A 144179-nucleotide genomic window follows, 5' to 3' on the forward strand; every position below is an offset into this window, starting at 1 on the left:
TGCTGGCGAATCCATAGTAAAATTGGTTGATCTGGATGTGAACCTTTCTGCCGCAATCAGATTTTGGCGTGAATAAAGGAAAAGGTATTTTTCAAGAAACTAACCACGGCTCTTGCCTGTCACACTGCTGGGGAAGAGGAATGATTTGCTCAGTCAGGTACATATCAATGTTCTTCAGTCAGGGAAGCAATCACACTCTCATCAAAGATCTAGGGCCAACTTTACCCCTTTACTGGACTGTTCTGTGCTCTCACGCTCACATGCTAACTCACTTTTGTACTAATTCACTCCCCACCACCTTGTTTGACAGATGAGAGGGGTTGTTTAGATCTTGGATCTTTGTGGCCTCCATATTTTGCTCTTGCCATCACTCTGATACAAGTCAATCTTGGTCTCATCTGCCCACAAGACCTTTTTCCAGAGCCCTGCAGGCTCATTTATGTACCTCTTAGAAAAATTTAATCTGCTCATCCTGTTTTTTGCAGCTAAGCAGTGCAGAGTAGCCTCCGTAGATCTTTTTGTGAAGTCTTTGGTGGACAGTAGTCACTAATATATCCACAGCTGCCCCCTTAAAGAGTGTTTCTTGTCACGGGACAGGAACCAAGCATGGACTCAGAGATGGCACAACAAGTAAGTCTATTCACAGTTATACAGTCCAAGTTCAAGAGCAAACAGGAATGATACAGGTAAGGCGGGACAGGTGAAGAACAAGGCAGAACACCGGGCAGAACAAGGTCTAGGGTGAGCAAGGGATGAAACCAGGACATCAGTCCAATGGGGGTAGAAAAGGGGAAGGATCTGGGCGCTAGAGAGGAGACGAAGGGATGGAGACAGGACAGGATACGGAACCTGGAATGCAGGACAGGTAAACCAGGCACAGGAAACAGGTAAACTGGAAGCAGGAGCAGGTAACAGGAGAAACTGCTGGAGAGTATGGCAAGCACGAAGCAGGGCACATAACAATCTGGCAATGCCCATCCATCCATCCATCATCACCCACTTATCCGGAGTCGGGTCGCGGGGGCAGTAGGCAAAGCCGGGTATTCCAGGCGTCCCTCTCCCCAGCAACGCATTCTAGCTCCTCCTGGGGGATCCCGAGGCGTTCCCTGGCCAGGAGAGATATATAATCTCTCCAGCGGGCTCTGGGTCTCCCTCGGGGTCTCCGCCCAGTCGAACGAGCCCGGAAAACCTCCAAAGGGAGGCGCCCGGGAGGCATCCTGATCAGATGCCCGAACCACCTCAATTGGCTCCTTTCGACGCGAAGGAGCAGCGGCTCTACTCCGAGCTCCCTCCGGATGTCCGAGCTCCTCACCCTATCTCTAAGGCTGAGCCCGGCCACCCTACGGAGGAAGCTCATTTCGGCCGCTTGTATACGCGATCTCGTTCTTTCGGTCACTACCCAAAGCTCGTGACCATAGGTGAGGGTTGGGACGTAGATTGACCAGTAAATCGAGAGCTTCGCCTTCCGGCTCAGCTCCTTCTTCACCACAATGGTCCGGTGCAACGCCCGCATTACTGCTGACGCTGCACCGATCCGCCTGTCGATCTCACGCTCCCTTCTACCCTCACTCGTGAACAAGACCCCGAGATACTTGAACTCCTTCACTTGGGGCAAAGACTCGTTCCCAACCCCGGAGGGAGCAATCCACCGTTTTCCGGCAGAGAACCATGGCCTCGGACTTGGAGGTGCTGACTCTCATCCCGGCCGCTTCACACTCGGCTGCAAACCACTCCAGTGCGTGCTGAAGGTCACAGTCCGATGAAGCCAGCAGAACCACATCATCCGCAAAAAGCAGAAATGCAATTCTGAGGTCACCAAACCGGACACTCTCCTCACCTCGGCTGCGCCTTGAGATCCTGTCCATGAATACCACAAACAGGACCGGTGACAAGGGGCAACCTTGGCGGAGTCCAACACCCACCGGAAACGTGCTTGACTTTGTGCCGAGAATGCGGACACAGCTCTCACTTTGGTTATACAGGGACCTGATGGCTCGTAACAACGGCCCCGGTACCCCATACTCCCGCAGTACACCCCACAGGGTTCCCCGGGGGACACGGTCGAAAGCCTTCTCCAAGTCCACAAAGCACATTGGACTGGATGGGCAAACTCCCATGACCCCGCCAGCAACCCTGCCAAGGTAAAGAGCTGGTCCACTGTTCCATGGCCAGGACGGAAGCCACATTGCTCCTCCTGAATCCGAGGTTCGACCGTCGGTCGGAACCTCCTTTCCAGTACCCTAGAGTAAGCTTTCCCAGGGAGGCTCAGGAGTGTGATACCCCGGTAATTGGAGCACACCCTCCGGTCCCCCTTCTTGAAAATGGGGACCACCACCCCGCTCTGCCACTCTACGGGTACTGTCCCCGATCTCCACGCGACACTGAAGAGGCATGTCAGCCAAGACAGCCCAACAATGTCCAGAGCCTTCAGCATCTCAGGGCGAATCTCATCTACACCCGGCGACTTGCCACTGAGGAGCTTTTTGACTACCTCAGCAACTTCCGCCAGGGATATAGGTGCAGATTCCCCCGAGTCTTCAGGCTCTGCCTCTTCCACAGAGGACGTGTTGTTCGGGTTCAGGAGCTCCTCGAAGTGCTCTTTCCACCGCCCGACAATATCCCCAGTCCGGGTCAGCAGTTCTCCTCCCCTGCTGAAAAACAGCCTGAGACAAGCCCTGCGTTCCCTTTCTGAGTCGTCGGATGGTTTGCCAGAACTTCCTCGAGGCCACCCTTCTCCATAGCCTCCCCGAACTCCTCCCATACCCGGGTTTTTGCTTCAGCGACTGCCGAAGCTGCAGCCCTTCTGGCCACCCGGTACCTGTCTGCTGCTTCAGGGGACCCCCGGGCCAGCCAAGCCCGAAAGGCCTCCTTCTTCAGCTTGACGGCCTTGGGTTCGCCCCGACAGGCACCGATGACCTTCTGGCCACAGCTCCTGCTTGCCGCCTCTGCAATGGAGGCTTTGAACATGGCCCACTCGGACTCCATGTCCCCAGCTTCCCCCGGGATGCGTGAGAAGTTCTTCTGGAGGTGGGAGTTGAAGACCTTGTGAACAGGGGCCTCCGCCAGACGTTCCCAGTTCACCCTCACTACACATTTGGGTTTACCGGGTCTGTCAGGCAGCCTCCCCGGCCACTTGATCCAACTCACCACCAGGTGGTGATCAGTTGACAGCTCTGCTCCTCTCTTCACCCGAGTGTCCAAGACATACGGCCGCAGGTCTGATGATACGACCACAAAGTCGATCATCGATCTTTGGCCTAAGGTGCTCTGGTACCAAGTACACTTATGAGCTACCCTATGCTCGAACATGGTGTTTGTTATCGACAATCCATGACCAGCACAGAAGTCCAATAACAAAACACCGCTTGGGTTCAGATCAGGCAGGCCGTTCCTCCCAATCACCCCCCTCCAGGTTTCTCCGTCATTGCCCACGTGAGCGTTGAAGTCGCCCAGCAGAACTATGGAGTCTCCGGGTGGCACCCTTTCCAGGATGCCACCCAGTGACTCCAAGAAGGCCGGATACTCTGAACTGCCATTTGGTGCATAAGCACAAATGACAGTCAGAGCCTTCCCCCCAGCGACACGTAGTCGAAGAGAGGCGACCCTCTCGTTCCCCGGGTGGAACTCCAACAAAGTGGCGCTCAGCCGGTGGCTTGTGAGTATCCCCACACCCGCCCGGCGCCTCTCACCTTGAGCAACTCCAGAAAAGAACAGAATCCAGCCCCTCTCCAGGAGTTTGGTTCCGGAACCAGTACTGTGCGTGGAGGTGAGCCCAACTATATCTAGTTGGTACCGCTCCGCCTCCCGCACTAGCTCCGGTTCCTTCCCCACCAGAGAGGTGACGTTCCACGTCCCCAGAACCAGTCTGCGACGCCGAGGATCAGCACGCCCGGATCCCCGCCCTTGCCTACTGCCCGTTGGGCAAAGCACCCGACTCCGATGCCGACCCCTGCAGGTGGTGAGCCCACAGGGCGGCGACCCCACGTGACCAGTTCGGGCTGTGCCCGGCCAGGCCCCATGGGATAAGGCCCGGCCACCAGACGCTCGCCGACGAGCTCCCCTCCCGGGTCTGGCTCCAGCAGGGGGCCCCGGTTTCCCTTTTCCGGGCGAGTTAACTGGGTCTTTGTGTGGCCGTGTCATGGGAGTCTTTGAATCGCTCTTAGTCCGGCCCCTCCCCCGGGACCAATTTGCCTTGGGAGACCCTACTGGGGGCTAACAGTGCCCCCGACAACCTAGCTCCCAGGATCACCGGGACATACAAACCCCTCCACCACGTTAAGGTGGCGATTCCTCGGAGGGGACAATCTGGCAATGAACAGACGGAAACAGACTATACACAGATAACTAGACACAATGCGATTCAGGTGAATGTAATTACACATTAAGAAACACGTAATGGGTGCAGGGGGCATGACTGGAAAATTGGAGCACACGTAAAAACACGAAACGGAACACGGAAATACACAGAAACTGAGAAAACAAGGAAACAACCTACAAGACAGGGACACCTGACAGTTTCTGATCTGTCACACAGGCATTTGGGCTTTTTCTTCATTATACTGAGAATTATTTGGTCATCAACTATGTCTTACTTTGCCATTACTGGGCTTACCAGTACTCTCTTTCTCCTTAATTTTACAGTTAAGAGTTTCTTTCGGTAAGCTTATTGCTTGGCCTGTCTCTGACTGTTTTATTCTTATTTCTGAGCCTCATAATGGCTTCCTTGACTTTCATTGGCACAACTCTGGTCCTCAGGGGGTTGCTTTGTGAATAGGTGAATTCAGGGAGGGGGCAGTTATTCTCTTTGATTAGATGGAAGTTAAAGACCTTATTCATGGACACAGAAGGAGATCAAACCATGAAGCCATTCCATTGCCCCACACTCAGCAGTGTCAATGATAACCTCAGGATTTCCCATCCTGCTGCAGCAGTGCCTTGGCAAATTCTTGCTAATTGAAAAAGTTTATTATCCAGATGTAACAGCCTTAGATGCTATATTTGTCATTGCATGTGCTACACACAGGTAACACACAGCTGTGTGAGAGTATTTGCGTTGGACACAGTCTATATATAGTAGTGGCATTAGGAGTTTGAGCTAGTCAACCAGCATGGCCAAGTGCAGTAGTGGCATTATTAGGAGTGCAGAATCTCAAAGGAACATGAAGCAAGAAAAAATTAAATCTGGTATTTTGGCCACAGAGTTTTTTTTTCAGACTTTTGATAGAGCACTGTACTGCGGATGTGATTTGAGAGAAACTGTCCTTTCGCTGCTTGCTGACCTGTCTTGCTGACCTGTCTTGCCAGCTATCTCTGTCATGACCTCTGACACCCCATTCGAGTGCTGTGTCAGGGTTTTACCTGTTCGAATAAAATGTGTAAAAATGCTTCCAAGAGGAGTCCTGCTGGAGAAGCCATAATTAGATTGCCTGATCTGGAGGTGGACCTTTCTGCCTCAATCAGATTTTTGCTTGAATAACAGAAAGTTATTTTGGTTACAAACCATGGCTCTTGCCTGTCACACTGCTCAGGAAGAGGTATGATTTGCTTACTCAGGTACATATCAAAGTTTTCCAGTCAAGGAAGCAATCACACTCTTATCAAAGATCCAGGGCCAACTCTTTACTGGAACGGCAGGTATGAGATCACACAAGTATACAACTGCTTACTTTTGTGCTAATTCATTCATGTCCCAATTGCTTCACATACTACTTTTGTACTAATTCATTCATGTGCTAGCTCACTCACATGCTAACTCTTTTTTATGCTAGCTTAATCACATGCTAATTCATTCATGTGCTAGCTCACTCACATGATAACAAATTTGCGTACTAGCTCACTCATGTAATGACTCAATGTGCCAATTTATTAACATGCCAACTCATGTCTGAACTGGTCAACCAGCTAAACCATTTTGAGCTGCGAGCAGGTCAACCAGCTAAAACATGTCGAGCTGGAAGCTGTGATGACACACCAAAACTTTTTTCAGCAAGGTTTGCCACTTCCAATTTGGATAAAATATATGTACTGTATTTTTAAAGATCAGGTGGCATGTGGTGGATGACTTCATTAAAAGTGAGTAATGGTCTGGATGTTAGATTACTCCTGTAATGTAGAGGGCTGTAGCACTTAAATTTGAGTACAAAAAGGCACAGTCCAGAGTGGACACAACCCCTTGCTTTGTGTTTGCGGGCAGTCGATATTATGTTTACGCTCCATCAATTACAGCTGCCTTACCTTGGTCCCAACTGGCATGACCGTAATGAAAGCGATAATGAAGCTGATTGAGCGGCCATCTTGTCTGTGCCCAGCAGGGGAAGAATGATGGCAAAGGTCGCATGGTTTTGGAAACTCATTATAATCTATCTGCAATCTGTGCATGTCTCCCCTGCAAGGCCTGACAGACCTAGCGTAGCATTAGCATCTTCAGCCCACGGAAGGCAGTGAATGTTGCTCAGCTGTTATAGTGGTTGTTTTTCCCTATTCTAAGTGTTATTGTCAACGCTGACTGTAAATTCACCTGTACAAGGCCAACGGAAGGCACAGGGTCAGTGAAACGCTGACATTTTCAACATAACACAGTCAGCGCAATGTTTTTTTCCTCCTCGAGTACAACTTCAGATCTGATGTTTTACATTTTCAAAGAATTATACATTACTGTCATGTTGCCAGAATCAACTTAATTATGGTGTTTGGGTTTAATTGAAATCCTGATTCAGACACCGTGTGAGATTTGTGATAAAGCTGCTTTGTTCCTGACGAGTGTTGACGATCCTCTATTTTTCATTAATAAACAGTATGAACTGTTTGCTGTTCGGCTCTTTGTTATCGTACATTAATCTCCTACCGAGATTAAACCTCCAGTTGCTCTCGGCAATAACATGCAGAATTAAGTGATTATTTATTAATTAATTAATTTGCAGCAGACATTTTGATTAGCTGACTTGGGAGGCATTTATTTAAGAAGGGTACAAAAAGAAGTAAAAAAAAAAAAAACAGCAATAGCTAATTGGAATAATTGAAATATTTGTTGAAGGCACTCGGCATGAGACAGCCATCTATAAAATCAACCATGCCGATCCCATGAGAGAGAATCATATTTGATTTTGTTCCTGCATGCAGTCATATTCCTCTGCCACGGTCAGACTTTCCATATGAAAAGCTATTGATCCAGCACATCACAGTGCTCTGCAGTCTGAGTTCAAGGTGAACATTGAACAGCCGCTTCTGTCATATGCTGACTTTAGTAAAAGACAAGATCGTTGCCCTGAAAGCAACTGCAACATTTTCAATGAAAACAACGAAGGGAACTTTTTATTCAGTTTTACTTTTGAAGTTGCATGATATCATTGCCTATACAAGGTAATTAATTTTATTTATTTATTTATTTTTGTAACCAGCATAATGGAGATTTGACCTCAGAATGTACCTAGTGTTTCTTTGGACAAGCCTTCTACTTTCAACATGAAAGGAAAGTATTACGGAATAGTCTCTGAAAAAGCCAATAACTCCTTTGATGTGCTTAAAGTGCAGTACCTGTATGCGCTCTGGTAATGGCAGCTCTCAGTGCCCGGTCTGCCGCAGTGCCTGCACTATAGTACAGCAGCTCTAATGGACACTAGTCCATATTAGGATATTAGTCACCTGAACTTCCCTCAAAAAAACATTCAGGAGCCCGGGCCATTGAAGAATACATGAAACTCCACAAACTGAATTACATAAACACAAATATTTTGGACGCCCACACATAAATGTAGCATGTAATGAGAGAGATTTTTGTCCGAGGTGGGATTTGAAACCAAGCCTCTCACTCATCCAAATAGTTGTTGAATTAACATGTTTCCTCTCAACGAAAGACAAAATTCCTGGTAGCCAAGGGCAACAATGTTCTTTTTTTAATTGAGGGTTATGTCATCAAGGAGCGGTGTTGCAGTAACCTGCTACAAGCCTTCGCTTTCCTGCACTTCACTATGCTTACTGACAAACTAGCCGAGCTAACCCTGCTACATATGCACACAGTTAGGTATGTCTTCATTCTTTAATTATATTGTTGCTAGTTGCAGTTTATATAGTTATAACTGTTCATTATATCCTAAGATCCAGAAATTTATTTTTGTCCTTCGCAGGGGCCATGAGTTTCTGAAACCTACACAGAACATTAAATACAAATAAAAGAAATTAGATTTTGGAAAATATTTTAGCTGCAGTATTTTTTTTGTCATCCATGACAAAAAGATCTCAGGAGGATATAAACACCTGTTCATTACAGTACATTACAGTATACAGTACCCAGCACATGCTGTAAAACTGTCTGCCCATGAGAGACAGGGAGGGAGAGAGATAGAGAGAGAAAGAGAGGCAGAAAGTGCTGAATGAGTCTGTGGCCCTTAGAGATGACACACCTCACACTGCATCTCCTCTCTTGTGTGTCGCTCACTCTTTTGGATCGCATTTCTTAATTAACAGCCTGGTAATTACTCCCACAAAATGGAGGCCCGTGCCAATTTTGGAGCTAGCTTTCCTAATCAATCGCTTAACTCTGTTTGTGTTATCATTTGTCCTGCCCTCACCCTGTACTGCACTGTGTAATATACTCTGGGCCAACACCCAAGTGTGTTGGAGAGTTCTATAACTACACACCACTGTGTAGAAGAGTTCTGTTACTGCACACCACTGTGTGTGTGAGTTATGTTACTGCACACCACTGTGTGTGTGAGTTCTGTCACTCCACACCACTGTGTGTGAGAGTTCCGTCACTCCACACCACTGTGTAGAACTGTTCTGTCACTACACTAAGCAAAGTAATCACAGCGGGTATTTTATTCACTAGGATTCCGAAGTTCAGACAACTTCTTTCTTTTGAAACACATTTATCTGCTGAATAACATGCACGTCAGGACAGATAAAGGGAGATAAAGAGATAAAATAAGGTTCAAACGTGTGTAATGGAACATGTACTGTGCAGGAGCATAAAGCTGAGGCCAGTCACCTCACTAAATGTGTGATTCAGTACAGAGTTAACCTTACTGAAAGCCAGAGAATACAGAGCAATAACTGTCCTTTACTGTGTGTGTGTGTGTGTGTGTGTGTGTGTGTGTGTGATTCAGTACAGAGTTAACCTTACTGAAAGCCACAGAATACAGAGCAATAACTATCTTTTACGCTGTGTGTGTGTGTGTATGTGTGTGTGTGTGTGTGTGATTCAGTAGACAGTTAAGCTTAGGCCACAGAACACAGAACAATAACCATCCTTTACTCTTTATATCAGGGTTGTTTACCTACTTCTTCCTGGGGGCCACATTCTTTATAAAAATTATACACAAAGGTGGATAATTTCTAAAACAATGGACAAAAAACATGTATTGGCTTTTGTGGGGGGGGGGGGGGGGATTGCAAGTACATGCCTTCTTTAAAAAGCCTTTTGTCTATTGTTCTGTCAGCAGTGAAAGGTGTTTTGAAATTGTTGAGAATGCAAAATACACAACTGATGCATCTGTTTTTCTTTTGGGTTTTTTAAAGATTCCTTTCAATCTGTGACCCAAGAGAAACTTTATAGTTGGCCACACTTGGCCTCCAGGCCACCAGGGTTTGTTAAATATTAAATATTAAATATTGTTTCTTTTTATTGAAGGTCCTTCATTGCATAAGCTTCAGCATAGTAGAATATATGGTTCTTGAGATTAAGACCAGATACTCTTGTCCTCTACAGGGGACACAATGACTCCAGGCTCGTATGAGGATAGTGTCGCACATTCAGAGTAGAATGTTCAGTTTCAGTTTCATTTTTCAGGTTTCGATATTTCCAAAACAGTTAAAAATGAGGTAACTAGGGACTGTTTTCCGGTACTGTGGCAGTTTATTTTAAATTACCATTGCCAAATAAATATTGGTGATTGACATGAGCACACAGAGTTTGCCCCATGCTGACATTGTTTACTTAACTCCCACTCATTCCCTCCAGTTTATTTATTAACAAGGGGGGGGGGGGGGTGTTATTGTAGTATTTCCGCTCTTCTTCAGTAGACTCATGCCTGCGGATCTCAGCAGTCAGAGTTAACAAGCTGAGCATCTCTCTACAACTGAACACCTCATACTCCCATTCTGCTTCATATGTAAACATGCCTGAAAAGCGTGTGGGAACTGTAGAACCATCACACTTCACATCTGCATTTAACCTTAAAAATGTGTGGTGACTGTACAACCATCACCTCTACATTTAACCGGAAAAACATGCGGGAACTGTACAACCATCACTCTTCGTATCCTTATTTAACATTTCCCCAGGGGAGGAAAACTAGAACATAGAATACATAACTTCATTCATAATATCGTGAAAGTCTTTCAGGCTGTTCTGGAAATGGTAAATGGCTGGCATTTATATAGCGCCTTTATCCAAAGCACTTTACAACTGATGTCTCTCATTCACCCATTCACATGCACTCACACACCAACAGTGATAGGCTGCCAAGGTTAGGTGTCTTGCTCAGGGGCACTTCGACACACCCAGGGTGGGGAATTCAAACGGGCAACCTTCTCACTGCCAGACCACCACTCTTACCTGAGTAAATGTGGCCATTAGGAGACAGAATTCCCAAACGCCCATTACTTCCATGTGGAGGAATGAATCGTCCATAGTTTTCAGGGCATCCAAACAGCAGCTGAAGTTTCTACATTAGCCACGTGAGCTGTTCCTAAGTTCCTTGATGTTTCTCACAGGAAGAAAATTATATGGGCGAGAAAGAATTCCACAATAGCTATAATACAGCAATGTTGAGTATGATTTATAAAATGGCATCTATTGTAATGATCCTTTTTTCTTAAATATATTACAGTGTATGAAATGAAGCCCAGGTAGGAGGTGGTCGTAAATACAAGCTTTTATGTTCAGATCTCGTCTTCGAAGTGATTCATGAATTTCAGTCTCTGCTATGTGCCTAATGATAGTGATAACACTTATGTCTCCAAGCTCAGAGATAGCTGTGGGATGTATGAATCATGGCATGATCTGCCTACAGTAGGCACATTATTGCTGCTTATTCTCTTTCAGTGTATTTCTGCAAAAACCGGTATCATATCTGTCAATTAAAGTACATCACTCTGTAATGATGTAGCGTGATGGTCGTGGCAGGGTATAGAGGAGCAGTTTTAATAAGCATGAAGACAGGGTGTTCCAGTGTTAGCACTGACTAAATGACTTTCTGCTGTATTTCAGCCTTCTAGCGCTGTTCCCTGTATCTACAATCTAAAATTCATTATTTTTGTGACACTGAACAGGAATTTTAATTTTGGCCAAGTTATAGACAGTACAGCTTTGAGACATGTATTACATCATGGTTGTATTGTATTGTGCAGAGAGTATTGCTTAGTAAACTTTATACTTATAAAATGTCTAACAAAGATAACATTTATAACAAATATTTATCTGGAAAAGTGTCACTTTATCTGTGAAGCGACAGAGACAGTGGAGAAGGAACAAAGTGACTGCCTGCGTTTTTGGAAACCATGGGCTTTTCAGTTGCAGGTGAAGATGGGGGGGGGGCTTTAAAGGAACACTTTGCCCTTCCCTTTAGTGGAGACATAAATTAGCAGGGTTCTGTGCTGGCACAGCATGTTACAGATGATGGATACATGGGGCAGCTGAACTCCTCTCTCATCTGCCGCCATTTTAAATCAGCTGGGGAGGACCCTGTGGAAGACCATGGCTATTAAAGGAAACAGCAATATTGCACTAAAGGAGCAAGGAATTACACTGATGGGGAGAAAGATAGCGAGAGAGAGAGAGAGAGAGAGCGAGAGAGAGGGGGATCATTTTAATTGTCAAATTAAAAGTAATAGAAAATACAAACAACTGTTAATAGGCAGTGCATCTGGAAGTGTAATTACACGCTAGCTTCATTTCATGGACTCGTGCAGATAAATAAGCAAAACGTCATTACTAGAAAACATCTGCAGCATTGCGTTGCAGCTGCACTGTTTTCTAAAGAGCAAAACGGAGAGAAGGGAAAAACACGCCAACATGTTTCCTGACAGGATTCACCCCGCCGGCTACGCTTCAGGTTTTTACGCACAGTTTAATACCCGTTTAATTACATCACTTCTCGGTAACAGCCGTCGCAGGATTCCATTAGCGCAAGAGCAAGAAGACATGAGCACGCCTGCCTTTTTCAGCAGAGGATTCCTACTCTTCCCTTGAATGCGTGGTTTTGTTTCTGTCTGACTGATTTAATGAGGTCTAAAATGTGTTTCCCATTGTGCAGGTCCCGATATAAAGCAACAAGCCTGAACACATCTATCAACCCTCCCACACTTGCCACTTGCACACATATAGAACCTCGTCTGAAATTCTCTTGTAAACAACTCAATTATTTATGCATTTATTGTAATAATATCATCTCGTGTTGCGTGTAATATGCACTGTTAATCAGAGGGGGCAGCAATACTCAGCAATGAGCCCTGTCAGATGTGAAATGTGATTGTTTATTTTCTTATGTTCGTTTGTACTTCTCATGAGAAGTTTAAGGGGAAAGTGCAGATAGGATTTTCATTTGTCTGAGGTGAGCCACTCTGCATGAGCAGCCTGTGGCTCTCTTTGAATAGCAGCCAGATACTTTCTGAAAAGCCTTTGAGAATAGTGCTGAAAAGCTGTGAAATGAGATTGTGTCCCCTGTGGGCAAAAACTACTACTCCCATCGGGCTTTGCAGAGTTTTTCAAACTGAACACAAGACTCTGTTCTGGACTTGAATTTGAAAAACCTTGAAGTTTAGTCATTAAGTCATCACAGGACTTGCCAAACTATTGGTTACTTTTAAAACAGCATGTAATAGTGACTGAAGTTCAGGGCAATATTGATTGAATGCAGCAAGCTGCGCTGTGAGGGGATACATTGAGTATTAATGTGCATTGTGAATTAAATACTTGGCCCAAGAGTAATGACAGTGATGTCAGTAAATGTACTATGCTCCACTCATTACAATATACAGTCACTGAGCACTTCATTCGGAGCACTATACTAATATTGCGTAGGGCCTCCCTTTGCTCTCAAAACAGCCTCAATTCTTCATGGCCTGGATTCCACAAGATGTTGAAAGCATTCCTTTGAGATTCTGTTCTATATTGACATGATTGCATCACACGATTTGTTGATGAAACCAGTTTGAAGCGACTTTTGCTTTGTGACACGGTGCATTATCAAGCTGGAAGTAGCCATGAGAATCAGGGGACAATCCCCCCCTGGAGCAATGTGGGGTTAAGAGCCCAGCAGCTGCACTGCTCTTATCGTGGCTACACCGGGGCTTGAACCACCAACCTTCCAGGTCCCAGCGTACCTTAGCCGCTGTTCCCATGAGCTCACAGCAAAACAGACTTAGGGTTTCCACACAGCTGTGTCTGGGGATTCAGGCTATTTAATGCGACTCGCGTGCTGAAACGCCGAATACTTCACCGAATACTTTCACATGGAGTCACGCAGCCACAGACGCATGACCCGGTGTGATTTACCGTCCGTCTCTTAGCAACGGCGGTTTGTTTTGGGCCCCGGGGAAGACGGAATGTTATGCCCCCCTCTGTAACTCCCGCCTGGGATCATGGCAGCCATCGCAAATCTGAACAAGTAATTTCAGACACAAGGGAGTCCCTGTCGCAGAAAGTAATTATTTTGGCCCTGTTGGTTCACTCGTTCCCTGAGGTCGATTAAGTGCCCACGCTCAAAGTTATTTCCTCCAGTCGTTATAATCTTATCAATTATCATTCGAGAAGTACCAATAAAGCACCTTCATGCATATTATCCTGGAGATTCTTCACACTGGCCAGATATTTAAGCTATTTTGTGATTAAGTTCACAAGGTTCCCTCAGCCAGAAGCAGAGATTTATTTCTGCCGATCCTCAGTATGGTGTCTGTAGCCTCCACTTCTTCATGAAAGATTAAACTCTCCATCAGCACTTACAGTAATAAACTTGCCACCATGCGGTTATCTAAGATTCATAATCATATGGGTAATGATTATTTTATCCTGAAGATTACACAGATAGTTATTTCATGTATGTTACGGATTGTTCCAGAAAGGTCATCAGGCAGCTTTGTATATAAAATATCCTTCGTTGTACATAAAAACTGTCTGGTCCAATCTAAATATAGTATATATAAATCTGAAATAACACTAAAACCCCCATAAAGTCAATATTCCGTTAAGTAGTGAATGTATAATATTCATACAGGGGGTTTACTGACCAGCACATACAGGTACTAATATTATCATTACTATAAAAAACAAAAAAACAAAAAAACAAAACAACAGGTACTAAAATGTATCATTATTATTAAAACCAATTACCCAATGTACAGATGAGGACTCAGAAACAGCAAAGCTTATTCTCTTCAGCACAGCACCAGCTTGGAAGCGTGTTTGATTTCACTTAATAAGAGGTTGTATGGTCTTTTCAAACCTCTTTAAACTTAACTGCCGAAATCAAAACTGGCTGTTGAATAATGGATCAATCAGACTGCAGGTTTAAAAGCTGCATGGAGCAGCACCCTGTGGGTGGCAGTGTAACTGAGGAGTGAAAAGGGGGGTTACTAAAAGCTTATGGCCCTATTTATGGTGTATGATTTACAGGTTAGGAGAAACAGAATGTGGTACAAAGCGATAACAGCCACCCTGTGAACCCTTCTGAGTCTGCACAAAGGAGGAAGCACTGGGTTTCTCCCACAGAGGTTCGGAATCATTCAATGGTCATCCTTGACAAATAAATGCAAGAATTTGTCTTTATTAAGTAGATATATTATGTTTTTGTGATGTCCAAACTCAAAACAGTGTTTGTAAGAGGACGAAAAAAAGGCAAATGTTGCATTAAATTGTGAGTAAGTTACAAATGTCGATTGAACCCTGGCCAGCAGTACTTTTAACAGCCTGACAGTTTATTTTAATTGAACCAGCTGATGGCTCAAATGTCCCCGTGGGGCATTCTTTTTCTCCTCCTTCCATTTTAGCAGCACTGCTTCCTTTTGTTCAGATGACTAATTTGACTAGGCCTTCGTCTAAACAGCCTCAGAGGCCTTTATTAGAGGTCAAAGGTCAGTCTGAGACCATCTTCCTGTAATTGGTGAATCTTCACCAATGAGAAGTGTCAAGGGTGTCTGCATTTAATGATTAAATTCTGACAATTCACTACAGGCAGGATGAGACCCAGACCCTCTAGTTGCAGCTGCTGAATCCGGTAAAGACAAGATGGAGGCAGAGGTGAGGCCAACACTCGCAGCTAATAGGCACTTAAGGACAAATCAAGACCCATCAAAGCGGCACCCTAAAGGACCCTACAACTGGGCCTGATTAATTAGCAGCCATTAGTGCCAGTGGCTCTGAGAATAATCTGACCCCATAACAAACTAGTGTCTGATTTATTTCTGTTTACCTTGCTGAAAAAAACATCTTAAAATAGGTTTTAAACAGCTGGCAGCTGGTTGACCAGCTCCATACTCAACATGGTGTGACCAGCTCAAGCTATGTTTTGAAACAGCTGGTAGCTGGTAATTTCAAGTTGGTCATAGCTGGAATTACACCAGGGTTAAAACAGTTTATTGTCCTTTGTAATGTTGTTTGCTAATGAGCCGAACCTTAATCCGTGTGGTTAAACAAGGGGAGATGTTTAGAGAACGAGGCTACAATACGAAGTAAACATTGTGTTTTTGGGTTGCAGATCCTCCTTGCCCTAGGAGTGTTTCCCCCACTCATACTTGGAAGGGCAGCTAACCCGTAACACGGTGGCCAAATCATGTTAGCTGATAACTCCAAAGACCAGCATTTCAACCTAAGAAAGAAGCAGTTTGATATGTTGCTGTGACAGTGCTTAGTGCACCCTCACACATGCAGGGAGGCACGCATGCGAGCACACACACGCACACAAACATTCCTCTCACCTCAGTGAAGATATAATGAAATAACATCACAACACTTACATTACATTACATTACATTAGCGGCATTTGGCAGACTTATCCAGAGCGATGTACAGTTGATTAGACTAAGCAGGAGACAATCCTCCCCTGGAGCAATGCAGGGTTAATGGCCTTGCTCACTACGCTACAGGCTGCACACTTGACTTAACAGTATTGCATAATAGCCTGGTTGTACACATATTTTCATACTTTATATTAATTATTTTGTTCTCACTCTAAAGTGCGTGCCCTCTACAGATGAGAAAGGACATAAAGTAGCGTGTTGTGTTTCCAGGACCCCAGAGCCTTTAGACCATGCATCTGTCCATCTCCCTGCGTCTGTCCCTGCATCTGGCCGTACTTCTGTGTGAAAATGCTTTTATAAATAACCGCTTTACAGTTTTTCATTTGTTTTATTCAGCTGAAGAGGTTACTGTTTTTGTTCTTCAATAAACAGTTGTTATTTATTTTCTCCCAGCACATCTGTTGGTGTTGGAGGGAATTTGTTTGTTTTCATGCGCTGGAAACTTAATAGGAAAAGAAGAAGGAACGAACGTTTGGTCACTAAAGAAAAGAAACATGCAAAACATTTTTTTAAATTCCATTACAGGGAGAGCGTGCAGAGAAAATAAATGAAATGAAAACCAAAAACCTCAGGAAATGTGACCACCCACAATTATCCAAGAGGCAATTTAATAAAACTGTTTTACTGTATCAATGGAAAGATTTTTTCTGAGCATAGTGAAGAGACAATTACAGACAAAACACATTCTGACTAACGGGTCATATGGCTGCTTAAGGACCCCATCGCGGCAGCATGTAAAACTCTATGTAATGTTCTGTAATGGGCAGTATGCATGTGCACTAATATGTAATGTTCTGTAATGGACAGTGTGCACGTGCACTAGTATGTTATGTTCTGTAATGAACAGTGTGCAGGAGCACTGGTATGTACATGACTGGGACCCGCAAGGTTTGGATTTGATCCCCGGTGTAGCCACAATAAGATCCACACAGCCGTTGGGCCCTTGAGCAAGGCCCTTAACCCTGCATTGCTCCTGCTTAGTCGCTTTGGATAAAACTGTCAGCCAAATGACATGTAATGTAATGTGCACTTCATCAGTGATCTGATAGTACAGTAATGCTCTCAGTCATCTTCATCTGGAGGAGCCATGCCCAGACAGACTCCACAGCACAGGAATATAACATAACATTGCAAAGCGGGACTGACTGACGTGGTACGGTTTGTTTCTATGGTGACTGAGAAGGCATTCTTCAGCCGTTAAAGTATAGGCCTACTTCATTATTGAATCAGGCAACACCCCCGACACGCCCACGAAATGGGAGCAAACAAACTCCTAAGGTATTAGAACAGCATGGTCAAAAGATATACATGAGATGAAAGATCCAAATTTCAGCTTTTACTTCCTGGTATTTTTATATACATTTGTTAAACAACTTAGAACATATTGCCATTTGTATCAGAACACCCTATTTTTAGGTGGGGAAATGTATTGGAACATGAGACTGACAGGTGTTTCTTGTTGCCCAGTTGTGTCTTGTTAGATTGATTGGTTAAACAATAAATTGTTTTGAATGTCTGCTCTTGGTTTTCGCCTTGGGTTTTGCCTGTGAAGACTACATTTGTGTTAGAAAAGATAAACCAGCATGAAGACCAGAGAGTTGTCGTAAGGGAAAAAAGAATGGCATTTTCAAGCTTAGGAAAGAGGGAAAATCAATTGCACAAGCATAGGGAATAGCTTGTACAACAACTTGGTTTGAATGTCCTGAAAAAAGAACCGCTGGCATACTGAGCAATAGACTTAAGAATCGACCAAGAAAAACAACAGCAGTTGATGATAGAAACATTGTGAGAGCTTTGAAGAAAAACCAAATCATCAGTCAGTGACATCACAAACAATCTCCACAGGGCAGGGGTGAAGGTATCTCAATCAACCATTCAAATAAGACTTATCAAGCTCATCTGTGAAGCACAGTGGAGGAAGTATCATGGCTTGGGCTGCTTCTGCAGTGGGCTTACTAATCTTTATTGATGATGCAACTAATAATGGTAGCAACAGGATGAATTCAGAAGTCTACAAAAACATCATGTCTGCCAACTTACGGACAAATTTGTCCAAACAAATTGGGAGGAATTTCATCATGCAGCAAGACAATGACCCAAAACACTGCCAACACAATAAAATACTTCATTAGAGAGAAAAGGTGGAAGGTGTTAGACTGGCCATGTCAATCACCAGACGCAATTCAGCATGCATTAAAGGCACCACAAAAGAACAATGCAACAGTTTGGTGATGCTTGTTATTGCAAGCAAAGGATATGCTACCAAATATTTTGTGTTATTTACTTTCATTTACTTAAATACTCTCAGTTCCAATACTTTTGCTCACGGAAAAAATGGGGTTGTCTGATAGAAAATGTGTTATGTCCTAAGTAGCTTAACACATCTAGGTTTAAATACCAGGAATTAAAAGCTGTAATTCTGAACTCTAGTCTCTTTAATGTATTCAGTGTTCCAAAAACAAATTGTCCTTGTTTGTTACAAATACTTTTTGAAGGGACTGTGTATTGTAAAAAGTTGCACACCGTTGGGATGAAACATATCCTTAATCAGAAACCATACCAAAACGTTTTCTTATTGAACGATTTTTGTGTAACGTTACCCTCATACTGGTAACCCATTTATCCATCATGTTTCACATATAATATTTAGTAGTTTTTTAGTTTAGATATTGAGTAATAAAAAGATTACTCTATCACTTTCATTTTGATAAGTATAGATTTTCTGTTGTCATTTCCAGTGGATAGAAACAGTAAAATGACTTGGATGACTGCTGGTTGTCTGAAGGCTTTTTATGGGTTTTCCTGCCCCCAAAATGCAGCAAACTGTCCCCCTATACCATGTAACCCCCATAACCACCCCCGACCCCCCATCCCCTCACTTCCGTGTATGAGGGCCTGAGCACCACTCTGTGTAAATATTATGGAGAGAGCCCTGATGTATGAAGCCCCTGGTGTATAAGTCCGGGCTGAAGCCAAAAGCTAATGCATCCTATGAGATAGTGCCCTCATGCCATCACACTGCTGAGCACACTGTGGCTCCACACGCCCATGTTGTACAGGTCAGCAGAGCTTATACAGAGCCTCTAATCAGTGGCTTATTCATTTAGCGAGCAGTGTCCCCAGAGACACCGCCAAATGGGTTTTGCAATGTTGGCTGCTTTCGTTTGGCGGCGGGCGTCCATAAGATTCTGACAAATTCTTACGACCCAGCAATGTTCGGAAACGTGAGCGAATGTGTGAACGTACACTGCAGGTCCTCTAGAGGAGGGATCATCCATTTTGCTGCTCGAATCCAAATCCAGTCCTGGTTTTCTTTTCTTCTGGGTAATTTGTGCTACTGATTAGCCAGACTGCCTTCACACCTGACTCCCGGGTAAAGGGCCCCCACCACATGTATAAAATGGGGAATAGTCTCACACATTCTGCACCCACCACATATATAAAATGGGGAATAGACTTAGAAATTCAGCCCCCACCACACAGAGACCTCTGTCCCCAATAGATGGGGCTCTTGCTTCCTGTGAATGTCTTTGTCACTAAAATAACATCCGGAGGCTTTGACCATTCTTCTCCAACGGCAGCAACAGTAATATGGGCAATTCCCCCTAATATGAACTCACAGCCCAACAGATCATGTGATGTTGAGCCAAGTCCTCAGAAGTAGTGAAGGTCAGAGTCACACAGAGATACGCTGCAAAGCCATCAGAGCTGGAGTAGTGCATAAACAAGTCTCTGCATACTGCAGCTGGCTATTAAGCAGTTATCATTATCATAGACAATTATGAGCATGAGAAAACAACCGGAGCTAAAAAGAGAAAAACTCATTACTGTTGTTCCAGACAGTTGTTAATTATTCATTATGTTAATAAATAAATAAATAAATAAATATAATGAACAAATAAAAGTAATTGATTCAATAAACTAAGAACATGGATTTGCATTTCCCTACCAATTTTCATGAAATTCTACAGGTATGTCTGTAAACCATTAAGTTTTATATCTTGGAAATTTTGAATTATTTCCAATTAGAATATTAGAGTTACTTCAGCAGACAGTATGTCGCATCCCGCATGTGTTTTCGTGTGGAGACTGGCTCAATATTCCTCCCCCTAGCACCATTCATAGTTATTTCATTCCATCTCATTATCTAAACACAACAAATGGCTTGTATCGAGATCACAGGATATGTGTCATGCTTTTGAGAAAATTAGCTGTTATCGAAATCCCAAATTAAACGTAAATGGTGGTCATGGCATCACAACCCAGTAGTGCTGAAATCATGTGGTGACTAACTTGTGATCACAACATAATGAGTTGACATTGTATAATTCCTAAGAAAAAAATAATAAAAATAGTCAGTGGACTTCCATAGTTATCCAATCCTGAGCATAGCTGTTTGTTTGAGTATATTGAAGTAGCAATAATCCATTTAATTTAATGTGAAGTCACATCATCTTCTCAGTCAGCCTACAAATAGGGCAAATCATATTTCAGTTGAATCATATTTCACAGCATACTGCAGTTTTATGCATTCAGTAACACAGAGTTGAACCAGCAATACATAACATAGTGCTGACAGTTCAATATAATTAAATTAGAAACCCTCCGAGAGTAAATCAAGTTCACAGAAGGCAAATTAAATGCATTTACAGTACAATGTTCTATTTCTGCATTTGCCAGAAGAATAATTAAAGGGACGGAGGTTTATATTAGGCCTGTGTTTTGCCTCTTTCTGATTCTGGGGCTTTTTAGACATCACCATCCCAGTGTTTCATAATCCTGACAAGTACAGACCTGTCTCAAAACTTTTCCAGTGCATTATTAAACAGAGTGATACGGGCTGATATCATCGCTTCATAAACTACAGCACACTGGCCAATAATTCTGGAGTAGGAAAACACAAAGACAGGTGTAGACTATTAGGTAACTCTTCTGAAATGTGTTGCTTTACTTAACTGCAGACTTTTCTAATTCACCAAAGAAACTGCAGACATTTCTGTGCTGGTAAAAAAACATGGGGGAGTTAGATAGATATAGATAGCTACATACGTATATTTGAAAGTCCAGTAATCCCGCTTAATTTCTTATGTAATCCAAAAATAAATATTTGCTGCTAATGCATAAGTGTAATGTGCAACAGAATACTTTTGAAGAGTTCTCAGGCAGTGTCAGAGCGTAGAGTAGAGCTCTTTATATGAAACTCAGTTGTGAGTACTTGGGAGCATTGTGATGGATTATAGCAGATACAGAGAAACATCAGGGAAGCAACACGGCCACAGTGCAACCAAACCTCAGACTAAATGCACTTCTTAAAAACAAAATGTGAAACACTGCGGAAATATTCTTTTCCATAGATAATGGCGACATTACATATTACGGCAGGTATTTAAGTGTGTATGCAAACATACGGGCTAATAAGATGAAAAGGCATATAATACTAATATTGTATGATATTAGTATTATATAATGATGATGATGATGATGATTCTTCTTCTTCTTCTTCTTCTTCTTCCTCTTCTTCTTCTTCTTCTTCTTCTTCTTCTTCTTCTTCTTATTATTATTATTATTATTATTATTATTATTATTAAGAAAAATAATACAGATGCAGCAGCCTACTTGCGCAGACATATTTGTGGTGCAGTAGGTTATCTGGCCAACCAAATGTGTAACTGAATGTCTGCATTACGAAACAGGATATTACGAGGCTGGTGAGTAAAATGTCAGAGAAAGTTCCCTATGATAAAGTTTATTTTGAAAGAGCTGAACTGTACTTTAAGGGCGCTGTCCTGACCGAATTGACGCGCAACACTACAATGTGCTATTAACCGGAAGTGCGTGGGAACGTCTACCCGAGAATAAAGCCGTAGCATTCTCACAAAGTTCATTATATTTCAACACTTTAGTCCGACTTACGCGTTCGTCCAGGTTGTGCTAATGGCTGCAAAACTGAACTGGTTAATGCTATGCAATGGTATTCTTATATATTTTTCGCACTTATGTACTTGCAACTTCGATACAGAAGAAGGTAAGATGCATTTTCTATTTATCAAATGTTTTACTCTTTTCAATGTTTCACATACTTGTGTTAGCATTTTCAGTCCCACGTTATGTAGGCTACGACTTGAAAAGTCCTGTCACTCAATATTCCCATGACAGTTACTTATACCGTAAGCACAAATAAACATCGTAAATATTCTAAACAGGAAAGCAAGGTCATGGAATGAACGTTTTATTCTCAGGAGTAATTACTCAGTTACAATGATCGCAACATTCTGACACTTTCGTTCAGAATAATATTGGCTGCCTTTTGTGTTGTTAGTAAAGAAAGTTTACGGCCTGTTTTATCAACAAAAGTATTTTTTTGAATGTATATTATTTCGCTTCCGACATAATAATAATAATAATAAGAAGAAGAAGAAGAAGAAGAAGAAGAAGGAGTAGTTTTTTGTTTTTTTACATTCAGTCAAGAACAAAAGAGGGTATACCTACACTACAATGCACGTGGTAATCTGTAAATGCTTGCCATATTAAAATAGAGCGGACTAAATGAACTAAAATGGCATCTCACACACATGTTGAGTAAACTATAGCAGACTAATTTTTTCTGCGTTTCCCAGTTTTATTAGCTGTCATTACTAGGATGATATTGTTGAAGTTGCTGCTGTTTTTATCAAGGAAATTAAACACAGTGCCTACATGTGTTTAACACAGCACAATAAATTAACTAAATTAACCTGTATCACTCTGGCAAGGAAAGTATTTATTTATTTTTTACTAACAATAGGCTGTACAGTACACTTTACATTGACTGGACACACCACAAACTGCTCATTTCTTGGTACGCTTTGAGAAATGATGGCCTAATTTTAATGTGCATCTTCATTGCAGAGCTGTAACTGTAATTTAAGGAAGGTAAATAAACCCATTAGTTTTACACGTTTTACATTCTCACAGTTGGCAGGTGCTTCCCTTGAACAGGAGTTTATTAGAGTGATTTCTGAGCTCAGTTCTATAATATATTCATAATGTTTCCTTGGTGGCAGGACTGAGGCAGTAAAACTTGTCCTGAAATGTAACCATTTTGCCACTTCTGGTATAAATTGTGCTGAAATCTGCCAACCTTGAGGGGTATGGATGAGGGTGCGGGATCTCGAGCTTCTGTAATGTGAGGATGCTTGGATTCTAGATTTATATTCTGGTTCTCAGTGGTCAAAATATGTGGTGCATTCATGGTCAGCACTTTCTGCAAGTCTGTTTAAAGATTGAGGTGCTTCCTCACCATATTGTATTTAGATGAAAATATTTTTTAGATGACCTGTACAATGAACAATCAATAAGGGGTGGAAGTATATCTCTGGCGACAAGAGCTTGATACCTTCTGTTTGAAAATGGCCTCCTGTCTTTTTACAGTTTAATTCTCACCTCAGGTGTTATTCTGCAACTTAGGCGTCCTTTATCTGGAATCACTCAGCTGGTTTAACTCACTATTGATCCTGGAGGACATCCTGAAAATGTCAGCCTCTTTCACGTGTACACTGTGGAAATAATATGCGCTTTTTATGCCATAATCTGTCGTGGGGTATATGTCAATGTATACATTGGTGCAGGTTTCACACTCACTGGCTTAATGGAGATAAAGTGAAACCAGCTAGCCAGTTGAGCCGATACGGACATTTCAAAACGTTCGGGGTAGAAAATAGGGCTTTACGCGTCACCTGCAATGCCATTTCATGTGAATTGTTTGATCAAGGTTGGAGCTTTTCAATAGTGTGAGTAGAGTGTGTGTGTGTATTGGTCTTATATGATGGTATTTGTCTTGTTTTCATAAGATCCTTTAGCTGTGTATGGAGGTGTGCGCAACCTTTGAAAAGAATGTGCTTGTACATGTGCACAAGCTAAAGTTGCGTAAAAGCTGGCATTTAACTAAGTACACAGTGTGCATTTCTGTCTGTATTCGGCCCAGGAAATTGGGGCACCGGGATTGTTTATAACTCAGATCCTAGTGTCTGCATGATTCAAACAACTTTTGACAAAGGTGGAAATTCCTATAATCAGAATTAGGGTAGTGACAGGACAAGAGAAAGAAAAGAGGGAAGATATCACATAAACAGTGTCGTTTACCTCTTTATCATGTCCTTAGTTGTATTGGATGTTGGGTCAAGTCTAGCACCTTCTAGGGGAGCGTTCCCAGTTAATGATTTGCTTGCTGAAGTGCCACCTCACTCAGACAATGTGGGTTAAAGTCAAACCGGAGTTTATATCACACGGTTGTCCTGCCAACAGCTTGGTGTATTCTTTTAAAAGGTAATGGGTTATTTCCTGGTAATTTGGTGTGTATTTGGAGAAGTTTGCATTCCTATTGGCCAGATGTCTCTATGGCCAGTGTGTAGGATTGAGGGTAGTGTAATTGTGGTGGTCATGTTTATTTTGGTTTAGTTTGACACCACAAATGAATAAAACAAGAACACTGTACTGAAAATGACATCCAGGCTGGGTACACAACACAGAAACCTGGCTGAATGATTATTTATTATATACTCATAATAATTACAGAACAATTATATACTCATAATAATTACAGAACAACTTAACAGACCATGTCTCAGCTTCACATTGGACACTGAATGTGGAATTCGGAGTGCATTATTAAACATTGGACAGAATCATTACTGCAGTCTTTCAGCAGAAAGCTATTCAGAGAAGAAACCGTAACATGTAAACGACTGACCTTTTTTGGTCATTAGCCTTTTAGAACTATTTTTTATCACTATGTGGTTCCTTAATTCATTTGATTTCTTATGTGGCTTGCTGTTCTTCACTAGGAAGATTTTCAGAGAACAGGCAAAAAAATGTATGATCCAAGTTTTCCAACTGAGTGCAAGAATTCCTGCACTAAATACTAAGCACAAGAATTACCACAACAACTACTGAGTAGCATTTCCTCACTAACTACAGGATTTCCCTCATTGACCACTGAGGACAAGCATTCCACACTGAATAATGTGTGTGTGTATTCCTGCACTAACTACTCAACTTGGTGGCATCTGAAGTGACCTCTCTGCGCAGCATCTGAAATGAGTTCTATGTGCACCGTCTGAAATGACCTCTGGGCAGCATCTGAAACGAGCTCTGTGCAGCATCTAAAACGACCTCTGGGCAGCATCTGAAATGACCTCTGGGCAGCATCTGAAATGACCTCTGGGTAGCATCTGAAACAAGCTCTGTGCAGCATCCAAAAGGAGCTCTCGGTGCAGCATCCGAAAGGAGCTCGCTGTGCAGCATAGGAAGTGATGCCTCTGTGCAGCATTTGAAATGAGTGCTCAGTTATCTCAAAAAGGAGAAGAAGGATGCACATCCAAAAATAAAAATCAGACACTATTTCACCATTTATTCAGCCCTTATCAGCTGAAACAAGCCTTCATCAGAGCATATGAGCAAATTAAGCTTTTTTGAAAGTAATTAATTCAATTAATAATTAATATATAATAATTAATTGAGAGGATATCAAAGATTCTGAAAGTGCTTGCAGCAAAGCTTGAAGGGCTAGAGCACAATGGCGATGATGGCGATCAGTCATGCAGGAATGAGGTTTGTGTACAGCTGCCCGAGGCTTCCTCGTGTTCCCAGCCTTTGTGCCGCGTGCTAACACGCTGAATCCATCGGTCAAAACAACAAAAAGACACCCAAAGCGGTCTGAAATCCTCATATCCTTTTTGGAGGAGGGATACATTTGCAGGAAACCTGGTGACTATGTTAAAAAGGAACTTCACAGATCGATTACCATGAATACTTGAGCCTCGGGCCTTTATAAGTCAAGGTGCATTAAATTTGGATTTAGACAAAGAGATACCAGACCTTGGCTGAAACAAGATTCCCTGCTGTAAAGACACTGATGTGCCAACGTAGCAGGAGATGGGGTGAAGCTAGGCTTCAGTGAATCGCAGTATTTGAGTAGTTGTACTTGTGTGCACTATCCAACCCTCCCTGATGACTGAACAAAATGACCCCGTCTGCTTCCTCATTCCAGGCAACCTGGACTCCACAGCTGTAACTATGCAGCTGTGTTAAACAGAACCACATATAGGGCACGCACACTTGCGTAGTCTCATGGGTTAGTGCTCGGGGGTTGGTTGCCTTGGAGAGAACGTTGGCACGTTGGGTTATTTTGAATCTTTCTTTTCTTTTCATAAAACAGCCTAGCTCGGGACAGGAGTTAGAAACTAGCAATAGCTATAATCGCTGTATGCAGAACATCAGCTACATGAAGCTGGTGTAAACTGGCAGTCATGATGCTATATCTCTTGTCATTGTTCCTACTCAAATAAACATTAAATAAATAAATAAATCCAACAAGACTGAGACGGGTGCGTGGGGGTTGGACCCAAAATGCACGACTCAGAAACAATAGTAAAATAAAGTCCCGTTAGGGCTTTATTCGGGACGAGTCCCAGGAGCGTAGTCAATACAAGCAAAGTCCATACACGAAGATCCAGCCAAACAAATACAAAACAAACAAAAAGCACGGTGCCGAGGGAAGAGGCAATCTCGTAGTCGGTAGGCGTGCAGGGAGGTCCGGTAGCAGGAGAGCTGTCAGCGGGGCAGATGAACAGGCGGACGGCAGGCAGAGGCGTAGTCGTGGGCGAAGCGGGAGTCGAAACCATGAAACAATCAGCGGGGCAAAAGTACAAAAACGGTAGGCGGGGACGTAGTCGAGAAACAAAACGAAGGTCACAAAACAGAAATCAATAGTCGATGGTCAGTAAACAGGCGTGGATCGTAACGTGTAATCAAACAGTAAATAATGCTCAAGAGTTGCGTGAAAAAACAGAGGCAGACAATTTCGCAGTGAACAGTTGCGCGACTGGGCTATAAATGCAGGTGTAGACAGGTGTAGACAATTAGTTAGAGCATAGCAAGGAAATGGAAAACAGGTGCGATGGATGACAAGTTTAACAAGGAGATTAGTAATCGTTAGTAATAAACCTATCCTGCCCTAGCATTAGTAAATTAGTAAATGACATGCACGAGAAACGTAAGGTGACATGAACACATGATTAGTCTTGTTAGTTTCTACCCAATCCTGATCTAGCGTTAGTAGTTTTAGTAAATAGACAAATAGAAACATTAGGGGAGTGAAGGAGAGAACGAGAGAGAGAGAGAGAGAGAGAAAAGGCGGAACGCAAGGTTTGCGGAAAAACATGTAAAAGTGTATGCATAACAACGACCAGTTAACGTAACAATAAACATAAATCAAAACATGACACAACGCGAAACTAAGACGATAATCACTCAACATAACCAGGTAATAAAATCGTACGATAACATAACTAGACATGACAAGAAAATAAATCGTAACGAGACATAACTAAACATGACAAGAAAATAAATCGTAATGAAACATAACTAAACAACATGACGAACCTAGACTAACATAATACATGAAGACACTACGTGACTAAGACAACATGAATAAACATAAAACATGGCGAGACAGACCTGAAACGTGACAAAGACAGTCAGTAAACTGTGCTGCCACCTCAGTCATTAATTGGTCAAACATTAGAGAAAGACAGCTATCTAAATTATTGGCTGTCAAAACTGTTTTATATAAGTTAATGAGTTATTATGAATTTCCTTCTGAAATGTTCTTCCTTCTTACATTATTAAGACTGACACCTATGGTTACCATTATGAAATACACACTTCATTATGGAGAGAACACTCCCTCTGTAACACCCTTATACTGCCTCAAGAAAGTCAGACCAGGAAGAATGGCTGATGTTTCTGGCTGTTTGTTACAGAGTCCAGTTCCAGCAATAACAACTGGCAGCTGAGCGGTCCAAAACTCATCCACCATTTCTCCAGAGCTGTGGAGGCAGGGTTGCCAGATGTGCGGTTTTTTGACCTGGAATGTGTGGTTTTCAGATTATGTGTACATGTCCATGTTTGCGGTCTCGACCGGATAATATAACGTCTGGTCAGAGTGATTTCTGGAAGAAATTTACCGGTCCGCAACCAGTTCCAGCAGCTCTTCCCTCAGTCCCGACAGCTCCCCACATTTTTCGTGATTTAAGTCTCCAGCTGCACTTGTTATCTGGCTCTGACAGGATATAAACCTGGCCATCCTACCAGGGATGGATCCAACACTCACGGTGTTTCTCCTCAGATGTACGGCCAGAGAACATGGCGCTCTGATGTTGATGAAACACTCTTTCCAGAATTCTGCGTAAAGAAAACAGACAGCTTCATCGTCATTGGCCGACATCAAAAATCACTCTCACAATCTCTGTAAAATGGGAGTTTCTGACAATTCTGGTATGTTCTCATCTGACATTCTGATCGTAACGTTTTACCTTACGATTATCATTACATTACATTATTGGCATTTGGCAGACGCTCTTATCAAGAGCGACAACAAAGTGCATACCCATATCCTGTTCGTATACATCTGAATATTGTATTATCTCATCGGTTTATGATGTGTGTAGTTCTCGATGCCTATTCTTGGTATTTAGAACAATGTTTTGCGAAATTAAAACACTACTTAATTTTGTTTATGTAGTTTTCAGCTGTTTTTTATTTTTATTTAGCGAATGCAAAGTCCTCGAGCCAAGCAGTTGCCTCCTGGTCTGCTGTATGGAGGATGACTAATCCTCCTTTTAGCAAAGTGAAAGTCTGTTTAGACAATTTTCCTTAAACAACTGGCGACTATGACAACAAATCTGGTGATCTGGTGCTGTGGACTTTGTAGTTGATCTACCTTGTTGTGTTGACTTTGCCATGGACAGTTATAGTAACACAAAAGTTATTATAAAAGTCTGAATATACATATTTCAATGGTATTCTTTGACAATAGCAGTATAATGTACAAGCCTTAGTGCTTTACTCAAAGTAAAGTTATACTACTGTTCAAGCGTGGCAATGCAAATGTGCTTCAGAATTGCTTAATTCTGGTCCAACCGTCCTTATTTTAATTGAACTAAAAGATTATCAGAAAGAGTTACACTGCTTTCTGAATTGTTCTGAATGTGAGACCATGATAAGCCCTTCCTTTTGTTAATTCAAAAATAACAAGAAAGGAATCAGAACCCTCGGGCCAAGGGGAATTGTGTGGTGTGTGGCATTTTAATGAGCTTTTTGTGCCAGGAATGTTGTCTGGTAGCAAAAAGACATCCCACACTGACAGGGAAACTCTGCAAGTCGATTTGCTGGACACTGAGAGAATGTTCTCTTCATTAAGACATAATGAAAAAACAAACGACTTCATTATTCACACCGAAACCACGCTAAACTCAAGCCCATGCATGTAGGTGTCTAATTGGCAGATTTAATACCTTGACTTACCGTACCCATGGGTATACCCTATATGTTGGCTTTAGTTCCACTTTTTGGCCCTAGCCTTTTAGACCTGTCTAACTGTGTTAGTTAATAAGCGGTCTTAATTACAGTACTTGTTTTACTTTTCTTCTTAGCCTACATACGAAAAATGGGGAACATTGGAAATGCATGTTATTTTCATACATGTTTTAATAAAGTAATTTAAAAATAGATTATTTTACAGACAGGCTTGCTGAAATATTAATATGTGGGGACTGCCCTGTGCATGTTTCTGTACAGTGAAATGTGTCGACGTGACAAATCTGGTGGAAAGCTGAGACAGACTGTTCTCTCCCTTCTGCAACACAGGACACAAACACTTCTTCCTGTGTAAATTATATTAATTTTAGCACATATGTAAAACAGAAATAGGGCCTAGTATGTAGTATTTTGGAGAATTTACCCTGCTCTGTTAATCTTGCTTTCAAATGATTCGAGATACATTGCTTGTTGCACTTTGTGGTCAGGGATTGAGTTGGAAAAAACATTAAAAATGAAAGATTTGCAGTTGTTGGATCGCAGAACAGCAATAAATCTGCCTCTTCAGTACATAAACAATTCATTCACAATAGATTACAGTAGTAAAAAATCTAATTCACTGTAAGTGGATTTGTAACAAAGCTGGTATAGCAGATATAACCAAGTATCACACAGTAGAGAAACTGATGTTCATTTCCTGTCATGCATCTGTAAAGATGGAACTTTTGAATTGATGATGTGGTCTTTGGAAGGCGTGAATGGCACTGAATGAGAATGTGCGCCATAATTCATTGGACAGCAACACATCTTTTGTTATTTTGGTTCTGTGCTCTAGCTCTTTCAGTTTGAAAGAATACAAGGTTGTAGAGCAGAACTGTTTCGTAATTCTAGAAACTTTTGTACATAGTTCCGCCCATTTTCGGGCATCAAAAAATATTGGACAGTTTTACATAATGTAGAGTAAAGTAATCATTTTCAATATTTGGTCACATATCCTTTGCATTCAACGACTGTTTGAAGTATGCGACACGTAGACATCATCAGATGCTGGGTACTTTCCCTGGTAAGGCCTGTACTGCAGCCATCTTTAGCTCCTGCTTGGGGAAACCTCTTATATTAATGAGGGCAATATGTTAAGCATGTATTATTATTACATCCAGGCTGAATATAGCTGTGTTTCATTGGCTCAGTGTATACAGTGTAGGACTGGGAAATCCTTGGAGTGTTCGGATCCAGAACACAGTGCTGGATACTTTCATTACATTCCATTAATGGCATTGGCAGATTCTCTTATCCAGAGCAACGTACAGTTGATTAGACTAAGCAGGACACAATCCTCCCCTGGAGCAATGCAGGGTTAAGGGCCTTGCTCAAGGGCCCAACGGCTGTGCGGATCTTATTGTGGCTACACCGGGGTCGAACCACCAACCTTGTGGGTCCCATTCATGTACCTTAACCACTACGCTACAGGCCGTCCAGATCTACTAGATCTTCATTACGTATTCTTATGCTCTTATGTTCTAGATGTGCTGAATGGTCTGTTCTCCTCATTCTGTGTTTTTATGTTGTAGATGGTCTAAATGGCCTGTTCTCAGCTGTTCTGGTCATGAGTTTTGGCTGTGTGTGAATACAGTCATTCTAGCTGGTTAGTCTGGCAGTCTCTGTCTCTGTCTGTCTGAGAGCTGTGTCGGTGTAGGCCTTTTCTCACTAAACAGTGCGTGCTGTCTGTCAGATGGAGGAAACAAGCTTCTGTTCAGTTCTTGCTGTTCTCCCTACTGTTCTCCAGCCTGTCTGATGGGCCTGGGATTATCTCACACACACACACCGGATTATCACACACGCACACCTCAGATTATCACACACATACATCACACACACATACACACGTCTGACGGGCCTCAGATTATCACCCACACACATCACACACACACACACACACACATACACATACAAACACACACACTGTAGATTATCACACCCAGCCAGCGGCAGGACGACAGGGCCGTGTTGTTCCTCTGATGCAGGGGCCTGTAAAAAGCCCCTCGTGTGGAATAACCTCCTGAGTTTGGGACAGCCTGCCACTGACACTTACGCTTCTGCTGAAGTATTTTCCATGGGAATACCCCTCCCTGTGTGACTGCTGGGATACAGTGCTGCTTCCACTGAGGAAATTCCCATTATCGCCATTATTTCAGATACACAGCGCCAGAACCCACTAATCTCACTGTTTTTCACTCCTTTCCTTTCTGTACTGTAAGTCACTTAGGATTGATAAAATATAACCTCTCACACATCCCCATATTTTACACTTGTAATATTAATTGAGTAAAATAATACTTTTTAGCTAAATTAAATATTCATATCTTTGATGTGTTCACAGGTAGGGAACATAGTTAGTTTATTCACAGAATCTTTTTCACGCTGAATTAACTTTACCTTCAGTCATTGTTTTGATCTCAACGGATATAATATTCTGTCCATGCTGGACAGCCCACTTTTGAAGTCAGGGCATGGAGCTTGAAGAAACTTCAATTACTATGTTAAGAATCTAATTTTTGTTCTGGTTCTTCTTACAACTTCTTACAACACTTCAGTATTGTTGACGTTAATAATAGAGGAAGGCAAAATTATATGAGAATGATGTGTAAACGTTATTAAGGCATGTTACATCATAAATATTGGTGCTGCTAGGCAGGTTCATTGCCCAGTTCAATCAGCATTGAGGTCGAGGGGTGTCTGGTTAGGGATTTTTTTAAGATGATACATTTTGAAGTGTGTGCACCTTGTGGAAATAGGACATTAACCTTTTGGTGGAAGCATTTTTACAGTTCAGGTGTGGTGTTGCTGTGAGCAGTGATTTAATTATTCAGGGCTGTTCCTCTAACTGACCTCAGGGATAAGGCACCTTGTAGTCTCAGTGATGCTGTCGCTTTGTGCTGAAATGCTGTTCTTATGATTGTCAGTGAAGCTGTAGTTTTGTGCTGAAATGCTGTTCTTATGACTGTCAGTGACGGTGTAGCTTTGAGCTGAAATGCTGTTCTCATGACTTACAGTGATGCTGTAGCTTTGAGCTGAAATGCTGTTCTCATGACTTACAGTGATGCTGTAGCTTTGAGCTGAAATGCTGTTCTTATGACTGTCAGTGATGCTGTCGCTTTGAGCTGAAATGCTGTTCTTATGACCTTCAGTGATGCTGTAGCTTTGAGCTGAAATGCTGTTCTTGTGACTGTCAGTGATGCTGTAGTTTTGTGCTGAAATGCTGTTCTTATGACTGTCAGTGATGGTGTAGCTTTGAGCTGAAATGCTGTTCTCATGACTTACAGTGATGCTGTAGCTTTGAGCTGAAATGCTGTTCTCATGACTTACAGTGATGCTGTAGCTTTGAGCTGAAATGCTGTTCTTATGACTGTCAGTGATGCTGTCGCTTTGAGCTGAAATGCTGTTCTTATGACCTTCAGTGATGCTGTAGCTTTGAGCTGAAATGCTGTTCTTGTGACTGTCAGTGATGCTGTAGTTTTGTGCTGAAATGCTGTTCTTATGACTGTCAGTGATGCTGTCGCTTTGAGCTGAAATGCTGTTCTAATGACCGTCGGTGACGCTGCTGACTGACTCATTGACAGGCAGGGCTGCACTGATAGCACTATCTCTTTCCTCCGTGTTGGCATTTCCCAGCCTTCCCCACTGGTCTGTGATCATAAATTAGGCTAATTATAGATGGTTTTTCCATTTTTCTAAAAGTTCCCGATCATCTTAAGGTTGCCCTTTCTGTCTGACTCAGGGCTGAACTTCATTTTGCGTCAGAAGATTCCGGGAGCTTTATCTAGCTGAGGGTTGGGGCACAGTGTTCAGCAGTGTGAGAGGTGTAGCAACACAGAGAACTGCGGCTCTGAGCAAGATCTGTTCCACACACTGCTGGCCGTATTCTGCGTGTTGGTGTGTCGTAAATAAATGTGTTGGTTTGTGTGTGAGTAGTATAGCAAGTAACCATTGATGTTATTATAGTGTTATAAGTCAGCATATTTATGTAATTACTATGGCTTATGCACTGAGCCTTATGCTGTGTATTTATTCAGACAAAGTATTCTGGAGAACTCTTGATTTTGATCCAAAGGATGTCTGTCTCTGACCTAGAAAATAAATATTCTGGTCTACTAGGCATAACATTGCTGTGTATTATTGACCATGGGTAAATTCTCTCTGTCACCAGGGAAACCACGGGGCACAAAGTTCTTTTACTATACTGATATCAATCAATTTTACACTCACCCTTAAAATGAACGCCCTCTCTGTTGTGTACGAAAGGTGTGGGAAATCTCATAAAGAGAATGAATGGTAGTTCAGATGAACTAAATGAATTTCAATGGATTTTTGGTTTGGAATTCTCAAATGGCTGTAAAGAACAAGCATACATTTAATTTAAAAGCAATTTTAACATGCAGTATTTTTTTTAACAAATTTAGTTCAAATTTTTTTTTTTTTTTTTTTTTTTTTAAGTTGGTAACCAATAATAAATAAAAAAGTGATATCTCTTTGGGAATAAGTTGGCTTTCCGAAATACACCATAATACATATAATATAATTTGACATCATAACTGTAATTGATAACTGATTTTGTAACTGCTGATTGTCTTGCTTTCTCAAAAATGAAAGCTTTTTTTAGTTGACATGTCGTAAATTCTGTTTGCTGAAACAAAAAAGACCAATGAAAGGAACCGGTATGAGCCAGTAGACACGGAGACTCCAGCTGTGTCACAACAGGCATAATTGAGCAGGCATTTAGGATTGGTGGTAGGGTAGCCTATTTGACTGGCAACTGTAGAGATGCTGATTTGAGCACCTGGTCAGTATATAGGGATGCTGACCTGCATCTGGAGAGGTTCCTAAATGAAATAAAGGAAGAATCCTGCTGTTGGGCTCCTTACCCGAAAATTGCTCCAGGGGCTTTACCACTGTTCTCTCTGGCATTTCTCCCAGGGTGTCTTGGTAAGAGAGAAACACGTTCTCAGTGGATCTCCCCTGGTTAAATAAAGCATTAAAAAGATGTGGAGAGCAGGAGCCTCCCAGCTATGCAGCTGAAATGAAACGGTAAACCGCTCCTAGCTCTGCAAATTAATACACGCATCAATCAACATGTCACACAGCTGACACAAGCGTTTCCTGTACGCGAGACATTGCATTGTTTTATTTGATTATGCTGCTAACCTCTGACATGGGCATAGCCAACATCCAAAATCGAGGCTTATTTCAGCTGCTGTGTGCGTGTGTGCGCGCAATTGTGTGTGTTTGCGTACATGTGTTTGTGTGCCTGTGTGGGGATGTGTGTGGGTGTCTGTGGGGGCGTATGTATGTGTGTGCATGCACATGTGTGTTTGTGTGTGTGTGAGTGTATCTAGCTGTTTGCATGCCTGTGTGTCCATGGGGGCATATGCACATATGTATGTGTGTGTGTGTGTGTGTGTGTGTGGGCACGTACATGTATGTGTGTTAGTGTGTCTATGGTTGTGTGCATGCCTGTGCGTCCATGGGGGTGTATGTACACATGTATGTATGTATGTGTGTATGTATGTGTGTATGTGTGTGTGAGTTTGTGTCTGCTGATAGCACTGACCCGTATCAGACATCTTGAGCACGCAGCTGCGATAGAAGACCCGACTGCACTTTTGATGGAATCCACACAGAGATTAGCTTCAGGCGTACTCTGTACTGCGCTGTGTGCTCTGGGCTGTGCGTATTAACAACCCAGAAACACCCAGGGTGACTTCAGCTTCACCGCAGCCTATATCCGCCAGAACATTTTATGTTTTTATCAGAGCCAAGATGGTGCCTGATCAGTAAGCCATTTCAGCTTTTCATGAGAAAATATAATACATATTTTTGTATTTATTAAAGCCAAATTCTGCAGAGTCTCCTATCAGCCATCTCACTGTGACAGAAAAGTGAAATCAACAGCCTTTCAACAGTGAACAAAAGAGTATTAGTGGAACAAAAGGTAATAATTCCCCATGTACAGTATGAGAAAAGCAAGCTCCACATACTAGCTTTTGAAATACTGTTCAGTGTGATTAGTGCCATGTCACTCTGCATCGAGTGCACTTTCTCCCTGAGGGTTCTATTATGCCTCCAGTTAAGAGCTACGCTTTCAGTCCATTTCTCAGAAAACATGATATACACTCAGTGGGCACTTTATTAGGTATTTACTAGACTTATTTTTTAGACTCAAGTCTTCTGCTGCTGTAGCCTATCCACTTAGAGGTTTGTGTTCAGAGATGCTCTTCTGTATACCACTGTTGTAATGTGTGGTTATTTGATTTACGGTCACCTTCCTGTCAGCTTTGACCAGTCTGGCCCTTCTCCTCTGACCTCTCTCATTAACAAGGCATTTGTGCCCACAGAACTGCTGCTCACTGGATGTTTTTCGTTTTTCGCACAATTCTCTGCAAACTCTCGAGACTGTTGTGCGTGAATATTTCAGGAGATCAGCAGTTCCTGAGATACTCAAACCAGCCTGTCTGCCACCAGCAATCATTCCATGGTCAAAATCACTTAGAGCACATTTTTTCCCCATTCTTATGGTTGATGTGAACATTAACTGAAGCTCCTGACCTGCATCTGCATGATTGTACGCATTGCACTGCTGCCGCACGATTGACTGATTAGATAAATGCATGAATAAGTAGGTGTAGGGGTGTTCCTAATAAAGTGCTCAGTCAGTGTATGTGGCCCTTTTCATTTAATCAGCGATGAGTACCCAAACTATTTTTCCAGACATTAGGCACATACATTTTAAACGAATGAATCTTGGAAGCAGGTGAAGCAGGTTAATGATTATGTGGAGGCTCCTTCACTCTGAATTTTGAGTTCACCACATCAGGCATAACTTATTTAAGGACACGGCTCACCTCAGTGTGTGTGTGGCTGTAGAACCAGGGTAGCCCATGCCCACAGAGCTGCAGACATTGGTGTGTATATGTGTGTGTGTTTGTGTGTGTATATGCGTATGTGCATGCTTGTGCGTGTGTGCGTGCGTCTGTGTGTGTGTATATATCCGTATGTGCTTGTGTGTGTGTGTGTGTGTGCGTGCATGCATGTGTGAGTATGCGTGTCTGTGTGTGTGTCTGTGTGTGTGTGTGTGCATGTGAGTGTGTATGTGTAGGTGTGTGCACATGTGTGTGTGCGTGTATGTGTGTGTGTGAGTATACGTATGTGTGTGTGTGTGTGTGTGTGTGAGAGTGTGTGCACGTGTGAGTGTGTATGTGTGTGCACGTGTGTGTGTGTGCATGTGAGTTTACGTGTGACTGTGTGCGAGTATGTGTGTGCGTGTGTGTGAGTATATGTGTGAGTTTGTAGGTGTGTGTGTGTGTGTGTGTGTGTGTGTGTGTGTGTGTACATGTATATGTGTGTGTGTGTGAGTATATGTGTGAGTGTGTGTGTGTGTGTGTGTGTGTGTGTGTGTGTGTGTATCAGTCACTCTCTGTCCCGGCCGGCTCTGGCTGTAATACACCGTACAGCTCTGTTTCTCCCCCAGGGAGTGCTTACTCGCACAGGGCAGGACTGAGGGGTGTGTGAGGGGTGTGTGAGGAGTGTGTGTGTGTGCGGGGTGTGTGTGAGGAGAGTGTGTGAGGAGAGTGTGTGAGGGATGTGTGAGGGGCAGTGTGAGGAGTGTGTGTGGAGTGTGTGTGTGAGGGGTGTGTGAGGGGTGTGTGAGGAGTGTGTGTGAGGGATGTGTGAGGGGCTGTGTGAGGAGGGTGTGTGGAGTGTGTGTGTGAGGGGTGTGGGAGGAGTGTGTGAGGAGTGTGTGTGTGTGAGGAGTATGTGAGGAGTGTGTGTGTGAGGGGTGTGTGAGGGGTGTGTGAGGAGTGTGTGAGGAGTGTGTGTGTGTGAGGAGTGTGTGAGGAGTGTGTGTGTGTAAGGGATGTGTAAGGAGTGTGTGTGTGTGTGTGTGAGGGATGTGTGAGGAGTGTGTGTGTGTGAGGGGTGTGTGTGAGGGGGGAAGAGCAGCTCGCCCAGCCTGTCCTCCCTGTGCAGAGAGGCTCTCACCCAGGTCTTACCCAGTCTGCTTTAAATGTGACTGAACACTGGGCTTCAATACACTCTATATTACTACAGTCTCCCCAAGGGTAGAGTACAGTAGGGACACTGTGTGTATGTGCTTTAATAAACAATCCCTGCATGCTTCTCTTTCAGTTCCTTTTCATTTCAGTTCCTTTTCATTGTATTTAAACGCAGTGTTATATCCCGGCCAAATCATAAAATCACTAGTGCTTCTTCTCTCTGTTCCAAATGAACTCCTCCATTTCTTTCATCAGGAAAACAACACCAAAAAGGCGCAAATATAATATTTAAGTGGGCAGAAGTTTGTTGCTACCCAAGCAGGTTTATTGGCATGACGGTTGTGTGCGTATGGTTGTTGAACACATTGAATAAAGTTATTTAGTGCGCTCATCCATGAGTGTGCTCCTAGCGAGATATGACTCAAGTTCGATTAGCTCAGATCTGTCTCTCTTGCTCAGATCTGACGCGGTCATATGGCGCCCTGGTTTAGCCCTGAGGAGCTTGGGAAATTCATGTCGACATCTAGCTATCCATATGCTGCAGCTCGGAGACAGTGCCTCATCTCAGACCTCCTCTCGTCACACACAACTTCAGTCTGTATGTGGGACAGGCCTCGTCTGGATCGTGGATAATTAGCTGTATGCGGGGAAATCGGCCATTTTACAACCCCTCCAGGTGGCGGAGTGATAAATCTGGGGAGATGATAGTGGTGGTATGTGTGTGCTGGGTTCTGGAATGTTCCGTGTCTCTGTTTATACTCAGGTTGAACGAGAGTGAAAACAGCTGGAGTTCAGCCAGGTAAGATTCGGAGTGATAACTAGTGGATTTCAGCCAGGTAGATTCAGAGTGATAACTAGTGGATTTCAGCCAGGTAGATTCAGAGTGATAACTAGTGGATTTCAGCCAGGTAGATTCAGAGTGATAACTAGTGGATTTCAGCCAGTTAAGATTCGGAGTGATAACTAGTGGATTTCAGCCAGGTAGATTCAGAGTGATAACTGCTGGATTTCAGCCAGGTAGATTCAGAGTGATAACTGCTGGATTTCAGCCAGGTAGATTCAGAGTGATAACTGCTGGATTTCAGCCAGGTAAATTCACATGGATGAGATAATGGAAGTGTGGGCCTGGGGATTTTACAGAGGCTGGCCGTGTGGGATTGCCAAACACAGCTTTTATACCGAGCATCTATCTCAGCACAAAGCAGGCTTATTTAAAGGAAGCACATTTTGGATTGGTACATCAAGGCAGAACATAATGCTGTGACCGGGTTTCAAGTTCAATGTAAAATCTCCACAGTGTTTTGCTGTTAATCAAATTCAATAATTTTCAGGAATAATTATTTATACTTTTGTGTGTGGTTATAGACATTTAAAAATATGTTGAAAATAAATATATATTCATAGGGACATGGCACTCTTGTTTAATGTAATTTAGCAATATTGTATTGACACACGCCATCATTCTTTTAATGAAAACCAAAACATAAAGATTTCATTTCCAAGCCTAAAACACTATTTTAGATGAAAGCAGGCCAGCTGTTTCTACAGAATAGTTCATCAGAGTGAAGCTACACAGTACCATACGTCCCCACTTCTCGATCCGGCACAGAAAAAACACTCAGCTGCTTTGATCTCAGTTTTGCAGGAACAGTTGGGCAGTCCTTTCTAACTTCGGGATCCAAACAGTTAGGCAAGCCGGCTATCGGCATGGAAACTGTGACACGTATCCGTACCTGTGATTATGCCATCACCTGTACTAGTCCTCTGTTATTATGCACTCTGAAAGAAAATACTTTTGATGAAGACGGAAAGATGTGAGCCAGCGGCGGTAAAAATCTCAGTGTTAAACTTAAACCCGGTCGTCTGTAATGTGCCCTTCACCTCAGTGTTAGTCACGGCCTGAAGGCAGCACATGATGCGATTTGAACCCAATTTGTTATCTAATACGCCGGCTTCATTGCAGTATTCGTCATCGTCAGTATTGACTTAACGAGCTACCCTTTAGTGGGTAGTCACAGTTATTGGCCGTGAGTCAGTGTCGGCTCTTTGTCCTGTGCGGTGGGCAGTGCTCCCGCTAACGCTATTGATCTCACGGTGATGCACTCTTAGCTGTAAACTTAATACAGTATGTGTAACCACGTACAGTGCTCAACTGTCTCTGAGTAAACAGCTGTAAACGTAATTCAGTATGTGTAACCTGCACAATGCTCCACTGTGTGAGTAAATGGCTCAAGCCCCATGCGACATAGAAGGAGTTCTGATTACGAAAGTTCCTGCTTTTGTTCTGCGGCTTGCTAACTTACTCGCTATTCATAACCCAGTTTCCATTTCTACTGCAAGTCAGGAGTGACTTGCTGCTGCTGTGGGGCAATGCGATTAACTCTCACCAACTTCCAGCATAATACTGTCCTGTGGCAGTAGCACTCACACTAAGTACAAGCTTTACATTAGCGTGTAGCCTGCACTAAACACATCCGCTCTGTGGGCTTTGGTTCGGCCCATCTCCGGACACCGTCGTTGGATCATTATCAGTGGCAGCAGAAATGGACTCTTTCGACTTGTCAAGGACATCAACAGCTTCCACCCCAACACTTCTCAAAGCGTGTCTGGACCGATTCTTGATGTAGAAATACACCCACATTTCATTGAACAGAAAGCTGGAGAACAGCCAGTGATTTTTCAGTCCAATTTCGAAATGAAAAAATGTCCTCTTATTTACTGCTTACTGCTGGCCTCTGTGTCCAGTTTAATGCCTGAGCATTTCAATGCAGCAGAAATGGAAATTCCCGAGATGTTTTGAGACCTCACTAAAGACCTCAGAACATCCTTGACACGTAGCAGAAAATTGTATGGTTTAATCTGCAGTTATATAAAGAATGTCAAGCTATAGGTATTGAGTGATTTTCGTCTTTGACAGATCGTGAGATGGAAGCCTTTATCTCAAAGCCCATGTCAGGTGTTGAAGGCTAGTTTGGTAGTGTTTGGTAGTGTTGTACAGTGACTAAGATTTCCGATTGTGGTTTGGTAGTGTTGTGAAGATGGGGTTGTGTAGTGTTGTGCAGATGGGGTTGGGAAGTGTTTTGTAGATGGGTTGGGTAGTGTTGTGCAGATGGGTTGGGGGGTTGGGTAAAGTTGTGCAGATGGGGTTGGGTAGTGTTGTGCGGATGGATTGGGTAGTGTTAGACATTCTGTGCTCCCTTATCTCAGCAGAAAGATAAAATCAGAACAAAATCAATATACGCACCCTGCTCTGCTGTGAAACTGGGAACAGGTTTGTTCCAGTGTACTTTACAGATGAGGATCTGTGAAAAACAGCCTTGCTGCATTCTCTTTAATCCCAGATCCCTGGAAAAGCCGGGCAGCCACATTTTTCTCATTTTTCCTCCCACTTCCCAGGACTTTGAGAAGAGCGGCGGCACCATGGGAGAAACACACACACACACACACACACACACACACACTCTGGGGGCGCCGTTACTGCGCGGTGTGTGTACTCAGCCTCGCCTGTTCTCCTGAATCGGGAGCGCACCCTGAGCGTAATTGTTTCCCCGCTGGATCCCCCCGGCTGCTCATCCGGCCGTACGCAGGAATGCTAACGGCGGTTTGGGAAAAGCAAACGAGCGGACCGGGCGGTTTGTGGCTAGCGCTGAATTAGCGCTGCGGACGTCATTGTGAGGCGCAGTCCCAGCCCGGGAACAACAGAATAACCCGGAGAACAGAAAGTTCTGCCAGCCCTCTCGTTACCGCTACGTACGGCAGGGCGAATGTTTTCCTGAAGCCTTGTGACCCCATGTGGCCGCAGTGCATTGTGGGGGGTGGGGGGGGGGGGGGGGGGGGGTAGGACAGAGGTGAACTGTGTTGATGAATCATAGGATTCTGAAGGTTAAATTATACACCCACTCACTTCACTTTTCTTCAAAAATACCAAAAAGGCTATCTGACTAACAGCCTCATTGTCATGTGCACATCCTGAGATGATATGTACATTTCGATATACACTCACTGAGCACTTTATTAGGAACACTATACTAATACTGGGTCGGGCCTCCCTTTGCTCTCAAAACAGCCTCAATTCTTCGTGGCAAACATTCCTTTGAGATTCTGTTCCATGTTGACATGATTGGAAATCAGCAGTTAAAGAAATACTCAATCCAGCCCCTCTGGCATCAACAATCATGCAATGGTCGAAATCATTGAGATCTCATCCCCCCCCCCCCCCCCCCCCATTCTGATGGTTGCTGTGAACATTAACCGAAGCTACTGACCTGTATCTGCATGATTTTATGCATTGCATTGCTGCCACCTGATTGGCTGATTAGGTAATCCCATGAATATCTAGGTGTACAGGTGTTCCTAATAAAGTGAGTGTAGATACCCTGCCTCCCTGACATGATGCAGTAGAATCATGTTGCCCAACTCTCCTGCTAAAGTAGACTTTAAATATGACACAAGAAATGCAGCACTTGGTTGTCCTCACACATAAAATATGAAGCTGTAGGTATCCTAACTGACACAGTTCTGTCAGTAAAAACCGACATCTTTATCACACTTCTGAGAATTGGAATGATGGCATGAAGTTCAACTCTTTTTTTTCCCCTTTCAGCTGTCTCTTATTTACTGATCGGTCATGTCCTGTCATTTCTCGCTAAAGCTGCCTCCTTGTAACAGCCCGTGTTGTAAAATGCCAGTCCTTGCCTGTCGGACAGTTCCCAGAGTTTAAAGACTCACTTTCGAACGTCTGAGAGCGGTGAGGGCATCTTGAACTTTTAAAATTGGAGTCACTTTGAAATACCGGAAAGCCGGTTTATTCCCCACAAATGCCACAAGGTGAAAGCTGATAGCTGGCTTAATTTATGCTCGGAGAAAAGGGAGGAGGTTTAATGGAAGCGCTGATGTGTGACGTCTCTCCTCAGGAAACGGCGTTCAGCCGGAGCTGAGGATCTTCCACCACTCCTGCGCCCTGAAGATGGATGAGGGCCCGTGCAAGGCGCTGAAGGAGCGCTTCTACTTTGACACCGACACCCGCCGCTGCCAGAGGTTCGAGTACGGGGGCTGCCAGGGCAACGCCAACAACTTTGAGACCGTGGAGGAGTGCGAGATGATGTGCATCGTCAAACGTAAGCCCCCTGGAAACCTGTCCGTGTGTGACAAAGGTTCCTGCTTGTGCACTGCAGTTACTCTTTAACATTGCATTACATTATGTTACAATCAGCTAATAATGAGACAGAATTCAGAGAATGGCCGGGTAATCTGTACTGATAACAGTGATGTTTATACAGGCCACATCTGCAGGCACTCCCTGGTTTAAGATCACGCTAGTGCTAACAAAGCAAGAGCTTTAGTCAGGTCTCAGGGAAAGATAAGAAAAACCTTGCCTGGTTTAGAAGGAGGAAATGGGCTCTTTGACCATCCATTTTACAATGGCTACTCACAGGGTGATTGGCTATGGCATAGTCATGGTTCTTAAACATGTCACTCACTACTACTTGGTCTGATTGGACCCCTGGCATGCCCACCAAGTGGGAGAGAACATTTCTTAACCCTGCTGAAAAAAACAGCTCAAACTAGGTTTTGAAACAGTGGGTAGCTGGTTGACCAGTAAGACCAGCTCCATACTCAACATGGTTTGACCAGCTCAAGCTATGTTTTGAAACAGCTGGTAGCGGGTTGACCAGTTCAGACCAGCTCTATACTCAACATGGGTTGACCAGCTGGTAGCTGGTAACATCAAGCTGGTCATTACCCTGGATTTCACTCCAGGGTACAGCGCTATCTCTAGTTGCAGTCTGCTGTGTATGTAAAATCTAGGCACTAAGCTTATCCACACAGGGCTTACTTAAGTGTGTTTGTGAAGAGACGGGGCACATAGGACAATGCGTCCGTTTCCACAGTGGCTTTGAGGTGGCATGTTTGGGCAGAGCTTCAGAACACCAGTAAAGGCGTGTGATAATGGAGGAACATAACAGCAGTCATGCAGTCCTTCCACAGCACATGCACCCGCATGCATTATTCATCCATCATCAGAATCATAGATGCGTGTGCAGTCGGCCGACAGCTCATTTTCGCTTCTCTTTAAAAAGATGCATGTTCACCCAGAGAAACTCCATTTATTACCTGAGGGGAGGACAAGCCAGGTTTTCATTTATTATTATTTTTTCTGGAAAGCACATTAACGATCGGCAGAAGGTTCCCGTGGAGAAATCAAAGTCGATGCCAAGAGCAGGTCATCGGACATGTGAGTGAACCACCTTCAAAGGGCAGGCGTTCCCGTGCTTATTATTTCTGCCTCAGCACAAACCGGGTCTGGATGAACCCGTACGGCTAATTGAAATACTTTGGCGGTGCAGGGCTAATCCGCCGGCGAATACTAAACACAACAAGCCGCTTTAGCGCTCTGCCGAGGCTGGCTAGGACTTGCTACGCTGCACTGTGGGGAGGGTGGTGATGTCATATCCCTCCGCAGGGCCTGGTCAGGGTCGCCCAATGAGACAGAAGTACTGGAGACGGCTCAGTTAATGTTTCCCCATTAGAATGGGGAAAATGTGATCTAAGTGACTTTGACCATGGAATGATTGTTGCAGCTCAGAAACTGCTGATCTCCTGGGATTTTCACGCACAGTCTCAGAGTATGCAGAGTGAGCAGCAGTTCCTCTTAGTGGATAGACTACAGGAGCAGAGGACTTAAGTCTAATAAATGGCTAATAAAGTGCTCACTGTGTGTATATGGGAAGGAACGAATAGGAGAATGAAGCAGAGGCTAAATAAGCTGCAGTACCTCCGGTAGCCACTGGGGTTAGCGATTCTGGGGGAATGTCAGTCCCTGGTCCCATGGGGAGGCCCCTCCCTCTCTGCAGTCTGACCCCACCCTAACGAGGTCACGGAGCGTGTCTGTAGCGGGGGGATAACCGCTATCCTCAGTTTCTCCTGCGACCGCAGCGGTCTGCAAACCGCATTAACGGAGAATTACAAAACCAGCCCCCCCCCCCAACGCAGCCAGAGTCAACACGTCTGTGCCTGTGGAACGGGGCGGTCTGAAAACAATGTTTTGGAGGGGGGGGGGGGGGGGGGGCTGGAATGTGGGGGTGGGACAGTTCTGAAAACACTCCTGCTTAGAGTACAAGTACAAGAACTTAAACGACCCGATTCATTTGAAGCCTATCTAATTGTCTTTACTCGGATCTGCGTGTTTAATATATCGTCTAACCATGGTTCATTTGAGTTCCTTCAGAGTTTGTTCTATTTTTTTTAGTTTTCCCGCTAAGACTCGGGCGAGTGCAAAATGCTGTTAAATGCATCTTCACAGAAATATTCAGCAAAACTTTCGTATCAGGAGAAGTGCTTTAACACAAGCACACAAGACTGTGTTTCTCTAAATACCAAGGCTGTTTCCTCCTCTGTGTGGTTGGAGAGGCAGCAATCAGTTCTCATTTGATCTCCGCAGGAATTCACAGTCCTAGCTCAAAATAAGAGTAAGTTTGTCTCCATCTAGTGGCCAATGCTGTCACTGCATTCTTTTCTCCTATCTGCATTGGGGGGGGGGGGGAATACTCTTCAGTATTCAGGATCCAGTCATGCCTTGGCCTTAATCCTCAGTTTTGCTTTCTGAAAATTTCGATCCCTTATCGACAAGCCTGCAAACTTCAGCGTCCATCTGACGAGGAGAAAAATTATATGCGCATGTAGAGTCAGCGCTTCATCAAGAAGGAGAGCGAGGTCACCAATAAGATGGCACTGAAACTCAATCTTTTTGCGTTATTGCATCTGAAACTTCGAGAATTGCTTTATTTGAACGATTCACCCAAGCAAATTCACTTTACCGCGTGTGTTATTCAGCTCGTTGGCAATGTTCTCAAACAGATGGAATATTTTCCAAAGTGAGACAAATTGGCCGTTTCCTCCGCAGTCTTGCTTGTTTGTTATTGCCGTTTCTGAGACGTTTAACTCAATCACTCCTAGTCACCGCCTGGAAAAAATGCATTTTGGAATGATTTCCTGAGCTGCCCTTTGAAGAACTGCCGCATGAGAACGCTCGGCAGACAAATTGTCTTCCGCCATCCAATCAATCCCGTCACTTTACCGGCGCCCTGGATGCAGCCGGCTAATCCACGTCGGTAAAGAAAGAAAGATTCTGGTTGTGTTTCCTTCATTAAGACAATTTTAAATCCCTCCGTGAAACTGAGGATGAGGGAGGATTCGTATGGGGCTATTCACTGTGATCCATTATCTCCAATATTCATTTATTTCCTGATGTGTAATCTCACAGAGAGCGAGGAAGCCCCACTCACAGGTACTGTGAGGGTAAGCCGAAGGCCTTTCTGCCAGACATCACAGTGGGTAGCAGTGCATATCTTCAGTGTGGGAATGGGTCAACTACCGTACAACCTGGGCCCAAGTGCTGGGAAAGTGAGATGCGCAGTGTGACTTGGTTAAAGAGAATGTTTGATTAAGGAGTTTAACATACTCTTTTAAACAGGGGAACAGGGAGGGGGGGCTAGTGGGAAAGTGTCTGGAGAGCTGATGGACGGGCTCTTAATGGAAGCGTTGTAATTGAAGGCGTCCATTAATACGCGCGGGAGAGAGGCAGGGTGGCGGAGCCGGCGGATATTAAGCGGTATTATCTGAGCACCGCTGGGTCTGAGCCAGCAGTCAGGAGCAGAACGGTACCCCCGCTAAACCCGCTACACCCCACAGAACGGACGGGTCTGAGTGTCAATCACACAGAGCAGCACAGCGTTTCACTGGCAGGTATCCATGTCCCACACACACATGCCTGGGGGAACTAGTGCTGGCCGTGTGAACAGTTGTGTAATAAATGATGTGATCATTTGCATGTAATTAATGCGGTCAGGTGCTTCTGGCATCAGTGTGGTTAGTAGAGGTGCTGGGTTGTGGAAAGTGTAGTCCTTTAGAGTGGCTGAAGCCTTGTGTCTCACTGAGTGCTCTGCTCCATCCTTCTCCAGCCGATAAGACCCCCTGCCACCTGGACGAGGAGCCGGGCCCCTGCCGTGGCCTGGTGCCGCGATACTTCTTCAGCCGCTCCCACGGAGAGTGCCAGCGCTTCTTCTATGGTGGCTGCTTCGGGAACGCCAACAACTTCCGCACCAGGGAGGAGTGCGAGGCCCGATGCCACCAGAGCCGTGAGTCCCCCACCATAGAGTAGTAGTCCTGAGTCCCCAACCATAGAGTTCTGAGACCCCCACCATAGAGTAGTAGTCCTTAGTCCCCCACCATAGAGTTCTGAGTCCCCCACCATAGAGTTCTGAGTCCTCCACCATAGATTAGTGAGTCCTGAGTCCCCCACCATAGAGTAGTGAGTCCTGAGTCCTCCACCATGGAGTTCTGAGTCTTGAGTTCACCACCATAGAGTTCTAAGTCATCCTCCACTGAGTAGTAATTTCTCTACCATAGAGTTCTGCCAGATGTCCCGGTCGTTGTTTTTACCCCACACAGGACAAAATATATTACCATATATGTGAAATAAAGTGACATATATTTATAAAATATGTTGATCCTTCTTCAAATATATTTCTTATATTTATAATAAATTAAAAGTGCTAGTTTTGTAATATGTTACTTTATTTAATATGTTACTATGTTACTTAATATGTAAGATTGTATTATCTTACATGATTTAATGAAATGAAAACATTGAACTGTAACTTTTTTTTAAATTATTTGGAAATGTATAGTTATTTATATTTATATCCAAGATCCTTTGTGCTACACTATGCAGATAGAGCTGTTAGTATAATTATGATCCATGTGTTCACATACCCTGTTCTACTCGGGATATAGCTTGTCACTGAATTACTTTTTCATTACGCAAAGTTGTTCTTTTGTTGTTGCTATTCTGCCGAATGACTTTCATTATGCAAAGTTGTTTTTTCTTCTGTTTGGAGATGGAGGGGGGTTGGGGGAGGGGGTTGGGGGGTAGTCTCCATTACATTAGCGTATACCGTGTTCCCAGAAGCCGAGGAAAACACAATCGCATCAAGTCACTTAAATTTAGAATTACATCAGCCATTATGATTTTTTTTTTTTTTCTTTTTTTTTTGCATCCCCCAAGATGGCAACCTCTGGAAACATCTAATCTTTACCTGATCAGTGAGCTTAATTAGGGGAGCAGGCAGGAGGTGAAATGAGACACTCTTCTGTGTCCACAGCACTCTCTAAGCCAGACTCACCAGGTCTTTAGCTTGTAACGCACAGCCTTGCCAAGGCCCATTAAGTCATTTTTACTGGACTCAAATGGCCATAAAGAACTATTGCTTGCACTTCCAGAGCTGCATAATACAACGGGGTATGTGTGCAGCGACCTCAAAGTAAATTAGACTTAATGTTGAGCTCAGTGAAATCAAGAGCACCATTCTTTTCTAAATTGAACTGAAAATCCTTTTAAATGTTTTATGTGGCTGTGGAATTAATACGCCCCTGTGATGTTTGTATTCTATTGATTGCTAGTCTTACACAGTTTGAAAATACAATACATTTCACAATGCTCCTGACAGAATAATGTGTTTAATGTAAATTAACTTGACAGACTGGAGCCCTACAAATCTAGTTTCTGCATATTTTGTGTAATTGTATTTCAGAATAAGTGCTTTTTTTCACTTTAAGAAGGTTAATATTTGCCTTACGAACCTGAAAACAAGAAGCATCAGGAAACAACACCATGGTGTTCTGACCTTGACCGAGGATGGTTTGTGTTGAAATATTAAATATTAAGCACAGCCTCTCTGTACGGTCTCTGCAGAACCAGACCCAGCGGAACCTGCGACTGATACTGCAACCTCAGAGCGAGCAGAACCTCCACAAGGTAGGCCTGTGTGCATCCTCAGTATCAGAACATTGAACAGAGACTGTGATGGTAATGTTCTTCTGTTGAACATTGAACAGAGACTGTGATCATAATGTTGTTCTGGAGAACAGCTTGGATCACATACTGTATATATTAAGTTGAAATATACACTTTGTTTAGTGTTTGTGGGGTAAAGAGTGATTACCTTTACGTTTCACAATGTTCCTGACAGGATAATGTGTTTAATGTAAATTAACTTAACAAGACTGGAGCCCTACAAGTCTAGTTTGTGTATATTTTGTGTAATTGTACTTAAGATTAAGTGCTTTTTCTCACTTGAAGTAGGTTAGTATTTGCCTTACGAACCTGAAAACAAAAAGTATCAGGAAACACTGAGGACGGTTTGTGTTGAAATATTAAATATTAAGCACAGCCTCTCTGTACGGTCTCTGCAGAACCAGAACCAGCGGAACCTGCGACTGATACTGCAACCTCAGAGCGAGCAGAACCTCCACAAGGTAGGCCTGTGTGCATCCTCAGTATCAGAACATTGAACAGAGACTGTGATGGTAATGTTCTTCTGTTGAACATTGAACAGAGACTGTGATGGTAATGTTCTTCTGTTGAACATTGAACAGAGACTGTGATGGTAATGTTCTTCTGTAGAACATTGAACAGAGACTGTGATGGTAACTTTCTTTTGTAGAACGTTGGACAGAGACTGTGATGATAATAATCTTCTTCTGTAGAATAGTGGCCAGGGCCTGTTATGATAATAACGTTCTTTTGTTGAACATTGGTCAGAGACTGTGCTAATAATAACGCTCTTCTGAAGAACATTGAACAGAGACAGTGATCATAATGTTGTTCTGGAGAACAGCTTGGATCACATACTGTATATATTAAGTTGAAATATACACTTTGTTTAGTGTTTGTGGGGTAAAGAGTGATTACCTTTACGTTTCACAATGTTCCTGATAGGATAATGTGTTTAATGTAAATTAACTTAACAAGACTGGAGCCCTACAAGTCTAGTTTGTGTATATTTTGTGTAATTGTACTTCAGATTAAGTGCTTTTTCTCACTTGGAGTAGGTTAGTATTTGCCTTACGAACCTGAAAACAAAAAGTATCAGGAAACACTGAGGACGGTTTGTGTTGAAATATTAAATATTAAGCACAGCCTCTCTGTACGGTCTCTGCAGAACCAGAACCAGCGGAACCTGCGACTGATACTGCAACCTCAGAGCGAGCAGAACCTCCACAAGGTAGGCCTGTGTGCATCCTCAGTATCAGAACATTGAACAGAGACTGTGATGGTAATGTTCTTCTGTTGAACATTGAACAGAGACTGTGATGGTAATGTTCTTCTGTTGAACATTGAACAGAGACTGTGATGGTAACTTTCTTTTGTAGAACGTTGAACAGAAACTGTGATGATAACATTCATCTGTAGAACATTGAGCAGAGACTGTGATGTTAAGGCTCTTTTGTAGAACATTGAACATAAACTGTGATGATAAGGCTCTTCGTTAGAATATTGAACAGAAACTGTGATGATATGGCTCTTCTGTAGAACATTGAACAGAGACTGATGGTAATGTTCTTCTGTAGAACATTGGACAGACACAGATGATAATAAAGTTATTCTGGAGCAGATACTGTATACATTACATACTGTATATATTAAATAGAAATATACACTTTGGTTAGTGTTTGTGGGGTAAAAAGTGATTTCCTGTTGAAACCAAGCCGGATGGGTGTCAGCATCTCAGAAAAAGACCAGTTCCAAATATCTTGCGTGTGACTTAGTAAATCCTTTTTAATTTCCTCGTTCTTTCTGCGAGCACACTCAAATAAGCTAGGCTCTTGATGACAGCGCCTGCAGACTTAAACAGAACCTGAGAAATGGCTCTGATGTGCTTAAATCAACCCAACAGCATGTGCAAAGCTGTAAGCCTAATACCAGCTCCACCCGAAAAAGAAAACCTCTGTCTGCCACGTCCTCTTTGCACACACCTGTAACTGTCAGGGATAGATGAAGAATGGTACTGTTTTGGGCCTTCATAGCCTGTTTTGGGCCTTCATAGCCTGTATATCAGTGAGGCAGTGCCTGTGAGTCTGTAGGAGTAATAGGACAGCATTGCACCCACAGGATGTCAGTCAACTCCTGCTCGGCTGATGGAGTGGGACAAGTCTGCCTCAGCCTCCATTCCAGAATGTTCCGCTAGTTCAGATCAGGTGACGGAGAAGGCCATGTTGTGTGGGTTAGAGGTTATCCCCAATGATTAATGTGTTTGTGTGGGTGCATCCAAATCGTGCCAGAGAAATGCACCCCAATTCATTGCGAGCCCACCACAATCCATCACTATACTCTTTTGTATTTTTGTTCGAAGCCTTTATTTATTTACTTATCCATTAATTCATTCTTTCATTCATTCAAGTGCTTACCACAGTGTTTTTCAACCTTGGGGTCACGACCCCACGTGGGGTCCCGCGGAATTCAAATGGGGTCGTCTGAAATGTGTAGTAATTAATTTTTTATTATTATTTTTTTTAATCAAGCCTTGTAGCTTACCTAACTGTACATGTATTTCCTGATCAGGGAAAATAAAATGTCACTTTGTGCACTAATCTGGCTACTCTGTATTTGCAACGCAGTATAACAAACATGATCAAGAACTAATTCTAGAAAAAAAAAAGTCTCTGGGGTCGCCAGAAATTTGTGATGCCAAATGGGGTCACGAGCCAAAAGGTTGGGAACCACTGGCTTACCATGTCTGAACCACCAAAACTCCAGTTCAGTTTTCAGTAAAACTACACATTATTGCAGCGCTACTCAACTCCACGTCCTCCAGGCTGCAGTGTCTGTAGGTGTTTGTGCCTACCGTGTGCTGCTCCACCTGATTTCACTCATTATTCTACCTACTTGGTGCACATAATAAGGTAATTAGTGAAATTAGGTGGTGTAGCACACTGGGAGCAAATGTCTGCAGTCACCGCGGCCCGCAGGACGTGGAGTTGTGTAACACTGCATTAAAGCATGATAAAAAAGATAGTTTGACAATACAAATGCTTGAGACTCCAGCGTGACTGCAGCTGAAGTGTGCAGTCCTTCATATTATCTATCTGTTTTCCTTCAGATCCTTCTCTACCAACACAGTAATTTTATCAGTTATAATAGGCAGATTTGATCCGTGTATTTTAGAGTTGAAGGCTTGTTGCAGGGGAACTTGGTTATGATGTTGACTGAAGTGCATTGATGTTACTTTTTTGTGTATTATGATTATGATGAGAAACCTCTGTCTCTCTGTGCTGTGGGAGCAGTGCCTGGGGATGTTGAACAGCCCGTGGTGGTCAGCGTCCCAGAGGCACCCAGACCCAGCACCCAGCCCCTCATCTCCAGTGGTAAGTGCAGGGTGGCCCCTGCATCACATCTACTCACAGCAGAGCACCACCCTTACACAAAATAAATACACCGCAATATGGTGTCAATATGTGGACCTTTGGGAAAATAGTATAATTATTTTATAATATGATATCATATACACTCAGCGAGCAATTTATCAGGTATTTATTAGACTTATTTCTTTGACTCACTGGTAGCTTATCCACTTCGAATCTGCATACCACTGTTGCAATGTGTGGTTATTTGCGTTACTGCACCTTCCTGTCAGCTTTGACCAGTCTAGCCCTTCTCCTCTGACCTCTCTCATTAACAATGCATTTCTGGCCACAGAACTGTTGCTCACTGGATTTTTTTGGGTTTTTTCGCACCATTCTTTGCAAACACTAGAGATTGTTGTGCATGAAAATCCCAGGAGATCAGCAGTTTCTGAGATACTCCATCTATCTGGTCAGGCACCAACAATCATTCCCCAGTCAAAGTCACTTAGATCAAATTTCTTCCCCATTCTGACATTTGGTCTGAAAAACAGCTGAACCTCTTGACCACGTCTACATGCATTTATGCATTTTCTTTGCTGCCACATGATTGGCTGATTAAATATTTGCATTAACAAGTTGGTGTACAGGTCTACCTAATAAAGTGTGCACTGTGTATATAATGACACAAAATATAATTCCACAAAATCACAGTATTTAGTAAATTTGTTTTTGATATTGATCATATCAATATCCATATGGGTGTAGAGCAGGGACTGGAGCTGGAGTATATGTGGTGGGGTAATGTGCGTGAATCACGCGTGACTGGGAGTGGCATCACTGGGGAAATGATTATGTCAGTAGAACTGCTTTCCTCATCATGTTGTGTGTCTCAGTAGCGACCCCTCTGGCCGATAGAGTGACTGCCTGCTTCCTTTATGTTGGAGAGTCTGTTTGGGCCTTCCTGAACAGTTTTTGGAAATTATAGCTAAAGTTATAAAAAGGCTGTTGGTCAGTTATGCTATGCACATGTATACCGCATGTATGGGAGTCTATGAGGGTACAGGTCATATTTGCAGGCCTTTCTTTTTTCTTCTACAGCACCTGTGTAATAAAATGATACGGCATTCTAGAGCCCCTGTGTAGTGTGATAGTTAGGGAGCTGGTTTGGGCACTGAGAGGGTCTGGGTTTGATTCCTCGGTTGGGGTATTTCAGTAAATACCCAGCTGTGAGGGGATTGTGTGTTGAAATGTAATCTGTCTAACCCGCTCTGCATAACACAAAGTAATGTAATGCATCAGCATTATGTTTCCTTGACACAGATAGCTTTATTGTAATAATAATAATAATAGATTGAATGTATTATACGCCTTTCATTTAGAATAAAATCTCAAGGCGCTTCAGAAAGGATCTGAAATGTACACACAAAAAATTGTAGAAACTCAACTTGACTTTCAAAACTTTCAGATCTTGCGTTCTCTTTAAGTCTCATGACACCATTTTACATATTTTTTACGTTTCACTTTGACACCGTCTTTACTACCAGGATGGATTTACCAAAGAGTATGTCTCTCTAAACTTCTCACATTTTCACATGTTCCTGTAGGGTCTAGGTTCTCTGAGGTTCACACTTGTCAGAGTGTGACTCTTGGGGATATAGTCGAGGAAATGATAGAATACTCAGACGTTTTACATTTCTAGGACTTTGTCTCAGCCTACGGATGGGGTGTGCAACTTCCACTTCTGTATTTCAGAATGGAAATGTATTTCAAATCCAGAGGTCTTTTTTACATGTGGGATTCATCGGTCAGGGAAGGCCTAATTTAACAATAAATGTGTATGACCTGAGACCTGCTTTTTCATGTTTACAATATTCGTAAGCTGCAGAATTCTCTTCGGACAAGGAGGAAAAGTCAATCCAGCTACAAGCGCTTACTGCTTAACTGTGGGTGAGAGATTATGGGTTACATTTCTATGCATTACCTTATGCTGTTTGTCAGTTCAGCAACCAGCGAACATCCAATTATGTGAAAATATAACCACAATGAGAATTTGGTTCAATATTTTACTCAGGCCCACACACAACAAAAAGCAAGTGAGTAGATTGAATGCCTCCCTAAAATGAATTTCGTAAAAATAAATAAAATGAACAAATAAAAATTGGCGCACAAACAGCAACAGTGGGAAACTAAGTCTACGTACCGTATACCACAAAATGGCCGCCATCTCAGAAGCAGCTGTGCTGTGAATGTGCTTATATTTCCTTGTTTATCTGCAGGGATGTATCCGTATCAGACGGGAGTGTATTGCTCTGTGCAGGAGACGCCCGGTTATGCATCCGTCTGTTCTGGAGCTTTCCTCCGCACCTGTGTGTTCGCCGTGCGCATATTTCTGTCATCATCTCCCTAATGAGGCGAGGCGAGGGCCCCAGATGGGCTGAAAGAGGGGGGCCGGGTGCTTATAAGTCCCCCCCTGTTCTGACAGTGATTCACTGCGGTACCCAGCGCACTGGTGCAGGCCCTAAACACACCCTGCTGCTTTACTGTGGGATATCAGTGATTCTCGTGGGAGCACTTTAGCAGGTGACTTCATTCTGGCGTCCTGCGTGCATATTCATGTGCTGTCTCACAAGATGTGTTTTTCTGAGAGAACGTCAGAGGCAAGAGCTGCAGTGTGCAGTTTTGCAACATTCTCGAACTTTGTAAATTGGTCAGTTTTGGAGTTGTGTAAGAGCTTTTCACATACACAGTACAAGCAGAACGCATCTCTCTTGCTGGCAGGTTTACTGAGTCTGCACAAGATAACTGCACAAAGTAAAACCTGCAACAGCTCTTTTTTACTTCAGACCATGTTCCACTCTTGGGTGGGGTCCAGGTTTTTATTTGGTGCTCTTCTCCGGGTAAGTCAGTAATCCTCCTTTGTGGAAGAGGCCCCTGTAAAGTCAATAACAGAATCTGCATCCCATGGTGCCATCTTGTGGATTTCTACAAAATGGCAGTCTTTCATTATCAGCTTATTGCCCCACTCCTTTATGTGTAGGACTAATTTGTTGTTAGTGTTTATCCTGTTTAGAGGACATATAAGGGGATATATTATAATATTCATATTAAATTGTTTTGGTGATAAAAATGGATGCAACTAGGAAATGAGTGGGTCGTTAAAAGCCTTCCACAGTTCTTTACAATGGCAGAAGATAACTGGATGACGTACAACCGGATGTAGGCGAGACCATCCACTTTAATGTTTCACAGAGAAAGCCATAGAATATACAGCTGTTTGGGCTGCCATGTTGAATAGAGCTTCCAGCTTATTGCTGGATGGCCCTCTATGCAGGCTGACCTTGTATTGGTTTGATCCTCATCTACTCCTATAGGATGAGACTGTTGGCTTAAACACATCAATGTATGCACAGCATACCACTGAAGGATTTTAAATATCTACGTATAGCACACCCTTTTATTCTCATTGGTGTTTTTTTCCTGCTGTGAGCCAAATTATCCTTGTTTTATTGTATTTTACTTTTATGTATTGTTATTTTTAATCTGAGAGGTTACTTAGGTTGTCTTGTTTGACACAGTTAATCAATTACCCATAAAATGAATCAGTGAAATAGATTATGATATGGGGTTTTAAGTGAGTGTGTACTTATTAAACTCATCATATTAGTCCTGTATTCTCCCTGCAGTGCCGTCTTAACACACTGTTCCGTTAAATGACTTCACATTCTGGGCATTTAGCAGACTCTCTGTACTCATTTATACATTCTATTTACTGAGGCAGTGAAGGCCAGGGTACAATGACACAGACTGTGTCCTGCCTGGGAATCAAAGCTGCTGTCTGTAGGTGACAAGGCCAGTTCCTTACCCATTGTAACCTATTCACAGGAACATGGTGGTCCTACAGTATGTGTGAGAGACATGTTCGAGACCATGTCAGCCATCAGTACACCATCTGTCGCTCAAAATGTGCCTTCCTGTTTTCAGTCGCTCACCGGCCGAAGTTCTGCCTCAGTCCGATAGACAGGGGGACATGTGGCGAGTCGGTCCAGAGGTACATCTACAACCCCCGCAAGAAGCGCTGCCAGATGTTCCACTACACCGGCTGCGGAGGGAACAGGAATAACTTTGGCTCCAGGCGTCAGTGCGTGAGGACGTGCATGAAAGGTAGCGCAGAACGCCTCCTTTCTGCCTCTCTCTTTCCCTTTGTCTATCTGCGTGCACATCGACGCATCTACTGTACACTTCTCTAAAATCCTGCTTTGTTTTTGAAACCTCCTTGGTCTTTTTAGCTCTTTTTGTGGGAAGTGTTTTATATTTATTCGTATTTGCATTCATATTTGCATAGTCATTGTGTGTACATTTTATACATTATTTTATATGTATTTATTCTCATTCTAAAAAGCAGCGCAAGCAGCCCCTTCATTTCGGCACAATTGATACATTGAGTCACTGACTCTTCACTTCAGTGTTATTCAGCTGAACTCAGGAGAGTCGATGTGGTCCTTACTGGACTTGTTTTAACTGTTAACAGTTGAACACAGTAAAGTTTGCTATAGTCATGTTCGTATTATATTTGGCAGATGTTGTAATCCTAAGAGACATTTTTCATTTCATCTGCAGAATTGCCAGCGCAGCTCCCAAACCATTATAACGCCGTGTCTGTTTTATATTAAAACAGGCTGTAAAAAAGAGGATGCATCACAATTACTTTAAGTCCCTTGACTCTGACATTAGATGTATCTACTTGGCTCACAATTATTTTGTATTTGTGTTATTATCCATGAAGATGCATCTTAATTCTGACATTTACTTGCAAACTCGTAATTTTTTTTAATTAAAAAATTCATATATCTTGATATATCTTGATTCTGAGACTTATGGTGTATTTACTAGCTCTCTCATACGTTTGCATTAAAATACTGCATTCTTATTATTATTCAAGAAGATATATCTTGATTCTGAGATTTTTGGTCCATTTACTGCCAATCTCATAATTTTGCATTATTATGCATGAAGAACATGCATCTTTTGTATTTTATGGTTCCTAATAATTTTATATCAAAATGATAATATTAAGGGCCTTAATGTGCATTTTCAAATTGGCAAATGTGACCTGAATTGCAGCATTGCCGTACTTGTTTGGCTATTTACATTTTTCATTTATTTATTTATTTTGCTACCCTTTCAGATCAGCCTGGAAAATCGAGGATACGGGTCAAGAAGAGGAATTTCAACATCATATTCCGATCCGTCTGAACCTGAACCTGAATCTGGAACTTTCCTATTCAACACTACCTTCTCAATGCATTTTCAGCCTATATTTATGTCCACGTTTCTAATGTTTACCGTATTCGTCTTAGTAATGTTCAGATATCGTCCTCGCCTCACTATTTAGATGTAGAATAACAATGTTAAACATTTGCACTGCGATACTCTTATATAAAATGCATTTTTTTATGGCTGTTTTGTATATTTTTATATCGGTTCATGGACCCCATGGCACACATTTCTTTTAAAATGAATATAAACTGTAGTCTGTGTGATACTGAAAACTGCAGAGAACAGTTTGTGTAAAAGAGTTGCAGAGAAAGCCATTGTGCTCCATCTCACTCAGCAAAGCCACAGGAGTCCAAACATAAGTCAGAACATACTGCTGATTAGCTCCTAATCGAAACTGTATGTCCAAACTATTAGTATAATTAAAAACACAAGAATAAATGACTTAACATGAAAGAAACAAAGATTGTGATTCATTTCAAAGCTGCTAATGTGCTTTCTCCCCCTCCGCTGTTCCCAGCCAGTCTTCGTTTCAGCACAATTAAAACTGTAATGAGAATTTCACAACTTGTTCAATCCTTGCTTGCAATGTTTTATTGCCATTATTTTAATGAAACTTTGAGTTCTGGAGTTGTTGCGGTGTCTAGCTGGCAGTTGCAGGTATTAGTAGTGCGTTGCGATGCGTGTGTGTTATGCTGATAGTGTGTTGATTGTGTTACCGTGTGTCTGAAACTCATCCAGGGTGATGAGACACATCTGTTGTGAGCCGATTACCCCCAGGTCTGATCTAAGAACTTCAACATGGCACAAAGTGACATCACAAAAACGGAATTCCAATATGGTGAATAATGACCCCATAGCACGTTTCCACCGTGGGCAAGTAAGTTCTTTGCACAAGGTTTGGGACTGTTCTACGGTTTGGCTCATCTCCGCCGTACAGTCCATACAGTACTACAGGAGAGACTGACTATTCTACACCCTACAGTCCACACAGTACTACAGATGAGCCAGCGACTATTTTACACAATTAAAACCCCTCCCTACTCCTGTGGACACGATGCGAGGCGTGTGCATTGTGATGTTCGGGTCTTTGAGCGGCTGTAGTCGCTGATTTTACCATAATGGGGAAGGCACGCTGGGCATCACCACTGTTAACGGGCCGCCAAACATCGGTTTGCAGCCAATGGCACAGACGGGCATCCTGATCCCAGGGCATTCCAGAATTTGTATACATCGTCACACTTTGTTTCTCCCAGCATTCGGCAATATTGTTAAAAGGCTTAGGCGTGAACAAATAACACCTTAGGCTATGGTGAAGCATAGACCATATAAAAATAGTGTCATGGTACAATAGGTAATTTTGGACTTCTTACGGTCAAGAGAGGAAAGTGAATCAATATAGACTCCTAGTGGGTGAAAGTGTGGAGACCTGGCCACTGAAACAAACCATTTGGTAGATCACGAAGAAGTCGAAATGTGGATACGCACAGTGCAGGCAGTCTGACAGCACTTCTGGGATGATCGCTGGGTAGATGCTGTTGTGCAGTGAGAGTGGTGTGCTATCTGTGCACCCTGCTTGGTCATATACCACCCCTGTGCAATAGGATGTAATATTTCATAATAATAAATTGACAGATTTGTCTGTTGATCTACACCCGGTGAGCACTTTATTAGGTAGACCTGTATGCCAGCTTGTTAATGGAATTATTTAATCAGTCAATCATGTGGCAGCAACTAAATGCTTAAAACCATGCAGATGTGGTCAGCTGTTTTTCAGACCAAATATCAGAATGGGGAATAAAAGTAACTTTGACCATGGAATGATTGTTGGTGCCAGACAGAGTGGTTTGAGTATCTCAGAAACTGCTGATCTCCTGGGATTTTCACGCACAACAGTCTCTAGAGTTTGCATTGTGTGAAAAACAGAAACCATTCTGTGAGCAGCAGTTCTGTGGGCAAAAATGCCTTATAAATGAGAGAGGTCAGAGGAGAAGGGCCAGACTGGTTCAAGCTGACAGGAAGGTGTCAGTAACACAAATAACCGTGCCAAGGTATTATAAAACCCAGCAGATGGATGCACAGGCTGAGAGACATGACAGGACATGACAACACCAAGCATTGCATATAAAGGGTTGTATAAAGATTAAAGAGGTTGTTTAGGTTCTGAAGTAGGAGATATGAGATCGGAAAGTAAGATGATGAAAGGAAGAGAATAAGATTTTGGTGAGGGTTTTCTAGTGTGTGTGTGTGTGTGTGTGTGTGTGTGTGTGTGTGTGTGTGTGTGTGTGTGTGTGATTAGGCAAGTCTAATGAGATGATGATGGGGCCCCAAACTGTTTTAAAAAATGAATTTTGGTGTAATTGTTATTGATGTAATTTGTTGAGTCTATGGTGGATGTCAGTTTATATAATTGTTTAAGAATATTCCTTGGGTTGGATATTTTGCTGATTTCTTCTACCAGTAGGGGTGGGAATAAATTGTAATTTGATATATTTATGTCATTTGACTTTAATTAAAGGTACTGAAGGTATTGTTCTTTCCCGATATAGAACCGAATAAGTTTAATAATTTTTCAGTGCAATAACTCCTTAATCATTTCCCATGACGTTGAGGCTCAACCTCGGCTTAAAGCACGCGTTACTTTTAATTTACATCACAGAAATGTTTGAGACTCTTCCCTCGTGTTTATCGGTTGTTTCTTAATACAGAGGTTCTCTAAACCGGTGACATTAAAATAAAAATATTTACATAAAATAATATAGTGTTTGATCAATTATTCCCATGATGTTGTTGTTAAAACTCCAAAATAATGCATTTCCATTATGCTGCCGCTGGAATTTGCCACAAGAGGGCAGCATCGCCATAAGATTTGCCGTTTCGATACCTACTTTGGAATGTACACATTGGAAGGATATGTGATCACTAATGACCACCACATATCAAGACGTTTGATTGTTAACGCCGTCATAAATAGATAGGACACATGAGATAATAACAGCACATTTTAATTTTGAGTAGAAGATTATAGGCAGCTAATAGGACATGAATTACAGCTGCTTGGAATTATGAACTCTTAACTTTTAACCATTTGTCATTTCGGGCTGGTGGGATTTGAATTCGCTTCTAGGTGTTGGTGTAGACATCTACATTACACTATACTACGCTACTATCTACACTTCTGAATATTTGTTTCTTTCGTCTTGCGAGTAACGAGCACAGTAACGGCATTTTAATTCATAGTATCGAAGACACCTTTGCGGGTGGCGAAGTGAAAGCTTCCTTTAGTCTGGGGCGTTCACGTTATTGGGAAACCGGTCCTACAGAAGAGACGGCCGTGTTCTCCCAAGGCGGGGTAATTTGTGATGTAACAGGAAGCCGCCGCAGTGGATCACTGAGTCTGACAGCAGCTCCAACTTCACCAACATTTCATTGTACCCTGGATTCGGTGTGCGTCATTGTTCCATACGCGCCTCAGACACTGCGCCGTGGAAACTGGGGACTCGTTTCTTATTAATGTTGGGGAAACCAACCACTATCCATCGACAGTGATCTACTCCAGCCGGTGTAATCAGTCGGACTCGGACTTTTCCCTCTCAGGTAAGCGTTGTGTGTTGTGCTTTTGCGTGGTGTTATTAACACAGATATCCATAAGATTGCCAGCTAACATATGAATAGTGAATTTTACATAGATAAGCTAGCGAGAGCCAGACATCGGTCTTGTCTCTAAAATATGAATTTATTTCCCTTTAAAGCTCGCAAAAAGCGCTGTCACTGGATTGGAGACATTTGATTGAAGATTGAATCGTTTGAGCTGTTGATCGTGATTACGTTGCCCTGAGATTTTACGAACAATCATTCACCAAAATCTGCATAAAAACTCGCTAAGTTGTAGGCTATGAGCTTGGGTAGCCCCATACTGCAATAACACTGCAAAAACGAACGACAGTGTGCTGGTCTGGTCTCGCCAAATATCATATCTTTTCAGTTCCAAACAGGTTGCAACCTTGTCAGTTTGGCGGTGATGTTGATTTGTCTCTCTCATAGTCATAGACAATTCAACCGTACTGCTCCCTACAATGCATCTCCAGTAGCCAACTGTACAGCATGTTTGCTATTTTAAAAGGGTGAAAAATAACCCGATATTCTTTTCTCCCGAATTGGGTTTGTGTACGAGTGTTATTTACGGGATGGGTGTTGATAACTATTAACTGCTATTCTAGTAGCTAAAATTAATGTTACCGTTTGACTTTGTTTCTTAAATAGATAAACAAGATTTACTGATGGCCATTTGATTTTCCTGTATTGTAGGCTAGCTAAACTAATGTCAGTCTATGCATTATGCGAATTTCTGCAATGAATTTGGTGTGTCATATGCGATTTGGTATAGCGACCCTCGGCGAGGCATACAAATTCGCCCTTTATTTATTTATTTATTTATTTATTTATTTATTTAATCTAACACGGAGATGTGCGTTCAGGAAAGCTCCGGCCAGTAGCCTATTGTCCAGGGGACCTAATTTGGATGAAGGTGTAATAAAATGCTGCAACTTAGGCTGCAGCTTATCAGTTGGATCAGATCTAGCGACGTGTTCCCGTAGCTTTTGGCAGATGAAATATTAACTGCAGACATATATGCCGACTGTATATATTGTATGTGCAATACCATTGCGCAACATAATTCCACAATTCCAACTGCATCATTTGTTAATAAGCATGAGACGCTCCTCGAGTGGTCTTAGACACACTGGACACATGAGGTTGTTGTTTTGTTATCTGCCTGGTTACGTAAGACAGGCTACAGAATGTGCATTATGAAATGTGGGAGAGCTAAAGGGAAGATCTCTTCATATTTGGCAATTCGCGCAATGATGCAATGAGAAGCGCCGTGATTTCAGAGATGCTGAGAGGTAATTCACAAACCAAACGGAACGTTCACTGACATTACAATATTCTTGAGCCTACGCTTTCCCACCCAACCACTGCACTACTACCGTCAAGTGTTGGATACGTCTACTTATCTGATAGCAAAGCGGTTAACATTTAAGTGTTCTCTGAATTTAACGCACTTAGGTCAGTTGTACACGGGGATACACAGAGGTGAGTGTTGTTATTCTTAAAATTGTTCCGCAGTCATGTACGCTGTCCTGTCGCTATACGGTGCATCCATGAGCACCGAGAGCGAATTGTCCATGGCAGGGCCCAGGGATGTAGGACGGGAGGAGCGCCGTCTCCGAAAACATCCATCTCTTCGGAGAACATGCCTTTACGCCTGTCTTCTCCACAGACAGACCCATTACTCACTCTCTAAAGGAGTCTGCTATTTAGTGGTGCAGTGTTATTGAGGGAATAGACATTATCGTTGATATTTAGTTGTTTTAGGGGCTGGGAGGGTTACTCCTTAATGACCACGCGTAATGTATGGATTCGTCCAGCCATGTGTTCGGCCGACCGGTGACGAGGGAGAGAGGCATTATATCAATGGATACAAAGCTGCTTCGGCGGTGCAGCTGCATTGCTGTCGGACCGGCGGCGGTCTCCATGGTGCCAAAGTCGCCCCAGCTACGTTCGCCAGCCGCTGGAACTGCCGCGGGTTCTGAAGGTTTCATAATCTCTCCGTTTGGCTGCGCGCCTTGTGGATTTTATTAAATATTATTTATCGCCGATAAGCTGCCAAATTTATCTGGGTCATTCCACGAAAAGTGTACATCTTCACTTTTGAAAATTTCAAATCTCAAGTGAATTTTTTTGCACGTCAACTTGGGAAGGACAACTTGAAGTGATTGGAAATTGTGTCATGCCATCTGAGGCTGTATATTTGTTTCTTTTATAAGTCATTTTCTTCAGCATGTTTTGGAGATTGTGTCAACATGGACATGAATTATTAATTGAAAACAAGTATCCGGTAAATGGTGCTTATATTAAACTAATTTTGGCCCCTCTCTATGCGGAGTTATTATGTCTTTTTTTTTAACAATTAAGCCAGGCCAACTGTTTTTTAACTGACGCATCATGTACGCTATTTAGAGGAAAAACTAATGTTTAAATGAGAAAGCTTCTCAGCATGACCAAGGCCAATGTTCTTTTTACCCATTCAAAGCAGTAAAATGCCATTTTACTGCTTATATTTAAACTAAGCCCTGTAACAGAGTGGACACTGTGGTACTGTAAAAGTACTGGCAAGAGTAACAGGGTTGATGGGACAATAATTGTACAGTTCAGTGTTACCATTTTAGTTACATATTTTGTTGCTTGATAGAGACACGATAAAATTGAAGTTTGTAACATTTTTCAAAGGGCTAATGCTTTTCCCTTTTTTCAAAGGGAAGATACTTGTGGTAGAACCTGTAATGGATACAGTACGCAAATACATTTGCAGCAAAAAAAATGCGTATTAACATCCAATTTCTCGGCAACCAATTCAAGCTTAGGGTTAGCCCTATCTTCTAAGAGGTTCTAGAAGAATGTATGACAGCTGTACACACGAAGGCTACAGAAAATGCCACAGGAGTGACACACTTCAGTGAGGGCATTACGTTGAGTCATTCAATCAATATACAATAATGACAAGAGTTTAAAAAATGCCCTGATCAACCAAATCCATAGCAGAATCTTAGGAATGGAGTAAGTATAACTGAACAGAAAGAGCACAGTTTGCAGTGTAAAATACATAAAAATGTTATTATCATCTAAAATATTTTGTACCTGAATCGCAACCCCTTATTGTCCTTGAACCATAGAGATATGATGCTCAATGAGTGCATTTGGAATGGAAAGTTTAACTATCATTATTCCAGTTTTATTCCTGATTGTTTCTTGGGGATGCAAATGGTACACTTTTTCATTGAACATTTGCAGTAGCAGTTTCTATGAGGTACATTTGTGTTTTAGGACTTTGAATAGATTTTTAACTAATCCCACAATTTCGGCTTGGTTTAAAGTAGGCTATGCAGCTATACAGTAGCCGTTGTAATTGTTAAATTAATCAGAGTGGTATCAAGAAGAGTTTCAAGCCAACAGAGTTAGTTTTAATCAAACTATTTGCAACCACACTTCTGATTAATTGGTCAGACCATTTTAAAATAGCAACCATGTAATGCTAAGAGCTCTGCTGAGTGTCAGGCTAAATTCAGTGTGGGAACCACAATTCTCAGCCCACAACTTTCCCTGTTTCTAGAATTTTTCAGACTTAAAGAGCTTTATGGTGTGTTTGATAGAATGCTAAACAAACGAAGTCCAGTTAGATTGAATTGCATATAAACTGTCTTTGATGAAATTCATGTTGCTAATGTTCATTGAACTCCGAACATGTTTCTGTGCATGTTATCAAACACAGTATAACTCTTAGTGTATGTGAAACACAAACAGGAAATTGCAGTACGATGTGACAAAAGAAGGGACCAGACTACAGTCCTGTCGCCTCTCATTTAGAAACAGCCGTACACCTGGTGCCTCAGGTGACTTCCTGTCCTGATAATAACCTCTGTTAATGAGAGACAGGAGCAGCAGGAGGACTGAGTTCCCTACACCCTCCCGTGTCAGCAGACACCTGGAAGTCGTTCAGCCATTAAGCGATTTCAGTCTCACAAACACATCTCATTTCCACTGGTGGATTTTATTACACTGGACGCACATTCAAAGGTATTAGGCTGGTTATTGAATATCTTTTTAATCACCATTATACACAAATTACCTAAACTTCTACATTCATACTAAACTTCTTGCACACTCTATGGTAGCCTGTGTACTACACACTCTATGGTAGCCTGTCCACGGCACATTTTATGGTAGCTTGTCCAGGGCACAATTCTATGGTAGCCTGTCCAGGGCACACTCTATGGTAGCCTGTCCAGGGCACACTCTATGGTAGCCTGTCCAGGGCACACTCTATGGGAGCCTGTCCAGGGCACACTCTATGGTAGCCTGTCCACGGCACACTCTATGGTAGCCTGTTATTAGTTTATTATTGAGAAACTGGTAAACATGATCTCTAATTAATGACTGAAATTGGAACTATTTAATTTAGTGAAATGCTGTTTATTATTGAAATACTGGCAAATATAATCTCTAGTTAGGACTGACATTTTGAACTTTTTCATTTATTAAACTACTGATTTTATGGACTGTAATGCTTTAGTTTTGTTCTCTAAGGAAGAGTTATTTATTTATTTCAGGTGAAGTGGAGGCCTCCTGAAAAACAGAAAGTGTGTTGAGGATGTTGAACAGTGGAAAACTCAGTCACAGTTTCCAAGTGGATGTGTGTTAAACAAACGGTATGTGGCTGACAGGCGCTTCCTGAGTGTGTGTAGGGGGGGACAGGGCTTCTGCTAGGGGAGGAAGTGGAGCTCATGGGAGAGGAGACATCTCTAACCACACCCTGCACTGTACAGGAAGGGCAACACGCTATCACATTTCAGCCCTCTGTTTTTATCTCCAACAATTCCTCTTTCCTCAGCATTTAAAAAAAAGCTAAACTTTATTTAATTTCAGTAAAGAAATAAAATGGCGCACGGTGCATTAATTTAAGTGGCCTGACACAGGGTTTCCGGTCGAATACATATGGTCTTAAATTCACTTCACTTTAAAATGCTAACAGAAAATAATAATATCTGTGGAAATGCTTGTGGTTTTTTCTGTATCTGGAGTTTTGGATATGGGGCAGAAGGTGAGGGTTTGTGTTTTGTTGGATATGGGGCAGAAGTTAAAGGTTTGTGTTTGGGTGGATATGGGGCAGAAGGTAAAGGTTTGTGTTTTGTTGGATATGGGGCAGAAGGTAAAAGTTTTGTGTTTTGTTGGATATGGGGCAGAGGGTAAAAGTTTGTGTTTTGTTGGATATGGGGCAGAAAGTAAAGGTTTGTGTTTTGTTGGATATGGGGCAGAAGGTAAAGGTTTGTGTTTTGTTGGATATGGGGCAGAAGGTAAAGGTTTTGTGTTTTGTTGGATATGGGGCAGAAGGTAAAGGTTTGTGTTTTGTTGGATATGGGGCTGAAGGTAAATATTTGTGTTTTGTTGGATATGGGGCAGAAGGTAAAGGTTTGTGTTTTGTTGGATATGGGGCAGAAGGTAAAGGTTTGTGTTTTGTTAGATATGGGACTGAAGGTAAATGTTTGTGTTTTGTTGGATATGGGGCAGAAGGTAAAGGTTTGTTGGATATGGGGCAGAAGGTAAAGGTTTTGTGCTTTGTTGGATATGGGGCAGAAGGTAAAGGTTTGTGTTTGGGTGGATATGGGGCAGAAGGTAAATGTTTGTGTTTTGTTGGATATGGGGCAGAAGGTAAAGGTTTGTGTTTTGTTGGATATGGGGCAGAAGTCACACAGACGCTCAGATGCTCAGAGCCTGTAGTGTCTCTGCAGGGGCTCTAAGGACGGGTCTAAAAACAGCGGAGAATCTGACTCTGGTTGGGGGGTTATTTCTGTGGCAGAGTCTCCCGTTCCATTAGCGGTGTGTATCTCAGACATGGGTACGGGATTAGAGCTGGATCTGTGAACACACTATGCTGTGACTGCAGAGAGAGAGAGAGAGAGAGGGAGGGGGGGGGGGGGGGGGCACCAGGACCCAGGGTATTTTTACAGCATTAACGTGGATCGGAATAGAACCTGCGTGAGTGTGAGAATTTCTGTTTAAAGACGGATGTGCTGAAGGAGGTAATTTTGGAAGATGGCTGAACTTTAAAGGCACCGGTGTTTAGAAGGGCCTTCTAATGAGTTTCAACAGCCACTGGGTGTCTGGGTCTGCATCTGTGTTTGTGTCGGCATGAAAAACAGATATTGTGTGCCTGTGTGTGTGCACGTGGGTATGTATTAATGTGCGCATGTATCTGTGCTTGTGTATGTATGTACGTGTGCATGTGTGCCTGTGTATGTCTGTGCAGGTGTGGGCGTGCGTGTACAGTACGTGTGTGTATGTGTTTGCGTGTGTGTGTGTGTGCATGTGTGCGTGTGTGCATATTTGCACATGTGTGTATGTATGTGTGCGTGTCTGTTTGCGTTTGTGTGTGCATGTGTGTTTGCATTTGTGTGCACATGTGTGCGCATGTGTGTGTGTGTGTGTGTGTGTGTGTGTATATATATGTGTGTTGGTGTCTGTCTGTGTGTGCAGTGGGGGGGCAGGGTCATTTTCCAGGTTCTGGATATTTCTGTGAGGAATAAATCAGGTAAAAGAAGCTTAATAGGTCCTCGGGGCAGTAGCATGTGCTCTTTAAAATACCCAGGCAGTCGGACCTCTTGAGGGGTAACAGCTGAGACACTCTGCTGGGGCTGTACCGTATATATTCTTAACCCCGCTCTATTCCGGGTAGCAAGATGATAGCATTATAGCACCCAGACAATTATCCATAACACAGCGCTGAAACACACCACAAACCACAACATGCCAGTTCTACAGTGGGTGCACAGTGGGTGTACTTATTGGGTGTTGCTTCACATACAGGACGAAATGTGGCACTTTTCGGGCAGAGAGGTGTATATTACCCCATCATTCATTTACATTTGGCAATGTCTTGACTGCATGCTCTGCTGATTACGGTGGCTTATACCTGCAGCTGCAGGAGCATAATGTGGTGTTTGTACATGTGTATGTAGGGTGAAGTCAGGTAATTTGGGACACTTCAGTTTCTGAGTCAGTCTTATTAAGACTGGTGAGGGCAGACTTGGAAACTGACTTTACAAAGAAGCGCTCCAAATGACCTGAATTCACCCTACATGCATTTCCTCTGAATGTTTCCTGTGAATGAATTCCTATACTGTACATTCTATGTTTATGCATAGACTAACCTCAGTATAGTACCGTACATGGCAGGATTATTCAGACTGAGACCTGTAGTACTGCTGCTTTTCTACTCCTCTACCCAGGGACTGGCTTTTCAGCCAGTTAGTGACATTTCTCAGTTTAGTGTCAGGTAGAAAAGAAGACCAGAAGAACTGCTGACCTGGAGGCACTGATTTGAGAATCTTAAGACATCAAAAACAACATAGTTATGGCTTCAGGGGTTGTTCTTACTTGGTATAAGATGGCCTGTCATCGTCATTTAGCAAGCATGTCAGCTAGAGATACGATACTGATCATTTATTTCCGGAAGACCTGTGTTTTGGGCCACCGTCCGCGTGACAGGAAATTGCCAAGCCAGTAACTGACTTACTGTACCATTAACTGTACCATTAATAGCCATAGGTGACACTTTCTGGGGCCAGGACACACATCTCTGAATGGTGTAATGCAGTTTAGCACAGAGTGGCTAACCACAGAATCTGCCGCGTGTGTGGGAGACTGATGCATCATGTACACTGATATGCAAGTGCATTTTAATGGAAAAACATACCCCTGTTGAAACACAGAACTCTCAGATCTTGCTGTTGGCTCAGCTCCTAAATATTTGTAAAAACCTGTGCCTTGTGGAGTCTCCATTTTGAAAGTGCGTGTGTAGCCTTGACGTGTGATTGGGTGAGTGATAAGGTTGGGGGTGGGGAGCAGCATCTGGATCCGATCGTCTCTCTCACACACGGTGTTAGCGGCACGCCCGTTCCCAAGGGCCTGTGCGGTGGGCCGGGACAGGCTTTGGCCCGTTTGAGCCGGACCTCCCGGGTGCATTCGGACCGGGCTTTGGCGGTTTTTTCCAGCACATCCCACTGTGTGACCCGCCCAAGGCAGAGGACCAAGCGTACAGTTGTGTCACACAGAAGAGCCGTGATCCGGAGCCTGAAGCATTATGTGAGGAGTGTGTCTGCTTTATCTGTGCAGGGTAGGGGAACAAGAGTGTGTGTCTGCTTTAACCCTGCAGGGTACGGGTTACAGGAGTGTGTGGCATTAACCCTGCAGGGTACGGGAACAAGAGTGTGTGTCTGCTTTAACCCTGCAGGGTAGGGGAACAGGAGTGTGTGTCTGCTTTAACCCTGTAGGGTACGGGAACAGGAGTGTGTGTCTGCTTTAACCCTGCAGGGTAGGGGAACAGGAGTGTGTGTCTGCTTTAACCCTGTAGGGTACGGGAACAGGAGTGTGTGTCTGCTTTAACCCTGCAGGGTAGGGGAACAGGAGTGTGTGTCTGCTTTAACCCTGTAGGGTACGGGAACAGGAGTGTGTGTCTGCTTTAACCCTGCAGGGTACGGGAACAGGAGTGTGTGTCTGCTTCAATCCTGCAGGGTAGGGGAACAGGAGTGTGTGTCTGCTTTAACCCTGCAGGGTACGGGGAACAGGAGTGTGTGTCTGCTTTAACCCTGCAGGGTACGGGGAACAGGAGTGTGTGTCTGCATTAACCCTGCAGGGTACGGGGAACAGGAGTGTGTGTCTGCTTTAACCCTGCAGGGTAGGGGAACAGGAGTGTGTGTCAGCATTAACCCTGCAGGGTACGGGGAACAGGAGTGTGTGACATTAACCCTGCAGGGTAGGGGAACAGGAGTGTGTGCCATTAACCTTCCAGGGTAGGGGAACAGGAGTGTGTGTCTGCTTTAACCCTCCAGGGTAGGGGAACAGGAGTATGTGTCTGCTTTAACCCTGCAGGGTAGGGGAAAAGGAGTGTGTGGCATTAACCCTGCAGGGTAGGGGAACAGGAGTGTATGTCTGCTTTAACCCTCCAGGGTAGGGGAACAGGAGTGTGTGGCTTTTAATGAAATGGTATTATTGTACATTTGCATTTCACCATGTAGAAATTACAGCATTTTTATACACAGTCAGGGCACTATAACGTTTGGGACAGATGGTCCCTGTTTCACAGGTGTTTCTGATTAGTTAGGGGGGTGGCTTCCTTAGTGCAGGTATGAGAAAGCATTCAGTATCTAGTCTTGATTCTAGGCGTTTGATTGCTGTTTGAGTCTGTAATTGGTATTTGTCAACATATGGACCAGATTTGTGCCAATGACATTGAAAAACAGTCAGAGACTAGTGGCGGCTGGTCACCATTTTCCTGGGTGAGGCATCATACACGCACGCACACGCACACACAGGCACACGTAAGTACCACGTATGTCACTCAGTGGATTGTATGTATGTCACAGGCCATGTTTACTGAGTGTTTGTGTGCTGTCTGCTCCATGTTTGGATGTGTGTTCGGTGTTTGATCAGTGAATTGCCTGTTTGAACAGTGAATCATTTGTTTGACCAGTGAATTGCCTGGGTTTGACCAGTGCATTGCCTGAGTTTCACTAGTGCATTGCATGTGTTTGACCTTCAAGCTTTGTTTGGCTCCCGATTCGTTCACTTCGACCTTGACTCTCGTTATGCCACTCTGCTCGCCCAATAGTGACTCCAGCTGGGTTAGTCATCCTTCCATTGGGACACCATTTTGTTTTGTTGCAGTGTTATTTTTCATTTATCGTTGCTGAAGGTGACTTTGGTGAAATTTAAATCTCCGTTGGAGCCTCTCGATCACAGCCTGCAGATTAAGTGACAGATTTACTGAAGCCTGTTACGACTAGTTTCAGACTTCAGAATTCAGAATTCAGTATTCTGCCCCAGAAACATGTGTCATATGTATATAACAAGGGCATGGGGCTGGAATAGCAGTATTGTGCCATCTAATTAAGTCATGCAAAGGTGTGCTTCTCTCTTTAATGCATATGCTTTTAAGGGAGGTTTGTGCAAAATGGGTAAAAAAATGTTGATTATGTATTCAGTTGACCTGTTTACCTGCTGTAAAAGGCTATGCCAGCTTGACCATCTTGAAAATTGAGCACAGCAAGCTGGTCATAATCTGGTCTAGCTGGGTATGAGCTTGTCAACCAGCATAGCCTAGCTGGTCATAAACTGGTTTAGCTAGGTATGAGCTGGTCAACCAGCTAGTGCTGGTAGCTTTTCTGAGCTGGTAGCTGGTCAACACCCAGCCATACAAATAATTACACTTCTGGGAGAAATAAAAGATTCTGGAACCTTCCACACAGCTTTCCCATTCTATAGTAGAAATAGTAACAGTAGAGTATCTTGCATCTGGATTAACTCAAATGACAATTACCACCACAGCTGGAATATCTAAGCATTTTGTCCTGCATTGGGCCTGACCGTAGTGCTGGATACAATCTTACTTGGCACCAGAAGGTACATTAATCCCCACATCCAGTGAAGATATCCAATGCTCTACAAAGGAGTTTAAACAGCACCATTTAAGGTCTGCCTCATTCACAAAATGTGGTTAGCAGCCAGTTTCATTTGCTGATTGCGCAATGAGCTGTGGCCTTCGTTTGTAAATTTCAGGCAGACTGCGACCACGCCAACATAGCTTGTTTAAGAGTACAACTGCAGCAAGTCCATTTCTCTAACCATGATGGTATCCTGCTGTACTTAGCCCACAGGTGATAGCAAAGAATGCTTTTGCGCTTCTCCACCTGACAAATGCTATGTCTTATTCAGGAACTTATTTATCTCATCTGTGGGTCCACTAAAATGGGGGGACTAAGTATAAAAAGGGACATGGATCATTCAATATGCATGTAAATATCCTCAAATTAAAGGTGGAAGTCTGCACTTTAAGCTCATGTTCATTCTTTCATTCACATCTGCTGGAAGACAGAGCCAAAAGAACAGAATGTGTATCACTATCCAAATACTTGTGGAATGCGCTGTATATTACTTGCCTTATCCTGCATCTGGGACATGCTGGTGACACCAAAGCAACACTCAGAGATTTTTTCAGGATGAGAGATGGATGTTGAGAAGTCTGTCTAGAATTCTGTTTTAATAGTGTTTTTTTCCCCATGATGGTATTGGTGGACAGATCAGTCAGTCACAAAAAAAAACTGTGTTTATGGTGAAGTTATTTCATCAATAAACTGCATAAATAATATGTATATAATATGACATTGGCTCAAGCAGTAAGAGCAGTTATCTGGCAGTCAGAGGGCTGCCGGTTTGATCCCGCCCTGGGTGTGTCGAAGTGTCCCTGAGCAAGACCCTAACCCCCAAATGCTTCTGACGAGCATGGCAGCCAATCACCGTTGGTGTGAGAGTGTGTGTGTGAATGGGTGAATGAGAAGCATCAATTGTACAGCCCTTTGGATAAAGACGCTATATAAATGCCAGCCATTTACCATTTATAAATGCCGGCCATTACATGTGACGAGGGCTTAATTCTCGGAAAAAAGCAGTACACATCTTATTTCTAAACACAACAGCAGTAAGTTGAAGTTGGGTCTTAAAAAATAAAAATCCAGTAAGTACCAGGGAATCCTCCACTGGCTTCCAGTCTCATTAAGGATAGAGGTTAAGGTCATTTTTCTGACCTACAGGCTCTATCTGGTCTTGCACCCCATTACCTCACTGAGCTCCTGAACCCCTACAGTCCCGGACAACCTCTTCGCTCATCCGGTTCTGACCTGCTGTACCCCCCACTGAACTCAGTTCTCACAGGGCATTTATTGCCGCAGAGCTGGTCATTAGGGGTTATTCTCCTCTCTTCTGCTTCCGTGTAAATTTTGCTTTCATTGCATCCTTTTATAGTTTTTTTATTCTTGATATTTATGTTGCGTTTCCTTTTTATTTTTTTTGTACTGTACAGCACTTTGAGCGTGGGAAATGTGTGTCACAAATAAAATGTATCATGTTTGTTATTATTACGACGATGATGATTATTATTATTATTATGGTTATGGTTATGGTTCTTTTTATTGTAATTGTAATTATTTATTATTATTGTGTGAAATCACATTGTGAAAATATGGTGGAATGTAACACCCTTTCTGAAAATAGGACAGTTTGTTCCTGAAGGCCAGATAGGAGCTGGAAAGGCACAGGGCACAAACATCCTGTGATCCGTTCAGGATGTTTACAGTGTTAATCTAAAGACAATAGACTCCATGACCAAGGCCTGCACTTCAGAGGCTGTGGATACATGCAGCTGGGGAGCATATTTCTCCTTACCGCCGGTTTCAAAACACGGTGGCGGTTTTTACCACCAGCAGTGACGAGGGCAAAGCCCAGCCTCCACCTTCAAATTACGAGGGTAAATCGGGTCTACATCGCCCCTCTCCCTTAATTGAATGCATATGTGCATCTGGTCAGTTTGACCCTTACCAATTACCACAACCTGGCCCCTACATGATGGCCTGAATGGACTCTATTCTTTCAGCCAATGTGTCCGTCAACGTAACAGAGCGAGTTGTGTCCGATGTTACTGCCACACTAATTACGGACCGATTTAAACCCCTCCAAGCTGCTTTAGTCCAACTGGCAGGCATACCGAGCCAGTGTTTATGGGTAAAATGCACTGCAGTTCAAATATTTGTTCATGGGGTTTGGGTGCAGTGTATACAATGCGCCGCGGCCTGGATGTAGATGTAATATGTTGATGTTAGTCGGATAGACACGGCTCTTGAGGAGGAAACGGAGGAAGTTGGCAGCTGTAGTAGCTTTGATAAAAGGCCGCCTGATTAATGAGGCTGTTGTGGTCATCTGGAAGGGCAGGGCCCAAGCGCTGGAGGACTCCAGGAAGGGTCTTCAACTTGTTTTTGCCCTGTTTTAATGTGTGAATATATTTCAAGGCATTTTTATTTTTACTGGTTTTATGTGTTATATTAATGTTACATCGCATTGCATTACATTTATTGCATTACAGTTAGACGCGTTTATCCAAAGCGTCGTACAATAAGTGCCGATATGATTATTTATTAGTTTTACGTTATGAAATGAAAGTTTAATTTTACCCCTCCTGAATAATGTGGGGGCATAAAACCTAAGTGTGTTTGGGATGTGCATTCTCTCAAATTCAAATGAGCTTTAGTTCCCGTCTCCTGTCTCCGTCTTCATATAAACGCTCTCTCTATCATACGTAACTCATAGCTTTGGTAGGATATTACTTTATTGAGCTCACAACTTCTTAACACAAACAATATCTCACTCTTAACCATTGGTCATTTCCCCTCTCTAACCAATTATATGTACCAATGCACAATACACACTGAGAGACTCACTCCTGCCTATCTGTGTGTTATCCATGTTCCCCTCATGGGGAAATATGACGTGACTGGTATGATCTGACTGGCTGCAGAATCCCTTTCATTGGTAGCACATGTTAATTCCCCAACCAAGTCCTGCCAAAGAGAGTCACACAGTAAAAGAGATGCACCATCTGCTATTGCTTTGGTACCGTGGCCAGAAACAGTCACCATGCCCAGTCACCTCAGGCTAAAAGTCCTGGGGGACCCGTCGATAGGCTATGCTGGTTTTGGTTCCAACCACAGTTGCAATCCCCAAATTTTAACAAGCTAATGTTTTCAGGGATTATTGGTCCTTGTAATTCACATTATATCAGAAATAGCTATTCATGTCACAAAGAATAAATATCTTGCCATATCCGTGCTGTGCTCACTGTGCTGTAATCAAAGTGATTACATAAAAAGTAGGAAACATTTTTAATTGACAATTATTATTTTTATGACAGCAGCCATACCATAATGCACCCAGCTCCTGCCAAATGGCTGAAGCTAAGCAGATGTGGGCTTTGTTTGTACTTGGATAGAAGCTCTCCTGGAAAAACTAAGTTACTGCTGGAAGTGGTGTTCATGGGTCAGTCGGGGGCGATCTTCCCTCTGATCAAGTTATCCCCAATGTCCCAGTGCAGTGATGCGGTCTGATTCAGTTTCTGAAAACACTGTTCTCTCCCACTCCACTTCAGCTGGTGTGCAGTGAGTGTTCTGGCACAAAATGGCAGCCGTGCATCAGCCAGGTGGGTGTTACACATTGGTGGTGGTTTAGTTTCCCCCTCATCACTGTAAGCGCTTTACATAAATGTAATGACCTATCTATAAAATTGCTGAAAATGTAGACGAGGCAATAACAAACAAAACCTGCATTGTGTTAAGTTTAAGGAACCGATTATGAAAGAACTTAATGAAAAAACGCATGTTCAACATGCTTAATTGGGCAAGAGATTTGGCTGTAACACAGAGACAGGGGTCCTCCCGGACCTAGTGTCACCACAAGTGGTCTAGGAGCCATGACCTTGAGACGCAACCCTTGTCTGCGTTTCAGCACTGTTCTTCCCAGATAGCATCTGCTGTTCCGCTCTGGTTTTGATTTTCTCAAAGCTGTGATGTTTCACTCTCTCTGGATTCAGTACCCCCCCCCATCCAACCCCACCCCCTCCCTCAGACTTGGACCCCCGCCACACCATCTCTGACCCACTGACCCTGCTGGTTACAGTGCTCTTGGCAATGGCTGGAGTCCCCTGGTCGTCTGTCCAGAGGTCTGTGTGCTGGGGTTCAGACAGCAGGGAACTCAAACGTCTGACCGATGGCCCTGTTTTACTGTTTCATACAGACCGCTTCCAGGACAAAGAGTCCTAGCAGGGCCATCCATCCTGTTTTTGATTCTTTATGACGTAGAAACACAACCACCACTTTTTTTTGGTGACTGGAGGTTTCCATCAGATTTCAGCGATGCTGCAAAAGTATCCAAAGGATGAAAAAGGCTTTCCGTGGTATTCATTAAAATAAATAGAGCTTGGTTTAGCAAAAAACAACAAAGAAAACACTTATCCGTCCTTCCTTTTAAATGACAGATTGCCCAAGGTGGCATGTTTGTGCTAGTTTTTGTCTACATCAAACAGACAGGACTTTTATTTTAGCGGCCCCATCCATTTCCTGTTGTCAGTTTGTGTTATGTCAGTAAAGTGTGATTGGTGGAGAGAGCTGGTTGCTGTAGACCAGTGAGCTTTGCTGTTGTAAGGATACTTCAGACTCCTAAGTCGCAATTTAACTGCAATGTTTGCATCTGTCTTCACTGCTTAGAGAAATGCACAGAAATTCATGTTATGTGCTGTTGTACACTCTCAGAAAAAAGGTTCTGTGGCCTCCCTGTAGAGGAACCCTGTTCAGTGCTTTATGGGACCCTCTCGTATTATAGGTGTGAAGTGTGAACGCTCCCAGACAAAGAACCATTTCCCCCGACAAAGAACCCTTGAACTACATAGGGTTCTTCTATGGAATCACGGCATTGCTTTTAGAACAATTTTATGAGAGTGTATTTCTCGAAGAGTGCGCTTTCACAGGTTGTACATTCTGCACTTTTAAATGGACGTGGGATGACCTGAATGATTTATGTTGTTATTACAGATTATTGGTCACTGTGGACGCTCTGACATGGCAAAGATGAAAACAGAAGGGTGTTGGATTGTTTCACTCCTGGTGCTGTGTTCTGTCACAGAGGTAAGGTTCACATTTCATTTTGCTATTTCTCATTAATAGACAGCAAGATATTACTCATATTCCTAATTAATTATGCAACACTATATGCAATATGCAATATGCAAGACATGAGAGTGTTAATACGTTTTTGCTTGTGTTCTTTTTTTCCCAAAGATGAAGTCTCATTTAAGCAGGGTTTCTGTTGAAATAACGTGTTTGACATTTGTGGGGAAGGTGGTACAAATTTGTACTTGAAGGTTATTTTTGAAACATCTCTTGATTTCTGCCGAAGAACAAAGAGTCGCATCTGTTTTGTGTGTTGAGTGAAGAATGGACATCCTGTTACACACAAAACAAACGAGCTTTCGGTCAACTGTACTGCATCTTGGATATCTTTCGGAAGTACCGACACTGTCAGAAGCAGAGACCAAGTCCAAAATCCGCCAATTGTGAACGTGATCGCTGATGAAGTCTAAACGTGCATCAAAGGGACGAGGTGAAAGGCAAATGCCTGCACGCAGGGATTTTTCTGGCTTAGAACCTGGCGGAGGTGGTATCCAAACTAAAACTGTGCAGGTATTAAAACCCCTGCCACGATTCCTAGGGTGAATACCTGGTCCGAAACTCATCCAATTCATATAGTAGACTGAGGAACCCATTTTTCACACTTTAACTTTACAGGAGAAAAAGATTTGCATGGAGATTTGACTTCTATTCAAATTACCACAATTTTGCCTGTCATCATTGTAACAGCTCCAACCCCCCAGCAACAATTTAAGAAATATAGCCTTGTGAAACGCAGCTGACTTAGAAAGTAGAAATGGAGAAGAATCTGATTCACCACCCCCTATATTTCTATAATTAGTATCTGTTTTTGTAATCAGATTTTGAATTCCGCATTCCACACAGTCTACATGCGCTCATGGGAATTACATTGTCTTTTTTCTTTATGTAGTTTAGCGACAATTGAATACTGTAGCTCCATAAAACAAAGAAAACTAGAGGGATGAATTTCCTGAAGTCGTCATAGTTTGATTGCTCCTTGTCAACAGGCACAGTTACTGGGCAGTTGCCAGGTGATGAAATTTGTCAGATGACCATGCCCGTAGGGATTGGCCAATCCCCTTATACACCATTATGTCATGCGTCATGCTTACTTGGACCCATTTCCACAGACGGTCTGTCTACATTGTGTACCTACTGTACTGTGCTGGAGTTATATACAGTTAGAATGGGCATTATAACTGCCACAGCTAGTTCATACATCTATCATTTCCCATCGATTCACTATTTCAAACTTGTATACAAGCACACCGATTAGGACCACAACGGCCAGTTCAGAGTTGGTTTGGTGTGTCTAGCTTGAAAACAGTCTGAAAGGTACACACTTTTCCGTTTGGAAGTGAATTCATAAAGTTGCACACACCATCGTATGACCTCATGATTTTGCACCGTGCTCTGGAGTGAGTTTATAGACTACACATTTTTATAACTGGGACAATGATTGAAAGGTATCTTTTGTACAGAATAAGCTCTTGATTCATTTAGTTTTAAATGCGTAGGAGCGTTTGGCAGAGGAACTGGTGCAACAGATGGTTCCACAGACCTCCCATAACCCTTTTTTCCTGCTTATTTACAAATTCAGGGAAACTCTTTTGGAAATGGTCTTCCTGAATGTCAGTCCTGTGTATGTACATGTGTGTGTCATGAAACAGTATTTCCCCCTTCCTCTATTATTGCATATTTGTCACACTAAATGGTTTCAGAACTTTAGACTTTAGTAATGTTGGACAATGGGAACCTAAGTATACATGTTTTGATTGTGATTTCATTTGCCTAATGAAAAAAGTTATGAAACACCCAAATCACCCCTATGAAAACATAATCGGCTCTTAAACTTACTAACTGCATGCCCCACCTTTAGTAACAATAAGTGCAACCAAGCACATTCTATAATTTCATATCAATATTTCACATTCTTGTGGAGGAACTTTAGCCCTCTCTTTGCAAAACTGCTTTATGTCAGACACATTTGTAGGCTTTTGTGCGTGAACTGCCCGTTTCAGGTTCTGCCATCGCTATCTATTGGGTTAAAGTCAAAACTTTGACTGGGTAAGCGTTTAGACAGTGGTATAATCTCTGTTGTATTGACCATGTACTCCAGCACATTAAATTAGAAATAAAACAAGATGAGGTTATAGTGCAGACTGTCACCTTTAATTTGAAAGTGTGTACATCCATATTCGGTGTTGTGTGTATCTTTCCATCATTAGTTTGTGCTCATGAAAGCTAATGTTACATCTGGAGTTCATTCTCGGTATGGAATTTGCATTTGGAGCCAGTCCCTGTTGTCTCTTAACATGAGGACCAAATACAATAAGTGTCAGTGCCAGTAAAACAGGCCATCACAAGGCTGTGAAATCAGAATAAATTCATCATCGACAGACTAAACCTGATAGAAAGAAAGAGAAAAGCCCATTTTCAGCAAAACAGATCAAGAGCAGACAAGCACACTCTCGAGGATGTAGGCATAGTATGTGTCAAAGACTGCCATAAAGAGAAGACTACACCAGTCTAACCTCAGAGGGTTAACCACAAGATGCAAGCCACTGAGGATACACCAGGGTTAGCTAAAATAATTAAATAAACATTAAAAAAACTGTAGAGCTGTGGAACAAAGTCTCATGGAGAGACGAGACAAGTACCTGTATGAAAGTGATGGAAAGAGTAACTTCTCATGATCCAAGCCAAAACTTTCCAAAAATTGTGTCACTGTCCAAGCGCTTATTCACTTGCTACTGTATAAATGTATGTGCATGCATTCGTATGCTTGTGGATAAACGGTCTGCCTCTTCTATTCTAAAATTTCTGTTTCAGAACAAGGTAGTAGGTAGGCAGTGTCCCAACTCCACAGAGTAGTAGGCACTGTCCCAACTCCACAGAGTTTGATTGATAAATAGTGGGTTCTCTTGCGCCATTTCTACTGGCTGTTCCATACTGCAGCCATTTCCTGTTTGGCAAATAAGGATGTGCTAGCTGTGCTGTTTAAATTGCCTCTAGGGGCTTTAAATTTAGCAACATGTCAAACTGGCTACAGTAGTGTTTTTGTCTGACTAACTAACAAATGAGATTGAGTTCACATCAAACAACATCTTACTCTTTCAAAATAAGGTTTATTTAAGCCAACTCATGAAAGTACAACCAGCAAAATAGACATTTAGTTCTCACAATAGGTTACCTATGAATAAATAATTATCTGCATTAGGTTTCTGTTAATTAGACATTACCGATTGAACAAAAATCTGTTTTTGTGTGCATTGTATCTAACTGTGACTCTCAAATCTGTCTTGTCGTACAGATCCTTTTTAGTTCAGATACATGACCGTCTTTTGTGTCTTCTTTTTAGCGTTTTGGGGTCGTTTGTGCTCACCAGAATGAGACGTACGAGGAAGAACCACGGAATGTGTACCACGACATCGGAGTCACCAGGAATAAGATTATGACCGCCCAGTTTGAGTGCTACCAGAAAATTATGAAAGACCCCAGCCACAATAAGAAAGGTAACATAGACAGACAGATTCTGCCATGTCCGTTATGCAAAAGGCTTGTGTCACACGCAGGTTGACTCCTATTGAAAGTCTTCTCATGCTTCAGTCTTTTACTGGCTCATATGCAGACCACGATTGAACCGACACTGTCCTTAACTTTGACCTGATCTCACTCTGCATATGTCCTGAAGTAAAAGCAGGCATTAAACTTTGGCTTCCGGAACGCAGCTTTGCCTGTTACATTTAATGATTTACCGAAGTTAGTTTCAGTTGTTGTGAAGAAAAATATGCCATGCTATTAAGTATCAATCAAAGTTAAGACCAAATGTTTGATTTAATACCAGCCCTTGCATGTATCGGTATATATTTTCCTTAAGAAACATGGTTCACATTAACATGCCAACCTTTGTGAGGAAAAATATTTTGAGTTGTTATTATCTCAGTGTCGCAAAAAAAGAGTAACAGAACAGCATAAGTGTTCTGTTGTTATACGGATTGCTGTGTGTCTTCACAGATGATCCACAGATAGTGAGATAGCCTGGGCTAAACCTAGCCCATCCCTGTGATTTAGCACCAGTGCCCAGCCTGCCTTCGTGTTATTGAGCGAATGGAGAAATTAGATCAGAGATGTCAGTTAGCATCGCTTACAGGCAGCGCAATCTGCTCCCAATATATATGCTAATGCTCCATTTAATTTGATTGCCAATACCCTGTAATGTTACAATGGCAAATATTCTAATCTGTGGAAGAAGGTTAGCTAATAAAAATGTGATGTATGAGATGCTTGTTCTACACATTTAGATGTGGGTCCCTGCAAAGCCTTCCTGAAACAGACGTATTTATGTTTGAGTAACTCCATTTAATTATGCACTGCTCATTGGTGGCTATAACCATTTTAACTGAAATTTTCAGAGACGTTGTTCTCCAAATAAACATCTTGTATGATGTAGATGGTTGGTAAGGAACAAAGATCGCTAAATAATCGTGTGGCTGTTTTGAGATGCTCACTTTGACATCAGCCAGATAAGGCGCGCAAATTTGAAAATGATGCAACAATGTTCTCTACTCTGCTGTCAGTTTGATGCTAATCACATTCAGTGTGAATGTTTCACACATCACCTCTGCTGAGGAACATCTTCCCCTTTAAGACTGTGGAGTAAGGAGCTGGTGTTCTATTGTCGTGTGATAACTCTCCATCCTGGGAAGCTGATTGAAGGATTTGGCCTGGAGTTGAAGGAGTGACTGTGGAATGATGATGGGGGGTTGGGGGGGGTTCAGCTCGGTTCGTTCTGGCCCCTGGGTCTCAGGCATCCTGTTTTCATACAGGGACAGCCCAGCATGTGAATGCAAGGACAAAGTATGATTGACCACATCCTTAAACGCTGCAGACACTGCCTGTGCAAATGAGTGGGGGGGGGGGGGGGGGGGGGACCAAACAGTTCTTTCAATACGATCGTCTGGATCAACACACGGAAAACACCAACTAGTCTGAAAACTACAGTACAGTTCTTGCGCCGTAGGTTTCTACCTACATGACTACAATGATGATGTAGTCAGTGGTTTATTACCAGTTTATTACCAGTTTGCATGCTGTTGAGTTCTTGCAAGCCTTCAAGTCATCGCAGTGATACTGGGGTAATGTGCTGCAGTGCTGTATGCTGTGGTCTGATGAGGGCCTGCATCGCTGTAGCACTCTTCCATCACTCAGCTCAGCTCATTCAGATACTCCACCATACTCCACCCTACAGCTCCCATTTACAATGAATACAGCAATTTGATGACTGCTTAATAAAGCGATACTAACTAGGTTATACACATTGTTATTGTTATTATTATTATTATTATTATTATTATTATTAATAATATTATTATTATTATTATCCTGCATTAAAAGGGATATATTTTTCCAGGTTGGGAAATCTCCCTCAGGACTATAGTTTATATTATTTTCATTTGTATAATTTTGAGTTTCCTTTGCCCTCCCTGATCTTCTTAACGCATGTATTAACATGCATTTATGCAGAATTTCGCTAATTTATAGTCATAGCGCGCTTAGTTAATTTAGTCATAGAAATTCTTTCTATCAATAACAGACTGCAAGTTGTTATTTTCAAGTGTAATACCTTGTCTAATTTCTGTCAAACATTCTTTGAGTGTGTGCAGTAGTTCTGTGTGTGATGTAGTTAAATATTTTTTAGGGTTAGGGTTAGGTGTGTGTGCTGTGATTAAATGTGATATATCTGTGGTGTGTTTTTATGGTTAGGGTTGGGTGTGGGTGTGTGTGTTGTATTTAAATGGGGTATGTGGTGTGTTTTTATGGTTAGGGTTGGGTGTGGGTGTGTGTGTTGTATTTAAATGGGGTATGTGGTGTGTTTTTAGGGTTAGGGTTGGGTGTGTGTGCTGTGGTTAAATGTGATATATCTGTGGTGTGTTTTTATGGTTAGGGTTGGGTGTGGGTGTGTGCGTTATATTTAAATGGGGTATGTGGTGTGTTTTTATGGTTAGGGTTGGGTGTGGGTGTGTGTGTTGTATTTAAATGGAGTATGTGGTGTGTTTTTAGGGTTAGGGTTGGGTGTGTGTGTGTGTTGTATTTAAATGGGGTATGTGGTGTGTTTTTTGGCTTAGGGTTAGGTGTGTGTGCTGTGGTTAAATGTCATATATCTGTGGTGTGTTTTTATGGTTAGGGTTGGGTGTGGGTGTGTGTGATGTATTTAAATGGGGTATGTGGTGTGTTTTTATGGTTAGGGTTGGGTGTGGGTGTGTGTGTTGTATTTAAATGGGGTATGTGGTGTGTTTTTATGGTTAGGGTTGGGTGTGGGTGTGTGTGTTGTATTTAAATGGGGTATGTGGTGTGTTTTTATGGTTAGGGTTGGGTTTGGGTGTGTGTGTTGTATTTAAATGGGGTATGTGGTGTGTTTTTAGGGTTAGGGTTGGGTTTGGGTGTGTGTTGTATTTAAATGGGGTATGTGGTGTGTTCTAAAGGTCCCATGTGCAGTCGGACCTGGGACGGATGGCTGTGTTGGGACGACACAGAGGCGGGGATCACCTCAGAACAGCACTGCCCCGACTACTTCCACGACTTTGACCCTTACGGTGAGTCTGAGCCGTGTTCACACTGTCCTCAGTGTCCCAGAGCGTCCCTGACTGTACCCGAGTGTCCAGCTTCACATTACACCAGGGGTGCACAGCAAGGGCACATCTGTTTCAGGATTTTGTGGCAATTTCTGCTCTTAATTATTTAATTAGCTTCATACTTCATCTTGGTCATTTGTATAAGCACCAGCTATTGTCACAGACTGCAGGTGTATCCTAAAGATTTCACTGTGATCCAGTACAGGAGTGAACCGGTGTAGTTTCCAGAGTGGTTAGAAAACGAAAATTAAGCTAAGTTGTGCACCCCTGCGTTACACACATTAATCCAGTCTTCCAGCGTGACTTAAAACAGGAGAGAATGTAAGCCGGAGCAGTATTAAACCTGACTAACATTAAACCATTCCCAGGCTAGCAGTTGTTTATATAATATCACCAAAGCACAAAATATAGGCTTACGAAACTAAGGAGTATGATATTAATCCAATTTCGTAAATTAGATTTAGATTTGTTTTGTATTGAGAGTAGCATTAACTACTACAGGGAACTTTATATATTTTTTACTTACGCAAGCAATCTGGCATATTAACCAATCAGCAGTGCATGTGTTCAGCTGGCTGCCAATCAGAAGTGAACTTGAACAGATGCAGTCTCAGACCTCCAACCCTCAGGTTGACAAGTGAAGTACTTTGCAGCAGGAAATGTTATTTTTGTGTGGTTTTTTTATTTGGCAGACTTAAGTGCACATCTGTATTTTTTGGCTGAATGGATGTTTTTGATTGTACAGGGTCTTTAGCTTCATCTGTTCATTTAATTCATTTTTTAATTCTCTGCAAAAAAACACCTTTTATACTATATATCCTTTTCATACTTTTTCAGCTGTCAGTAAACTGGTGCCAAGCTCTGTCCAGCAGGGGCTGATGTGTACAATAGCATATAGCAGTGAAATATGAGCTTAATCTTATTTTTTGAAAATGATACTTGAAATTGCTTGAATGTTGTTTTTCGTTTGACCTTGGAACACCAGCGTGTCCAGTTCAGTATCGGAGTGATAATGTCCAGTTGCCAAACTTCTCACCACTGGTTGCTTAGATACTCAGTGGGCTGATATTTCTGGAGGCTTATTCATGTTGTTGAAGTCAAACGATGATTCATTTAGCGAGACGTGGGCCAACTGACAATCTGCCCTTCAGAGCTTTGAGTTTCTGCGTTTTTGTTTTTGTGCGGTCTGAATAAAGGGAAAGCACGGTGGTCTGCCACTTTAAGATTTAATATTGGATACAGGATATGCAGTGAAATAGCGCTGTGTGGTACGACACGGGGGAGGGGACTGTGCAGGTGATGAATGTGCTTACAGGTCGGCGCTGCTCTTTTTCTTACAGAGAAGGTGACAAAGATCTGCAATGAAAATGGCCTTTGGTTTTCACACCCACAGAGTAACAGGACGTGGACTAACTTCACCCGCTGCAACGAGCACACAATCGAGAGCAGAGTGGTATGGATATTCTTTTGTTTATTTGAAAGATTTATAATGACATATTACAGTATATTTAACCATATCTGAGTCAAATACTGTATACAATACTGCCACAGTAAATCATTACATTACATTACAGTCATTTAGCAGACGCTCTTATCCAGAGCGACATACAACAAAGTGCAAATCAGAACCAGATCATGGTTTACATTGATCTATTTTATCAATAGCCTCAATACCCTCACAATCACTATACCGACCTTGGCTAGGTGTCAATTGTGGATGACATAGGTATTGACTTCAATAGAAACCCTTTAGAATCTCTGAAGCCAAAGATTGACATTGTATATCGATGATGTAAATTAAGATTCCCTTTCCCCCATTCTGTTTACCGTTGGTGTCAAATAAAGAAGCTGGAGGGTTTCTATCGAAGTCAATGGGTCAACCTACATCGTCCAAAATTGATGCCAAAGGTTTCTTCTGCCCAATCGTCAATATGTGACGAGTAGGGAGTGCCACCACGTTAGTATATGGAAACTTTAAACTTAACTGTTCTCTTGTATTTTCTGTTCTCTTGCAGACAGCAATGAACTTGTTCTACTTGACCCTAATCGGCCATGGCTTGTCATTGATTGCATTGTTTATTTCACTGGGAATATTTTTCCATTTCAAGTAAGTCGATAATAACAGCAATCGTTCCATTCAGTAACAGCTGTGTAGATCTGTAGAAGGTCATTGTCAGCATTAAATATAAAATATTATTTGCTCGTACATTCATTGTAACATTACTTCCTTCTCTCTTCCCATCAGCAGCTTAAGTTGCCAAAGGATAACGCTCCACAAAAACCTGTTCTTCTCCTTTGTGTTGAACTCGATCATCACCATCATTTCATTGACAGCAGTTGCCAACAACCAGGAGTTGGTACAGCAGAATCCTGTGAGTATAGTAGTACTTAGTGTAGCATAGACCGGTTAGTATGGTCGTATTTAGTGTAGCATAGCCGAGTTAGTATGGAAGTATTTAGTAGCAAATCCATGTGATTCGTGTTACTGTAGCAGACTAGTGTTAGTTTAGCATGCAAGTATATCAGTGTTTAGTCTAGAATATTTAATGTTTAAATCGGCTACTGGTAGAGGATATCTTCCTTAGTTTCATGAAAGCTTGTCACCATATCTCAGCAGAGCACTCATTTTGTGATGATTTTGTCATCGCAGGTGAGCTGTAAAGTGTCCCAGTTTATTCATCTCTACCTGCTCGGCTGCAACTACTTCTGGATGCTGTGTGAGGGCATCTACCTGCACACTCTCATCGTTGTGGCCGTGTTTGCTGAGAAGCAGCACTTAATGTGGTACTATCTCCTGGGATGGGGTACGTTGATTTTACTTGTGTGTCTTTTTTATAGTACAGGTCTCGATTACAATGATCCCAGTTTCATTGTACGGATTTCTACCATGACATCATGGTACATGGGCTTATTTGACCTTTCTCCCTTTAGGATTTCCATTAATACCGGCGACTATTCATGCTATCGCTCGCAGCTACTACTACGACGATAAGTAAGTTTTGCTCAGGTCCGTTGTGTTCATGGTGAAACATGGCTGGGGTTTTGAGTTATACAGTCATGACAGCGACACTGGAGTTAAATATGGTTTCTTTGATGTGGCAGTAGAGCTGAGACTTCACATTTATTTTACTACATTTTTTCAGTTTAGATAACATGGGCAAACAAACTTAGTTGGTATTTTCGCAATTAAGCAGGTTTTCAAAACAGTAGAAACATGCGGAATTTGATGATTCTAACCAGTATACTAAAGGCTTGCAGTATTTAATAAAAGAATAGCAACGACAACAAAAGGTCTCGGAGTGTGTTCTGAAAATGTGTGCGTCTCTTTTCCACCTGTAGCTGCTGGATCAGTTCCAACACGTCCCTGCTGTATATCATCCATGGACCCATCTGTGCCGCGTTATTGGTAAGGCCATAACTGACCAGTTGAAAGCTGTGTGTGACGCATGGATTCACCAGACATTAGACTCCGCTTGGCTCATAAAACAGATCTCATTAATGGACCTCCAGGCCTCATTACTCCCTGTGCGGGACTGAAGGAACAGTTCTGGCTGGGCTTGTTAAATACAGATCACAGAGCTTTGTGATGGTCTTTGTCAGAGCATTCCTGTTCCTGCATCAGAAGGATCCCAGCTATCGGCTTGGGTCTTGTTTTTTTTACAGTTACTGGGTGGGCCGGCGTTCTTTTGGCATGTTACATTACATCGCGTTTACTTAGCAGAGAGATTTACAGTAGTGGAGAACAGCAGTGTTAGTCTCAGGACAACAACAGCTTGATGTCAGCATTGAGGTACAGAAGGCCCAACTATTTGCTTTGTAAACAGAAGTAAATCCCAGTACACAGCTGTAGCGTTGGTGCAAATGTTTGGTTTTTCAGGTTGTTTGGTTTGATTCTTTGTGACTGTTTTTGCATTTGACCGCAGGTGAACTTGTTTTTCCTGCTGAACATTGTGCGTGTCCTCATCACCAAGCTGAAGGTGACACACCAGGCCGAATCCAGCCTGTACATGAAGGCGGTCCGCGCCACACTCATCCTGGTGCCTCTGCTCGGGATCCAGTTTGTTCTCCTGCCCTACAAACCCCAAGGACGTGTCTCCTCAGAGGTCTACGACTACGTCATGCATATTCTGATGCATTACCAGGTATGGGGCACATATTTTCTCTTTATTATTCTTAGTCTGAGTGAAGTGAGTCACTGGCTGTCAGTGATGTAGAGTGTATATACACGGACTGACAGCTCAGTCTCTCTGACTGTCCATATCCCACCGGCCAGGTGCAGAATTTATTGACCTTTATTATTATTTGCAAAACAGCTTGAGGTTACATTTGGAGCCCAAATGCAGCCATACTGAGAGGAAATATTAATCTTCTCTGGTCCAGCTAGACCAGCTTGAAATTACCAGCTACCATGTGTTTCAAAGCATAGCTTGTGCTGGTCAAATCATGTTGAGTATAGAGCTGCCCTGAACAGGTCAACCAGCTACCAGCCATTTCAAAACCTTCAGCTGTTTTCTTTTTGCAGGGTTAACAAAGGTTGTTCTTCAATTTTTTCTCAGGGGCTGTTGGTGTCCACCATTTTCTGCTTTTTCAATGGAGAGGTAAGATTTTTATTTTAGTATTTGTTGAAATTGTTCAGTGCTTCAGGGAGAGCAGGGTAGACAGAGCTTCTTGTTAAGATGAGATCTGGTATTGTTGCTAGGACACATTTCCAATATAGTATGACGGTTTAGGTACATGTGAAGCTACATTGTATGCTATATGCTAACTAGTGTATGAGTTCATGATCATACATTACAGGTAAATGCTAAAAAGTAAGGCAGGTGTTTTTAGATGTTTGCTGTTGGGTATGTCATTGCATTGGCTATGGAGCAAGTTCTTCTATGAATCCCAAAGTTTAGCTCACATTACAAATGATTATTATGATTACTTTATGTCTTAAAATTAGTTCCTTAAACTTCTATGAGAAGAAGGAAACAACATCAACGACGGCCTTTAAGGTGTAAGAAAGTATGGATAGCAGAAGATCTGTACTGGAAACAAGCTGTTCAAATTGCCTCATTAGTAAGCCTCAATTATTTCCCATCACTGCTATTATGGTGGATCTCAGTATGACGAAAGCCTCCAAAACATTAGCAATAATGATGTAGACATAACTCCCTGCTGGTGATTATACACTGGTAACAATCAGTGGAAAATCCGGAGATTACCGTTACTTTGCTTCTGTGCAGCAAATTATTTTGGTGACTTATAGCAGAGACAGAAGTCAAGAACTGTCCATCCTGTATGTTCAGATGAAGAAAGAGATTCTGTAATCAAAGATGAAATCAAAGAATCTTTAAGAAGTGGAATACCGAATAGGATTTAACACTATTTCAGAAGTTCTTAAGCTCATACTGTAAGTTTGTTGTATCTTCATGTTACTACATAAGCTCTGGTTCGATGAATATGACCTTTGCTATACTAATTTACTTTTTTTGTTTTGACTCCTTACTAACTTCAAAGTGAGAGGGAGCCCCGTTCATCATTAATGACGTATAAACTTGATTGATTCAGTACATTTCTTGTTTCCTATGGATCCATATCCAAGTACAGCATACCTTTGGAAAATTATGGGAAACAGCATCAGCAATATTCCCGTAGAAGAATTTTTTTTTGATAAAAACAACCTTGCACAAGGTTCACCACAAACTCCCCTTCAGGAAATTTCCCAGATATGTTAACTCTAGATCATTTGCATGTTGGCTGATGTCCATGGACACAGCAATGGCTGTTATGCAGAGGGATGTGGTTAGACTTGCTCCTTTGTGTTTGTGTTGGATTGGCCTGAAAGCTGTACACACAAACACACAGATGAGACTTAATTGGGGCATGCTCAAAGGCTGGGGTTAAAATGGTAGTTACACTGGTTTTGGTGAGCACCAGACTGTGGGACCGAGGTTAAGGGAGGCTGAGGCTTCCTCCACAATGAGACAGGTGGTGCTCTAACTCATACGGGAACTGAGGCAACCCTTGCACTAATGGGGCATACTAAAAATATACAGGAACACATTATTTTCATAAGAGATGGAAAATACTCATTCCTGCTTTCAGATATAGCAATGCATTTTCGAAAAGATTTTTTTATGCTCATTAGACTCATTATATCTGTCATGGTAAGTACATTAATAGGAATATTCATTACAATTCCATACAATATTTATTTAAAGTGTATTTTTGGACTGAGATATCACTTGATGAGTTTATGGAACCACTAACAGAGATAAAACTGCCGTTATATTTTTAACCCTGTCTATTAATTCACTGGAATGAAAATAAATTAAACAGAAACCTGTTTCTTTTCAATACAGTAAATTAAGACTGGGTTATTCCACTCATGACACATGTAAATGGAGTAATCGGAATATGACCTTAACCAGAATTAGGATGATTATTCAGAAGGTGTGCATGCAAACATAGTCATTGAGAAAATCTTCGTCTTTTTTTTTTGTCTATACAAGTTCTGAATTGTAGTGCAAACTCTGTTGCCTGATCCAGTCCCACTCTCTTTGGTTGCAGGTGCAAGGTGTGCTGAGGCGACACTGGAATCAGTACCGCATCCAGTTTGATGGAAACTTTGCCCACGCCGACGCCAGGTCCACGTCCTACACGGCGTCCTCCATCACCGAGGTCCAGGGCTGCTACAGCATCGACGGACACTCGGAACACTTAAACGGCAAGAGCTACCACGACATGGAGACCACCATCTTAAGAACGGAGCACCCGTTCGCCTGAGACTCCGCCCCTCCCGCCGACGGCATCCCGCGGTGCAGGAGACCGGAGGATTCCACGGCGAATGTTGCACAACACACCAGGAAGTCCCCATTACTTCCTGTATGCCTATATGAACAGGAAGTCCCCATTACTTCCTGTATGCCTGTATGAACAGGAAGTCCCCCTTACTCCTTGTCTGAACAAGAAGTCCCCATTACACCCTGTATGAGGAGGGAAAAAAAGGTTTCACTGTCTTATATTCTCGCTGAATGATGTTGTGTGGCTCATCGTCACGCAGAAGAAGCAGGTGCTTCGTTTTGACAGGGGGATCCTTTGAGGACTCTTCATGACAGGCTGTAGGAATTAATATATCATATGAAGATATCATAAGCTGCTCCTTACTGCTTATCTCTGAAAGGTATGTACATACTCTGGATGTCTGTCTCAAAGTGAAGCACTGTACTCTCCTCTCCTTTCCGAAAGAGACACCCCTCACCCGTCCTCTTCACAACTCCTCAGGCTTGTGTGAAAGGAACCATTTCGCTTTTGTGAAGAGCTCGATACCAAAAATTCAGACTGGTCCTCTAATGCTGGTTCATGCTTTTCAGCAAACAAACAAAAGCAAAAAACAAACATGGCCGCTATGGACTATGAAGTGAGAAGAGAAAGAGGAAGCTTGGGGCAGACATCTTGAAGCACTGGATCAACACTTACACTTACACAATGTGATAACCTCTCTGTCTTCACTGCCATTATTACCTATCATCTCCAAGACCCAGGACCTATTGCCATGCCATACTTAACCAGCTCTCATTTTATCCTTCTGTCCTTTCCACTTTCAGACGAGTGTTATTTCATTTCTGATAATATGAGACAAAGCACTGCAAAAGCTTTTAGGTGTACCGGCTTCAAGTCTAATTCATTTTGTTCATCATAACAACCCAGAGTTACGTGGGGAGAACAAAGACTTGTGGTGATTACAGTTTTAAAGCTGAGAGATAAATCAGATAAACTCCATCTCCACAAATGTACTGTGGTGTAGTTAATTAATAATTAATATTTTACTTGCTCATAAAATGTGACTGAATATGGAAGGCCTACCATTGTAGTCTTCTGCTTCAAAAGATGTGGGTTCTCCTTACTGTGAGCCATTCATGTGTAATTATTTCATTTTTATTCATTTTTAAGAGAAGTTGGTGCCTTTTTGGTTCTAAACAGTTTTTCTGATTCAAATTTGACAGGTGTTTTTTGACCTTGTCAAAATGTAAGGATTTATTTCAAATTTCCATTCTAGAATACAGTTTATACAGTACATATTCATGCTATTGTTAAAAATAAAATAAATATTTTTGCATCCACTTATATAAAAAGGTACACATGTTATGTATTCTGCTGAAGTGGAATGATTGTAATAGGACTAACATAATTAAATCCCAGAGTTTGTGATTGTGTTCATATTCATAAATCATAAGTTATTTCTAGCATGATCAGTATATCATACATACTATGTCGTATGCGTATGGGGGAAAGTTGACTAGTCTTGCAGAGCAGGCTCAAGGGGGGGGGGGGGGAGAACGTTAGCTAATTATCTGGGTTTCAACTGAAGTTGAATACAAATATCTGTATTACTGGTATCACTACTTTATCACTATTTCTTACTGAGCATTCGGCAGATACAATTGGCCTACTTTATTCTACCACTGGCTTTAACTTACACACAACTTATACATCTTCAATATGAAATTAATCTTCTAACATTCCCTCAGGACTTCGATGTATGCCCTATAAATATATGTAATCTTTATGTCTGGCACATATATTTATCTTATTTCCCTTAAAGTAATTTCAGAAAATCTTTTCTTTGAGCATTCGAGTAATTCACGTTTAAATGCTGGAAAGAAATCTGCTTACACTCACAAAATTGTAAATATGTTTGTAAATGAAGGATTATGTGTGTGTAACATATTTATGTGTATGCGTATATGTGTATACTGATAAAAATACATTCAACTATGAGTTATCGTTTTTTATTTATGGGACTATGGGAGACCGAATGGAAGTTTTGCTTTGGAATGTGTTTTTTTCCTGTAAAACAGAAGAGGGTTCTCCCTATTGGCAGACACCAAGCCTCAGAGTGATGTTGATGTTGGAAAATATTGCTGTACAATTGTTTGTATCGGACTCCATATAGCGAAGGAGTTTCATTACAGAACGATTGCAGGGTTCAGTAAGTATGTGAGACCAATCGGTTTTGGCACGATGGCTTTCAACATTGGTATCTTTCCAGGAAGTGTCATAATCTTTGTATATTTAGGAGTTAACACAATAAGACTAAGAAAAATGGCATTATTATTTTATTTTTTTCAAAATAAGGGAAAATGAAGTTGAAATATGAATGGAAAATCCATAGAGAGGACTACTTGCAAGAATTGCAGTGCCTGCAGATTCAACTGAAGTTAACATTGTAATATTTTTGTGGTAAACGTAGTGGTAAGGTGTGTACAGTATAATCTAATTTTATATCACCGCAAGGTTTGTTGACCATGTTGCTTTTTTCTGGAGAGCCTACATCTACGACGTGTTCATAGGTGTTTGCGTTTGTGTACACTTTGCTGCTCATCAGTGAGAGAGCTTGTCGAGAGAAGATGTTGAAAAACATCAGTATGATACTGTACTGTATTTCATTGAGATCTTGATCTGACGCTTGGACTCTTCTCCCTAGTGTGTGAATGTACAATTTGTGTATTTTATTCTTTTGATGTTGACATATATTTCTGGCCAACTGTTTATTACTGAATGTGGGCAGTCTTGCAAATAAAGAACATTATCAGCTAACAAGCGTCTCATGTTTTATTTCTTACTTTTCTTTAACATTGTGTTTGGATCTAGATCTGTTTGTATTATTTTATTTATTCAGTCAAATCATGTTTAGTCAAGTGATGTAATTAAATGACAGTCGCTTGCTGTATACTGTATGTGAAGCTGCCCCAGCCTGACCTGTATAGACATGCACTGAATTTTGTCCTACATTTAATTTTCATAATTGTCCCATTGTCAGCCAACTGGCTCAGCATTAGAATTAATTACACACTCTGCTTGGCATACACTTTCAAGGTCAGCTTGCATAATTAGCATCTTGCTCATTTCTAGAACAGCATATGCAGTACTTACTTTAATATTTACAGTAGTAGGATTGTTCAGGAGAGCAAGAGTTCCAGGCTGGTTGAGAATGCCACTTTTCAATACAGCATGTGATAAACCATTTGCAAGAACACTTTTCAGAAATAAGTCTATCAATATTAAAAGTCCATAACTTTCTATAGAATATTAATTCTGTTTGTTTGAAAATGGTGAAAAACAATTAGCAGCTCATTATACTTAAACAGTATTCTGAATAACCCAGAAACAGTAATTCAGGTTGGCTCCACAGCCAAATTCCCGTATCCCTGTCCTAGAGGATATCCTCCATTCTTGTTCATGTCAATAAAAATGACTATAATTTGTGTACCTTTCCACACACATAGAAAATTCCACGCAGAAACCACAGCGACATTCCGAGCCATGGGAAGGCTGGGGAGAGGTTTCATGGAACTCTCCAGAATGTGTTACTCCTCGCTGGTCAGTTTCCCAAACCGGAACGGATGCCTGCCTTCCTGTCCCTCGCGGGGCTCGCAGAGCACGGAACATCGGGAATTCTGCAGCGGAAAGCCAAAGAGGCGCTCGCGGGAGCAACGGAAATCTGCGTGTCACCCCGCTCACCGTGCCAGCGTGGCAGAGCTCCAGAGACAGAGAACGGGCCCTGTTTTTAGTCCATATGGGTCTTACATTCATACATATAAACGCAGGGGCTGGTGTTTTTATTATCAAAACATTTTGTTATGGTAGCTTCAGTGATCATTAAGGGGAGCAATCATTACATTAATGGCATTTAGCAGACGATCTTTGGTACAGTTGATTAGACTAAGCAGGAGACAATCCTCAAGGACCCAACAGCTGTGCGGATCTTATTGTGGCTACACCAGGGATCGAACAACGGACCTTACGTGTCTCAGTCATGTACCTTAACCACTACGCTACAGGCCGCCCTGTCAATCAGGGTAAGGACGAATTATGGTTGACTTTAGGATACAGCTTCACAAAAACACTGTCATGGTCACCCACCCTCTGTGGACGAGTCACAGCCTATTGTTCAGATCATACACTGTATGTGTACCTGCGAACAGACCATTGGGACGAAAAGACCATATTATAATAAAAACAGCTTATACTGTACATATTCATGCCATTGTTAAATGAAAATATAAAAGGCACATGTTATGGATGCAGCTGAAGTGGAATGATTGTAATAGAACTAACATCATTCAAGCCCAGAGTTTGTGATTGTGTTCATATTCAGAAATCATAGGTAGTTTCTAGCATGATCATACATACTATGTAGTATGCGTATGGGGGAAAGTTGACTAGTCTTGCAGAGCAGGCTCAAGGGGGGGGGGGGGGATAGGAAGATCTCCTCTATCGCCCCCCTAGATGATTAGATGATTAAGTTGAATACAAATATTTGTATTTCTGTATTCATCACTATTTCTTATTCAGAACAGAACATTCAGCATGCAGATAGAATTGGCCAACTTCATTCTCTCGCTGGCTTTAATTTACACAATCTTCAAAATGAAATTAATCTTCTTGCATTTCTTCAGGACTTAGCAGAGCAAAGGCCTTTTCCTCATGGAGTTTAGTGTTGAACAGCATAAATCCAGTTTGGCTATTCCTGTGTTAATCATTGTGTCCTATGGTGTTTATGAACGGTGTATACAAATGTGCTGCTTTCCATGCATAACTACGATATAAATAAATGTAATTTAAATTAAATGTAAATATTTTTTGTTCTAAGCAGCAGGAAGTCGGTATTCACAGACAAAAAAGGCAAATAAGACTAATCAGAGAAATAGATGGCAATGGTGTCAGCTTTAAAAATTAAACGAAAACCTCTAAATCAACTCTAAATGAACCGAAATGAAATAAAAATGCAAGATTTAAAATGTGATTACAGTTGTTTAACTCAGTTGCCTCCTCTGTCATTCTTTGGCTCAGTGTAAACATATCCGTAGGAGGAGAGCTGTTTGGAAAGCACAGTTTTGGTTTTGCGGTGTGTTTAATATTTGGAACAAGTTGTCCCAGAACCCCCCAGAGTACCGACACAGTGCCTGGTTTCTGTGCCAATATAGTGGTTGTTTCTTTTGGCATTTCTAACCAACATCTTTCCATGTTTTGACATGATGTTTATTCATTTGACTGCACAGTGTGTCTGTCAAACCAGTGTTTGGTATTCATTTTTCAGATTATTCTTCAAAATGATAATTTGTTTTAGATAAACTAATGCCCCGAGTCTCAAACACCGGATCATTTCTGCTATACTTTTGTCAAATTCAGCCAACAACTTCATATTCAGCCCAAAACCCTTTCTGCATGGAAAGATCCTCTTTTAGCCTGGCCTGATAAATGTTTCAATTAAACGAAATGGCACCTGCGAGTGTTACAATGGGAGTACTACACGGTAAATGTTCTGCATTTGGCATGAAGCCATTGAATGTGTTATTGTACACTTTCAGCTTGCATTATCAGTGATTGCAAGAAGAGCTTTTAAATTGGATATAATTGATTTTCCTTGCAGAACAAAGAGAAAATGTTGACCTTCGGTGATGACCTGACTCATTGTCACCTGACTTGACCAGCTCTGCCATTTCTTGTCTGTTTAAAAATGCACTTAATTTAGGACGTCACCTTTTTTTCAAGTGGAATGTTTGCACTCATGTTTGCCAAATTTGGATGACAAATTTGGATGTCCCTGCTAATTCACACCATGATTGATGCTTTTTTTGTCTGTACATGCCAGTATATTGTTTTTACGCTTGTCTGGATTAGTTGTAAAATGGGTCAAATTGACTCACTTGGTGTACAGCCCAGCAGGAGGGCTACTGTAGCAACCTTTGTGTGTTTGACATTCACACCCCGACTCAGTCTTTCCCCCACTGGGGTATGACCTGCACTAATCACAGTCATCACTAATCTCATTATTATTCAGGGGAGTGTTCCTGTCCTATCCCCACGGCGGGCCAGTGCGATTTCGATGGCAAGACCAGGTGAAGTCATTTTGGGTCATGTACCAAATAGCCAATCAGGCATTGGATTTATAATGTTTACATGTTTTGATATTTTTAGATATAGATTTGACATTTATTCCTCATTTACTCAAAATCAAGTCATGTATTATCCTTCCGGCGTAATTCTGTGTGGTAAATGAAATCAGCAGCAGGCTAAACTGTGATAGTGCTTTAAAATATGATGAATGGTGACAGTTTTATTTGAAAGTATTTTTCATATAGTTATCACTTTGCAAAGATGAGCTGTTTAGCTGAAATTATACTGGCTCTCATGGGACTATTTTATGAACATAATTACATATATTTTGCCTATTGAATATCTATTGAAACCTGAAAACCATGTGCACTTTGGTTTCGTAATTGTATTTCATCATCAACTTACAAAATAAGGACTGTCTTTTTTATTTTTCCATAAAAATATGAAAATAAAGTATTAAATATCAAGTATAAAAGATAATGAAAATAATGTCTCTCCTCTTGCAAGAGATGATCCTTTGTACAGCTGACCCTACATGATAACACATACGTGTACAAACATACACACACACTCATACACACACACTCACACACGCACACAAACCAAATATTTACACTACCCAAACAAGGGGATGGAAAACACTTTGGGAAATTACTTTTCTTTTCTTTTTTTTAACTAAAACAGATGTTCACATTATCTCTCTTACATGTGCTGTAAGTTAGCATTAATCATATGGCTTTTCGTTATAAAGAATTAACAGGGACAGTTCCCACATCTTGAATTTGATCTTTCAACCAAGACATAGCCTGTAAAAACAGCTTTCTTCTGTCATCATATCTGAACAAGACATAAGCAGAAGGGAAAATCTCTCTTACATCATTTTATCTTTTTAAAGTAAAAAAAAAACCTTTTTCCTCAATTGTTGACGAACTGGCTTCCCCTCAGAATGGTTAAGTCCCAGGCTGAAGACTGTTCTGATGAGGATATTTAAACCAAATGGCTTAAATAAACACCCAGTTGTATAAATGGGTAGTATGAATGCTATATAAGCTATTCAAGATGTGTTGCCTGCTGAGCACTGCCATTTATGGGTGTGCTCATATTTACCAAAACTTACATGGCAAAAAATGTAATGAGAAGTTTTTTATGTCTTTATGTTCTCTCTTTTCCAAACAACATTCAATCACTGAAACTAAATGTTTAAATACTGATAAATTATAAATGGACAGCATTTATATATAGCACTTTTATCCAAAATTCTTTGCAATTGATTCCATACACCACACACACATATGCACTCACTCACACACATGCATACACATATGCACACACACTCACACACCAACGGCGATTGGCTGCCATGCAAGGTCATCAGGAGCAATGGGGGATTAGAGGTTTTGCTCAGGGACACCTCGACACACCCAGGGCAGGATGGAACCGGCAGCCCTCCCACTGCCAGACGACTGCTCCAACCATCTGTTCAATAAAAATATACAGTTAATAAACTCCCTCTTTTGTGAGGTAACACAAAAAATCTCACAGATTAAAGATGTCTGTGTAAGGACAGCTGCGCTGGGTTCATCCAGAGTAGCTGTGCTTCTCTCCTCTGTATAAACAACTTTATTCCCGGACAAAATGAAATAAATAACTGAACAAACAACTGCTGTCACCTGAGAGTGAAATGTCCCTGTTAACATAGCATAGCACTTTCTCAGAGCCCTGGAAGATGTCCGGGACAAACAGAGCCCCCTCTAAACCCCCCCACCCTGCTCCTGACCAGGGGTGGGGTGGGAAGCTCAGAGGGGGAAATCGTCCGGGAAACACGGAAGACGCCAATTTCGTTTCCCAAACCTTGCAAGTCCACCGAAACACTCTCCACACAAGAATAAACAAGATAAGGTTGTAATAATGTTGCTCCTGCATCACTGTTTGTGCAGGGAAATGCGTTAACACTCCTACTCCCTTATCGACGGATGTAAAACAGGTGTGACACACCAAACCCATTAGCACCAGACGCCAGCTCAATATCTCACTCAATATCTCACTTCTGCTGTAGCTGGTCCCTGTCCGTCACAGCCTGCCTGGCCAATCGCTGGGTGAGCCCTGCGAGCCCCTCCCTCCAGTGCTTATGTGAGGCCAACTGTAGAGCACCAGAGTGTGGCCAGTATCACTGTGTCCCCTGTGTAAAAGTGTCATGTGTAATGGCTGGCGAATCGATACCAGAATCAATAAATCAATGTATGAATATGCTACATCTGCATGTCAAACATATAGATAAATACAATGGCCCAGTGCTAATGACTTATGAATAATTCCTATATGTGGAACAAAATGTGATTTTAAGATGTATCCATCTTTACAGCTCAAAATCATTGGTCAAAATGTACAATGAGGTTCCATAAACTGGTATGAACTAATGTAGTTGTTAACTACTGAGTGAATCTGCACAGCTCGCTTAATGTATTTGTACCTCATTAATTCATGTTAACAACTTCAGTAGTTATTGCCAATTTATATTGGAATGAGAATACCATTAACAATTGCATTAGCTGTCTGAATAAGTTCATCCGATGGTTTGCGAATGTAAAAAATATTCATGCAGTTAATTTCATACTTAAAAAGGTATAAAAGGTATAATTTCAGACTTCTAACAGTCAAGAGAGGAATTACAGAAACAAACATCCTGAAACCACAACACTGTTTATGTTTTAACACAAATCTTACCAATTGTACCTTTAATTAATTAATTTGTCCTTCATTCATTTGTGTTAACAACTAAATTGTGTTAACAACTAAATACGCACTCGTAAGTCGCTATGCACTTGTAAATCGCTTTGGATTAAAAGCGTCTGCCAAATGACTAAAATGTAAATGTAAATTAGTTCATGCCAATTCCATCCATCCATCTATCCATTATATTAACCTGAACAGGGTGACAGGGAGGCTGGAGCCTATCCCAGCATACATTGGGCGAAAGGCAGGAATACACCCTGGACAGGTCGCCAGTCCATCGCAGGGCACACACACCATTCACTCACACACTCATACCCACAGGCAATGTAGACTCTCCAATCAGCCTAACCTGCATGTCTTTGGACTGTGGGAGGAAACCGGAGTACTCGGGGAGAACATGCAATCTCCGCACAGAGAGGCCCCAGCCAACGGGGATTAGAACCCAGGACCTCCTTGCTGTGAGGCGGCAGTGCTACCCACTGCACCATCCATGCCGCCTGATGCCAATTCATGAACCTTATTGTAAAGTGTGACGAAATTATTCACTGTTCAGAAGAAAGACTCGAGAATAAGGGCAGATTTTAACACCTACGTATAAACCAACCACCTGTGTGTTTAATATTGCGAAATGGGGCAATACACGAGTTATTCTGCTGCAAGACATACAAGTAACAGCTGATATTGATTTACGAATTGATTTAGGACTAACAGTGCTGTTTAACAGCAGCAACAACTGCCATTCTGTGAATGTGAATGATGGAGGTCAATTAGTGGCAGGCAATAACTACCAATTTTTAAATGTTACTGATGGAGGGCCATAAATGACAGGACAGCACCGCAGCTGTTTTGTGTTCCTTTAGGAGCTGATCCACACCCCACTGCCCTGCAAATTGTAGACTAGTGGAGCCCTGCAGTGGCGATGTGCAAATCTCACCAAAATGGCTGCCATTGTTTCAGACACAGCAGCTGTGCTCAGAGCAGGCCGCCAGTGGACGAAAATACGCCCGCTAGTCCATAAACACAAGCGATGCATGCAGATATAATTTCCTCATTAGATTACAGAATGAAATTGTGAGACGACATTAATTAATCATGAAATTGACTTTGTCACAATATTCATTATGACGGAAATTATCTTCTGTACTGTGCTGCCTAAAAATAGCTCAGTAACAAGTGTATTTGATACCACTGGTCAAAGGCAAACAAAAATTATTGGTATTTTATCAGATTCCAATTAGTCATGTCATTCCTTATGGAGTATGAAATATTACATCGGCCATCGTTTGTCACATCGGGAGTATGTGCATGATAGTTAACACTTCAATCCAAAGTCGACTGAAACAGTGCCGTGTTGAAGATCCAGTTGCAGTGTTAGTGTTACTGTGGAGACCGACAGGGCAATGTTGTGCGCAGTGTCGTGCCAGGGTAATTACACACTGTGGCGGTACTGATTACCAAACTTCAGCTGATCAGGAAGAAGCCAGAGAACCACCTGAAATGCAGGGAAACAGGAAGGACTTAAGTATAATTAACAAATGCCTCAATTATTACTGAACTGAAATATCACCCTTTCTCCCTTTTGATTTCCCCCCACAAAAATAAATCAAAAGAAAAGGCCATTTGGACTAGCTAATAGGCTTTGCAATGATAGGCCCAAAAGCCCTGAAAGCAGAAATCGAAATCGAGGAAAAAATCCCTAAATAAGCGAAAAAGGAAAATAACAAAAGGAACTACTTTGCCAGCACCAGAGAATGGGTGACTGCTACAACACTTTGGCTCCTCGCCACCAGCCTACAGGCAGAAAAGGTTACCACCCCCCTGCCACACAATTACCCCCCTCTCTTACCCCCAGGGGAAATGAGCTAATTCCCCACCAGCACTGCTCTGATATTGTTCTACCTGTGCGACCCCATACTGCATGCAGAAACACCGTGGTGTTGAGCCCGTGCGGTTGTGTTCATTGTCAGGGCAGCGGTTTCTCAGGAAACGCAAACGGTGGAAAGCTGTCGACTGCGTTCGGCCTCAGCGGATGAGACACTTCCTCGTTGCGAAACACAGCGACAGCCTGTTCTTTTTTTAACCTTGTCTGCGACCGTCACACGCAGGACCAGAGTCACAAGCCTGACCGTGGAAGCCCCCTAAAGTCAGTGATTACCGAGCAGCACAAATTTATTCACCTACTTTATGACTTACCGGCATTACACTGTGTTAAACTGCATTGTTTTAAAGACACATTCTAAATCACCCAATCAAAGAATGCCATTACCTTCCAAATCAATTCTATTTGTGAATTACATGGAAACTGTATAGTGGCTTCATATTATATTGATGCTAGCAATCAGCTAGCAAGCTGTGAAAACCAATTACCATTCATTATTATTTTTAACATTATTATCTAGCAAACCAGCATACATCCTGTAGAATGAGCAAAATATATATTTTTTAAATGTATCAAATATAATTACACATGCAAAAGTGTTCTTTCACCTCTAGTTGATCTCAGACTAATGAAGTTCTGGTGTATATATCCCGATGTGACCCCCATGTGTATGTAAATCACTCTTCACAGTTTTTTCTGCAATAAAAAATAATTAGACGGTTTAAAACTACCAGTTCAGTGCATTTTCTCTCTTACTGTCTCAATTCCCTCCCCATCTCAGCTGGTGTGCGGTGAATGTTCTGGCACAAAAAGGCACCAGATGGGTGCTTCACATTGGTGATGATTGAGGCGAGTTTCCCCCTTATCACTGTAAGTGCTTTGAGTGTCTAGAAATGCACTATATATGTAATGATCTATATATCAATTATCTATCTAATCAATCTGCCAGCCAATTATCTTTAGTTAGCTACCTCAAAAAAATAATAAAATTTGGCTACTGCTTTTGCTCTGGTTCAGGACAGAAGCAGGTATATTAGATGTCTTACTGCTGCCAGTTAGCAAGTTTCAGAGGTTTCCACATTTCAGCATGACCAAGAGAACCAATCAGTTTAATCTAAATCTGATTCACTCCGAGTAGTCCAATATAATGCTTGTAGCCTCCTCCATAAGTTCAGTTCACCAGGAACCAGCCACCTGTTGTGTTTGTGTCTGAGCTGCATCATTGTACAAGGGGAGTACAGCTCACGCGTCACTGGTTCGGACAAACTGGAGAAGACCCAGAGAGAAAGGGGATAGGCTACCTTTCTGAGATAAACCCGCCCTCCCCAGTCAATGATTAGCCAACCATATGTCAAACAGTATGGTCTAGTTGGCAATGACATGACCAGGGGCACGTTCAATCGTTAAACGTGCTACAGTTTCTGGGTTGAATGATATGTTTCCTCCCAATGGTGTGTAACAGGCTTTGAGGTATGTGTGCTCCTGTTTGCTGGGTGTGTCGAGGGTGTAGCCCGAATCAATAATGACATAGGCTTAGGCTTTAAAGCCTGGAGAACGAATTTTACTGTGCTGTAAGAGACAGAAAACACACCAGTTGTACCACACACTCAATGCAAAGTTTCTTCATCATTTACCATCAAGTAGAACCGAAATCTCTTAAGCTAACAAACGGACCAATCAGGAAATCACTCTGGTTAACTAACACACCAATCCGGAAATCTCCCAGGCTAACAAAAGCACCAATAAGGAGTGAAGAGATGCCTATCGGTGTTGTCACCTGATCTTACTGATGGAGCTCAGAGGAAAGATCCCTTATATGCTGCAGTTACAATCGTAGAGCTGAAAAATAGACCATAGAAATGAGCACCAGGTGGTGAATATTTTCCTTCAGCCAGCATGTCTAGCTGTAGATAGCATGTATAATAAATGCAGCATGTATGCTGTGTCATGTAATGCTTTGATCCTATCGCTGCTAGCCACACAGATCTCCTGTAGCACATTAGCAGAGCTTCTCTCCTTTAGACAGCAGGGGTTCTACGTGAATCAGGGTCCCTCAGCAACCCTGTGTACATCAGTAAAATTACCCAACACAAACAAACTAGTCTGATTTTGTGATAAGCCAGAAAGGTCTCTTTAGATGAAATCTGCCTTTGAGCTTCCTTTGTTGATAGCTGACTGCTATGGCATCTGTGGGCCAGACAAGCTACGCCTTTAAATAATTGGATTCAGGTCTTCAGATGTAAACCTAATGAGGGGACAAAACGACTCCATTCAGTGATAATACGCTGTCAGATGTAGCCACAGTACTGTATAGCGCTGGTTTTTACATTGCAATACAAAAAAGTGTGGGTGTAAATCTCTTGTGCTATAATCATGAAAGAATTTCATCTTTCTCTTCCTTTTCAAGTATAAACTAATGCTTTGGAGCACAGCATTATTGAATGGTTTCAAACCATTAATAACTGTCAGTTTACTGTAAATTAGTTTAACTCCATAGCGTGTGGCACTGGAATGCAGTAGTTATTGACCCGAAAGAGGTTCTGAGATTGGATATTGCCTTGGCACTGAACTAGGATTTTCTCACAATCAAAAACATTAGTGATGATGATTCTGCTGTGACACTTAAAAGTTGGGTACATCATTCCTAGGCAGCATAACATTTATGACAAAAATAACAAAATAATAATAACAATAACAAAAAAAAAGTGAGTGAATGCATTCAGGAATTAATTTGATGACGGCGATGATGATGATAAAGTGTTTTTGCCCTGCGGCAGAGGGGAACGAGGCCGGCGATGAAGGCTAAGTGTGTGGCGTGGCCCTGGACTCCGGCCCCGGCCCTCTCCTCGGGGCAGCGTAACTCAGGACGGGAAGGCGCCGAGCGGAGGCCTCCCTATCTAATCGCCCTGTCTGCGGGGAGAGGAAGCGAGGGAAAGGGAGGTCCTCCAGTTAATAAAACAGCCAGAGAGAGCGTGCTGATAGCGCTCTGTGGCTTTAGGACCACTGCCAACTCATTATCCACTGCTGGAGGATCTTAAGACGGGTGGATGTTTACAAACATCGTCAGCATATCGGGCCAGCGCCAGGCCAGTGTAAATAAACACTCAATTAAGAGCAAAATGAGTTGTCATTTGGAGAGCTCAAATGAATAAATATGGGCTTGGATTGGTATTTTGGTTAGTTGATATTTGAAGTAATGTTGCAAGTATGGTTCTTAAACATAAACTATAATGCTTTATTTGTGTATATTAATGTGTTTTAGTGTAATATAGTACTGTGCTTAGATTTGACTGCACTCAATGTACTACAGAAATAATTTGTGGCATGTGCAATGAATACCATTTTTAGGCCATTAGTCTGAGAATGATTAAAGCATTGAACACTAAAAACAAAGTGCTAGGCGTCTTCCTGTGGACTCCGGTAATGCTTCACTTCCTTCTTTGGATGCAGGTGATTGGCTTACCAAGAACTGCTAAAGTATGTGAACCAGGTCTCTTGAAGAATGTTCCGTGAATAGAAGAAGCACATGAGTCAGTTAACTTCCAATCAGTTGATGTCTGCATGAATTCCAGTTAGCCAGGAAAGCCCCATGGTCCAGTACTAGCTAAGAGGGTCCCATTTGCCAGTAGGCTACTAGCTAAGAGGGTCCCATTGTCCAGTACTAGCTAAGAGCGTCCCATTTTGCAGTACTAGCTAAAAGGGTATAATTTTGCAGTACTAGCTAAGAAAACCCTATTGTCCATTACTTGGTAAAATGGTCCCATTTTGCAGTACTGGCTAAGAGGCCTTTTCAGTTGTGAGAGCAGTGTAGTTGAGTCACCACTGTTTCCCTTGAGTGGCCTCCCTGGACAAACCAAGGACAGGTGCGGACATTTGAAACCCTGGCCCATAACCCCCCGCTCCCCACACCCCGTCTGTCCTGGCTGCGCCCTCTCCACAGTTTGGAGGGTCATTCTGGGGGCTGACCCAGCTCACAGTACAGTATGCATCAACATGACCGTGATAATTCATATTCAATTGGCAATAGATATACAGGCAATAGATCTCCAGACGTCATGTGACTAGGTTGCTTGGTGCTAACATGGCGATGTAAAGCATGTAAAATGACTATTTTTAGGCTCATTTTCTGGTCTTGTTGAGAGACGTTGTTCACTAGTGCCATGGCGGTTGGCTCCAGTATAGGTTTTTCAGCTACCCCTTTTAATGTCATTCAATGATAGCAATACAGTAAAAATACAATGTCATCTCATATATCATTTCTTCACACAAGGAAATTAAGAGACAGCTTGCCTCACTGCCTAGTCACTCTCTCTCGCTCATGCCTACCATGGTTTCACTCTTTTAGATAGTCAGTGACACACATTTTTTCTGCAGTCTGTGGTTGGCACTAAAGCTGTCAGGCGAAATGAGAGAAAACGAATGGCAATAATACTAAAGTATTATTTTCAAACCTTGTGAGTTCACAACATACTTCAAATTGAACAATAAATTAATAAGCTTGACAGACTATCAGATCCTCATCATTTTTACGACAATCAAAACCTCAGAAAGGGAGAAGTCTCTGAGCTGTAATAAGCACAATATTTTAACCACCTGATAAGTAATCGCCAGGATATGGCTGGAATAATTTTATGTATAATCAACAGATGAAAAGTCAGAAACCTACAATGAATTTATCTGACTATACTGTTTATTGTCAATGCCAGATATAGCCAAGCCAATATCCCACAGAACTACATACAGGGGCAACATGGCTCAGGCAATAATAGCAGTCGTCTGGTAGTCAAAGGGTTGCCGGTTTGGTCCCCTGCCCGGGCTGTGTCGCAGTGGGCTTGCATAGTCCCTGAGCAAGACACCTAACCCCCAAATGCTCCCGACGAGCTGGTCGGTGCCTTGCATGGCAGCCAATCGCCGTCGGTGTGTGAGTGTGTGTATGAATGGGTGAATGAAAAGCATCAATTGTACAGCACTTTGGATAAAGGTGCTATATAAATGCCAACCATTTAACATTTACATTGCTGTCCCAAAAACGATTAAAACAATTAAATGAGACATTAAACATTTGTTATGTTGCTTTGGTCAGCACAATTCATCATTACTATGAACCTGGACTTGTTACTACAAAAACTTTATGAAGTGGTAGCGATTACTTTATCGATATGTGGAAAGTAACTGTTAGTTTTGTTATGGCACCAACATTGCCTACTGAAAATAGCCTAGCCCTGTTTGAAGTATGCTCCATTTTGAAGTATATTTGTGCATAAGCTCCATCTTTGGGTAAACACTGGTTGTTGGTGTAAAAGGGTTGGTGTATATTGCCCCTTCTTGTACCGACAGCCCATATTCCATTTTAAAATTAAAGTAACAATGAAAAGAATGCTGTATCAGTGGTTCTTGCAGATTCCTGCAAATATGACAGTGTTTTGATTGGGGCAGATGTATGCTGGGATTGTATGACCACCGGAACTGTATACCATGCAAAAAATCTCACAGAAACTGACCTTAATTTGGTCAGATTGTTTACAGGAATGGAAGATATTGCAACGTACCAAGATATTGCACCCACTTTGGAATCAAACCTATGACCTCTAACGGTTATACTATACTGCCTGCCCGAAAATATGCAAGGGCCACTGCAATCTGAAAATAAACGAGGGAACATTTTCTGACACCCTGCCTTAAGCGCGCAGCCAATGTTGGCAACCAGTCTCACATCTGTCCGAATCACGCGTAGAGGGGTTCTGCCGGCAGAAATGTCCTCACTAGACTGGATAAACGTGCTAAAACTGGTGCGTGGCAACAGGCAGCACTTTACAGCAGTAATCAGTGCGTGGGAGTGCATGTGCATGGGTGCATGTACTGTATGTGCCTCTGCCGGTGTAAGTGCCTGCCTGCACGTGTGTGCTTGTGTGAACTGTCCCACGCAGGGTATAAACATATTCACCGGGCACCGGTAACTAACCTGACACCCAACGGCAAAGTCCTTTTAAAATTGCTGGAGCTCCACTTCCGCACCAGAGATCACTCACAAAGACCCTGTCAGGGCCCCATGAGGGGGGACAGCTAATACTTCCTGGAATAAACCTGAGACCGGTTCAATCGGCATACATATTGCATATGGAGCATACAAACATGCTCGCCAACAAAGTATAGAACACAAAGTTAAAACTGTAAAAAAGCCAGAATAGCAGCCTCGTTTTTATCTTTCATATATAATGTATATAGTACATGCATCTGTTTTGGTTATCATTCATATCTGTCAACAATGACAAACGAGAAGCCTGGGTTAGTGAAAGTCTCTGCAGAGGTGAAATTTTGCCAGACATTTTCCAAAACTCTCAGCGACATCTGTCGCAGAAATTAATACCGTTGCAGAATTTGTGTGCTCAGTAGGTAACTACTGGACGAGAAAAAACAAATATTCACAAGGACATTTTCATCAGTTTTGCTGCTCACACAGTAAGACATTTGTCATTTGAACATTTTTAACTGAATGTCACTTTGATCATTTAACTATGGTTATTCAATCGGTCTCCTCAGACATAAATGAGACGAATCCCTCAACATCCGGACCCATTAGGACATGAGGATGTGCAATCCATAAGCCACTGTGGTAAACAAGCAGGGCTGTTTCTCTTTGATTGGTGGAGCTGGGAATGCAATGTCCGGCAGACTCCCCACCAGCCCCTGCAGGAGATACATATCAGGAGAGGAAATTTCTGTGGAGTTAAAGTAAAGTAAGAAGGCCATAGGCTCTCGCCAGCCTTCCTGCGATTGTGAGAAATTACCGGCCAGGCATATTTCTGCCCCCCCACACCTCCCCACCCCCCTTCACCTCAGCTTCAGACACTAACAGATAAGTCTGTGGAACCTACTTTCCAAAATTACAGGATTCATAAGTCAAATGGAGAACATCTGTTTCATATTTAATCATTGAATATGCAGAAGGACTCTGTTTTCTTGCAGATAATATAGCCATTGCCTTTGATCTAATTTATGGAAATTAATGAATTCATTAATGGACATATCACGTAAGCCACATTTGAAAAGTTGTCTAGTTCCAGTGCTGTTTACTGTTTGTGCTTTTTTTGTTTTAATTTATGAGGAGCAGTATGTGCATTTACTATAACTACTGTATGTATTGAAGAAAAGTAGAATTGAATTGCAATTAATGTAATACAAGAATTATCCAACTGCCAGAAAGCTTAAAAAAATAATACATAAAACTCGGGCCTGAGAACCAGCACACTGCCCATGAGAAAGAGATCAACCAGTAAAACAGCAAAATGAACTAAATATCTCCTTTTGTTTTAAATCAGCGACATCAGCTGAGTTAACAAACGTTAATAACTCAAGATGATATCTCCTGAAGGAATTATTGCTTTGGGCTTGCTTTATTTATGTATCTGTGAAATTAAGATCAGTCGCACGGATACTGTGGCCACAGGCAGCAGTGAGCATACCAAAGCCACATCTGTCCATACATTCAAGGACAACCTTCTGAAGCTGCTTAGTGTATACTTTACGACTCCCAAAGGCCCGTCTCCATTAACAGTTCATACACGGGTCGGCCAGTAATAACTTATTTGCCAGGGGCATATTTATTTATGGCTCATGGGGACTTGGTCCTTTCTTGTTATTGTGTTTACATGCTAATGTTTTTCACTTTTAATTATGAGGGAAGGGGAAAGAAGATGAACTGGAGTGTCGTATATCTCATTGTGACAAGGCTCTTGCCTTCCATGGAAATCACAGGGCCCAACCGAAATGTATTTTTTCTAACTCCAATTGTGTTTATGAATAAAAAAGTTATTTACTCATGAATAGATCAATTTTACTGGAAAATTCCCTGTTATCAGAACAGAATTGTTAGTTCAAAACTGTGATTTCCGAAGATGCGTTGCAAGGAATGTCCAGTCCAAAGCAGCAAACTACCAGAGTCTGCTCTATAATTTTGTATTGGATTCAGACAATGAGACAACCCCACTGAAAAAAAAAACTGCTCAAGCTAGGTTTAGAAACAGCTGGTAGCTGGTTGACAGGCACCTGAACTGTTTCAGCTACCCCTGTTTGATGTCATTAGGTTTGCCCCAGTAAAAGTCCTTCAGACAGGCGAGTAAGCACAGTTCTCAAAGACAATGCAAAAAATAATGGATGGTGAACTTTATCTCATTTACTGTGATACTCTTTTTCAAGATCAACTTATCAAGAGAAAAAACTAATCTCTATAGAAGTGAATTATGTGAATTAGAAGTGAATCCGATTTTTAAATATCCTGTGTTCCAAAGACGCAGCATTTCATAGGCTTCCACAACCAATGCTTAGGTCTGCCAAAAGTATAAGTCCTGCTTACTCATTATGCAATGTGTGTGTGCGTATATACTGTAATGGTTGAGCTTGGTCGTGTGTGGGTGGGCCGTGGGTGCGATGTTGAAGGCCCTGTCTCTGACATCATGGTCCGCTCCTGCATATACTATATAGTGGGTTGTATAAGAGATATTACCAAAGAGTCACAAATAAGAACCAGTATTTCAAACCAGAATAGCAACAGTGGACTTTTCACACAAAGCAAACCTGAACAGAATTGTATTAATTTCCCTTTACCAATATTTATCTTGTGGGTTTTATCTGTCCTCTGAAGTAAGAGTGCTGATTATCAGTAGTCAGGCTGTTTGTGTGTGTGTGTGTGTGTGTGTGTGTGTGTGAGATGAACCGGTCAGTCCATATTCAGTCATGTTCATATCAATTTTCACATACAATATAGCATAAGAATAGAACAGAGAAGAACCTCTTCATCAGTCTTTTCATATTTCATAATTTTCATAATTTTAAGTTCATAATTTTAACTGACTACATGTGAAATTCCCAAAATAATATAATACACAAAATAATGATTTGGTCACTGTATATTTTGAGGTGGGCTCATTGTGGGCCTTTTCATACTGGAACCCTCATATTGGAATCATCTGACGGTGAGGGTATCGGTCACACTTTACAATAAGGATCATGAATTGGCATTAAATAATGTTGTTGTTAACATGAATTAATGATGGACAAATACATGAATTAAGCATGAAATTAACTTTTCATTAGTTAATGCATTTGTTAACAGCTAATGTATTAATACTACTGTATATTGATATTTATACAAACCATAGGATGAACTTATAATTAGTTAACCATTAACAAATACATTGACTGTGCTTTTTCATTCCAATGTGAAAGGCTAATAACTAATGTAGTTGCTAACATGAATGAATGTGTACAATGATGTACAAATACATTAACAGAGCTGCACAGATTGAGTTCTCAGTATTAGTTAACAACTACATTACTTCATGCCAATTCATGGAACCTTATTGTAAAGTGTTACCGCATAATGGTGTCAGAGACTGATACAGTTACAAACAGTACAGAGTACAGACCCACGGCAAGAGGACCTGGGAAAATTCCACAGTGTTCGTTCCCAACGGAACAGGAGATATTTATTAAACCCCGGAAAATATGCTTCATGACCGAGCTTCAATCACCAGACCGGGTACACAGAGCGGACTTCACGACAACAGCAGTTTTCCCCCCTGAAAGCAATATGGATCTTCAGCCGAGCAGCATCTCCTGGTGCTGCGTTCCCACGGCTTCATGGGAAATAGAGGAAAAGATTAATAAAAGGATCCATGGTGTAGCAGCACGCTAACAGCACAATGGGACTACAAATAAAAAATGTGCCACATTCATTTTCATAGGATACAACGGGCACAACAAAGGATGATTGATTAAATTGATGCAAGCAATGGAAATGAGCACTGCTGAAACAATACTGACAGCTATTAACACGATGAGCCTGAAGCAGCTGTGGTTACACAAAGCCGCTATGAACGCGATGCTGCCACTTTATCCTGTATTCAATCAACATCGTCCTTAGCCTTGACTTTCAAGTTAAATTAAACTTTCTTCACAAACACAGTAAAATAAGGCCTATGTTGATTAAACCTCAGCCAAAAGTTTGACTGACAAATCTGCACACACAGAACTACAGAAACTGAAAAAAAAATAATAATAAAAAAAAATAAACATTTGCATTTATATTCCAGTCAAAGTTAAAGACATGTGTGGACAGAAACCCTGACGTGCAAGGCCAGAACAGCACTGTGTTTCCAATCATCGAGCGCCGTCTACACGATATTCTGTCAAAGGGGCATGAAATTCACATGAGAAGTAGGCCATGTCATGACGCTGTTCAAAGCAGACGCATCTGGTTCATCAAAAGACAGAGGGAAAAAAACAGCGGAGAGGAGAGGCGGCTTGGAATGCAGAACAATGGGGCGACTCCTTCGCTGGAGGAAGGGCGTGGGGGTTTAGACCAGGGTGGCGCACTGTGTGCTGACCTGCGACGGGCAGAGCCCCAGGAAAGGTGCCGTATCTGATTTATCACACACTCATAAACCCAGGGACAACCCATCCCAGAGCGTGATGTCACCACTTGACTTTGGCAGTTCTTTTCAAAACACAAGTCTTCAAGCATTGAATAAACATTTGAAAACATCACTGAGCACTTATTAGGTATTTATAGACTTATTAAGTCTTCTACTGCTGTAGCCTATCTACTTAGAGGTTTGATGTGTTGTGTGAACAGAGATGCTTTTCTACATACCGTTGTTGTATGCATGATTATTTCCTGTCACCTTCGACCAATCTGGCCCTTCTCCTCTGACCTGTCTCATTAACAACGCATTTCTGCCAGCAGAATTGCGGATCAGCAGATATTTTTTTGTTTTTCACACCATTCTCTGCAAACTCTCAAGACAAATTCTCAAAACTCTCATTCCAGGAGATCAGCAGTGTCTGAGATACTCAAACCTGGCACCAACAATCATTCCACGGTCAAAGTCACTTCGATCACATTTCTTCCCAATTCTGACATTTGGTCTGAAAAACAGCTGAACCTATTGACCACATCTGCATGCTATTATGCATTTAGTTGCTGCCACATGATTGGCTGATTAAATATTTGCATGAACCAGCTGATGTACAGCTCTACCTAATAAAGTAATCACTGAGTGTATCTGCCCTTATCTTAACTGAAAGAAATGTGCCCTTTTTCAACTGTGACAGTCGTTCTTTGGGTAATAGGTCATGTTGGCAAGACATGATCGATCGGTCTTGTCTTTCTGTAACGTTTTACAGTTGTATTTCTCAGGCATTCTGACATCATTTCACTGAGTAAGTAGCTGCTGGAATAATCTATTGCACAACAGCAGAATACCATGTGCTATATGAAAAGTTAAAATGGTATAATTCAAATCGCAATGATGCACTTCTCCCACCCAGCTATCCTGAGAATATGTGCCTGCTCCTGTAAGTGAATGTGCGTGCTGGCCTCCTCCTCCCTGGCGACGGGGGCCATTTTAAATAAGGAGGTGATGCAGGATTCAGTGAACATAGCAGCAGGGCTGCTGTCAAAATCTCTGTCACTTCACCTCGTTATCAGCTGCTCCCATTAGGCCACTGGGCCAGAAGAGCCAAGGCACAGTCACAGTCCTCTCTCCACCGGGGATGTTGTGCACCATGAAACAATCCGACTTTGGGCCTCATCACTCCAGATATTAACACGTTCTCATTTTTTGAGGGGCCTCGTCAGAATCATCGTAACCCCCCCTGCCCCCTTTACGGCACCCCTGGATAATAATCACTGTGCAGTTTTATCATTTGCTAAATATCTCAAAAGCACACATTATATCACTGCATGGGTATGTCACCTGCTTGTGTTGATGAAGTGATTTTGTCTGCTTATAACCTCAGGAACACAAACCTCAGACGGACAATCACTCTCTGATTTCTATAGTAGAACAAAGTCCAGTGAGGCATTGACTTAAACTGGTAAAACATCACAGATTAGGACTGCTGGTCTAGAATCAGGTTCTCTGTACAGATCCTAAATGTATCGATAAAGAGACATAAGACTGATCTCAAATCAGCATTATATGGGCAAAACTGCTCCTTCTACAGCAGTGGCACATGGCCGCTTGACGTCTGGGGTCAGGCGGAGTTTGGGATCAGTCGTAGCCTGCGGCCTGATGACGCAAGGAAAGGAGGGTGAAGTCAGAGGCAGGAGAAACCCAGCATCACACAACTGCATGTCTGTCATGGCCAACACCCAACTGCACAAACATAGAGGTGCTTATGAGACCATTATCAACCAATTCTGGGTACAAAACCCCACAAAACTTCTGAAATGAACTGTATTTACAAGACCCCAAAACACATCTGAAATGAATTGTGTTTACAGGACCCCACAAAGCATCTGAAATTAACTGTGTTTACAGGACCCCACAAAGCTTCTGAAATTCACTGTGTTTCATCCAAAACTGTGGAGCTTGTTAGGTCGTTTTTTTCCCCCTCCAGAGCAAAACTCCCAGGAGGCATGGCCAGAGAGTCCAAGCCCCACCCACTGCTGATGCTGACAGCTGCTGTAAACCTAGCGGCAGTGTACACAGCAGTTCGCTTCACTGAATGATTCATAGATGTCTGATTCACAGACATCGCTTCACGTCACATAGATTTACCTGCACGAGTGCATGGATTTACGTACAGGGACTGACTTTCTGTGGCTTTCGTCTGCATTTCCCAAGCCCTCCGTACACCAGGAGATAAATTCATTACAGATGCTTATGAATCATCAGGCCGACTGCTGGGTTTATCTCCAAAATCTCACAACCAAATCTACTCGTAAATCTACTGTATCCTTCCACTTTCAAATGAGAAATATGGGACACCATTTGCCATTTCACCTGATTTGGCCACAGCCCCACTTCTGCAGTATTTAATGGTACAATGTTTAAAATCTACATAAAGAAAATGTTCAATTCCTTTTAATGTTGTACTTATGCTCTTCTGACTCACACGTCTCTTTCTTGACACAAGGTCCACGCCTGGTTTTCAAAATTCTTAAAGAAGATCGCACAACTCAAAGTCAGTTAAGCACAAATGTTTTGGGATGGTAACACAGTTAAATTACAGACTGTCAGTTTTGCGGTTATTTACATCCATATGAGATGATCTGGGTAGGAATTTTTAAAGACCCCTATTTTAGCAGAGTAAATGAAATGGGACAATTGGACTAACTGTTTGGTTCTGAGCCAGCTGTTTGTTACATTGTTAGGAATGGACAGCTCTGCAATAGCAAAAATGTGCTAAAAAAATACTTAAACATTAAATAGCTTGGGCATGTATGGCTCCCACTAGAAATGGCTCACTTGTCTTCAGTGATACCCAGGGAGTGTGCCCAGGGAAGAAACACAGTATCAGGGAATATAGGGTTTTTAAACAGGCAGTAATTAGTAATTGCAAGGGATTCGCAACTAAGTAATGAATACGATGTTCATTTGTACAATTGCTTTTGTACCCCTAAAATGGACAATGTATAATGCCAATGTATGAACACCCAATATGGAAATATTGTACCCTCATTAATTACAGGGTCTGACATTCTGCACTTCAGCTTCATATAATCTGCCACTGTCCCAATATGTTTGCATTTAACTGTAGCTTGTATAAACCTTCCAATCTTTTAAAAGCTAGTGGGACATGGGTTAGAAGTAGCGGTCATTTGGTATGTTGCCCTGCCAGTGGGTCACGTCAGGAAAATAACAATTTCAGTCCTGAACTAAAGTACCAGTAGGTACTTTCCACATCAGGCTAGCCCTCTTGTTACAGGGAACTTCCAATTTATCTCGAAGTCATCATAACCTTGAAGGCAATCACAAGCAATCAAGTGGCACCTCAGCAGATGTGCCAGGGTTTTCTGAGGCAGTCCAGGGGCCAGGAGCCTTATTAAGTGCAGGAAACGGCACAGGACGGCGCATCCGGGGAGGGTAGCTAAAGGCCGTTTCAGGATATGACCGCTCGCGTTACTGTCAACCTGGTCAATTAAGAGGCGGTTTGGAATGAGCCGGCTTCCTCTCATTCTCGTCCCAGCGAGGCACAGTCCACTTAGGCCGGGTGCACCCGCAGTATCTCACAGAAATCACTTAGGCTAGGCGTGCCCCAGTACCTCAAAAAAATCCACTTCTAGGAACAAATTTCATCTTTCACCGTTTCCTGCCATTGTTCTGACTCAAGCTGAAAAAGCTGTGCTTAGGATCTGGGAAAGGTGGGATGTTAAACCGCACGGTTTCCTGTCCGTCAGTGGGGCTCCTGCCAAACAAGGGCGGGGGGGTGGGTGGTGTGTGTGTGTGGAGGAGGGGTGGTGGGGGCCAGAAGTGAACCCTGACCCCTGGAACAGAGTGGAATTTCAGAAGTAAATTCAGAATAAGCACCCTCCTCTTGGCACAGGACAAAGCTGGCATTTCTCAATCACCAAAATCACATTGACAGATAAAAGGGTTTAATAACAGCTGTGTGGTTGGCAGCCCTCTTGCTGTAGATTTCACAGTGCTAGTCCACACCCAAAACCAAAGGAGAATACTGTACATTTCACAGTGCTAGCCTACACCCAAAACCGAAGGGGCGTACTTTAGATCTCTCTGTGCTAGCCTACACCCAATACCAAAGGGGCAGACTGTAGATTTCACATTGCTACCCAAGGAGACTCTCACACTGAGCGGGGAGGTTTCAGTAGTTTTGAGGAAACTATTTGGGGTGTGAGGTCCCCTTAACAGCAAGAGAATATGTTTGCAGTGCAATGCAATCATCGATGACGTCAGCACTCTCACATTTTATAATTACACATGAGCTGCATTTGTATAATTACACAGGGGATATCTCTGGGACGGGTCACATCTCTGGGATAGGAACGACTATAGGACAGGAACATCTCTGGGACGGGGAGATCTCTGGGACTGATCCCCTCCGTTGCTCCTGATACTCAGCAGAAGCAGGAGAGGATTTGAGCCCATCGGCCTGGTGTGTGGAGACCAGGGGAAGCTGAGGAGCAAATGACAGGTTGAAGGACCTGAGATTCCTTTCCGCAGATAAAGAACCTCTGGCTGTGACAGAGTTCCTGTGTGCTCAGTGCAGTGGTGAGTGAAAGCCCTTCAGAATCCCATTAAGGAGCAGGGGAAGCAGGAAGGCCAGGGAGGAGAGGGGGCAGGAGCATGGATGGACTGCCAGGGCATTAACGTCACATCCAGCCTCTCAGAGGTCGTGTGTACCCCAGCACACCCATACCAAAATCTAATATATGGACATACAGTGGCTTCAGAAAGTATTCAGACCCCTTCACCTTCTGCACACTTTGTGTTGAAACATACTGCTAAAGTCAATCACTCAATCTGAATCCAACTGATCATGCATTTTACATGCTGATGAGGAGACTGAAGGAAAAAAGTCCCTGAAACAAGCAGGAACTGAAGATGGCTGTAGTACAGGTCTGGCAGAGCATCACCTGAGAAGATACTCGGTGTCTGGTGATGTCTATGCATCATTAAAAATGATTACGTTATTCTACATTGTGCTAAACTGACAATTATTTTCTTGATGCACAAAAATGGGGGGTGACAATGTACAAAATGTTCTATAATTTCTAAACGGGTCATCCAATATGGATGAAAATACCCTCAAAAAGCTGACAGTCTGCAATTCAATATCAGTGTCTTCAACATTGTATTCTTTCAAACTCAAAGTGGTTGAGTACAGTCCCAAAATAACAAAAAAGGTGTCACTGTCCAATGAATCATGGTCCTCACTGTAAATGAGAGATTTCAGTTTTTGATTTTTAATAGACAAGCAAATTTTCAATTTTTAATCAGATTAAATCTACAACACAAAAAAAGTGAAGAGGTCTGAATACTTTCTGAAGCCACTGTATACACATACAAACAAGACTGGCACATTATGAAAAATATATTAGATTTCCGTATGGGTAATGTCACCACCCGGTCTCTCAGAGGTCACGAGGGGAACTCAGAGACAGCTCTGACCAGGATTTAATAAACAGAGTTAAAGTCCTGGCCAACCCAGCAGAAACATTGAGGCATGAGTTCCACAATGAGAAGTGAGAGATGAGGTAGGAGGCTGGGGCGAAGCGAAGGGGACATGACAAAGAAAGATCCCCGAGACACAAGCATGTCCAGGGGGGCCTTAGAGGTGTTGGTGTGTGTGTGTGTAGCTGTGTGTGTGTGTGTGTGTGTGTGTGTGTGTGTGTGTGTGTGTAACATCGCTGCACACTCCCGTTGGAGCCACATCCTTACTGGTCCCACCCAGCGGTGGAAAAGCAGAGTATGAAGCCTTGGGGCCGTCTTCAGTCACAAGCTTGTACACTCTATGGTTCATAGCTCACCAGAGAATCTGCAAAAGTTGTTAATACTTCTCAGACAGTGATTATATTGCTTATATCCTTTTTCAAATTCTGTAATGTGGGTCCAGCTAGCATTATGCCATCAATGTCAAAAGAGTCAGTTATTACATCTTAAATAAATATCAAGTATATAAAGTATTGTTTGCACAATTGTTGACAATAAATGCTATTTTCTACTCTTAACATGCCTTAACATGCCTCAAATCTTATTCCTATAGGCTACTCCTGTTAGCCAATGCTGCCAAATAAGTCTCTATATTTGTATCTGTATCTGAGAATACAATGTAAATATTGTTTCATATTAATTTTAATGTATTTGAACTAATAAAATCACTTAATCAATATTTTATGTCAAATTATGGTCAAGGTAATTAGCAGTGTAAGCAGCAGTAAAAATCTAATTATTATTTTTCAACAGCTGACCACCTAATTGTGGATTATCCCTTACATATATAATCCCCCCTTGTGAACAGGGGGAATGGTAGTGTCCAGAAAATGTGTGACCCAGGCGGTGCCTCAGTACTGATTAGACTGAGCTCCAGGCTGTCTTCTCCAACAGGAAGTGCCTCGTTAGCCAGCCTGCACTATTTCTGGAGGTAGTTAATATGTATGGGCAATCACTGCCTGTGACTTTCGCCTGGGGAGACAGAGTATGGATTCACAAGTTATTTTAACATGACAGGTTAATTGCAAGCCTCTAAATGTTAATCTAATACAGGTCTGAAAACATATTTTTAAACATTGATTTGTTGATTATCGTTTTTAAAAAATGGCCTTCAGTGGCCAATAATTACATTTAAATTATTCTGTGCTGTAGAAAAATCACAAAACATTTATCTCCAAGATGACATTCGTCTCCATTTGACCAAAGAATCAGTATTTAAACACATATAGTCCGTGTGAGCCAAGCTAACTGGGGGGTCACGGATGTGTCACAGATCTGCAGCCTGGCTGTTTCCCTGAAGGGGGGGTTCTCCCGGCCTTGAGAATCCCCCCCCCCTTCCTGGACAGGCCCCAGACTCTCTGACTCATTCACTGGCCCACAGATACACAGATACACACAGTGCAGATGTTCGAGTGTGGCTCTCTCACACACACAGTGCAGATGTTCAAGTGTGGCTCACACACAGTGCAGATGTTCAAGTGTGGCTCACACACACACATACAGTGCGCTGAGTTGAAAGGCTGAGGGGCTGATGACTCTAGTGACAGAGTAGGGGCCAATTAATTGTGGTGCCAACTTGTGAGAGGTGGTGCATAGGGGAATGTCCTGGGATGAAAGCCAAACCCACTGCCCTACCATGTAATGGGGAGCCAGGCGTCGTCGTGCGAACCTCTTCATATTACTGACATTCCTGAGCAGCGAGACCCGTGTCATCTTCCAGGTTTTTACAGGCACGCCGAACCAGAAACTGAGCCACGGGGACTTCTACCTCCCCCTCCCCCTCTTCCTCGTCCTCATCGTCCAGGAAGAGGGGTGGCCTGAAGCTTTGTGGTTAAGGTAAATGACTGGGACAGGCAAGGTTGGTGGTTCGAATCCCAGTGTAGCCACAATAAGATCCGCACAGCCGTTGGGCCCTTGAGCAAGGCCCTTAACCCTGCATTGCTCCAGGGGAGGATTGTCTCCTGCTTAGTCTAATCAACTGTATGTCGCTCTGGATAAGAGCGTCTGCCAAATGGCAATGTATTGTAATGTAAGAGGGGAGGCTGGTATCCCAGGCAGCAGGCAAACTGGGAGAGACTGGTAGACAAGACAGGCAGGGAATTGTGGGAATACTCATTCCAGGGGAGTGGGTCCACCGAGGAAGTGGGAGACCTCTCCACCGTATCTTGCAGACTTTTTTCCAACTCCTAATTGAGTTGTCAGGGGGTGGAATCCGGATAATGCTTTAGCCCCGTCAACTGTTCTCCAGTTTCTCCTCTCTCCTCAGCACACCTCCCCCACCATCTCAGTCCTCGTTCACTGCTGATGACTTTGCGGCATTTTTTGACGGGAAGGTTGCAGATATCCGCAGCACCTTCGCGACCACCACCACTTCTATGCCTGCCTCCCTTTCTGTGTCTGCCCCCTGTTTCTCCTCTTTCTGTCCCCTTACAGATGCTGATGTGTCTCACCTCCTGCTCTCCCACCGCCCTACTACTTGTGCCCTGGACCCCATCCCCTCAAACCTCTTTCAGGCAATCACGCCTGACATCCTCCCGTTTGTCACCTCCCTTGTTAACTCCTCTCTGTCCTCTGGCTGCTTTCCCCCATCATTCACCCCGCTCCTAAAGAAACCCACTCTAGACCCCTCCTGCATTCAAAACTACCGTCCGGTATCTCTCCTTCCTTTTCTATCCAAATCCACCTCCAACTAACTCTCTTCCTTCCTCTCACAGAATAACCTGCTGGACCCCCACCAGTCCGGCTTCAGACCTGGCCACTCGACAGAGACTGCACTCCTCTCTGTCAATGAGTCCCTTCAGGCTCCACGATCAACCTCTCTCTCCTCTGTCCTGATCCTTCTTGACCTCTCTGCGGCATTCGACACGGTCAACCACTCCATCCTCTTAGCCTCCCTGGCATCGACAGGGATCTGTGGCACAGCCTTAGAGTGGATCAAATCTTATCTCTCTGGTCGGGGATGGGGATGGGGTCCAGGGCACAAGCAGTCGGGCCAACTGTGGTATGCTAGTTTGAAAGTTGATTGTACTCTTCAAGGGTTCTGATTTTCTGTAGGTTTACACTAGGACTCGGAACTGTACTGTCCTCTCAGGTCCTCTTTGCACTTGTTCTTGTGTTTGATTTGCACTTTGTTGTACGCCGCTCTGGATAAGAGCGTCTGCTAAATGCCATGTAATGTAATGTAATGTAAAATGAATAAAAGGCCTTCCAGAAGTGGCTGGCGAACTGGGGTCCCCTGTCTGACATCAGCTCCAGCTGCAGTCTGTGTAAGCAAAAAACGTGTAGGAATAATAGTTCTGCCGTTTCCTTGGAGGAGGGTAGTTTGGGTCAGGCGATAGTGTGCACACTCAGACAAGCAGTCAATAATGGATAAGATGACCGTCACGCCTTTTCAAAACTGGTAGTTTGGTAACAAAGTCCAAGGCTGTGTGTGACCAAGGGCAACGTGGGACAGGGAGAGGTTGCAGCAATCCCTGTGGCCGCTGACAGCTGGACTTGCCTCTAGCACATTCTGGGTAGGTGCCGACAAAGCTGGCATCATCGACCGCCACCATAAGAGACCAGACAGCAGGCCAAACATGCGGGATGTTCCTGGATGGCAGGCCAGGGGGGGAGGAGTGTGCCCAAACAAGAACCCGCGACTGGACCGGAACGGGGACGAATACTCAGTTGCAGGGCACGTCAACAGGAGCAGGATTATCTCTCAAAGCCTCCTCTACAGTATAGGTAATATCCAGCTGGGTGGCAGCGATGGTAGGATGGGGGCTGGACCCTCCTCCGTTACAGTAGGTGAGTGCAGCCATCAGGCTTAATGTTCTTGGACCCAGGACGGTAAGTGAGGGTGAAGTTGAAGCAGGTAAAAAACAGAGAACACCGGACTTGTAGGGGGTTAAGCCTTTTGGCAGAGCACAAGTACTCCAGATTACAATGATCGGACCAAACCACGAAAGGAATAGAGGAGCCCTCCAACAGGTGACACCAGTTCAACTGATAGAAGCTTCCGGTCCCCAATGGTGTAGCTTCTCTCGGTTGGGTTGAGGTGACGGGAGAAGAAAGCAAAGGGGTGCGTCTTATTATCAGGTGCCCATTGGGAAAGGACAGCTCCCTGTGTCAGAGGCATCCACCTCCAGGGTAAATTGTTTCTCTGGGTCTTAAAAGACGAGACGCGCCATTTAAGGTCCAGAAACGTCTTTTCGGCTTCAGAAGACCAGCAAAAGGATCTTTTATCGGAGGTGAGGGCTTGGAATACTGCTGGAGCATTAGTTCATCAAAACGGCATCAACAAGTATTTGTAGTGGCCCGGGGTGGGTTGAAAGCCAGTGATATATTTGTCGATGTCTTTATTTTCAGATGCTACACATTTTCAGTGTGTGTGTGTTTGTGTGCGCGCGTGTGTGCATGCACAGTATTGCCTTCTTTGTTAAAGACTTTCAATAAAAGAAAGCTAAATAGCTAAAATGTCTTCCCTTAAAATTCCCTTTGTTCGTAATAGTTTGTTTCTTGCATAAAAAGATCATTGAGTTATGTAATACAAGAGTTTTTGTTCTTTCTGAAAGGTGAGGAGAAACATCTGCCGGTGCTATAGCTTAAAGATGTCTTCCACAACAAACACTCCTCTAGTTCCTCGTGTTAGACAGGAAGTGGAGTGATAGAACAAGGCCACTGTGCTGTCCCAGAGGTGCCGCTCCATACTGACAGAGGGGGGCTTCCGGTGGGTTGCAGATTCACAGATTTACAGGTGCTTCCATCAGCGCTGCCAACCCTGCCAAAATGTTTATATTTAACCCTTCACCACAAGCGTAGCCGGAGAATGGGCAAGTCAGCCAAGCAGAAAGTGGGAAGTCATCACGCCTTCCTTCATTCAAGGTTCCTCTGGGTTCTTTTTCTGGAGGCCACAGAGGCAGGTGGTGTGTGTGTGTGTTTCTTTTTTTTTTAGTAAAACATGCCAGGTATCAATTAGCACTTTCCTGTTGTGAGCTCTATTTTCTGGCCAGTGCATGGCGTGTTGTGAGCTATCTCACTGGCAGTGGAATTTTCATCATGGATTTGAGCGCCCGAGCTGTTTGGTAATTCCGTGTCTCACCTGAGGTGTTTCCAATAACTTATTATTTACATAAATTCCTAGGAAGTACACAATTAAACTCAGGCTATAACCAACCTAAATATTTGATGACTACAAGATAGTCACTTGAATGGATAATGGTTATTGACCGGTGGTCATTTCCCAGTTATGTTCTTTTTTTACTTCATATGTATTTGGTAAATACCTAGAACTTACGGCACTGTAAAAGGAAGAATTACCCAATTTACTGTAATGCACTTGGAAAATATGCTGTGGTGCACTTGGTCAACAGGATATTCAACAGCATAGACTGATTAATGCAAGAGAAATCACTCATTGGATTGTGCCTGAACTTTGGGCCACTTCAGAAAGCAAGCACCAAAAACAACAGGAATAGAAAGTTAGACAGCACTTCCTGTTTGGCTTCAATTGGTTTCCTTGTTTGTTGTGGATAAATAGGAGCACGGCCTGTCTGGGGAAAAGGACACACTTCTAAGAGTCCAGGAAGGCCTGGCAGACAGAAGGAAATGCACAGGCATGTTTGACACCAAAACCGCTTCAGTTCCAGAGCTTTTCACAGCTATCTTGGGCAGGATAAGCACCATGTGACTGGACAGGCTAAGCTGGCTATGTGACTGGACAGGCTAAGCTGGCTATGTGGCTGGGCAGGCTAAACTGGCTATGTGGCTGGGCAGGATAAGCACCATGTGACTGGACAGGCTAAGCTGGCTATGTGACTGGACAGGCTAAGCTGGCTATGTGGCTGGGCAGGCTAAACTGGCTAGGTGGCTGGGCAGGCTAAGCTGGCTATGTGGCTGGGCAGGCAAAACTGGCTATGTGGCTGGGCAGGCAAAACTGGCTATGTGGCGGGGCAGGCAAAACTGGCTATGTGGCTGGGCAGGCTAAACTGGCTATGTGGCTGGGCAGGCTAAACTGGCTATGTGGCTGGGCAGGCTAAACTGGCTATGTGGCTGGGCAGGCTAAACTGGCTATGTGGCTGGGCAGGCAAAACTGGCTATGCGGCTGGGCAGGCTAAACTGGCTATGCAGCTGGGCAGGCTAAACTGGCTATGCGGCTGGGCAGGCGAAGCGCTGCAATTATTTACAATAATTGTTTGGAGTGCCAATAATTTTGGTTTTCAGAAAAAATGACATTACTAAATATGTGGCCTGCTCTATCAAAATCAGTCTTGAACCCCAAAACATATTTTGAGTTTAAGAAACTAAATAAAGAGGAGAATTAAGCTTTCTAACGATACCAAAGTTTATCCCTCTACTCCAGATATCAAGACAGCTATGTCCCGTTTCATTTTGAGTGCCACCAAACCATAATGTTGAGAAAAATGGCTTCAAAGTTTTGTCGTTTTGTGAGGCTGGGAGACTACCTACACTGGGCAAGCAAAACTCCAGGATTATAACTTGCCATCTTATGTATAAACCCTTTCAAACTATTTTTTTTTACCCTGAACATTTATTCTTGACATCAAGACATACAGACCATGAAAGCAAATACATTAACGTGTAGCCATGAACACAGCTGATGTGGTTGTTTATGACTGGTGAACAGTGACAAGCTGGCCAGCCTCCAAACAATGCACAAACTCCGGTGTTACTTTCACTTTAAAAGCTTAAAAACTATATTTTTACTCTGAATTTGGCATTAAAGCATGCAGATTATTACAGCCAAGATATTATTCTACATTTGTGAGAAATTGGCCCCCGTGAATCAGTGATAGGATTAAAAGGATATTTGGACAACAGCAATTGTCTTGCTGCGTGTGTACTTCCCAGAAGTGGGAAGGGTTCAGCATACAGAAAACCCAGGCAGCTGGGAGATACTAAATTAGGTAAGCACTGCCTGCATGCACAGGATCCTGGTAAAAATAAGTAAAATCAAAATAAAGTTCTCAGTCTCTCCATTCTCAAACTACCATGGACAGAATCATACTTTTAAGGCCTGGACTGATTAGTTAACCTAACTCAGATGTGCCCACATAACCAATAGGGGTGACCCCAGATTTCCCTGATCTCCTCTCCTAGACCAAGCCCTGCCACTGGGGTGAACAACATGAGCTTGTGCCAACTTACCCAGTGTTGCTTATTGAGCTGTCAGAAAACAATTTTGGTCTTATTGGTCTCATAGGTTTGACGCGGTGTGTTCAGAGATGCTCTTCTGCACACCACTGTTGTAATGAGTGGTTATTTGAGTTACCTTCCTTCCAGCTTTGACCAGTCTGGCCCTTCCCCTCTGACCTCTCTCATTAAACGTACAATAGGTATGAGTTTTCTGTTAAAACATTGTTACAAGACCATTGTAAATCCCTTCCTATCATTGAAAAAGGTTCACTGACATGCTGACTCACTCTCTCTCTGCCTGCGCTTATAGTCCTTAAATCCACAATTCAAATTATACAGTTGACGGACCGACACAACATTGTTTAGCTGTACAGTAATTCAAGGTCATTGGTTGAAAATTGGGGTTCAAGCACATTCAGCACATTCACAGAGAAGGGGAAGAGATCAACAGTATTGTGGTGTTTGTTGCTCTAATTCCTCTCTTCACCATTAGAGGTCTGAAATGACCTATTGTTACCAGGTGTTTTTGCTCACAAATCCCAGGAGATCAGCAGTTTCTGAGATGCTCAAACCACCCTGTCTGGCACCAACACTTTTGACCATATCTGAATGCTTGTATGCATTTAGTTGCTGCTACATGATTGGCTGATTAAATATTTGCATTATCAAGTGGGTGTACAGGTCTACCTAATAAAGAGGTCACCGAATGTATATAAGTTCATATTGTGCTATATTGCAAACAATTACATAGACAAATTTTTGATCAAATGAAAGAGTGAGGTTCATCAATTATCTTCTATGAACATGTGTTTTATTTGATTAATAATGAACACCATAGAGGTTTGGCTCATTATCATTTTCTTCATCTTCCTGATGGTTAGTTTTAGTGGCCAGGTGTCCAACAATTATGAGCATATTGATTCACCTCAGTCTCTAATTTACTTATTTTTATGCAATTATTTTCTATATAGCACAAAAAGCACAATATGAACTTGGGAATGTTCTTCATGGCATACATAACCATTTCTGAAATAATGTGGCTTACATAACCCCTCTAAACATGAAGCACCTAATTAAGCCAAATTAATTGCTTGTTAAAATTCTGAGAGTTCAATTTCGGTTGTAATGAAAACCAGAATACACAGGGGGGCCCCAGGACAGAGTTCGGGAACCACTCATTTAATGTATTATAAAATGTCGTTTTATAAAATGTGCCACATGTATTATGCAATTTTAAATAAAACACAATACGATATGCTCTGCTTTGAAATGCACTGTATTACATGAAGATATATTGTCATAGTAATGTATTGTGGAATAGAGATTGTTTTATCGTTCAAAAGACGAGTAATTCTAATGAGAAATTATGTAGTGCCTATATGTATAATAAATTACTTGAGTTATGTTATCAAATTTACCTTAAATTCACCTTGATCAATAACTAATCACCTATCAATTATTAGTTAATCAATGTGTTAACAGACATTAATTTGTCAGCAGATATTAATTGTGGAGTTGTATAAACTGATATTATACAGCTAATGCTAGTTCTGGCTTTGTGGAGGACGCTGGATCTCCTGGTTCATGAGGTTCATGTTCACAGCTGTGAATTCGCTACGACTAAGTACGACTCATGTTTTTTCATTCGTTATGATCTTTTCCTTAATTAGTCCTCACTGAATAGTTATGTTGTTGTTGTGCTCATAAAATTTCCAAATGTGTTTGACCTTTTATTTATAAATCACCCCACGAATAAAACACTTCCAAAGCTGCGAAACTCTTCCTTCGCCGTAAATGTTTACACAGAAAAAGGGGAAAAAATGGAAACAGAATCTAAAAATGGGCAGCGAGGGGCCGAGTGGTTCTGAACAGCCCCCAGTTTCCAGGCGCTGGTTCTGACCCTGCGCTGACCCCACGCTGACCTTTCACCATGTGCTCGCTGACCCCAGCCTGACCTCCCTTACCTCCCTTTCCTCTGGGCTTCAGGCCGTGAGGAGCAGACTCGCACAATGGTGCGACACACACATGGGTTTGAGATCACACAGCTTGGAGGAAGCGCAACTAATCAGCCTGTTCGAGTCCGGCAAAAATCCTCTTTTCACATCTCCAAAAAATATTGCAAAAACATAGTTTTTCTGGCTCAAACGTGTAGGTACCATTTCCCTGGATTACATTTCATTGTTGGTGACATGCACATCCCTTGAGTCATTTAAAGGATAGACCGTTTAAAGTGTGGCTTTTTCCAAATGTAATTTTTCTTACAGAAACGAAAAACAAGTTTAGGTCAGTCGGGCCGAGAATAGCGTTTCCTCCTCAGCCTTTGGCGAAAGATGATTTGTCGGGCTGGCTGGATTTCGTGATATTGTGTGCAAATGTTTGCTTACTCTGCGTTTGATTCAGCCATGTTTTCATGAAACCAGAAAAATGCTGGACTTTAAAAGACTGGAGGGATTACAGAGAAACCACAATGTTGCCATTTGACTGGACACAATGAGTATCAGATGCTGTTTGCCTGAGAATGTGATGTTGGATGCGATGTTGGGACTCGGTGTGACTGTTGAATGTGAAATGGAACTGGAGGGAGGCAGAGAGACCCAGTCCAGCTTGCCATAGCTGTGTACATTACACAACTGTGTCATTAGCGGAATTAGTACAAATGTGATATCACAAACCTCAACACAAACTTAAAAAAAAGAAGCTCTTGGGTTGGTTCAGGACAGGAAAGTTGCTTTTCAAAATGGGTCTGTTTTATTTTGAGTTCAAAGGTACTGCAAAAGGCCCCCCACTACCCAAGACTGACACCAGGAAGTGGGCTGTTTCTCCTGGCCAGCCCTGGTGCAGTAACAACTTGCTGTTTTTTCTTCTTTTTCACTTTTTCTGGTTGCATCTTCCTTCGCTGTAGCCAACTGAGAGAAACTGGCAGAGAAGTTTTTTTTTTTTTTGGAAACTGAACCTTAACGCCTGTCTGGTTACATTATAGTCTGGAGTGATATCCACAGCAAAGAAAACTTCCCTTAGACTCCCCCTTCAAGAGACACCACGTAAGCAGTGCGTACACAGAAAAGAGTTGCACTTTTCCCCATGATTTGGGATTTATAAAAACAAAATTGATGTAAATACATGGGCACATTTACAAAAACTACCAACTCATGCTTGAGCATATTTTGAAGCCTGCGAAAATTCCAGACTCCAGTGGCAGAGGGATGTAGAAGGATGGTATAGCCATGCCACTATCTTACTGTGAAGTGCAGATGCATGTCATACGGAGCCATTTCACACAGCTCCTTTCACTTCATATCAAAGTACAAGATCCTTTTTAATCCGTCTTTTATCCAGGGAGTAGAGGAGGGCCGAGTTTCAAGCTGCTTTGCTCGTCTACTCCAGTATCACGACAGTGGAGGGAGGGAAGGAGGGAGGGAGGTCACAAAGACTGTTTTCTGGGGCACGGAGTGGAGGATGGTGGCAGTGGAGTAATGGAGGGAGCATTTTTGGCATAATGGGACGTGCCCCCTGTTCCAATTTTCTTCAGTCCCCTCGTTCTCTCGTTTTCTCTACTTGTCAATTCCCCTCCTTTGCAACACAAACTTCTGGGTAGTAGAGGACCACTCCTGTGGAGTAGTGGGGGAGTGGAGTATAGGAGGAGTGGTAGTGGGGGAGTAGAGTAAAGGAGGGGGAGCGTAGGGTCTTTGCTGGGTCTCTTAACTCTGTGAAGTTAATTTGGATGTGCTGAATCTGCAGATTGCATTGACCCGGATTGTTCAAGGACTGTTTCTCGGGTCCACAGAAATGAAACGAAGTGGAATGCATCCGTGTCCCCTGTACGCAGGGCTGCTTTATGGGAGACAAAGATCCTGTTTTATGATGATCTCCACCATTTGCCGGGTTCTTAAACAGAATCCTTGGGGTGACATTACTATAGCAGAAACATTACAGCTCGCCAAGGGAGATCCGGGTTTCCCAGCGTCTTCCTGGATAAAACTATCTGCTTCGTTCCAAATACTACTGCATCTCAAAAAAAAAGAGAGCATTAAAATAATCTTTCAAAAACCCTGTGAAACCCATATGTAGCACCATTGTTTTTGGTTTCATTAATAAACATAAGTTGCACAACAGTCACATTTGGATCAAAACCGAGTGGGTTGCATAAGGTTGGATGTTTCGGTTCTTTAGCAGAAAAAGAAGAGCGCTGTGTAGCAGGCAGGGAGGGGGAATCTGGGGAAATGGTGTCAGTGTGGAGGACGGCTCTTCCTCTTCCCCCTCATCCTGCTTTCTGTCCCATTATTAGGGCTGCAGTGTTCAGCACTTCTGCGCTTGTTCTATTTTTTACACTACCTAATTACTGAGCCGCGGAACTCATTTATAACAGCCCTAGATCAGTCTGTAACAACAACAACAACAAGCAATTACCAAAGTGAAAAACAACATAAACATCACTCCCGCAACTGTGGCGCTTTGCTGATCAGTATTCATCACTGCGTCTGCTCTTCACCAGAACTGGACCAGCTCACAACTCTTGGACGGGTGCCCAGTGGCTTAGAGAAAAGATTGAACACCTCAATAAAATATGCTAACAGCTTCACTCAACACATCAATCTGCTTACTGTCCTGTTATGTCTTCAGCGAAATGCAGTGGCCATGTTCTTGTGTGAGCAAAGCCAGCCATCCCTGGCAATGTCTTGGAAGTGAATTGCTGCAATGCCTTGGATTTTGGACTGATGTTACAGCGAGGAATTGTACAATAGGAGCAAAACAATAGTTTTCTTCTTGACAATGTAGTTGAACATAAAGGGGCTTGGAAAGTATGCAGACCCTTGAATTATTTTGGCACTTTGCCACCAAAGAGCTTGACATGATACAGCTTGTAACAATTGTGGTTGGTGCTGAAATTTGAACAGGAAAAAAACTGCTCATAAGCTGGCCTAGCTGGGTATGAGCTGGTCAACCAGCATGACCAAGCAGGTCATAAAGTTGGTCTAGCTGGGTATGAGCTGGTCAACCAGATAGTGCTGGTAGCTTGTCTGGGCTGGCTGTTTCAAAACATAGCTTGAGCAGGTCAAACCATGTCCTGACCTGGTTAACCAGCTAAACCATGAAGCTGGGAGCTGATCTGACCATCTACCAGCCATTTCAAAACATAGCCTGGGCTGGTTTTTCAGCAGGGATGCAAATACCGATTATTAATTTTATACTTATTAATTTTCTTGCAACATTCAGTCAGCAAACAATCAGGCAGGAGTTGTGTGAGAAATATAGGGTGTTCTCTGGGATGTTATTGACTGCACACACACACGCCGTTACATCAGGGTTTCGGTTTCGTGAATGATAAGGGCGTCCACTCTATTAATATCACAGTTTGTTATGGAAACTGTAGGGTGACATGCATTAGCTATTCAGGGTCTACCCCCAACTCTTATATCTAGGCCAGCTCTGTGATTCCTGCACAATGTCAGGGGGATTCTGCCATGGATGGGTGGCTAAGGGCTAATGGCTATCCATTGAAACTGCAGCTACTCACTCCTTTCATTGAGTCCAGAACACACAACTTGACGACTTGTGCCTTTGTTAGGGCCAGGTCAGTGATTGATGTTAAAAATGCATTCCAGATGTGTGTACAGGTCAGGGGTTCATTACTGCACTGTCCTCAGAAATTCAGTCACTGTCCTACGCAGCATAGCCACACTACATGGAGGGGACACATTACAGGACTTGCCTACAGAGAGAGGCAAAGCTACATTCATATGAAATACATGTCTGATATCTCACAAAAATTGACAGCAAAGAAACAAAAAATCTATGGTAAATTCAAACTAAATGTGACGTCTTCATTTCGGTACTTTAGAGGTGTTTAAAATCAGTGGGAGTAAATGGGTGCCAATACCCACATGGATTACAAGACATTATGCAAATGAAAAAAAAACTAAACAGAACCAACGGGGGAGGATGGAGAGCGGGGTGGACACACCACCCTAAACACGTTTCCGGCTTGCTGCTCAAGACATCTGCCTACACTACATATGTGTGGTAGTGGTGTTGGACTGCTGCACTGCTTCAGTATGTGTGGTAGTGATGTTGGACTGATGCACTGCTTCAGTATGTGTGGTAGTAGTAATGTTGGACTGATGCACTGCTTCAGTATGTGCGGTAGTGGTGTTGGACTGATGCACTGCTTCAGTCTGTGCGGTAGTGGTGTTGGACTGATGCACTGCTTCAGTATGTGCGGTAGTGGTGTTGGACTGATGCACTGCTTCAGTATGTGCGGTAGTGGTGTTGGACTGATGCACTGCTTCAGTATGTGCGGTAGTGGTGTTGGACTGATGCACTGCTTCAGTATGTGTGGTAGTAGTAATGTTGGACTGATGCACTGCTTCAGTATGTGCGGTAGTGGTGTTGGACTGATGCACTGCTTCAGTATGTGCGGTAGTGGTGTTGGACTGATGCACTGCTTCAGTATGTGTGGTAGTAGTAATGTTGGACTGATGCACTGCTTCAGTATGTGCGGTAGTGGTGTTGGACTGATGCACTATTTCAGTATGTGCGGTAGTGGTGTTGGACTGATGCACTGCTTCAGTATGTGCGGTAGTGGTGTTGGACTGATGCACTGCTTCAGTATGTGTGGTAGTGCTGCTGGACTGATGCACTACTTCAGTATTTGGGTGTTCCTCCCCCTGTTTGCTTGGGTGTTAAAGCTATGATTATAGATTTGACTTAATTGCTGCAATGAATCCTTGTTGAACCGCACCTAAGTGAACCATTTGGTAATAACACCAATCACATTCCAATTTTTACCTCCCCCCCCCCAAAAAAGAAGTGCCAAAAAAATCCCCATAACATTTCCATTTATTTTTGTTTTATGTATTTTTACTACAGTGTAGTTGTTGCAGTAAGTAATTAAGTTACAACATGCTAATGGGCTTTCAGTTCAGTGGTCATAATTTCTCACTATAATGTTGCAGTAACAAGAATGTGTTGACATGAAGCACTTGGTGTGCAGAAAATATGCAGATGCTGTAATTTAAGAGCAATGGCTGTGTTTTGGAGTATACTGGGTCTTTGGGGTGCAAAGGAGAAAGTCTGCTTCACATCTTCACATCTTCCTTAACCAGCTGAACATATTTGCAAATGTTGCAAGCCACAGTTTAAAACAGAACTGAATAATTAGGTGATCGGTTTACATGTGTTTTGCTTCTAACATTACGCGTTATTGTGGGATGCATGAGTAATCTGGTTTTGCTTGGAATCGTTACAGAAAAGCCACAGATGAAATGAGCATGGGCCTTTGACTTTGTATTTCAGTGGAGATGGGTTTTACTGTACACCAGCACAGCCACTGAGCAGTGCCATATCTATTATAATCCAATTAATAAATAATTTAAATAATCATCTTAAAGCAGAACAGTGGGCTCTGAAGCAGAACAGTGGGCTCGTTAGCCAGAGGGACCACAGGACAGACTTACGGATGTCATTTCAGAAATGATCGGGGACATGAAAACTCCATGCCCCTACACTCCATGCGCAAAACAAGATTTATCTGATTAATTTACATGATTTCTTAATAAAACCCCATTCACAAGCCCGTACTATAGAAATACATTTCCCTGGATGTAAATAAACTCTGAACGTGTTGTTATTTGCACACCGATGATGTAATTCGACATGTTAGACACAAATAGCCGTAATAGAATTACCCGCCCACGATAACCCTATGTGAATAAACGCATAAATAAACACACAGAGTAATCAGGAAGTCCCAGAGAAAACAGGATCAGAGAGATTATCTTCCTCCATTTCCTACTCGCCTGTCATCTGTTATATTCCCTGTGTGCATGCTGAATGAAAATGTCTTTTAATTACCCTGGTGCGTGTAGCGAGAGAAACATCGAAACAAAAATCTAATGCGCCACAGGCCTCTTGGCCTTCGCTTTGTTTTCGCATGGTAACCATGGAAACTCAGCTCAATCACGAAAGAGAGAAAGTGAGTTGAGTTCTCTGACTCCGCGGATATCTTTCATTCTGACAGCTCTGGGACTCATTTCAGAACCGGAACAGTCATTTATCGGACATTTGTGAAACATCGCATATTGACCTCAGCTGCATGTTGGGGGAATTTAGTCAGGAAGTGTACGCCCCTCCAAGAAGTATCAGACAGACAATAGCTGGTATTCTTGTGGGGAACCGACTTGGCTCAACCAAAACCAACAGCAGAAACTGTCACCATGAATGAACTGATATCCAATGGATATCCAATATGGCTGTCGGTTTTTAGGTTGTCTGGGAAATGGAATTGTTGCCAGGGAGTGTAATGGATCAGGAAATCCTGTTTAGCCGAATAATCACACATTTCTTCATTTGAAATGACCCCCCCCCCACATGCACACACACACTCTGTTCTGGTCTTAGGCAGCATACAATAATACAAAGGTACAAAGGCTGAACTGAATAAAATATTTTAAAAAGTAGAAACACGAAAGGAAATTAGTTTTAATGAAATTTCCACAGCATCTGCCTCGTACGTAAATCGAATGTCGGAGGCCATGCCAGGAATACCAATGATAATGACTTCTATTATGCAGATCACAGAAATGATTAAAGAGGGTGACTCAACAGGAAGAGTACTGCATATGTGTCCATTAGCTGGCATCAGAGTGCAAGAGTCCTTCACAATGAATATCAGACAAAAGGCCCTCAACCGGTCTCACTGAATCTGATGCTGATTCAAATATGACTCATGGCAGTCATTGTGGGGGGAAAAATGTAAAAAGTGGAAGCCTACGCTATGTTTTTGACAGGCTATTACATAATCAAATGGGCTGAACCCTGCAGTATGGCCCTTCGTTGTACGTCGCTCTGGATAAGAGCGTCTGCTAAATGCCATGTAATGTAATGTAATAATGTTACATAGACTAGGCCCAAACAGTCATGCTACATAGACTAGCCCCATACAGTCATGCTTCATAGACTAGCCCCATACAGTCCCCATACATACTGTAGACATAATAAATTCTGGCAACAACAGAACAGAACAAACGAACAGCATCCAGCTGTGAATAATGATGGAGTCATTAACCAACACCGAGACTCAGGACCAAGACGCTGAGATTGTAGCTTTGGGGTCATTAGTGGCTCCACTACGAAAAGGCAAAGCTGCACACATTATCTGCTGATTCCCGATATGAAAGAGGCCATTATAACTGCCCTGGGAAACCCACCAATTAAATATATATCTTTTCACTGCAACATGTTTTATTTTGTCTAAGACACTTGTATTAGGGTGAATTATGTCAAACGTGGCATGAAACTTTTTTCTTCTGTCTGGGTTTTTTTTCAGGAGGTTAATAAAAATATATTTTACAATTTGTCATATTTCACAAGGCAACTTCAAGATGTTAGAAATTTTAGCTGCATAGCTCTGAATATCAGATGTACCTGACAGTGTGTAAGCAATAAGAAGGTTTTGAAATGTACCAGGCCCTCTCTCACAGCTGGTAGTCCTTGTTATGATGAAGTTGAGTGTAGGTGTTGAACAGGTGCTGAGGGGGTGGAAGAGATGCTGCATGTTCATGCCTTGTTTTATTTTTAACTACAAGCTCCTGATGGCAACTAAAAGCTGAAGTCTGTGGAGAGAAGGTCAGGCTCTGCTGTGTTTGAGTTCATACACAGGGCTGCATGGAAGAACACTTAGTGTGTGTCATCTGAAGGTGCAGAACACCAGAGTGTGTGTGTGTGTGTGTGTGTGTGGAATCTCACCTGAAGGTCCCGAACACACGTGTGGATATGGCAGTGTGTGTGTGTGTGTGTGTGTGTGTGTGCCTTGCCTATCAACTGAAAGTCCATACTGCCTGCTTAACCCAGGAGGTTTTGCTCCAAAATAAATCTCCAAAATCCTCCTAGAGATTGTAAATTTTACATTTACATTTTTGTCATTTGGCAGACGCTTTTAATCCAAAGCGACTTACAAGTGCATAGGTTCTACCATAAGTCAAAGCATCACATCCAGAACTAGGAAAATACACATGGAATGCTGTTCTAAACAGTCGTCATCATCTATTTTTTTTTTGGGGGGGGGGGGGGGTTAGACAAGGATAGGGATAACAGAAAGGAGGGGCAGGGGAAATCAGGAGGGAGGACTAAGGTAGAGTTTGAAAAGGTGGGTTTTGAGTCTGCGTCGAAATAGGGGGAGGGATTCTGCTGTCCTGACAGTGGTAGGCAAGTCATTCCACCACTGAGGAACCAGAACGGAAAACAGGCGTGAACGTGCAGCTCGACCGCCAGTTGGACATAGAGAGGGAGATTCAAGTAAAGGAAGAACAACTACAAATTAATGTTTTATGTTAATCTAAATTAAAGAGGCATCTGTTTATTACTGTATAATGAAGGGGAATTTGTTTGTTGATGTGCGTAAATTCCGTTATTAAAAAATGTAGGCCAGGAACCGGAGTACTTGTGCACTGTGATCTGCTGGGGTTTGGTACCTCCACGATGGTACAATTCCATCTCATATTTGACACGTTAAAAAGGCATGGAATATGACAATATTTGTTATCTACTGTACATATAAAATTACAAAATGGCACTTAATGCTCCCTGTAACCTTTGACCCTTTCACACTGTTCCCATTCCCATCCAAGAACCTCAGCTGACCAATGTAGCCAGCTTTCAATGCTGTTTGTCTATAATCTTTGTCTATAGCTTCTGGTCATAGCCATAACTATAAAATGGAAACTTAATTTGGCTGTTGCACAAGCTAACCATGCCTATTTGGTGTCCCAGACTGTCTATAGCAGGGTTGCCAAACTGTCACAGAGGGTTGCATTGTCTGTGGCTTCTTTTGGTTTCTTTTTCATCAGCACTTAATTTCGTCCTTACAAACAATAAATGTGGACTCCCTAGTCAATTACTTCAATTAATCACTTACTTTGCTGAAGCACCTAAAACCTGCAAACACTGTGGCTCTCCAGGACTGTGATCTAACTCCGTTGTTGTATGTATTGTATAATCATCTGAAAGGGGAAAGACTTGAGCTGGTGTGGAGGGCATGTTCTTTAGTGCTCTTCTGTTCTGCTAAGCTGCATAGATCAGTCTGTGAACAGTCTACAAGTGGTTTCAACCATGTCTGCTTGATTGAGATGTGCAAACGTGACTGGTGAATATGTCTGTTTGATAGAGGTGTGCAAACATGATTGGTGAATATGTCTGTTTGATACAGGTGCGCAAATGTGATTGGTGATATATGAAGGTTTGATTGAAGTGTGCAAACGTGATTGGGCTATAAATGGCCTGCGATCTGTCATCTGCCTGATACATTCTGTAAATAAACCTTGCTCAACAGGTGAGATGAATGTTCTGCTCCTTACCTCCCTGCCTCTATCGTTACCCGAAGAAATTGAAATGGAGCTTAACACGTAAATGACTCCTCAACATGGCTCAGGCGGAACCTTGCCAGGGGTGCAAGTAGTGTGTGTCTGTGTGTGTGCTGATGAAGTGTGCTTGTTATGATGAATAGGTATACATGTTCATAACCACGTTAAAACAGCTCTACGTAATATGGTTCTATGCTTATGTGTCACAAATAGATATCATGAAAGACACAATCTGTGGATACAACACAGAAAAGCAGTTAAAGCTCACACTGTTTACGGTTAGCAGTTTAAATTTATAGCAGGGAATTATGACCCGTTTCTTTTGGCATTTATGCATGATGAGGTGTGTACAGTGCGGGAGAATTATGAATAGATGACTAATTCATCCTTGGCCTTTCTGGCGATAGGACGCAGCGTGGGAAACAGAACACCCACCGCTCATCACTGACGTTTCTGCCCCTGAGGTGACGGGGTCCGACGCAGTGAAAGCAGACGTGCGGTTCCAGTTCTCCTCGCCTCGAACAAACAACCTGTAACATTTACACACACTCTGAGAGCCTTGTTCCACACCCTGCGGCGATGAGTGCATCTGCAGTAAGGGTAACTGTACACCGTGGTTTAAGAAAGGCTGAATGTGTCACAGTTCACACACTTCCATTATAACCTGCCATTTTTCCAGAATAGTGTTTATTATTTTTTTCTTTCTTTTTTAGGTTTAGGGGGAATGTGTTAAATGAAGCCCAGAGTTGGCATTCAGGAAAAGTTGCTGCACCAATTTTCTCGGCCAAAACCTATTAATGTTTATGGATACGTTCCATTTCAACATTAGCCTTAACACTAGTGTCAGACTCAGCTTGTTTCACCAAGACATCCATCTAGCAATGTTGTTCCTTACTGCTGCAAGAAAATAAAAACAAGAAAGCAAATTGCATGTACACCATTTGATAACCTCTTATGAACTAGCTACACAACACACTTTGTCACCATCACACATCCATGTCATATACTGTACGTAGTCTCTATACCGTAGAAAAGTTTCTAATGCACATAATACAGCAGTTGTTATTTGTTCAGACAAAACTAGCTGGCACTGTCATGTGAAAGCTGCCAACCTGATAAAAGTAATAATCAAAAAGTTATGTGAATAAGAACATATGATGAGTTACTTTAATAGATCATAATGAATAAAGATAGGGGTCCTACAACAAGGATGCACTGTGACTATGAGCCTGGAGGACCAAAGAGTCCCACAGCACACAGGAGACTCACACCACCAAAAAACAAGTCCGAATAGTGTACTGGCTAGGGAATTTACATTTCCACCCAGAGGCACCCTCAAAATAATAAAGGAAAAAAATAACAAAATATTGTCCAGATGGATATGCATTCCAGCTGGAAACACTAATCAACTGGAGTCACTATATGGCGAGCAGAGGGGCAGAACGAGAGTCAATATAAAAAAAAACAAACCAGGGTCAAACATGTAAAATACACTGGGGAAATCAGACCAAAAGGGGCTAAGGCGAGAATCAAAGTCAACCTAAACGAGGCAATGGTCAAACACAAAATCCAATCAGAAAACAGATCAAAAGGGGCCGACGAGAATTGAAAGTCAAACAAAATACGATTAAACACACCAAGTCAACAAAGTAAGCACAAATCCAGAATCCACAAACAAATACAATTTTCATTCATTCATTATCCTAACCCGCTTATCCTGAACAGGGTTGCAGGGGGGCTGGAGCCTATCCCAGCATACATTGGGTGAAAGGCAGGAATACACCCTGGACAGGTCGCCAGTCCATCGCAGGGCACACACACCATTCACACACTCATACCTACGGGCAATTTTAACTCTCCAATCAGCCTAATCTGCATGTCTTTGGACTGTGGGAGGAAACCGGAGTACCCAGAGGAAACCCACGCAAACACGGGGAGAACGTGCAAACTCCACACAGAGAGGCCCCGGCCGATGGGGATTTGAACCCAGGACCTCCTTCTTGTGAGGCGGCAGTGCTACCCACTGCACCATCTGTGCTGCCCAAATACAATTTAATTTTATTTTATTTTATTTTATTATTTCATGCATTTCACTGAACTACACAGATCTCCATGGGCTGCTCTAGAACTGAATTCATATTATGGCCATGTTCATAAAATACTGCTAGGCCACCATATAAATTGAGTACATCATATTGTACAGTGTACATATTGTACATTATCTCCAAATGGAGAACAGTGGTGAATATTCCCAGGAGTGGCTGGCCTTGAAAATGTTTGGGAACGGTGACAACTAATCCAGGAAGTCACACATGATCCCAGAAAAACATCCAAAGACCTGAAAACCTCTCTAGCCTAAGATAATATCAGTGTTCATGACACCACAATAAAAAAGAGACTGGGCAAAGAAGGGATTCATGAGAGAGTAACAAGGTGGAAACCACTAACCAAGAGAAACATCAATGCATCAAACATCTGACAATTGCAAAAACGCACGTGGATGGTCACCAAGCCTTTGGGATAATGTTATATGAACAGGTGAGTCAAAAGTAGAACTTATTGAACAATGTACTGTGCAGAAGTCTTAGGCACTTTATTACATATGTTTATTGGTGTGTGTGTGTGTGTGTGTGTGTGTTAGTATAAAAGAACACATTTGAGATTTCCAAATATTCATTTTCCAAAAGATTTAATTTTACAGAGACATTTCTGTGTTTAATTTTAAAAGTAACATATTACTGTAAGCAATTTACTACTTTTACATAAAAACTTGATCAAGGCTGTCTGAGATCAGAAGCAAGGAGCCAACCAAAGTCTGCGGAAGAACTGTGGCAAGTTCTCCAACATGCTTGGAACAACCTCCCTGCTGATTGCCTTAGCCAGCGCTGTCCTGCAGTTCTATCTCTCATAGAAGTGATGCAGTTTTAACGCAGATGGGTGGTCACAAAAAATATTGATTTGATTCAGTTTTTAACTATTCTGCCAAATTACTTAAATGTAATGTAACATGTATAGTACGTTTATTTAGGACCTTTCATTTAATTATTTTTGGAAGAATCTTATCTGGACAGAATGTTATACAGGTGCCTAAGACTTTTGCACAGTACTGTATGTCCCAATATGTCTGGCGAAAACCAAAAGTCATGGTGGTATTAATGAGATGCTGTGTGGATGCTTTGCTGCCTCAGGACCTGGACAACTTGTCATTATTGAAGGAACCATGAATTCTGCTCTGTAGTAAAAAAGTCTTAAGGAGAATGTCTGATCATCTGTCCATGAGATGAAGTTGAAGCATAATTGGGTTATGTCGTAAGACAATGTAGTAAGACACATCTAATTGACTGAAAGTAATCAAAATTAAGGTTTTGGAGTGGTCTGGTCAATGTCCTGACTTGACTTGGATAGAGATGCTGTGGCAGAAACTGAACAGAGCAGTTCACGTTAAAAAACATCACAATTTATCTTTATTAAAGCAGAAGAGGGGGTTAATACTCTTCTGAGTCAGGTGAAAGACTGATGTAAAATTAAAGAACGTGTTTGGTTGCAATCATTGCTGCTAAGGTGGTGAAACCAGTTATTAAATTTAATTTTTCACAGGCGTGACATGGATGTTTGATAACCTTTATCATTGAATTAATGAAACGGTTTAAAAAGTTTTTTACAGTATTTTGTATTTGCGCAGGTTCCCTTTGTCTAATATTTGTTTTGTATAAAGATCTGAAACCATTCAGTGTAAAAAAGTGGTAAAAGTCAAGAAGGGTGCAAATACTTTTACAGCACAGTATGAAGGCTATGCATTTTAGTGTATGTTAGCATATATAGTAAGTACTTGTGCTCGTTTTGAAAACCACATAATAACAAAACATTCAGGACTATGTACTGGTATCATGCTTTAGTGTGTTATATTTGTGCTGGTTTGTGCTACACAGTGACAGTAATGTTGCTTTGCTTCTGGATATATTATTATTGCTCTACACTGGAGGTGTTATGTGAGCGATCAGGTTCCTGTGCCTCTACAAATTGACCCTGATGACGACAGAAGTAAAATCACATTTTGGGAGTGCAACCAACCAAAAAAGATGAAAAGATAACTGATAAAATGGCTTTCATTTTTGTTTTCCCTCATGCGTTTTAGGGAGCAAGGTTCAGCCACAACTGACCCTGGAATGCCCTGCTGTACTCAGTTAAATATACTGCATATTCATCAATTCAGTTTTACATTGAAGAAACACCAAGCCTGTAACCCTAAATAGCAAGCACATGAGATGAAACAATAAATAAATAAAACTCCCCAGTGGAGAGGGAAAAAGTTCCTATTCCTCATTCTTCACTGTCAGGATAAAAGCACAAGCATCCATATGCAGTGGTTTCATTGCAACTGTATTTCAGGTGTAAGTCTTGCAATGACTAACTGCTGCTAGTATAAATGTATAACTATAAACTAATCCCACTTAACTGAATTAATTATATGCACCATTGCAATCAGTAGCACAGAACAAAAATGTGTAGATGGCCACAAATGCTTCAAATGCAAGTTATATTTTTTAGTATTAAGTTAAAAGCAACAAACATTTGAATGCTTTCCTCACAGGATGACAGACCATAGAGCTCATCCATGCACTAGAACAGAGCATAACAGATACCAGACCATAGAGCTCATCCATGCACTAGAACAGAGCTAACGATACCAGACCATAGAGCCCATCCATGCAATAGAACAGACCTTAACAGATACCAGACCATGGGGTCTATCAATGAACGATGAGGACACTTCATTTAAATTAGTTGAAAAGTCCATCACAGATTTACAGACTTTTTTTGATCTGTAAATCAATGTATGCACCATTAAGGAATACACAGAGTTTCATACTAATATAAGGAAGTAGTAATGGTTTGATACCCATTTGATTTAAGAACTCTTTGTTGTTTGCTGCCATTTGCTTGGTTAAAACTGCAGGCTTTCGCTGCATTTTCTGGATTACTGGACATATGATGGTACATTCACCATCTGCCAGCGTCCTCCATTGTAAGGCTCAGTGCCCTGTCATGCTTGTGGCTGTGTGCTTATTTTTAATCCCAGTGGAAGGGACTGCATTAATACCACATCGCTACAGTGACTCAGGCTGTTCCCCATTTTAAATGCCGTATGGGAAATGGAGTGGATACTTCTCGGTAATGGGCACATTACTCCCCCACCGTATGAGAAGGGGGCTGGTATGCACTGTATGAGCCCGGCTGGTGGACTTCCACAGACGAGCCTCTCTGTCATATCCACTCACCCAGTGATCCAGGCAGAGAACGACTAAACTTTGCTTCTACATATGGCCCTTAAAGACACTGCCTGTAGTCACAAACAGTTTCCATTCATTTTCAGAAAGTTCAGATGTTCGTTTTGTTTGGACATTTTACTGGGTTTCTGTATTTGCAAACCTGCCGTCATGGAAATAAAAAAGCTGAATTGGAACTGAAAGCCGAGGACAGATGTTGTGAATCATGGCCACTGTCTGCGAGTTCACAGGTACCTGGTGTTGCCAGTTGTTTGTCATCTCTTGAAAATGCACTGCTCAAACACCAGGGCTTTCTCCACGCATCAAAGGGAAGATAAACGTTTTTAAATTGTGAATTATGGAAGCGGTTCTATCCCATTATCCATCAAGCCTGCCATTTAGATGGGCCGTCTGTCTTCCTGTGAATAGACGAAAGACACACTGCTTCAGGAACAGAAAACACTGCTATCACAGGGAGCACATGGCCCTTGTTGTCTCAGGCAATCCGGTTTAAATTGTCTCGTGTATTCAGCCCTAATAAAATTATTGAGCTCAATGAAAGTGACATTTAAAGCATCATATGCCTTGATCTGCTCATTCATAGCTCAAAGGAGCTGGACCAACATCCTTCCTCTCACTATCGCGTGTTGTAAATCAGTGTTGGTACTCTTCTGTATCTGTAGTCAATGTTTGTGCAGCACTGTTTGTGCTTATAAGCGCTGACAAGGCTCATTGTACAAGTACGAGATAGCTTACGAAAATGTGATTTTTACTCATCTTATGGTAGAAATTTTGCTGCTCTAAGCCTTGTGGTTGTCTGATCCCAGCTATTTAGGTAGGGGCTCTGATTAACAGACATTAATATTTTTGGCACAGAACCCACTTCCTGCATCTTGTTTGGAAGGACAGTGGAGATTATCATGGCAGTAAAATGGGGGGAAAATCTCATTATGTCCACATCCTGATGGCAGCACTCATTCGATTACAAGTTCAAAGCCTCCCCCTCACCACTTGCCCCTCAGCAAACGACGGCTCCATTTGATGTGAGGTATGACTTAATGTAGGACTTTATCCAAATGCTCCAAGGTTTTATGACTTTAGGCACAATTAAAAGATGGTAATTACAGAAACAGACCCAGGTCTAAACCATGCCATGTCCAGATCATGTGATTACCAGCTGCAGCTAAGTAACATGAGAGAAAAATAAGAGGTTATTGTTGCACACAGACACACACACCAATAAAGACATGGAGTCAAGTTCAAGGCATGGACGTGTTCATAGGCATGCCAGCATTACGGATTCCAAGTATCACAACAAAGGTTATAATCCCTTTCTGGGAAAGAGATTAGTCATTCATTACAAAACCATGGCCTCAAGATGGGAAGGATGTTTTGTTTTATTTAGAGACTAGACTAATGAAGTGTATTGTATTGTTTTCTGTGTAAAAATGAAATCCCCTTTTCTCAAAAAACTCCACTTATCTTTGTTTCATTGACTAACTGTGTGCTGACGTCATGCTTAGTGAAGTTGCAATAACATTCATTTTATTTTAAAACATACAAGCCTCCCATGTGACCATTGATAGGCTATACAAATTGACTGGGCATCGCAGAAAATGATATTAGGATAAGGAAACAAAGTTAATAAAGAGATAAAGAATACAAAGGAAGAGACAAGCAAGGCTAAATAGTATGTTGCATAAAAACTTGTATGAAGACAGAGGTCAACACAAACCTATATCATATAAAATACAGGGAAGCAGGAAGGACTTAAAGTATAATTAATAAATACCACTTCAGTAAAATAATGAACAAATGCCTCTTCAATCAAAAATTCAAAATCGAAAATTGAAATCTCCCTTTGATTCCCCCAAAACATAAAAAAAAATTATATGAACATGGGGTCTCGGTACATAAAAAACGGTAAAGTAACTCAAACAAAACAAGTAAAACATGCAGGGCAAGCCCATCATTACGACTAGCCAATAGGCCATAAAGTTGTGACACAGGGAAACCGGTGATACGATATATGCCTCAATTCTCACAGCAACTAGAGCAATACATTCTCAAATGTGGCCCTAAAACACAAACATTTCTAGCCATTATGATGTGTGCCTTTTATTAGTATTTTGTATTATTATTTATTATTATTATTATTTTTTTTATTATTTTTTTTATTATTATTATTTTTTCAGTCATGAGGTCTCACTGCAATATGGCAGGAGCAAACCAGGTGTATGGGTTACTGCCTCTCTTAAGCCCAAAAGACAGATTGTCGTCACACCCTGATTGGCCAAGAAGGGAATGCTCCAGGCTGCTCTCAATTACCAATTAAGAGCCAGTTCCCACACCCTGATTTGCAGGTGAATCAAATCACCCTCCAATCAGCCCAGTGGAAGCTTGCTCTGCTGCAAACCGAAATCAAGGAAAAAAAAAAAAAAACGAAATGAGCGAAAAATTTAAATAACTGGCTACATGTACTTCTAGCCAGCACAAGAGAATGGATGACTACTATAAATACATTTCACTCATGAAGCATAAGGGGGCCTAAAGATGAGAGCGAGCCACCTTCCTTTTGTTCTGAAAGGAAAGCCCACCTGTCTCGTGCCGAACCGCTGTGAAATGACCTCTGACCCGAGCATCTGTTTCCCCTCTCCCACCGTATGTCACCTGACAGACTGCAGAGATCATGTGACAGTCCCTCTGCAAGGCCTCAACTGCAGTTCCCTCCTCAAAGTCTCAGAGATACTGTACCAAACGCAATAAACGGTGACCTAACGCTGCTATTATTAGTCATACCGTATCGCTCATTAATTAAAACCCCTCTGACTCTCATATTAAATTACACGATCTGCGATGTCACAACATCACCCTGAGGCCAAAGGTGTGTTTACAGTACAAAGCTGTCCTTGTGAGATTTATATTTCTCTGCATTTTTCTGTTTATATTTTTGTGAATAATCCTTGCCGGGCAGGGGTTACACACTGAGCTCAAGTGACCGGAGAGAGAGACAGAGAGAGTGATCCTTTTCACCTCTATCTATAAAGCTTTTAATGGGATTATTTATTCATGTTATCACGCACTATCCACTTTGAATATTTTTGTTACTTGTAAAATAAGTTGCATCAGCACCTGTACCCTTAAGATCAGGGCCACTGTGTATGCTGGTCCTTGATGTGTTTCTACATTTAAAGGTACAATAGGTAATTTCGGACTTCAAACGGTCAAAAGAGGAATTTCAGCAACAAACACCCTCAAACCACTACACTGTTTATCCCTCCCCCTTCGCTGTGAACGCGCTGACGTTGATAATGACAATGTTTTGGTAGATCGTGTCAGTGTGTCAACTGCATATTTTGAGACCCAAATTTAAGAACTATAAACAGAGGGTGAGTCAATATGTCAGTGAGCCTTTTTCAATGATAGGATGGGATTTACAATGGTCTTGTAACAATGTTTAACACAAAAATCTCAACTATTGTACCTTTAGTAATCAGACAAGTTTGATATCCTGTCCAGGATGTCTGTGGACTGATAATTGTCAGAGGAACACCTGGGTTTGGCAGCTTTCCAGTAGCACCAATTGGATAAACACTCTTAGCCTGGAATGAAGGCTTGTTGATATTCCATTGTACACTACATTGATGAATTTGACACTTCTCCAAGGCGACTTAAACAGTTTACACTTAATCTACAATGCAGCCGGACAGCTGGATACTCAATAACTTTCTCAGGGATGTGATAGCAATGCTTCTCCCTCCCCCCTTGGGAATACAACCTCAGTTCTCCAACCCAGAAACGACATTGCAAACTGAAATATAAACTTTACAGTTCTGAGCAACTTGAACAATTGCTTTGAATTGAGTAATGAACCTGAGCAGAGTTAGTTTATTCACACCGCCTCTGACGGAACATAACGTGCCGTGTCTGTTGTGGTGGAAACGGACAGGGCAGCGCTTTGCCGAGAGATAGCCCGCACCGCAATACCCATTCCAGAACATGAATGTTATCAGCGTATGTTATCTGCGCAGAAACACTGCCGTTATTTTAACAGCTGAGAGAAGGCAGGGGAGAGTTCAGCAGAGGGAGCTGCAGGGCTGGGGGGTTTCGTGTCTGCTGCCATGAGAAAGTCAGGGAAACCAAACACACTGGGGCCATGACTGACACCGGCGTCTGACCGAGGGCACTGCTGGACTTTGTCATTCCCACATCCCCGCTCTATTTTCATTCCACGGACTCTGCTGCAGTTACTGATACATTTTCCCACAGCCCGTTTAACTCTCTGTGGGCTCACGTTTGC

General features: G+C 42.4%; 2 protein-coding genes across 5 annotated transcripts; both read left to right on the forward strand.

Moving 5' to 3' along the window:
* The first annotated feature begins 21813 nt into the window (after positions 1-21813).
* On the forward strand, positions 21814-57446 carry tfpia (tissue factor pathway inhibitor a). 2 transcript variants are annotated; one of them, XM_061226877.1, is made up of 9 exons: positions 21814-22039; positions 42335-42538; positions 46382-46558; positions 48175-48237; positions 48675-48737; positions 49424-49486; positions 51546-51626; positions 55587-55766; positions 56791-57446. In XM_061226877.1, exons 1-9 carry the CDS (start codon positions 21949-21951, stop codon positions 56856-56858), a joined length of 990 nt encoding a protein of 329 aa, XP_061082861.1. In that variant the 5' UTR covers positions 21814-21948; the 3' UTR covers positions 56859-57446. The 2 variants fall into 2 exon arrangements, with proteins under 2 accessions (XP_061082861.1, XP_061082862.1); XM_061226878.1 differs by lacking the exon at positions 48675-48737 and having other exon boundaries at positions 21817-22039.
* A 2819-nt stretch (positions 57447-60265) lies between these two features.
* On the forward strand, positions 60266-92247 carry LOC133116707 (calcitonin gene-related peptide type 1 receptor-like). 3 transcript variants are annotated; one of them, XM_061226587.1, is made up of 14 exons: positions 60266-60476; positions 65051-65149; positions 75908-76000; positions 79386-79539; positions 82510-82620; positions 84000-84112; positions 84675-84766; positions 84908-85031; positions 85310-85463; positions 85591-85651; positions 85999-86065; positions 86583-86801; positions 87216-87257; positions 89215-92247. In XM_061226587.1, the coding sequence occupies exons 2-14, from the start codon at positions 65132-65134 to the stop codon at positions 89428-89430; spliced, it is 1464 nt and encodes a 487-aa protein (XP_061082571.1). In that variant the 5' UTR covers positions 60266-60476; positions 65051-65131; the 3' UTR covers positions 89431-92247. The 3 variants fall into 3 exon arrangements, with proteins under 3 accessions (XP_061082571.1, XP_061082569.1, XP_061082572.1); XM_061226585.1 differs by having other exon boundaries at positions 60267-60476; positions 84905-85031; XM_061226588.1 differs by lacking the exon at positions 65051-65149 and having other exon boundaries at positions 60267-60476; positions 84905-85031.
* The last annotated feature ends 51932 nt before the right edge of the window (positions 92248-144179 follow it).

This window comes from Conger conger, chromosome 17 (assembly GCF_963514075.1).
Source record: "Conger conger chromosome 17, fConCon1.1, whole genome shotgun sequence".
Classification (NCBI taxonomy): Eukaryota; Metazoa; Chordata; class Actinopteri; order Anguilliformes; family Congridae; genus Conger; species Conger conger.

What these genes read in the sequence shown, in the direction of transcription:
- tfpia (XM_061226877.1), top strand. Translation starts at nt 21,949, where the DNA reads ATGGCTGCAAAACTGAACTGGTTAATGCTATGCAATGGTATTCTTATA. An exon ending in GATGATGTGCATCGTCAAAC is followed by an intron (nt 42,539 to 46,381) that starts GTAAGCCCCCTG and finishes ATCCTTCTCCAG; the next exon opens with CCGATAAGACCCCCTGCCAC. An exon ending in GCGAGCAGAACCTCCACAAG is followed by an intron (nt 49,487 to 51,545) that starts GTAGGCCTGTGT and finishes CTGTGGGAGCAG; the next exon opens with TGCCTGGGGATGTTGAACAG.
- LOC133116707 (XM_061226585.1), top strand. An exon ending in ACACAATCGAGAGCAGAGTG is followed by an intron (nt 84,113 to 84,674) that starts GTATGGATATTC and finishes GTTCTCTTGCAG; the next exon opens with ACAGCAATGAACTTGTTCTA. An exon ending in AGTTGGTACAGCAGAATCCT is followed by an intron (nt 85,032 to 85,309) that starts GTGAGTATAGTA and finishes TTGTCATCGCAG; the next exon opens with GTGAGCTGTAAAGTGTCCCA.